The sequence below is a fragment of the Schistocerca cancellata genome, chromosome 8 (genome assembly GCF_023864275.1).
Source record: "Schistocerca cancellata isolate TAMUIC-IGC-003103 chromosome 8, iqSchCanc2.1, whole genome shotgun sequence".
In the NCBI taxonomy this organism is placed as follows: domain Eukaryota; kingdom Metazoa; phylum Arthropoda; class Insecta; order Orthoptera; family Acrididae; genus Schistocerca; species Schistocerca cancellata.
Window position 1 is genome coordinate 217,836,741 of NC_064633.1, and position 144,179 is coordinate 217,980,919.

Sequence of the window (144,179 nt, forward strand, 5' to 3'; positions counted from 1 at the left end):
TGGCGGTCGGTGGCTACATTTCTGTATATTTAGTTTCTCCGCACCCAAAAACCCCTAATTTCCCACGCTTGTCCCGTTACAGTCATTAGGCTTTTTGTGAAACTTGTGTATTTCAGTGTTTACAATACGTATGCGATGTTTTTATATCCGCCATATTGGAATTGTTTATAGTCGTTTCCGCGGTATTTGTGACGTCATGGGTCAAAGCCGACGGGTAAGATCGGACGCTTCTGTATTTCCTATTTATGTAATGTATGGTATGTTCACCAAACAACAATACAAACGCAAAGACTGATTTTCTCATTTTACGTAATTCGAAGTATGCAACCCCACATAGTCCCCGCACCAGCAAAATTTCACGTTTCGAATTCGATTCTTCTGCATTGTACTCTTACTCTACACAAACCTTACTGCTACATTACTTACGTTAATACTTCTCCAATGTATTCAGTCGATCGCTGCCCACTCGTTCCCCCGTTTCCCGTAGCGGCAGCCACGAACGACTGTAAACAGATGACTGCCAGTTTGGTCGTTGCCGAGCACCGTCAACAATGCATGAAATGATCAGCGTTTTCTTGCACGCCGGAAGGTTCTCGAACAGATAACGCCACGAGAACCCATAAATGTAAACGGATTCCTCACCTGGAAATGTACTGTTGGAATTCTTTTCGGGTCAACACACAGATTCCAACGGAGTAGCTACACTGTCAGCATATCCCAGCTGTCTACATACTACTGTCCACAGCGAACCAGTATTCCTGTCACACTGTCAACACTGATCTCTTGCTCCCTATATATTTATTTTTTGCTATCTTTCATCTCATCTGCTGACGCTGCGCCATCACTTCTCGCTCTTTCCCAGAACAGTCAATATCTTTTCCAGACTTGACTTCTTTGTGCTGCTGCGATGCATTTCTGTTAGTACACCGTTCCACTCAGCAGGCACCCAATAAGGAAATTGCTTAGCACAATAAAAATAAGACTGATGTTTCTGAAATACCTTGTTTTCGTTACTATAAGTTTTATGATTATTATTACGTATAATTTATATATTAGATGTACTATAATGTTAACTTACTAAGATTGTCTGGTCAGAGAGAAGAGTGAGGCTGAAGCCTTTATTTTTGATAGGTGAAATAAATGTATAAAAGAATCTGTTAAACAACACGGTGCCACATTACGGTAGTTTGAAACAGAAAAATATTCAAATTTCAAGTTATCAGGTCCCTCCAACCTCTTTAAAAATGTTTACAGGTTGGTCTCTCGTATATCCCAAGATGGCGGTGTTTGCCCCATAAAATTTTCATACGCACTCCATAGGCTGCCGCTATGTAAAGAAACCACTAATTTTCAGAAGACGTACAGGATATATCTGTTAATCAGGAATGACTCTAAAAGAGCATTATAGTCGATATGGAACACAAAGCAGAACACTAAAATGAACTCTTTTATGGCGGATATCGTTCATATGGCAGTTAAAAATATTTTCAGATGAAGCTCTGCCTTTTTGTGGATACCAGATGATACAAGGACAGTTCCTAATAAATATGCTGACTATTTGGCAAAAGACACTTCAGCTACAAGAATTGTCTGAAATAAAACCCTTTCGCTGTACGATCGTACACCTCGGTTGAAAAACAAAGCTCGTCAATTCTGAAAAAATATTTTTGTGATATCAAAGGCAAGTGGTACGGTAGCATTCATCCTTGATCCACCGGCGCAAGGTCAGCAGATGGCTTGTCACATGGCTAAGAAATATTAGATTCGGTAACTGCAGTTTCCCAATTCATCTGTTCAGGACTGGTGTATAGATTAACCTTCAATCATACTACGACGAGAATCTATCGGAGACATAAATGTTATGTTCTCCGCATGTTCTAAATATAAAGATCATAGGAAAAGGCTAACCCGTCGACTGAAAAATCAGCTATCCAGTTTTCTTGTGATATATCCAGTTTACTACTTGGGAACCATACACATGCGTACAACACATTACACACATTTATCATAGCTTGTCACCTAAACTTCTGGATGATTTTTACTGTCAATATGCTGATCAATTTACTACATAATTAGTATTTAATAATGTGTGAATTAAAATGTGAACAGTGGAGGGAAATTTGTTGTGTTACTTGTGTATTGTGTAAACGTCTGTTTTATGTATGTCCGATAACATACTGAATACTTATATTGATTAATGATATTTTGTGTAGGAAGGATGTCTATATGATGGACTAAGTAGCGAATGGCAAATAAAGAAAAAAAGAGTGAAAAGAAGAAGACCGGAAGCTTCAAAACAAACGTGGATACTCGCGATACGCCAAGTTCAAATGAGAAGATACGAAACGTCGTAACAATCAAACGGGCTGAGATTCGCATATGGCGCATTGTAATAATGTAGTGAGATATCTAGGGCAGCATGGCATGGAAGCGTGCGCCGTCACCGCTCCCTAAAAGAAAGTTCAAAGCTGTGCCCTCAGCAAGCAAAGTGATGCTCACCGTCTTTTTCGATGTCCGAGGTCGGATACTCATCGAAATCCTCGAGCAAGAAAAAACTACTAACAGTGACGTGTACCGTGAGACAACGCCGTAGACTACGTCAGTCCATCAAGAGCAAACGGCCAGGCCTGTTCACGGAGATAATGAATCTGCTCCACGATAACGGGCGTCTACACGTTTCCAAGGTCACTCAAAGTGCAAGGTGACTCACAAAAAACCGACCCCGAGTACACATTACCCCCCAATTACGCAAGAATGTTGATAGTGGGCGGGGTGGGGGGGGGACAAAAAAGCATAAGCACCCTTTGTTGCTTCTAATCACGTTCAAATTTCGTGTTGAAAGGTTCCTAGCGGTTCCAACCCGGACACGACAGCAAAGACTGCGGTCGGGTTGCGCTCCAAAGGGGTCCGATCACGTTTAATGGTGATGCAACCCAAAAAATGTCCTTAGACAAGGATTGAACCATCCGAGGATGTCAGCAGTGCCAAAGTTTGTCGAGAACGTCTTCCTGTTACCCATCGCACTGAGAACTGTCGTTTTCCACAGCGAAGTGTGTGCGAAAGAGCGCCCCAGGAAAAGGGGTGGTTTCATTGGCGCCTATTATCCCAATACCTGTAGCCTTCTCGTGCAGATTCTCAGCGGCGGTGTGTCTAGAATGTTTTCCTCGGCCACTCATTATGTAAGGGGACCTTCAAAAAGAAACGAGAGAGAGGCATAGTTACAGAAACCAGTACCTGTACATTAAAAGTATTGACCCTGGCTGTTGAGACACTTGTCCAGCTGTGACACAAGACGGTCAATGGCTGTCCCATAAAATTCCAGGGGCTGCGATGTTAACCAGTTCCGCACTTACAGCTGGACATCGCCGTCCACACGAGCGCAGGAAAGGTTATGCTGACGTTCTTCTCTGACCAAGACGGCCCTCTTCTGATTCACTTTTTGCAACACGAGACGGCAGTGAATGCCCAGCGATACTCGCAAACCTTGACCACCCTCCGCCAAGCGATCAAATCAAAACGGCCAGGCAATCTCACCTATGGGGTCATTCTCTTCCACGACAATGCAAAGCCTCACACGGCCAACACAGTCGCGGTACTCCCGCAAAAATTCAAATGGGAGGTTCTCGACCACCCTCCGTACAGTCCGGACCTCTCTCCCTGTGATTACGACATTTTTGGTCCCATTAAAAAGGCTCTGAAGGGCAAACGATTCACCTCGGACGACGATGGCCAGTTGTACGTGCGGAACTGGTTAACATCGCAACCCTGGGAACTTGATGAGACAGCCATTCACTGCTTTGTGTCACAGTGGGACAAGTGTCTCAACAGCCAGGATCAATACTTCTAACATACAGCCTCCAGATAGTACCTTTTTGAACGCCCCTTTTAAAAACGCGTGATTTCAATGCTGGACGTGGCGGTTCTAACGTCCATCGCAAAGGCGTCAAAAGAAGGTGAAATTTGGGCAAGAGGCGCTGTGACGACCTTCCCATCCTGTGACACGTTCACGGTGGCGTTCAGGAGAATTTTACTGAAATTTGGTGTCACTGAGCCATCATTGACCAACATTACAAGTCGGATGAACTTTTGGACTGTAGTCGTTTTTTCGCATGTGTCGACACATTGCTATTTGAAGCGTCGTGCCAGCCGCTGTGGCCGAGCGGTCCTAGGCGCTTCAGTCCGGAACCACGCGGCTGCTACGAACGCAGGTTCGAATTCTGCCTCGGGCATGGATGTGTGTGATGTCCTTAGGTTAGTTAGGTTCAAGTAGTTCTAAGTCTAGGGGACTGATGACCTCAGATTTTAAGTCTCATAGTGCTTAGAGCCATTTGAACGATTTTTTGAAGCGTCTTAGAGCCAAAGGATGACGCCATAGGGCAACACGCTTTTGCACCATTGCAGATGAAGGTTGTATGCACCTTTGAGCCAAATTTCAAATTTAAGATCACAGAGGACAGGAATTACGGGGTTTCGAAAAAGTGATCCTTTAATTCTGTAGCATAGTATATTTATTGCTATGTTCAAATGGTTCAAATGGCTCTGAGCACTATGGGACGTAACATTTGAGGTCATCTGTCCCCTAGAACTTAGAACTACTTAAACCTAAGGACATCACACACGTCCATGCCTGAGGCAGGATTCGAACCTGCGACCGTAGCGGCCGCGCTGTTCCGGACTGAAGCGCCTAGAACCGCTCGGCCACACCGGCCGGCTATTGCTATGTTCCTGATTTAAAGAGTCGCATATTGCCATAGAGGAAGCGAACGAGTAAACAGACAGACTTCTAACTCCAGATCCAACAGAGCAGCGGACAGAAACCCGAGTGCTGACCCCCAGGCAGAATTTGTGGCAAGGCGCATGCGCCTGAGTCTTTAGAATTGCGAAATGCGTCCTGTCCAGCGCGCTGTGTAACTTTCTAAACAACTCGATTTTGGGGCAACGCAGCGCGTCCGGCCGCTGCAAAATAAACTGCTTTACGAGCCACTATCTCTGTTAAAAGAACACGCAGATGGGGTGTTTTTAGCCAAATGGCCTTCCAAGAAAAAACTGGAGGGAGTCCTGCTGGGCCAGAGAGAGCGAGCTGGCGGTTTTCACGTGGGAAAGCTATGTGGCAGTTACTGTTAATGTTGTTCTTCTTTTGTGGGGGAAGAACCTGGACGCAAAACAACGTGGACAATAAAATTCTTTCTCCCTGGGCATGGAAAACCACCTCATTGGATAGCTTAAAAAAGTGTCTACTAGGAGGGATGGTGAAGTTCCGTTTCTTAAAATTTCATTGGGTAATGATTCGAGGGGCTTTCCCTTTGCTGAAGGAAAGTATACGCAGACGTTTGCAGGAAACTTGGCAGCAGGGAACGATCACTGGGCCGGAGCTAGAGGAGGGACGCTGATGGAGGCACTTGGATCAGAGACACGGACACGCACTCCACATTCAGCTCGTCACTTACGATTCATGCGCTGCAGCGGCCAGAAAGGCTCAGTGGAAGCAATTTTTACTGCCCTGGGTCTTCATCTGGTGAGAGTAGCTTGCAGAGTGGGCTATTACGGGAGAAGAGTGATTAGGATTTAATTTTGTTTATTTTAAGTATCGACAGATAACACAGCTTGAAATTAAGTCTTACAGTAAGCAATTCTTACTGCCCTGGGTCTTCATCTGGTGAGAGTAGCTTGCAGAGTGGGCTATTACGGGAGAAGAGTGATTAGGATTTAATTTTGTTTATTTTAAATATCGACAGATAACACAGCTTGAAATTAAGTCTTCCAGTAGGAGTCTCATCCATGACTGACTGCACGTGATATTTGCACGTGAAATCAGTGTGCTTTATTTCCTGATAAGATCAGAGCAATTACCACACACTCAACAGCGATTATGCGTTTGAGGAGAGGACTTGTTGAGATGATCATCGCTCTTACCTTATCCATTCCCCGCAGGCCTGTTTAATAGATTTAAGATGCAGTTCAATTATCCCGATGTTCACTTCTTGTATTTCCGTCTCTTGTTTTATACAGAGTGGCTCACATGAAACCGGCCCGAACCGGAATGCGAATGCGAGTGAGTAGCATTACTGGCCTGTCAGTTTCCTTGCCACCTTCCAACAGCAGTACCGTGTGAGTAGTTCATACGGAAAGTAGTCGTTATAAACCGTGTACTTCATTGTCATGCCTCACTCTATTGAAGAACGTGTGTACATTGTTGAAGAATATATGCTGTCTGAATCCATTAAAGTTTTTCGTGACACTTTTCATGAAAAGTTTCCTGAAAGTAATATTCCTGCAAAATCAACGATTCAGCATCTAGTGAGAAAGTGGCGTTCGACAGGCAGTGTTGTTAATTCAAAGAGAAATAAGGCACCGACTGTACGTACACCTGAAGTTGTGGCAAACGTGACGGCACACACTGAAAGTAGTCCCTACAAGTCAACACGACGATTATCACAGCAATGTGGAATGTCTCGTAGGTCATGTCAACCCATCCTTCATGGCTTAAAAATGAAACCTTACCGTGCGAGTGTTGTTCAGCAAATAAAAGAAGAGGACAAGTGTTAGCGTACACATTACTGCAATTAGTTGCAGGAAAATGTCGCTGGGGGACATCTTGATACGTTTCTCTTTTTTTCGACGTATGAAGCTTGGTTTCATCTGTCGGGTTACGTTAATTCACAAAACAAAAGACACTGGGCTATAGAGAATCCCTATGGCATACTGCAAAAGCCGTTTCACAATTTAAAAATTGGTGTATGGTGTGCTGTATCTGGTAACAGAATTATCGGGCCATTGTTCTTCAACGAAACTGTCAACACACATGTTTACTTGCAACTCTACAATGAATTTTAGGCTCTGTTAACTCCAAACTAAAAATGTTGTGCATATTTCCAGCAAGATGGCGCAACTTCTCATATGTTGGATTTGTCCTTAGCTCGTAAACATACTAATTTTACAGAAGAGAGGACCATTAGTAAGGGCTTGTGGCTACCCCCCTCTCCCGACTTGTCGCCATGTGGCTTTTACCTCTGGGGATTTCTAAAGGCTAGAGTCTACCGCAACACCCCAGAATACTTGACACATTAAAAAACGACATATGTGAAGAAATTTCGAACTTTCCTCAAAGCGTACTGAAAAGTGTTTTCCCTAACATGCTTCGACGTGCACAACTTTGCTTGGATGTTGGCGGACAACATTTTGAACACAGACTTTTAATTCCTTTCTAAAAAAAATGCTTATCAAATTAATAAAGGTAAATCTGTTACTTAAACTGTTAATTACATAGTTAATAATGAAACTGTACAATAAAAATGTAAGAAAGCGATGATGTACGTAGATTTTCTTCATTCATATTCCTTTCAGTGCAGGGGCCGGGCTTATGTGCGCCACTGGCCGGCCGGAGTGGCCGAGCGGTTCTAGGCGCTTCAGTCTGGAACCGCGCGACCGCTACGGTCGCAGGTTCGAATCCTGCCTCGGGCATGGATGTGTGTGATGTCCTTAGGTTAGTTAGGTTTAAGTAGTTCTAAGTTCTAGGGGACTGATGATCTCAGATGTTAAGTCCCATAGCGCTCAGAGCCGTTTTTATGTGCGCCACTCTGTGTTTGTAAATCATATTAATGTGTGCTTCCTGTTGGTGTGTGTGCTCACAAAAATCAAATCCAGCTGGTGTTAATGTAAACCATTTTATCAATACAGTAGACAGATACCTTTGCCCAGTCATTAATACTCGTTACTTTTGTAAGAACTGGCAAGCAGAATTTATTTACGACGGCCTTTTCCTTTCTTAGTATGCGATTTGTTGGTTACGTATCTGAATTTGTAGAGAGCAATCGGACTCAAGGTCGGTCTAGCCGGAACAGATTACAGAAACGATCGAAAGAGCTGAAGTTAGTGTCAGTACCTTGCAAGTTGACCAATTGTGTAACACGCTTATACGAGTAAGTAAGGTCTCCTGTTTATTTATAAGTACAGAACTCTGTTTGTGTGGCAGTTGGTAACACTGTTATGAAGAGTGCTTCACGCGCTGTGTGTCAACATGCGCACGCCGCGCTGAGGCGCTCAGTCTTGCCTTGGCAGCCGTTGAGAATGGAGCTCTCTTTGGATGTTACCGCCATGTGCGAATTGCGCGCAGTTATTTCGTTTTTGAACGCAGAGGGCACTGCGTCGATTGAAATCCATCGCCAATTGACGGAAGTGTATGGTGAGTCGTACATGGATGTCAAAAATGTTCGTGAGTGGTGTAGAGTTTGCAGCTGGTCGGACAGAAATTCACGACGAACAGAGGAACGGGAGACCGTCAGTTTCTGAGGAGACAGTGTTGAAGGTTGAGCAAAGCATGCGTGAAGATCAGCGGATCACCCTGGATGGTCTCTGCACGTTGGTTCCTGAGGTTTCCCGAATCACCTCTCACAGAATTTTAACGGAAACATTGAACTACCGGATGGTGTGCGCAAGATGGGTGCCACGCATGCTGACTGAGGACTACATGCTGCAACGAGTTGATGGTTCAAATGGCTCTGAGCACTATGGGATTTAACAGCTATGGTCATCAGTCCCCTAGAACTTAGAACTACTTAAACCTAACTAACCTAAGGACAGCACACAACACCCAGCCATCACGAGGCAGAGAAAATCCCTAACCCCGCCGGGAATCGAACCCGGGAACCCGGGCGTGGGAAGCGAGAACGCTACCGCACGACCACGAGATGCGGGCAACGAGTTGATGCTTCCCGCGCATTTCTTCACCGCCTTGCAGCCGAACAGGACAACTTCCTGATTCAATTGTCACGGGTGGCGAAACTGGGGCATACCACTTCACACCTGAGACCAAGCAACAATCACGCCAGAGGCGGCATCCTTCTTCGCCAAAGCCGCGGAAATTCAAACAGTGTGTCGGTAAAGTCGTGACAACCGTTTTTTGGGATCGGAAGGGGGTATTGTTGGTCGACTTTATGTCCACTGGGACCACGATTAACACTGACAGGTACTGTGAGACTGAAAAAACTCAACCGGGCAATTCAGAATCGGAGAAGAGGAATGTTGAGCAACGGCGTACATATTCTCCGTGGCAACGCTCGCCCACTCATCGCTCGGCAAACCGTTGCACTCCTGCAACAGTTTCAGTGGAACACAATCACACACCCAACCTATAGTCCTGATTTGGCGCCCAGTGACTATCATCTGTTCCCTAGGTTAAAAGAAGATTTGGCCAGAAAGTGATTCAGCTCCGACGACGAGTTGAAAGAAGAGGTTCATAACTTTATGAACAGCATGGCGGCGAGTTAGTATGACATGGGCATACAAAAACTGCCACAGCGTCTACAAAAATGCATCGACAGAAATGGTGATTATATCGAAAAAATAGCTAAATGTTCAAGCTGTAAAGTGATGTAAACCATTGTAAAAATAAACTGGTCCATGTACTTATAAAAAAAGTAGGAGACCTTACTTTTGGGATTACCCTCTTAGATAACCAGTGAAACTGTCAGAAGTCCTACATCGTGTTTTTTTCAGACTGATAACGCCCTCAAGGAAAAGATATACTGTATTCGTGTTGGCACCTTGCAAACTGATCAACTGTCTAACACGCTGATAGATAACCAGCCAAACTGTTAGAAGTCCTACATCTTGTTTTTTAAGACTGGTAATACCTTCAAGGAAAACATGTACTGTAATGTAACAGGATATCTGAAGCTGTCACACAGCTGTTCTTGCAGTCTTAGCGAATACAGGTGAGAAGACGACGTAATTAAATTTAATGCGTGTAAAGACAGTTGATTTAAATGTATACACTTTATTTGCGTGTTATTACAACTGTTTATTGCATGAATGTTCGTTTTCTTTATTTCACGCTGCAGCACGCCGACAGTACAGTCTTCGCTGCTACGGCCAGAGACGCTGAATCACCGACCGCTACAACGGCCAGCGATAGCCGGAAGATCCTACTGGTGCCGGTTGCGAAACTCTGGTTCCATTGGGCATCAATCGACGCTGTTCAAATTAAAAGAAAAAAACTGGCCATGTGGGAGTAGGACTCGCCCACGGAGAGTTCCGTACAAGCTTAATTGTGTGTGTAGACAATTCATCCATTCCGGGAATCGAGGATCTCTACGATTTTTGTCTGCTATCGACGCTGATACCAGCAAGAAATCGATCCCAGAGATTCCAACACTTTCGAGAATGTTTTAATTTCAAGCACAAAGATGCATAACAAATGGTAAAACAAAAATTTTTCCGTCTGATTTTTTTTTCCTTTGCTTGTACTGTGAAATCTTTCTTTTCGCCTGTTTTATCCTGCGTCAAGGGGAAGTAGCCTATAGGTTTTGATGAGTGAGTTTGCGAGTATATAAAAAAATGTTACATAAATGGCCGTATATTTTGATTGAATTGGCTTTGAAGCTAATGTCTATTATATCACGCAGAGACCATAGACCTTAGTATGTGACATAAATTTCAACTTGAAACGTCCACTCGTTGCTTGGAAAAAGGGGTCTTAACAGATGGGTGGCAGAGAGCCATTCTGATAACAAATGACAACATTTTCTTTTCGTGTGATATAATTACAAATTAACAGTTTTCTAATTTTTTCCGTTTTTTGCAGTGTTAAACTTGCATCTTGCCAAATTTCATAGTTCTAGGTAAACGGGGAGTATTCTGTAGGTTTTGATGAGTTAGTTTGCGTGTATAAAAATATGTGACATAAATGGCCCTGTCTTTACATTGCACCGATTTAGAAGAAAACGTTTATTATACCGCCAAGGAACAGTAGACCTTAGTATGTGACACAAATTTCAACTTCATACGTCCACCCGTTACCGAGAAAACGGAATGTTAATAGACGGAGGCACAGACAGACCGACTGATAAGAAACTACAATTGTTTTAATGTTATGAAATTACAAATTAATAATTTTCGGATTTGTTCCTTTAGTTGTAGTGTGAAACCTTGCTTCTTGCCAAATTTCATGATCCAAGGCCAACGGGAAGTACCTGTAGATTTTGGTAAGTGGGTTTGCGAGAGTCAAAATATGTGATGTACATGGTCATATCTTTTGATTGCATTTACTTAGAAGCTTCGCTGTTTTACATCGCCAAGGGACCGTAGACCTTAACATGTGGCATAAACTTGAACTCTTCTCGTAAAAATGGTTTTGAACAGTAGGACAGACACAAGGACAACAAAGTGATTCTACAAGGATTCCGCTTTTACTGACTCAGGTAAGGAAACCTAAAAAAAAAGTAACATTAACTGTAATGAAATTATAATGATGTAATAGCCATTCTGCAATTGTCTGCTACATTCCAGTAATATAAGAATTTTTTCTGTCGCACAAACATTTTGAGATTAAGATCACAGTCTGAGATAATTACATTATGGTATCAATTTCTCATGGAGGTATGATAATGGGGTAAGGCGCTACAGACTTACTTTACGTTGCGTTGAAGTCGGCGCCGCCATGTTAACTGCCTCAAAACGCTAGCACATCACAGTTCATGATTGCCTCTTGTTTTAAGCTTCTGCGGTGTACACGCAACAGTCGTTCTAAATAGAAAATGTTACAGTGTTTTCGTGAATAACACAGCATCAGAAGGAATTTTCTTACTTATTCTGGTCTTAAATGCATATTTGATCTAGTAAAATGACGCATTTCGCTCAGTTAATGTTACTTCCTTTTTTATGCGTTTGAATAACCAGAAGAGAAAGTATGCAATGCGAAAAACCGCTTCCGTAACGCAGCGTTTCCTTTAATACGGACTAATGAAACTACTGTTTGGTTATATTCTCTTCCCGAAAATGCTGAGAACAAACAGAGTGAAGCCAACCGGAGTGGCCGAGCGGTTCTAGGCGCTACAGTCTGGAACCGCTACGGTCGCACGTTTGAATCCTGCCTCGGGCATGGATGTGTGTGATGTCTTTAGGTTAGTTAGTTAGCTTTAAGTAGTTCTAACTTCTAGGAGACTGATGACCTCAGAAGTTAAGTCCCATAATGCTCAGAGCCATTTGAACCATTTTGATACAGGGTGAAAATTATTTAACTATGTGAAAAAAAAGTAAATTAGTTACAAACTATGGCGTGCACACGCTTTATTCAACATCTAAACATCACTACAGATATTCGGATTTAGGTTATGGCATGCTCGACATGCTTGCCATCATTGATGGTATGGTGCAGACAAGTAGTGAAATTCTGCGTTACCCGCTGAAGAGTCGGAACATCGAAGCCGTCGACGACCTCCTAAATGGCTATTTTCAGCTCAGCAATGATTTTGTGGTTATTGCTGTACACCTGGTTTTTAATAGAGCCGCACAAAAAGGAGTCGCATATGTTCAGAACGGTAGCACACGGCGGCCAATCGAGGCACATGGCAGTGAGTGGCCTCTAGATACTCCAGAGCCAGAATGCGGTGTATGCGGTCCCCAGTGTGCTCCTCCAGGACATCAAACACTCTCCTGCTTCGATGGGGTCGAGCTTCGTCTTACATGAACCACATATTGTCGAAATTCGGGTCACTTTGGATAATGGGCGTGAAATCATCTTCCAAAATTTTCACGTTCCGTTCGGTAGTCACCGTGCCATCAAGGAATATCGCACCGATTATTCTGTGACTGGACATCGTACACCAGACAGTTGCTCGTTGAGGGAGAAGATACTTCTCGATCGCGAAATGCGGATTCTCAGTCTCTCAAATAGGTCAATTTTGCTTATTGACGAACTCATCCAAATGAAAGTGGGTTTCGTAACTAAACCAAACAAAAATGCTTAATGCAACTCCCATCCTGCCCCGCGGCCAACCGTGGAGTTTGAGCGTCCTAACGCAAACCGTTCAGAATCCACCACGATTTTATTTCATATAGTTCAATAATTGTCCCCTGTATTTTCCTATGTTTAGTCGGTTTTCAATCTTTCTTTCTCACAGCGCACACCCAGAAAGCTTTTCGAATTGGAGTGACAGGAAATCTGAAGTCAAATAACAGAAATAAAACCACTACAGTAAACAGTTCAACAAAAATTCGTGTATATAAAAGAAAATATCGCCGAAATGAAATGTGATTCCTTTATACTTTAGATTATAATCAGAATGATTAGTACACCTGTAAACGACGCAAGCTGACCTTTTTTTTTTTATCAAAACTCTTCCACCAGAACCAGAAGCAGCTGACACGAGGGATGTCGGTTTCAAGCATATGAAGTCATGACCACTCCTCTTATTATTCCTCCATGAATATTATCAATATACAGCATCTTTGACTTTTTATTGTCTGAACTGCAATTTCTAGAGAACAAGTAAACCGATTTTTTTTTCAGTCAAGTCTCATTCTAATGCAAGAGATCTGGAAGTGTAACAAAGAAATAGGTCGTTATCATACTTCAAAATTTTGATGTGGCTTACGCTCTGGATGCATGAAATCCGAGCACGGTCGAGTTGATTAACTACTAGTTAATCAATCTATAAACGCATTTCTTCTCGCCAGGAGCGGAACGCCGCAGTATTTTAAGATCAGTTAAGTTACATTTCGTCAGACACGGTGAGAAATGCTTAAGATTTAGCACCCAGAAATGATAGATACTGTTAAAAGTGGACCACCACTCACGCAACCGTTGCGCCATGCTTGTGAGTGTTCCAGCCCACGAGGAATCCCCTGGCCGCTGAATTAGCAACAGCTGGCAACGGCCGCCCTGTAATCAGCTCGCTGCGTCACCTGTGGCGTTTAAAGGAGCACTGTTCCAACTCGAATACCAACTGCTGTTCTCTGAGACAGCACGTAAACGCCCTCGTAAACGACCAAGCTCTTAGCCACGGATTTGTCGAACAAGCCCGTACAACGTACCAATAAAGTTTGTCAACTTAACCTCACTTTTGAAGCATGTAACGCCGGAAATGCATATCCTCCTATTTCCATCTATTGTACTATAAATTTTTTTCCTTATTTTGTTACCTGAAGATATGACATTTCTGTGTCTTTATATATTGTAATTGTTTTACTATATATATATATATATATATATATATATATATATATATATATGTCGATGTATGATTGATTTGTTTGTAAATGTTATTTGCATTTTTACGCTGGGTCTTGTCTAGGGAAAACTATGCTATCGAACGATTACATCGATAGGTCGTGTGGAGAACCAAAGTGTTTAGGATCTTTGGTAGTGTTAACTCCGCCGCGTAGAGCGAGAGCAGGGGGTGTCTGGCTGGAGTAGTGCGGTGGAGCAGGTGCGTTGTGTGACGCTTCCGCGAGTTGCCGCTCTTTCGGGGTTTGGTAGCATGTAATTGCGCTCGACCGACTCGCTATGATAGTTTCTGACACGGTGTCGCGGACGGGAAGCATTAGCTGGCGCACATCAAGAGCCAGTTTCGCCTGCTGACCGTGTCGAGAAGAAGGCGCGCCAACATCCAGCTTCTGCAACAGCGACGGCCGACAATGAGTGACTGTCGCCACCTCCTCGATCGACGACTTCAAACCTTCATTCAACCAACAAGGAAGACTGGAAGCACGTTAAGTTTTAGAACTGTATGGCAGACCTCAGCTTTTCAAAATTGTTCCATTTGCCTGGCAAAATCACAGCAACTTAGCATGAACCTTTGTTGCTCATTGTCCCAATTGCATTACCAAGCAGGGTCCCTTCCTTTTCCGAAATGATCCCGAGAGTCGTTGAAATTCAAACGCCAGCATTAAAGTAATATCATTCCATTTCACTGCTTTAATTTCAAAGTTCAGTTAAAGTATTCATAGCTGGCTACAATATTTAGATTACACAAGCACAAATTAAGAGTGCGAATTTTGTTACCGTATTTTAGCATACCTGTGACTGCAGCTCAGCTTGGTACGTACTAAATTTTACTACTGTTAATTGTTCAGAATCATTTAATTCAAGTTCAAAGTTAAATCTCTTATTTCTAAATTGCGTAGATTCAGGTAGCTTTTGAAATGATTGTTGAGGTAGCCCAAGACTAACCGTATTTTACTGAATTTCGATGTGCTTCAGAAACAAAGCACACTATTAATTTCAGTCACTAAATTAACTTTCAGTTTTCCGGTTTTATTAATTCTTTTACTAAATTAAGTCAGAGTATAGCGAAATTTATTACTTCTGACAAACATTCAGTTTTCACACAACACGTGTCAACCTTCAGTTGCCACGCTTTTAGTGCTAATTAAATGTGCAATAACCTTTCTTTTTCAGTTATTATAGTAGTTGTCCATAGGACTGGCGACCGTAATTTTCCCCAAATCTCAAATATCTAATTAACGCCAATTAATTGTTAACGTAAGGACCGAATATTAACTTTCTTTATTAATTTTACCCTTTTCTCAAAATTAGTTTCCACCAATTTCATTTGCATTTTTCCTTTCATTTAGATGTAACCCTTTCCTCCCTCTTTACCGACAGATTGACTTCGGTGGCGATTGCTTTTCCCAAATTTCCATTAGGTACACGCGGTTTAATTTTTCACTGTCATTAAGGTCGATAAGAGAGGGGGAGGTTACAAGCACATGCTCATTTTGACACTACAGTCCGATTAAAATCACTTGACAGTTGACGTCTGCTGCTTGCCGGTACAGTGTTGCCATATCCCCTGCCGGCTACCACTTAGTTATAGGCGACACACAAACGCTTCGAGTCACATCACAAATGTTGTTAATGTGTAAAGCGGAGCAATGTTGGAAGCGGCCGTCGCGACGTACGACGGAAACGTGAGATGCTCTGTTCGCAGCTGATTTTATCTGACCAAATGACTGAACTACGGCATACCGCGTATTTTGTAGCCCTGAATGTAATGTTGTGCAATGTATCCGAGAAAATGGCGATCAGCAATCTTCGGCAGAATTAAAATCACGATCGCCTTGTTTACAGCGGTTAAGGCTAACCTCTACGAGCAAACGGAAGACAAAAAAATTTCAGTTTCAGTGGTCAAAGCAAATTATAATTTATCGCCGTCACTGGTTACCTGAAACTATCCTCACACGGGCTACGCGAGTTACCGCGTTACCAATCGATGGGCAGTCCTGTTTGCCACTTGGTACCATATTGTAGACGCCATAACCAGATTCCAAACTGGAAACGACTGGCAGGAAAAAAAAAAATTAACAGCAAGTAAGAAAGTCTGTAGAATGATGAAAATGACGTGGTAATTGTAAGAAATAAAAAAATTACATGTAAGCCAATTGAGTTGCAAAAATAATATCCAAAGTCTCTTGATTAGATTTAGAAATATAAGAAATTTCGTTACATTCGACGAGATTCGAACCTACGACATTCCACAGGTCAGGTTTATCTACTAACGATTTTACTACGCAATTACATCACAGAAGATATAGTTAGTTGTATCTATGACTCTGGTGACCAAGTCGCAACGATTAATTGCAGCCTTCAGACATCAGGGTTCACGCAATGTCATGGGAAGCGTGTCTAATGTTGTAATAACTGTATATGTGACGCTGAGTCGCGTGTAGTGCGGATGGACGCAGCGGTGTTTGGTTAGTGCGGAAACGAGTGTATTTCGTTCGTTAGCATCGTACTGTGTGCGTGTGTTGTTTTTGGTGTGGTTATCATGTGTGATGCAATACGAAATAAAAGGACCAGATCCATGATCCAGGATCCTAACACGTCAAGAAAAAAAAGTGGGACAAGGAATTGGAAGTGAACTGGCCAATTATTGTGCCAGTTTGACAACGGCGAACGGTTTGAGCGTGACGCTGAGTGCTCTGATTGGAGGAAACCAGCTTCAACGCGTGAAGGATCAAATATCAGGTAATTTTAATCGGTCTACAGTGGGATTAGCTACAAATGCAGATAAAGCATTTCTAACATTGACTCTGGCAATGTTTTTAAGGAAGAAGAAAAAGCAAATAGGCAGTGTGTTTAAAGAAGAAGAAAACAAGACTCTGGTCCAGGAAATGGTTTAAAGTGAGAGAGGAATATTCTCAAGAAACCCTGTTACAGAAAATTTTACATTCTGAACATGACGATTGCATCAACTTGTTCCGAATGGACAGTGAGACTTTTAGCAACTTCTTTATATCGTCCATGGGAAAACCAAAGAATTTCGAGCCTTTTAATTTAATGCATTCCCGCTTCTACGTTGTGCGTAGAATAGGCCCATTGATTTTCTTCTTATTCTCTTCCAGCTTAATATATGGCTGGGAATGAAGCGACACCTCTACCATTTTGTTAAAAGCCAATGCTGTCTAGTTTTTATACCTGATCGTAGTTCTCATGTTTGTGGAAACTCACGATACATAAATTGCAATAAAACTGTTTTTCTCTACAAAAATAAGCGGCGAAACATCAACACAAAGAACGTCCGCCATCTTCTAAAATTTTCTCTCAACCAAAATTTCTCACCGGGAAGTTAAACAGCACCGTACATGATGAAGTAATGGCAAACATTGTAAAGTTCGACAAATTGATAGATCATTTACGGGGCCCTTAAGATCAGACGTAACGGGGAGGTGCCACAGTGAAGGTGATAGCAGCGACCCTACACATAGTGCTACCGTTCCTAACTGTGCATGAAAGATCGGTGTTCATACATACTACAGCCTGGGAAAAATAACGTCTCCTTCTTTGAGTGTAAATACTTGAAAGTGACTGTATAAAACAGCAATATGTGCAAGATAAAAGCGTCCCCGTCATGTGAGCAACACTCCTTGATCTGATTGTTTCCCGGTCACCCAATCTTCCGACCACATGACGGGCGTGGTTATCTGTCGTAGTTGTTTTTCGTTGCTTAAAAGCTCCGTGAGTATCTTTTCCTTGTTCTCTGAGTCATTCAACTAGAGCGTCTGAATTCTGTGAATGAAGGGGTGTGTACAGTTAAAGCTTACATTCATACTAATTCATGGGGGTCCACTGGCGATGTCTCCGATTCTAAGACTGACCCTAAGCCTTCAGTTCCAACTTCGGAAGTGCTTGCAAACGTTTTGCAGAAAATTTCACGAGCCCAAAGATATCTGTGAACTGATTTTTGCAACACACAGGCGTTGAACAAACGTATCACGGAAGCGTGAGATGTTCTGTTGACAGCTGATTTTTTTCTGACCAAATGTCTGAACTGCGGCAGACGACGCATTTTGTAGTCCTGAATGTAAACTCATGTCCTAACCTAACCACAACCTAATGATGGCAATGCATCTGAGAAAACGGCGATCAACAATATGCGGCAGAACTAAAATCACGATCGCCTTGTTCACGGCGGTTAAGGTTCCTTCCCGCTGGAGAAACTAGTACTGTCCGTTCATGTTCCTTTAACCGAGATTACAACTTACCGAAAATTTGAAGTTAAACTGAAATAACGCACCAAACTTCATTTTTTATCGTGAAGAGCTATCTGATGCACCGTCTCATGATATTCGGTAAACAAGTAACTATTAGTTTCGCTGTTCACCTATTCAGCACGGTGAAACAAAGCTGAATCACTCATAAAGTACATAGTCAAAGTCGCCTACCACGATCTATCAAGTAACCACTCTCAATACTTAGCCTCGTTTTCTTTCTCAACTGGAAGTAATGCCTGAAGGCGTCGAACGCAGTAAGGTTTCAGAAGGAACGCAAATGTTTACTAAATGTTTAGAATGTAATTTTTCCTCTACTCATCGCATTATGTTACAACAGCCCTAATTTCATTTCACATTCCTTGTAACTGCATTCGAATGAAAATGACTGTGTCTATAATGTGCATTCACGAATCCATGTTACTCCTATGTCAAAGTTTATACCATAGCAGCTGACTGTACGAGTCGCGCACACCCATGAATTGTCGGCACTGTCAGACAAACATTAAACCATTCCCCCTCCCACAACCTCTAGCCCTGCAGCTACTCACCCCTTTGTCCTTGAGACAAGCGGCCGACTTTACTTATCATGGTCGAATACATCGACGTCAGTTAAAATTAAGCACGTCTTAGAATACTGCTGTCTCTGCAAGTATTTTATTTTATAGGAAAACTATACTCCTAATGTCAGTTTTTTTATTCAGCCGTTAGTTGCTAGATGCATACAGTTGTAAAACACGGCTGAGAACCACAGGCAGCAGTTTGACGACCATTGTTCTACAGTCCACACTCACTATAGTACAATGCTGGTTATTCCCTGATGCCTTAATACATGTCCCGTCATCCTGTCTCTCCTTTTGTCAGTGTCTTCCATTGGTCCTTTTTTCGCCAATTATGTGGAGGGTATCTTCATTCCTTATCTTATCAGTCCACGTGATTTTCAACATTCAATATTCTTCTGTAGCGCCACATCTCAGACGCTTCGATCCTCTTCTGTTCCGGTTTTCCCACTCTCCATGGTTCATTACCAGACAATACCGTGCTCCAAACTAACATTCTCAGAAATTTCTTCCTCAAATTAAGGCCAATGTTTAATACCAGCACACTTCTCTTGGCCAGGAATGCCGTCTTTGCATGAGCTAATCTGCTTTTTATGTCCTTCTCGCTTTGTCCCTCATGGGTAATTTTGCTTCAAAGGTAGCAGAATTTCTCAACTTTGTCTACTTCTTGACACCAAGTTTTGGAGTTAAGTTTATCACTATTCTCATTTCTGCTACTTCTCATAATATTTTTGTCTTTTTCCGGTTTAATCCCAATCCGTACTCTGTACTCATTAGACTGTTCACTTCAGCAGATCCTTTAGACTAATTCTTTTTCAGTTTCACTGAGGATAGCAATGTCTTCGGCAAATTTTATCGTTGATATCCTTTCACCTTGAATTTTAGTCCCAATCTTCAACCTTCCTTTTATTTATGTCATTGCTTTATCGATAAATAAATGTCGTGTGACGAGGGCCTCCCGTCGGGTAGACCGTTCGCCGGGTGAAGTCTTTCGATTTGACGCCACTTCGGGAATTCGTGCGTCCATGAGGATGAAATGATGATTAGGACAACACAACACCCAGTCCCTGAACGGAGAAAATCTCCGACCCGGCCGGGAATCGAAGCCGGGCCCCTAGGATTGACATTCTATCGCGGTGACCACTCTGCTACCGGGGCGGACTGCTTCTTCGATGAAGAGATTGAACAGTAGGTGAGTGTTTTACACCCTTTTTAACCCGAGAATTTCGTTCTTCATCTTCCAGTCTTATGGTTCCCACATGATTCTTGTACTTATTTCACATCACCCCTCTTTACCTGTAGCTAACTCTTTTTTTTTCTCTCAAGGAAAACTTCCCATTCCACCCCCATCAGATTTTGTGGTAAAATGACACAATGGATAGCCCATCAAAAACTGAACATAGATGAAGTGAAAACATGAAGAAGAGGTACTGAATTTTGAAAACAGAAACAAAATAGAAACAATGAACGCGTCAAGATTAAGATTTGCAACATCGAGCAAACTGCAAGAATCGCGCCGTCGTGGATGTGTGGTCACAGTGTTGGACAGCCAAGCGGTAGATCCATCTCTCCCACACCTATTTTCTTTCGCAAAACTATGAACTTTCCCTCCGATCACTGCCGTGTCTGCTCTCCTTCTGCAGTCTTGGCAATTGTCATACTATACATTGGTTACAAAATATGAGTCATTTGCTAATAATACACTAACATCACAAGTAAATGTGATGAATAGTGAAAGCTGGCGAGATCCCGCATATACATCTCATAGAAGTGAAATCAACAGATAAACGGGTGTGAACTATGTTCCAAAAAAGAAACTTTAGAGTCAAAACTTCGAAACAGGAACGCAAGAGTCATAGCACGTGGTACTTGTGTAGAAAAAAAAGGAGGTACGTACGTCGGAGATCCCTTTCGTACACCTCGCGGTTGCAAACGGGCGTTTCACCACGACACAGACACAAATTTCAATACCGCGAACAGACACGTCCCGACAGTTCATAATTTCGTGAAAACAAAAATTCGCGGCACCCACGAGACTTGAACATGAATCTCCCTCTTCGGTGTCCAACGCCTTGACCACACAGCCAGCATGCCGCGGCTATTGAGTTCCTCTACATGTCACACATCTTGAGTTTGAACACTTCACTGTTTCTATTTTGCTTCTTTTTTTCACAGTTCAGTACACCTTCTTCATGTTTTCTGCTTGATTTGTGTTCAATTTTTGATGGGATATCGACTGGGCAATCTTACCTCTAAATCTGAGACGGATGCGATGGGGAGTTTCCCTTCTCAGACCGAGCGAGGTGGCGCAGTGGTTGGCACACTGGACTCGCATTCGGGAGGAAGGCGGTTCTAACGCACGTCGGGCCATTCTGTTTCAGTTTTTCCGTGATTTTCCTAAATCGCTTCAGGCAAATGCCAGGATGGTTCCTTTGAAAGGATACAGCCCACTTCCCCAACCCGATGGGACCGATGACCTCGCTGTTTGGTCCCCTCCCCCAAATCAACAAACCCTTGTCAGAATCTCGAGCATCTTACACTATTTCATAGTGTCGAACGCTTTTTCTAGATCGAAAAATTCTACGAGTGTACCTTCAGTCTCGACTCTGTTATCAAGCACTAACTCAGAACTGCCTCTCTGGTGGAGCATAAAACTCTTAGTCACATTTCGATTTTCTTACGAGTACAATCATAACGATCCTCCAGAGCAAAGATTTAATTTTAAATGAACTAGCTTGTGTACTGTGAACTTTATATAACTGGCCGCCGTCACGAAAAACTCCATAATCAAATTTATTACCTCTTCGCAGAGAACGAGACGGGAATGTCCGACGAACCGACAAGCTGCACTTGCAACGAATGAATCTGCTGAGTTCTTTGGTTATTTTGCAATACTTCTCATCACCTTCAAGTTTCTGCCATGGATAACATTCCTATGAGTGGTTTTCACACCTGCATGTATGCTCTACAAGGTAGTTAGTACCATCATTGGCGATTTTTTGTTCTTGTCCATTCACCTATTGACACTGAATGAAAGAAAAAGAACTGTCTATACAGGTTGTAACTAAATTCCCTTTACAGATTTTGCACTCTTGTATATGGAGACCAAGACGATTAAGTTTAGCACAGAAGCTCATGTCTGGAAACGTATCGTTTTCCCGTTACACGTAAGATATCACAACACACATTGCTCTCTGATTCCTGCTGCTTGTGGTCCACTTACAAGTATGGCTCGATGTGACGACCACCGATGTCAACACAGACGCAGTATATCCGTACAACGTTGAGGTACACTTGATCACCAATCCCTGGTCCTCAAGCAACAGCCACAGCCATCACCCGCGCCAGCAGGTCTTCGTCGGATGCCGCAGGTGTCTCGTAAATCAAGATTTCGTGTTACCTCATAGGTAATTGTCTTACTGGTTCAAGCCAGAAGAACGTGCAGCTTGTATTCTGTATTGTAGTGAATGACTACAACTGGACACTAGGACAGTATAAGCAAAGATCACAAGCACGACAGCAGTGCAAACTCAGATCAAAAATTCAAGGGAATGGAATGTAAATAAACCTGTTGTTTGTGTGAGGCATCAGGTGATCAGTGAATGACGTAAGTTTTGCCCTAGTCAGTGGCGCCGAAAATGCTGGTGATTTTATCATGTGTTATGGTATTTCTGGGCATGAGTTCCTATGCTGAACTTAGGCGTCTTCGTTCCCGCTGTAAGTCCTCAACGTCTGTAAAGGGAATTTAGATGCATCCAGCAAACCTCTGTACGAACCCTAATCTCTCTTACCTTGTTTTGATAATTTCTTCTAGAGACATGCAATCCCGTCAGCTGAATGGTCACACAAACTTTCTCGAATACTATATACTTATATGAGGATGATATTGATGACCTTCAGCCGTCTAGAACGAAATTAGAATTATATTAATACCTTTAGCTGCTGACGGGTGATGATATATATCAACTGGGACAGGTGAAAATGTGTGCCCCGACCGAGACTCTCCTGCTTACATGGAAGATGCTCTATCCATCTTTTTTTTTCTCGATATGGTTCATTGCGTTTTGGTCTGGGCGGCCGTTACAACACATCCATTCAAGTTGATCTTCGATTCTTTGACTCAGTTTTTTTATTACAGAGAGCGCGCAGCCCTCTGACCGAACACGCTGAGCTACCGTGCCGGCGATCCATCTGAGCCACCGAGGGCACAGAGGATAGCGCGGCCGCAGGGACTATCTCTCGCACGCCTCCCGCGAGACCCACATTCTCACCTTATGTGTCCACACACTACATTCGTAGTGTCCCACCCCAGCACATTTTTTTTGTTTTTTTTTTCTTTATTGAATTTCAATTCCCCCCGAAGGGGGCGGGCTGGCAGCAGCTTAGTATGCCGCTCTTCAGCCTACAGATTTTGTGAGGAAGATCAAGAGAATATATAATAAAAAACAGGCGATAAAATCGGAGACTTAAAGAGTAACATGGCGAAAAGAAATCGTGGAACGTAAAACAAACAACAGAGGGATGATGATGCTAATAAAATACATACGAAGCAGACAGGGAAAACAATATACAGACAATTAAAAAACACGGCGACAGTCTGGATTCTGTTCGCAAAAGACATAAAATTCACACCTAGCGACAGCATGGTTTCTGTTCGCAACACGAGAAAGACAGACAACACTGAATGGTCACTGGAACACTGCACTAAAAAGTTGGCAAATGTGACATACCACAGTCGAGAGCAGGTGGGGGGAAACTGGACAGAAGATGGGAAAACAAAAAAGGGGGGAAAGGAGAGTAAAAGCGAAGGGGGGAACCGGGAAAGGAGCTGATGGAGGATGAGGACCCATAAGAGGGGTGGGGGGCAGACGCGACAGGGAGTGGGGTAGGCAGAGGAGGGGAATACAAAAGGATTTGGGTAGGAGAAGGGAGGTAGGGAGAGGTTTAGTGGGGAGAAAACAGGACGGAAGGGGGGGGGGGAAGAGGGAGCCCAGGGAAAGGACAGAGGAAAGGAGGGGGAGTGAGGATCAGAGTTGATAGGAAGGATAAATGGAGGGAGAGAGGGCATCGTCCGGGAGGGGGAGTTGACGGAAGCCACCTTGGGAAAGGAGATGGAGGGTGTAGAGATGGAGGGTAGGGGGGACACAACGGTGAAGACATGGCAGGGGGCGGGGATGGGAGAGGAGAGGAGCAACCAGGGGGTGAGGGGGTTCAAGACGGCGGGAGGTGTAGAGGATGCGGATATGTTCGAGGAATAGGAGCAGATGGGGGAAAGGACCCAGCACATTCATTACTCGTGGAAGACATTCTTACCAAGTCCCGTAACAGATCGGGGAATATGTGTGCATCAGCACAGAAGAAGAAGGTCATAGCCGGTATTGCCAGAACTATACAGGGTGGTCCATTGACCGTGACCGGGCCAAATATCTCACGAAATAAGCGTCAAACGAATAAATTACAAAGAACGAAACTTGTCTAGCTTGAAGGGGGAAACCAGATGGCGCTATGGTTGGCCCGCTAGGTGGCGCTGCCATAGGTCAAATGGATATCAACTGCGTTTTTTTTAAATAGGAACTCCAATTTTTTTATTACATATTCGTGTAGTACGTGAAGAGATATGAATGTTTTAGTTGGATCACTTTTTTCGCTTTGTGATAGATGGCGATGTGATAGTCACAAACATATGGATCACAATTTTAGATAAACAGTTGGTAACAGATGCGTTTTTTAAATTAAAATACAGAACGTAGGTACGTTTGAAAATTTTATTTCGGCTGTTCCAATGTGATACATGTACCTTTGTGAACTTATCATTTCTGAGAACGCATGCTGTTACAGCGTGATTACCTGTAAATACCACATTAATGCAATAAATGCTCAAAATGATGTCCGTCAACCTCAATGCATTTGGCAATACGTGTAACGACATTCCTCTCAACAGCGAGTGGTTCGCCTTCCGTAATGTTCGCACATGCGTTGACAATGCGTTGACGTATGTTGTCCGGTGGATCACGATAGCAAATATCCTTCAACTTTCCTCACAGAAAGAAATCCGGGGACGTCAGATCCGGTGAACGTGCGGGCCATAGTATGCTTCGACGACCAATCCACCTGTCATGAAATATGCTATTCAGTACCGCTTCAACCGCACGCTAGCTATGTGCCGGACATCCGTCATGTTGGAAGTACATCGCTATTCTGTCATGCAATGAAACATCTTGTAGTAACAGCGGTAGAACATTGCTTAGGAAATCAGCATACATTACACCATATAGATTGCCATCGATAAAATGGGGGCCAATTATCCTTCCTCCCATAATGCCGCACCATACATTAACCCGCCAATGTCGCTGATGTTCCACTTGTCGCAGCCATCGCGGATTTTCCGTTGCCCAATAGTGCATATTATGCCGGTTTACGTTACCGCTGTGGTGAATGACGCTTAGTCGCTAAATAGAACGCGTGCAAAAAATCCGTCTTCGTCCTGTAATTTCTCTTGTGCCTAGTGGCAGAACTGTACACGACGTTGAAAGTCGTCGCCATGCAATTCCTGTCCGCCGCTCGTGGTCTTGCGGTAGCGTTCTCGCTTTCCGAGCACGGGGTCCCGGGTTCGATTCCCGGCGGGGTCAGGGATTTTCACCTGCCTCGAGATGACTGGGTGTTTGTGTTGTCCTCATCATTTCATCATCATCCAGGAAAGTGGCGAACTTGGACTGAGCAAAGATTGGGAAATTGTACGGGCGCTGATAACCACGCAGTTGAGCGCCCCACAAACCAAACATCATCATCATCATCATCATGCAATTCCTGGTGCATAGAAATATGGTACGGGTGCAATCGATGTTGATGTAGCATTCTCAACACCGACGTTTTTGAGATTCCCGATTCTCGAGCAATTTGTCTGCTAGTGATGTGCGGATTAGCCGCGACAGCAGCTGAAACACCTACTTGGGCATCATCATTTGTTGCAGGTCGTGGTTGACATTTCACATGTGACTGAACATTTCCGGTTTCCTTAAATAACGTAACTATCCGGCGAACGGTCCGGGCACCCGTCCAGGATACCGAGCAGCATACATAGCACACGCCCATTGGTCATTTTGATCACAATAGCCATAAATCAACACGATATCGACCTTTTACGCAGTTGGTAAACGGTCCATTTTAACACGGGTAATGTATCACGAAGCAAATACCGTCCGCACTGGCGGAATGTTGCGTGATACCACGTACTTACAGCGCCATCTATCACAAAGCGAGAAAAGTGGTCCAAGTAAAACATTCATATTTCTTTACGTACTACACGAATATGTAATAAAAATGGGGGTTCCTATTTAAAAAACGCAGTTGATATCCTTTTGACCTATGGCAGCGCCATCTAGCGGGTCAACCATAGCGCCATTTGGTTTTCCCCTTCAAGCTAGACGAGTTTCGTTCTTTGTAGTGTTTTTGTTCGATACTTATTTCGTGAGGTATTCGGCCCGGTCACTATAATGGACTACCCTGTATACTTATATGGATATAGCGTCTGTTCTTTCGGTTGGATTCATGTGGTTGTCTTCATACCCGTACACATCCATTCGCTCGGTACAATTGGAAACGACAGTCGTCCGACTAGACGACATATTTCCAGTCATCAACAGTCCAGTGTCGGTGTTGACAGGCGAGGCGTGAAGCTTTGTGTCGTGCAGTCATTAAGGTGTACGAATGGGCCTTTGGCTCCGAAAGCTCATATCGATGATGTTCCGTTGAATGATTCGCACGCTGACTTTTGTTGATGGTCCATCGCTGAAATCTGCAGCAGTTTGGGGAAGGGTTGCACTTCTGTCACTTTGAACGATTCTCTTCAGTCGTCGTTGGTCCCGTTCTTGCAGAATTTTTTTCTGGCCACAGCGATGTCGGACATTTGATGTTTTACCGGATTCCTTATATTCACGGTACATTCGTGAAATGGTCGTACGTGAAAATCCCTACATCATCGCTACCTCGGTGATGCTGCGTACCATCACTCGTGCGCCGATTACAACACCACGTTCAGACTCACTTAACTCTTGATAAGCTGCCATTGTAGTAGCAGTAATCGATCTAACAACTGCGTCAGACACTGATTGTCTAATATAGGCGTTCCCGACCGTAGCGTCGTATTCTGCCTATTTACATATCTCTGTATTTGAATACGCATGCCTACGCCAGTTTCTTTGACGCTTCAGTGTATTTATCCAAATGGAGTTCGCGAAGTCATCGTAGACTTTCTTCCAGAGATTCCCATTTAAGTTGTCCGAGCAATACTCATTTTTGCAAGTGTAATAGCGGCTTGTTACAATCTTAGGAGCCCGTATCTGAATTCGGTGCCCAAATGCGCAGGAATAATACTCGTTCCCCGGAATTGTTCGCACTAACGTCTTCACTTTTGCTGATGAGCTACACATTTCCAGATTTTCTCCAGCAAATCAAAGTTTTTCCCCCAAGCACTTCTTGGTATTACCCTTAATACTTACGCAATATGACATGGTCCACATGTTTACCATTAATCTTGAAGACGGATACTGATGGGCTTCTTTCTGTTTGTAACTGATATTGTCTTACATTTACCAAATTTTAAAGAGAGTTACCTTCTGTTACACGAAGTGGAAACTTTTTCCAACTCTTTCTACATTTTCTTACGATAATTTGAAGTAGGCAACAGCAACTTCAAAGTTTTGATAACACGCTGACCTTCTCGTATAAAGTTCTATATGGTTTGGCAATAGTGAGAGTAAAAATACAGCACGCCAAGCACAAGTTTGAGTGTAGCGCCCGAAACCTACTCAAAGATGATGACTGTTTATAACACATTGGTTGACGGAGATAATCAGCTAAAGTTATGGACCAGGCCGAGGCCTTTCCAGAAGTCTATAATTGTTAGACACGTGGCCTGTGATGTTAATTTCTTCAGTATCATTCCTGTTAGACAATTTACGTAGGCATTATGGGCAACCTTTAATAACAAATCAAGACTCCCTTCAGTATTTCACACGAATGACTTTTTTTTTGTAGAAGAATAGAGCAAAAATAATATAAGTACTGAATTTGTAATACTTTAACAGGTAGATTTACAAATTAACAGGAGGTGTTAGAACTTATTTGAATTAATTTGTAGTTTGTTTGCTTTACTTTACAGGTGTGAATAATGAAAAGACAGTCCAAGGACATGAAAGCCTCAATCGGACAACCCTTACACATAGCTGCACAACCTTGAGGAGAGAGGCTGTCAGTAACCACAGGGCAAATATGGAGGAGGCCGTCAACGAATTTCGGAACCGAAAGTGCACAGCCTCTCCAGCAGAGATTGGCAACTATGTATCCATTTGAATTTGGTGTAGCTGGGTGAACGAATACACGCAGCCTGACATATGTGCAACAATTTGATGCACATAGCCTGCCAGGGAAGCAACCTTGCATATCAGTTTCATACACGACGCCCAATGTGTTAACTGAGTTGTTGGCTACATAACTGCATGATTCGTCCAAAATGAATATTCACTCTGCAGCCGAGAGTGCACTGATTTGAAGCTTCCCGAGAAATAAGAACCTTGTACCAGACGGGCACTCGAACCCGGGACCTTTGTCTTTTGCCGGTGATTGCTCTCCCGACTGAGCTAGCCAAGTACGACTCGCGGCCGGTCCTCACAGTTTTACTTCGCGTCACCATGTAATTATTGCAACAATCTTCTTAACTAATTGCTTACTTCGACGTTCAATAAATCAATTCTCATCAAGACGTCACTTTGGCTTTGAAGCAGCAGTACATCTACATCTCTGGCTCTGCAAGCCACGTTGTGGTGCCTGGCGGAGGGTACTTTGTGTACCACTGTTACTTATCCCCTTTCCTGTTCCAGTTGCGAATAGTTCGCGGGAGGAATGAATGACGGTAAGCCTGTGTGTGGCCTCGGATCTCTCTAATATTATCTTCATGGTCTTTTCGTGATACACACGTAGGAGGAAGCAACATCTTTGTTAACTCTTCTAGGAACATACGCTCTCGGAGCTTTAACAGTAGACCACAACGTGATGCAGAATGCCTCTCTTGCAGAGTCTGCCAGTGGAGTTGACTGACCATCACGGTGACGCTTTCGCGCTTACTAAATGATACTATAACGGAAGGCGCTGTTCTTCTCTGGATCTCCTCTGTCGGTTCCATCAGGTACACATCCCCTAATGACCAGCAATATTCAAGTATTGGTCGAACGGAGGTTTAGTAAGCTACCACCTTCGTTGACGGACCACATTTCCCAACGATTCTTCCAGTGAATCTCAGTCTGGCATCTGTCTTTCCTGCAATTAGTTTTATGTGGTCGTTCCACTTTTAAATCACTCCATACGCATACTCCTAGATATTTTACGAAAGTAACTGCTTCCAAAAATTCAAATCAAACGTGTGTGAAATCTTATGGGACTTAACTGCTGAGGTCATCAGTCCCTAAGCGTACACACTACTTAATCTTAATTACCCTAAGGACAAACACACACACCCGGGGGAGGATTCGAACCTCCGCCGGGACCAGCCGCACAGCCCACGACTGCAGCGCCTGAGACCGCTCGGCTAATCCCGCGCGGCTCTAGTGATTATTCTGCAACGTGTAAACATAGAAAAGTAGGTCTTTCTGTCTATGGGCACACAAGTCGTTACATTTGTGTACGTTGAGGGTGGACTGCCACTCCCTGCACCAAGCATCGATCCATCGAAGGTCTTCCTGTACCTCACATCCTACTTTCCCAACTTTACGTGATTTGTGTTTCTATGGTTTCTATCAATCCTGTAAGACGTATATCAGCACGATTCTTTCAGCAAGCCTACAGTCAACTTTTCCGTCCACATTGGTTGATAGCCATACTGAGAAGGCGTTTTATCACCGTATCAGTGTTGTACGAATGCATCTGCATCAATTCTCGCAGTGTGCAGCAGAGATTATTTCTTATATAACTGGCATTTCCCCTTTTGATGTTCCACTCGCAATGCGCGTACCGGAAGGACGACTGTCTGTAAACCTCCGTATTAACTCGAATTTCTCTTGTTTTCCTGCCTAGGTTGGAACTTGGAAATTTGTGGCAAGGTTCTGTGGAACCAAATTGCTGAGGCCATCGGTCCCTAGGCTTACACACTAACGAAACTAACTTACGCTGAGGACAACACACACACTCATGCCCGAGGGAGGACTCGAACCTCCGACGGGGGGAGCCACGCGAACCGTGACAAGGCCCTTAGAATGCGCGGCTACGCCGCGCGGCCTGCCGTGGCTATTTCGCGAGATGCACGTGAGAAAAAGTAACATGTCTGATTTTCTGGGATCGCACTTTCCCTGAATTTAAGCAGTAAACCTCTGTGACCGAGCGGTTCTAGGCGCTTCAGTCCGGAACCGCGCGACTGCTACGGTCGCAGGTTCGAATCCTGCCTCGGGCATGGATGTGTGTGATGTCCTTAGGTTAGCTAGGTTTAAGTAGTTCTAAGTTCTAGGGGACTGATGACCTCGGATGTTAAGTCCCATACTGCTCAGAGCCATTTGAGCCAATGTCACCGCTTCCTCCCCACCCCTTTTCCTCCATCTCATTACCAAGTCACTCTCCATTGCATTTCTTTGCAGTTTCGCTGCTTCCTCTTCACACCTTTCCCTCGATCTCATCACCCAATCACTTTCAATCCCATTATTTTGCAACCACTGTTCACTCTTCTGCGTCCCTCCCCCCATTCCCAGCAATACTCACCATTTACACTGCCAACTTCATCACTACGCCTTCATTTCGATTACACATTAAACAAATACGTAATAGCGTAAGTATACGACACAATTCACACATGAAGATTCGCAGAAGAAGAAATTAGATAAAAGGCAAACGAAAACTAACGGCTAAGTTGGCAACACTGCAGGTACTCACACAAAATACACAGTGACATGTTCAGCCAAGATGATGAAAGCAAACAATACAGTAGCGCTGCTACGCTATGTTGCGTTTCACGTCAAGGAATGTATAGTTCTATACAGCAATCAGAAAAACAGCAGTGCCGAACAAGAGAGTATCTCAAAAACGTCCAGGCAGCAGGCGTTTCCTGTCGTGAGCGAAAATCGGACATAAAATATGGAAAGTAAAATCAACGAACTGTTTTTCAATCTAGAAAGAAAGCAAAATTGGAAATGTCATTCATTACAGACCTCTGATGATGCTTTATTGCGTTGAAACGACTCGCGTTTGGAAACAACAATACGCATCTTCTTGTAGTTGCATAGAATGGTTTAAATTAGCTTCGACACCTGCATCTGCATCTACATGGATACTCTGCAAGTCACATTTAAGTGCCTGGCAGAGGTTCATCGAACCACCTTAACAATTCTCTATTTTTCCAATCTCGTATAGCGCGCGGAAAGAATGAACACCTAAATATTTCCGTACGAGTTCTGATTTCATTTATTTTATCTTGATGATCGTTTCTCCCTATGTAGGTTGGTGTTAACAAAATATTTTCTCATTCGGAGGAGAAAGTTGGTGATTGGAATTTCGTGAGAAGATTCCGTCGTAACGAAAAACGCCTTTTTTTTAACGATTTCCAACCCAAATCCTGTATCATTTCTGTGACACTCTCTCCCATATTTCGCGATAGTACAAAACGTTTTGCCTTTCTTTGAACTTTTTCGATGCACTCCGTCAGTCCTATCTGGTAAGGATCCCACACCGCGCAGCAGTATTCTAAAAGAGGACGGACAAGCGTAGTGTAGGCAGTCTCCTTAGTAGGTCTGTTACAGTTTCTAAGTGTCCTGCCAATAAAACACAGTCTTTGGTTAGCCTTTCCCACAACATTTTCTATGTGTTCCTTCCAATTTAAGTTGTTCGTAATTGTAATACCTAGGTATTTAGTTGAATTTACAGCTTTTAGATCAGACTCATTCATCGTGTAACCGAAGTTTAACGAGTTCCTTTCAGCACTCATTTGGATGACCTCACACTTTTCGTTATTTAGGGTCAACTGCCACTTTTCGCGCCATTCCGATATTTCTTCTAAATCGTTTTGCAGTTTGTTTTGATCTTCTGGTGACTTTATTAGTCGATAAAAGACACCGTCATCTGCAAACAACCGAAGACGGCTGCTCAGATTGTCTCCCAAATCGTTTCTATAGATAACGAACAGCAAAGGGGGTATAACACTACCTTGGGGAAAGTCTGAAATCACTTCTGTTTTACTCGATGACTTTCCGTCAAATACTACGAACTGTTCAGTAACTACGGACAACTCGGCTACACAAAAGAAAAATTTGGTCGACCATGAGTTCGCGCACAGTTAATAGTTCGCTCATACATATATGGGTTTGTCAGAAACGGTTTTCTGTAGTAAAAGTAAGATACTCGGAGTGTCTAAAAATAGTAGAGTGGATCCAAACAATTCTGAGAGACAGTTGAGTGTTTTTACTGGAGTTGGAGTAAGTCTCTCGTACGACATACGCCCTTCAGCGCCCCAGAAACGTGTACCAGCGCGCTACAGGAAGAGTATCAGCAAAGTAAATGGCTTTTTAATGTACTCCGCAGGTCGCCAAGTCACACTCTGGCATGACGTAAAAGCGTGCGAGGATTACAGCACGTCAGCTCCAAGGTCATGTTCACGCAGATAGCAGGCGCCACAAAGCCGTAGTCTCGCACCGCCTGCCGAATTTTGCGCAGAACTTTCACTCTTACGCGCTTTTTCGACGCAATGATATCAGAAACTCGGCACACTCAACGTTGATGTTCGAATGCACGGTCCGTGAGCCCATTATTAGATAAGAGCCACGACAGAGTACATCGAAAAAAAAAAAAAAAAGAAAGAAAGAACTGGATGCTGAAATAACAGGCGACCTAGCGCACTTCAGTATGTCCATATACACTGAAGCAACAAGTCATGGGATAGCGATACGCACATGTACAGATGGTGGTGGTGGTGGTGGTGGTGATTAGTGTTTAACGTCCCGTCGACAACGAGGTCATTAGAGACGGAGCGCAAGCTCGGGCTACGGAAAGATGTGGAAGGAAATCGGCCGTGCCCATTCAAAGGAACCATCCCGGCATTTTCCTGAAACGATTTAGGGAAATCACGGAAAACCTAAATCAGGATGGCCGGAGACGGGATTGAACCGTCGTCCTCCCGAATGCGAGTCCAGTGTGCTAACCACCATGTACAGATGGCGGTGGCCGCGGTGGTCTAGCGGTTCTAGGCGTTCAGTCCGGAACCGCGGGACTGCTACGGTCGCAGGTTCGAATCCTGCCTCGGGCATGGATGTGCGTGATGTCCTTAGGTTAGTTAGGTTTAAGTAGTTCTAAGTTCTAGGGGACTGGTGACCACAGATGTTAAGTCCCATAGTGCTCAGAGCCATTTGAACCATTTTTTGAACAGATGGCGGTGGCACCATGTACACAAGGTATAAAAGGGCAATGCACCGGCGATGCTGTCGCTTGTACTCAGGTGATTCCTGTGATAACGCTCCCAACGTGATTATGGCCATACGACGAGAATTAACAGACTTTGAGCGCGGAATGAAAGTACACTACTGGCCATTAAAATTGCTATACCAAGAAGAAATGCAGATGTTAAACGGGTATTCATTGGACAAATATATTATACTAGAACTGACTTGTGATTACATTTTCACGTAGTTTGGGTGCATAGATCCTGAGAAATCGGCACCCACAACAAGCACCTCTGGCTATAATAACGGCCTTGACACGCCTGGGCATTGAGTCAAACAGAGCTTGGATGGCGCGTACAAGTACAGTTGCCCATGCAGCTTCAACACAATACCACAGTTCATCAAGAGTAGTGACTGGCGTATTGTGACGAGCCAGTTGCTCGGCCACCATTGACCAGGCGTTTACAATTGGTGAGAGATCTGGAGAATGTGCTGGCCAGGGCAACAGTCGAACATTTTCTGTATCCAGAAAGGTCCGTACAGCTCTTGCAACATGCGGTCGTGCGTTATCCTGCTGAAATGTAGGGTTTCGCAAGGATCGAATGAAGGGTAGAGACACGAGCCGTAACGCATCTGAAATGTAACGTCCGCTGTTCAAAGTGCCGTCAATGCGAACAAGAGGTGACCGAGACGTGTAACCAATGGCACCCCACACCATCACGTCGGCTGATACGCCAGTATGCGATAACGAATACACGTTTCCAACGTGCTTTCACCGCCATGTCGCCAAACACGGATGCGACCATCATGATGCTATAGACAGAAACTGTATTCATCCGAAAAAATGACGTTTTGCCATTCGTGCACCCAGGTTCGTCGTTGAATACACCATCGCAGGCGGTCCTGTCTGTGATGCGGCGTCAAGGGTAACCGCAGCCATGGTCTCCGAGCTGATAGTCCATGCTGCTTCGTCCGCAGCTCGTGGTCGTGCGGTAGCGTTCTCGCTTCCCACGCCCGGGTTCCCGGGTTCGATTCCCGGCGGGGTCAGGGATTTTCTCTGCCTCGTGATGACTGGGTGTTGTGTGCTGTCCTTAGGTTAGTTGTGTTTAAGTAGTTCTAAGTTCTAGGGGACTGATGACCACAGATGTTAAGTCCCATAGTGCTCAGAGCCATTTGAACCATGCTGCTTCAAACTTCGTCGAACTGTTCGTGCAGATTGTTGTTGTCTTGCAAACGTCCCCATGTGTTGACTCAGGGATTGAGACGTGGCTGCACGATCCGTTACAGCCATGCGGATAAGATGCCTGTCATCTCGACTGCTAGTGATACGAGGCCGTTGCGATCCAGCACGGCGTTCCGTATTACCCTCTTGAACCCACCGATTCCATATTCTGCTAACAGTCATTGGATCTCGACCAACGCGAGCAGCAATGTCGCGATACGATAAACCGCAATCGCGATAGGCTACAATCCGACGTTTATCAAAGTCGGAAACGTGATGGTACGCATTTCTCCTTCTTACACGAGGCATCACAACAACGTTTCACCTGACAATGCCGGTCAACTGCTGTTTGTGTATGAGAAATCGGTTGGAAACTTTCCTCATGTCAGCACGTTGTAGGTGTCGCCACCGGCGCCAACCTTGTGTGAATACTCTGAAGAGCTAATCATTTGCATATCACAGCATGTTCTTCCTGTCGGTTAAATTTCGCGTCTGTAGCACGTCATCTTGTCTGTAGCACGTCATCATCGTGGTGTAGCAATTTTAATGACCAGTAGTGTAGGTGCTAGACGCGCGGAGCATTCTATTTCAGAAATCGTAAGGGAATTCGACATTCCGATATCCACAGCGTCAAGAGTGTGCTGAGTATACCAAATTTCTGGTATTACCTCTCACCACGGACAACGCAGTTGCCGACAGTGCTCCCTTAATGACCGCGGCATCTGCGTAGAGTTGTCAGTACTAACAGACAAGCAACACTCAGTGAAATAAGCGCAGAGATCAATGTCTAACGTACGACGAACGTATCCGTTAGGACAGAGCAGCTAAATATGGCGTTAATGGCTTACGGCAGCAGTAAACCGACGCGAGTACCTTTGCTAAAAGGACGATATAGCCCGCAGCGCCTCTCCTGGGCTCGTTGGACCCTAGATGACTGGAAAACCGTGGCCTCTTCAGACGTGTCCCGATTCCGTTTGGTAGGAGCTGACGATAGAGTGTAAGAGCGGCCCAGACCCCATGATGCCATGGACCTATGTTGTCAACAAGGTACAGTGCCACCTGATGGTGGCTCCATAACGGTGTTGGTTGTGTTTACACGGAATAGACTGGACCCTCTGGTTCACCTGACTGGAAATGGTTATGTTCGGCTTCTTAGAGACCATTGGACTTCATGTTCCCAGGCAACGATGGAGTTTTTATGGATGACAAGGTGCTATTTCACCAGGCCACAATTCTTCCCAACCGGTTTTAAGAATATTCTGGACAGTTCGAGCGAATGATGTGACCACGCGGATCGCCCAACATGAATCCCATTGAACGTTTATGAGACACAATCGAGAGGTCAGGTCGTGCACAAAATCCCGCAGAGGCAACACTTTCGAAATTATGGACGGCTGTACACGCAGCATGGCTCAATATTTCCGTAGGGAACTTCCAACGACTAAGTGTGTCCACGCCGCGTCGAGATGCTGCACAGCCCCGGGCCCAACCCGGTCCTAAACGTTATTAGAAGGTATCCGACGTTTTTTGTCACCTCGGTGTACTCTAACACGCTAATAGCACACAGTCTCACTTACCAGCAGTTCTACACTTCTACTGAAAAAATTAAGAACTGCAATTTACAACAGCCCAGTCAGAACAAGTCAGTAGCGACAATGGGACACTGCACATGTAGAGCAACTCGTCGATTTTACTTTGCACACACATAAATAAATACACTCACCTATACTCTAGGCTTTTAGTTTTCGTCTGTGACATGTTGTTCCAGATAACGTAAAGGTAAACTCTGCAACACGAGCCCGTGACCGAGCTACTGGCCTATAAAATAGCTACTGGCAGACCACTGCCTTTTATCGTCACGGCACTAGGAGCGGGAGGATGGCTGGCCAGTCGCCCTGGCTGCCTTTTACTCCAGGAACATCCCCAGCACTCATTAGCTAGCAGGCTGAACGAGACTGGGGGCTGAAGGGACTAGAACGGTAATAAACCACCGTACCTGTCCGGGATTGATTCTGGGATTTCCACGATTGGAGTCCGGTGCTCTGCCTGCTAGAGCCCCAGAGCCACTGACACAGTTCCAGAATTAAAAATAAGTCCTATGTCCCATTCGTTGTTGGAGGTTTTCCTTGGTTGTAAGGCAAATGCCAGAACCAGAAATCATCTCCCAAATATTCCCAACAGCAACCGCCCCTACCCTAGTGACACCTAGCTTGGTATTTGGCTGAAAAGTCCCAGACTCTGCAGTGGGTCAACATCTGAATAGCCCGCTCTACCAACAGAATTTTTTAAAAAAATCACACACACTCAGCCCAGTCACTGTCAACTTATCACGCATACACGCTTTTTTAATTTTTGTCTCGGACAATGGGAAATATTCGTCCAGAAACAAATTAAAAATAGCTCTTCTCTCCCGGGTCCATCCATGGTTTTCGAGATGTTTCCCTTGGCTGTAGGCCGGCCCATGTGGCCGAGCGGTTCTAGGCGCTTCAGTCCGGAACCGCGCTGCTGCTACGGTCGCTGGTTCGAATCCTCCCTCGGGCATGGCTCTGTGTGATGTCCTTACGTTAGTTAGGTTTAAATAGTTCTAAGTCTATGGGCCTAATGACCTCAGATGTTAAGTCCCATAGTGCTTAGAGCCATTAGAACCATTTTGAACCTTGGTTGTAGGCCAAATTAGGAACTGATAACCCCGTGTCTACCATTCCCATCTAGGAACCCAACTACCATTTTCGGTATTTCGCTGCAAAGACACTGACGTAATAATGGATCAGAATTTCCCTTAGTTGGTAGCTAATTAAAAGTGTGTAGCAGCCCAATCATCGTGCGCGTTCGATGGCATCACCTGTGATTGACAGCACGCACTGCACATGTTGTACAAGTCATCGAGTTTACTCTGCAAAACACATAAACCAATACACTTACACGTGAACTAATCCTGCATACATTTTGCCTGGAACAAATTGTCCCAGAATTAAGTTGAAGACCTCGGGTGGATAAGGGAGAAACACAGTTATTACATGTAAAATATGGGAAGCTGTGCGCTTTATTCATATTAACTTGCAGTAGCACAATCAACCGAGATATGGCAGCTCTATCTCGAATATCAGAATCTCGCCAACTACAACTTTGTCAGAGTGTTTGCATGTAAGCAGAGATAAGTGCCAAGAAACGGCTGTCAGCAGCAGTAATGCATCTGGTGTTCGTGCAGGAAAAATGCTTATCAGGGACGATTTGTATGAATCTGAGGATGCTACGGATTACTGCAACTTAGATAAGGATTCTAAATACGATGCTGAATCCAAATGCTCTTCAAAGTTCTTACTCATCCGACAAATGTAAACATTTATTTGTAATCGTGTACACAATGTAATTTTTTCTTACCATAGTAAGGTAGTGATGGTAGAAATGTTAATGAGCAACCATAACATTCTACATGTGGTGTAGTAAGGTACTTACTTAAATTAATTTTTTGTTGTGCTAAATTATAGATTATTTTTTGAGGTTTCTGTACTTTATTGTTGAACAAATTGTAAATGAAAATGTTATTATCAAAAACTAAAATAATTCGGTGTTTTTAATTCGTATTTTTGAAGGGTTTCGAGGTAGTGTCTCATTAATTCGCCCAGCAAGTAAACAGCGATAAGTCAAGGCTAACCTATGTTACGCGCACTCACTTTCAAGTAAACACTGTTAAGTACCCACTAATGAATTTTTAAGAACAATATTTTGGGTAGAATTTATCCTTTTAAAACATGTACACGCAGTGCGAAAATTATTTTTTTCTTTAATGTCCTATTTTCCTAAGAGGATTTTGTAAACTGGCAGAAGGAGCTTTTTTGTGGATGATGATTCATTAAACCAACAAGCTCTGGGAGGTTACATGGGTCACTGAAAACACTTTTTCTAATGTGTTTCCCTATTAGGCATCATTTTACGAGGACGTCAAATCTTACTTACAGTAGACGAAAAGCAACCCAAACAATTTTCAGCAGAACACAATTTCTTCAAAAATCCTCCATTGATTTGTAAACAAAGATTACGACGGTGGGTCATGTTCCGTCCAGCACGGTGAAAGACTGCAGGAGTAACCTTGATTTCTCCTGCTGCTGCTGCTGTTACTATCCGGGCACCAGATCCTCTTCTGATTCAACAGGAGTTTTGTAAACAAGATAGCGTATTCCCCCCCAACACAAAAAAGTCCAGAGGGGCCAAATCAGGGGATCGAGTGGGCCACGGTACAGGACCACATCTGACAATCTACTTTTCTGGAAACTGTTGGCGGCAAGAATCGGCGCACAGGAAGACTGTTTTGCGCTTGCGCCGCGTCGTTCTGGAATCACATTCTCTATCTTGTACTGAGTGGCACATCATGCAGCGATTCTGGCAATGTTCTAGCGAGGAAACTGTAAAATGCCTGCCATTAGATTACCTACATAGGAGATATGGTCCAGTTAAACGGTCACCAACAACACCTGTCCACACATCACTGCACGTGATGAGCGTGAGTAAACTCACTCCAAACACGTGAACTGTGGATGTTGAAGATCCCATCGCCATGTAGTAAGCACGAACCGTATCAGTTTCTCACTCCAGACATATCGCTCCATTAGTAAACAACTAGTGTGCTTGGTCAAGACTTAATAGTAAATATTAATGTGTAAAAGCTATTATGGCTGAAGAGTGACGAACGCTCTCCATCAGTACAACAAGAACCACTACAACAAACCATTCATTATACCTCAAGAGTGAGCGCTTCCTGTCTGGATTAAATAATGCTCTTAGGGAACTATGCAGTCACAGAAAAGTATTTGTTCTGGTATCCCGTGCAACCTCCCAGAGATTGTCGGTTTAAATAAGTTTAATCCTGTATAAGTGGAAACAATGAACTGTCCTAATAATTACATTGCATGTACTCGAAATATCTCATTTATTGTATTTTATTGAAATTTTATTGCGCAAGTACTCAAAACAGCCAACTTTTCGCTTACCTTTGTTGACAGTCGAGATCTATTGCAATTAGGTGCCCCTTCATCCCCCCCACCCCACTCTCCCCACACGGTGTGAGAAGGGTTCAAATACCGAAACTGGAAACTCCCTTCCAAAATTTCCCAACTGAGATCCTGCATACGACTTGACTGAAAACAACTGGTTTTATAATTGGTCGTTTTTGAACAGCCTATTCTACACTTTGGGGTAGAGAATGAAAAAGGTTTTCAAAAAATCGCCCAGGAATAGGGAATGAAAGATAACAAATGAAGTCTAACATACTGGGTGATCAAAAAGTCAGTATAAATTCGAAAACTGAATAAATCACGGAATAATGTAGATAGAGAGGTACAAATTGATACACATTCTTGGAATGACATGAGGTTTTATTAGAACAAAAAAAAAATACAAACGATCAAAAAATGTCCGACAGATGGCGCTTCATCTGATCAGAATAGCAATAATTAGCATAACAAAGTAAGACAAAGCAAAGGAAATGCTCAATATGTCCACCATCATTCCTCAACAATAGCTGTAGTCGAGGAATAATGTTGTGAACAGCACTGTAAAGCATGTCTGGAGTTATGGTGAGGCATTGGCATCGGATGTTGTCTTTCAGCATCCCTAGAGATGTCGGTCGATCGCGATACACTTGCGACTTCAGGTAACCCCAAAGCCAATAATCGCACGGACTGAGGTCTGGGGACCTGGGAGGCTAAGCATGACGAAAGTGGCGGCTGAGCACACGATCATCACCAAAGAACGCGCACAAGAGATCTTTCAGGCGTCTAGCAATACTTTTTTTTGTTCTAGTTAAACCCCATGTCATTCCAAGCATGTGTGTCAATTTTTACCTCTCTATCTACATTATTCCGTGGTTTATTAAGTTTTCAGATTTGTACTGACTTTTTGATCATCCGGTATATTATGTCCTTGCTTAGAGGTAATGTATTGGAAGACAAATGTTACTGGTTACGTGACTACATAAATGTAAACAAAGATACAAACTATAAAAGTAAGGAAAAATTTGAAAGAAATATGATAAGCATTTGTATAAAAGAATTGGCCATTCTAAACTCGAAATGACTTGAAACAGAAAAGAATTTTTGAACAATGTTTGCGTTCTTTGCTTGGGGCATTCTCCAGACTAAGTGTTGTGCTGTCGCTATTTCTTTCCCTTGAACAGCGAGAAAAATTTTCTTAGTTGCCTCCGCTATTGATTTTTTCCCCCCGCTCTTATCTGGGTCTCGTTAACGCTAGTTAGTAAATCGCTTCATTAGGCACAGTAATTCCTCAAAGCAGGGTGAGAGTGTATACTGATAAAACCAGCTTCGTATTGCGGCATAGCAAATGTTTAACTTCTTAACTCTAACGGTAGATATTATCTCTCTGCTTTTGTGACTCATCTCTCTCCATAGTTCGTACCACAGTTGACCTACAGAGTATGAATTGCGTGTTTACGTCCGTGCATAAACGAAAACTGTTTCATGCTTCATGATACCTCATGGAGGATTTCTTGTCTTTACAAATTATACACGCTCCAAATCAAATTTTAATATTCGTACGGTAAACATTTAGGCAGTCTTCGATTGCGCATAGGCCAGCGTGTGCTTGATGGAACGACGTAGAGGCATTAATGCTCGAGGGTCTTGGGCCTGACTTTATTTTCTACCGGCTGTATCTGGGCACGGGGAGACGGACGCCAGTGACTTTGCAGCGGAACTGTTGGCAGCCCTGCTCGCGTAGCCGGCTGAAGAACTTGGTGTAAGGAGCCGGCCGGGCCAGTCAGTGTCCAACGCTCATACGAGGAGGAACGGAGAGGATTCGCGGGAGTCCACAGCGTCTCGCCACAGCCAACCACCACGAGAGAAAGGTGAGTGTGTGTGAGCTGCGAGTCGAGAGACAAGGTGTTCAGTTACTGCCAGTGTGATGAGTGTGTGTTGACGGCTGTGTCAGCGAGAACTGCAAAGTGTTGCTTGTAAACAAACCGGTGGGTGCCGGTAGCCGTGCCTGCTGATGTCACTTAACAGAATTGCGTCCAATTCACCGGTGTCTGCTAAGTGGTGTTTCCAAACTTCAAAAAGGTGTGTTGGCATCTTTTGTAATCGGCTACAGCTGATTTTACGTAGGTGCACGTCTTTAGAGTGGAGAACCGGTAAAGCAGTGCCTTATGTACCCCTCAAGATTCTATTTAACATTAGTTAAGTTCGAAGTAAGCTCGTCGTAGGTGACGATTTCTGCAGTATATATAGTCGAGCCTCCAGAGCTTAAAGTACAGACTCTCAGTGCCAAGTAACTGTGTGTCATGAATTTTTATTTGCGATTAAAGTTTGTGCTCCTTTTTGTGATTTCCCTAAATCTTCCCAGGCAAAGGCCGCAAACGTTCCTTTGAAAAGGGCACGGCCAATTTCCTTCCACATCCCTGTGCTCCATCTTCGACAGCTCTGCCGACAGGACATTAATCTCCAATCTTCCTTGCTCCTTGTTACGAGGCGAAATAGTGCTGAATTAAATTTTCAAAGTATGTTTCTGCTCCCAGAACTACTTCACATTTCATTAAACTCCCTATTTTTAGTCCAGTGGTTATGAACATACACTATGAATTGGTTTACTGAAGACAAATACTTGTAGTACCAACAGATAACGTAATGACTGCTGTAGGGCAGCGAAGAGACAATAAGACAATGACATAACTTTAATGCTAGACAGACAGAAATAAATTGTATTCGACACTTGCAAACTCGCCTTATAGGTAGGAGACAAGAGACATATACCGAAAACATTATACGACACAGTACTTTCATGTGTAGATAAAGTCTGAGTATTTTCTTAGAAGTGCATTTACAGAACTGACGCTGTCATTCTTCAGAAGTTGTGCTATGAATCAAAATTTAACAGTGAACCATTTACTGTAACCGTAGATAGCCTAATTTGTGCTTTTAAGATAAACTAACAATTTTACTTAAGATTAGCATAAGATTTAGTAAAGAGTTCCTCACACGGTTTAGGGATTGAATAAATCGTGGACATTCCCGCGGTAAGATCATTTCAGTCCGTTAGATCGATTTTAACTTATATATTTATTCACATATTCTATGGGTCCTAATTGTGACATGTTTTAAGGTTATTATATGGAACGTACAGCAATATAATAGCCATTTTCTTGAGTGTCTTAATCTGTCTATAGAGTTTTTGGTAGTACTGAAAGATAGGACCCAACTTTCATACCGTCCGGCCCTATTCTGAAGTTTAGATATAATTGTTTTGTGGCGATTGATAAACTTCGCATTGTTTGATAGAGACGTTATCATAAGTTAGAAAGGTTGTCCCGTCCCAAATTTAAGTGGTGTGTTTTACGCAGAGTGAGTGGTTTGCGCGACACGGAAGTCAGTCGAGCGTGACCTCTACGAAACTGCAAGGTGATGTGAGGACGGCTACGTGCACTCCAGGGCCAGCTTCGAGGTCTCGAATGAATGAACGCCGGCTATGTATTTTTGAGAATAACTGTGAAGATTGTAAGCAGCTAACCGGCATTAGCTTAAAACTATTTAACAAGTCCCCACTTGTCGTACAATCTAGAGTACTTTGCAACATTAGAAAGAAACCAAATATAACTAAACATGCAGCTATGTTGTCTGATTTTGTCGATTTTTAACATTTTGCACATGTCTAATAAAGAAAAATAGTTTCCGGCGATTGCTTGTAAATTATAGTCACGCTATGAGCACGCTGTAGTTTCTTCAAAGTTATGAAGCCCGCCTTTAATTTCAATTTTAAAAAAAGACGCGCATGTTTATATTTACAGATAATGGTGAACGCGCTATTCATGTAGTGAAATGTCTTTTGTACTAGAGCGCAGCTGTGTGTTCCGCATCAACGAGATATCCATTATTGACGTTAGTCAGAAGATTACTTAGGTTTCTACCAATATTGCCGACCTGGGTGGCCAAGCGGTTAAAGGCGCTGCAGTCTGGAACCGCGCGATCGCTACGGTCGCAGGTTCGAATCCTGCCTCGGGCATGGATGTGTGTGATGTCCTTAGGTTAGTTAGGTTTAAGTAGTTCTGAGTTCTCGGGGACTGATTGACCTTAGAATTTAAGTCCCATAGTGCTCAGAGCCATTTGAACCATTTTCTACCAATATTGATATTGACCTGCAATATGTTTTCAGTCAACGTAGAATATATATGTTTCTCTTTCAGATCCAGTTCACATTTATAGCATGATTATTTCCCACAGAGTAAATACCGGCAGCAAAATAAAATTCAGTACTAGTGTTAATATACAGCAAATTGGTTTGTCACCTCATGAAATGTCGATGTGGGCGTGTTGTAAGGATCACTTCACTAATTATATGTGAATAATATAGGTGTATTAAAATGGTTATCAATACTGTGACCGAAATTCTTTGAAGTACGGGACTAGCAGAAAAGTAAATAATAGTTTCAAATAATTCTTGGGCGTGGTTTCATTCTAAAACTTCAACGGACTCCCCTTACGATTTGCCCTTACTTATGAACTATTGTCTTCCGAAATAATTTATGTAGATTCAAAAGTTGAATTCATGTTGATAGACTGGCACTCGAAATTGTTACTCGTCCTAAAGATCCTTATGTTGCATGAAAATCAATCTGAGGTTCAGCATTTTTATTACATTGGTTTGGCTAGGTATCTTAGCGCGTAAGCGAGCCTGTATATTCTAAGCTCCATGGTTCGATCCCCGTCAAGATACCACTTTCACCTCTTGCAATGATTACTGTGTGAATACTGTAGAGTGCCATCGTGGTTCTTGGCCCACCTTAAACTACAGACATCCCCGTCCGCTCCCTCGCTCCCATTGGTTGGGTAACTCAGGTCGGAGGGACGCAATGAACATACGAGCAAAGCACCGTGGTACTCAAACCTTCTGGTTAAAAATTTATCTATACATGTGATACATTAATTTCTTCGATTACAGCGATTCAGAGTGAAATGTTACAATCCCAAAATTGTAAAAATCAATAATAGTATTGTAGCTGCATGGCACACTCAATTATTAATCTGTTACATATTTTGACTGCAGCACCCTGCGTTTTAATGAAATACTCACAAGATTTGGCGAGGCCGAACATGAGCTGTTCACGTGCTCTGTGGCAATTGTGATAGGTCAGTTTCATCACCCAGCCTAGACGTGCTCGTGGGAAGTAAACAGAGATTTCGACACGGGCGCCTGCCTCGTTGCTGCTGCTTTGGCGCACGGACAGGCAAGCAGACAGCTGCTGGCGCGCCACATTGGTCACTAAAGTGCGCAAGATGGTTGGCAGCTCCAAAAAAGATTCCGGAGATGTATTTTGGGACAACGCTCTAAAACTCTGGAACTGTTGACGGGATTGGCTTATGCAACAGAGTTTACGATCGTGAGTAAATTTTTAAAGTTTTTTTTTTTTTTTTTTTTTTTCAGACACTTGAAGATAAACGTCAACCATTCCGCGAACAAAATGTTACTTAGAGTTGTAAAAACGTCTTAAGACAGTGAAGAATCCCAGAATATACTACAGCCATCTATGCACAGCTCTCGTAGGAACCGTTAAGAACGCCATGGTTTGCCGGGTATGGATGGACAAGAAACATTCAATAATTAGTGAGATAAATTGATGTAGAAGAGAAACAGTGTGCTGGGTGAGTTTCGCACTTTTATGGCTGTTGGCATTACTGGAATGAGCCTAGAACCGGATACGGATAAGTTGTTCTGATTAAAACTTCATTATTGCGTTAGCGAAGTTTCCACGTTAACTGGACGCGCTCATTGAGCCTTCTTTTGCTTTTTGAATGTAAGAATCCGGCTAAAACCTTTCAAATGGCTCTGAGCACTACGGGATTTAACATGTGAGGTCATCAGTCCCCTAGACTTAGAACTACTTAAACCTAGCTAACCTAAGGACATCGCACACATCCATGCCCGAGGCAGGATTCGAACATGCGACCGCTGAAGCGCCCAGAACCGCTCTGCCACACGGACTGGCTAAAACCTTTCCTGGAATGATTTTACAGTAGGGTGAAAATCTTATGAACCGCAGAAATTTTTTATAAGCGGATAGAACAATTTAAAAACGGTCGAACCTCAGCGACTGATGTCTTTTGTAATGACCGATGTGTCGTCTTGTGTGATTATGTGGAAGATCAGCGTGCAATAAACAGTGCCTATTACTGCTCAGACATTCTGGTGCATGAAGTAAAGTCAGCAATGAGAGAAAAACGTCGCAGAACTCGAAAAAATGCGTGATACTGCTACTAGCTCACACCGTCCAGCTGACCAAAGAAACCTTTCAAATAATAGGTTGGGAGGTACTGCTTCATCTTCCTTACAGTTCAGATTTGGCTGCCTCGGATTTTTATTTGTTTGGTCCACTCATTGAATCATTAAGCGAAAAAAAGAAGGGCAATACAAAGGTCAAAGAATTTGTGGAATAGTGACTCTAAAGACAGTCATCCTTCCATCAGGTATAAAGACTAGTTCATCGTCGGGACGAATTTATTAATACTGCGAGGTAATAAGTAATTCTGTAAAAATAGTTTTTCTTGTACATCAATTTCTCTTTGTTTGATGTCACTCATAGTTACAGAGCACTTTGTTGCTGCTCTGAGGAGCCTGAAACGCGAAAGAAAATTGTAACGTTATATTCACTGACTTGACTGTACATTCCTCGGTGAAACATCGCAATTATTGTACAAGAATTTTACGATATTTCACGACTTACGGTTTTTATTTTATACGGCGTAGGATTCGGGTTTACAATCCCACTTTCTACAGTGATGCATAAACTTTTCCTAAGACGTCTGCTTCATACAGTTCCTCAACGGGACATACAGAAGGTAGAAATTATGTGTAAGATTTTAGCCTTTTCTCCTTTATTAACGTTTCCGTAAATTGTTTTTTACATTCGTAGATTACACCTCTATACCAGTGCTCTAGGATTTATCGTGCTTTGCATTAAAATCGCAAGAGTTGCATTCGAAATGAGTTACCTTACATCATTGTCTTGTAAACTCCGTTTACGTTTCCAGAGGTTGCTAACTTACAGGTTACAGTTGTGGAAGTGGTATGCGCGGCTGGTGTCATTAATCATTGTTAAGCGTTAAAAATTAGTGACCGGTTTTGTGATTAGTTCGATATGGACGGGATGATAAGCTCTGTGTTTAAATCTTTCTTTTCTGTAAAAGCATCGTTGAGCTATTAATATTCTCGTGGTACAGACCAAACGTTTTATCAGCCGAGCTGCTGCCGACCTTGGAGCAGCTTTTTCGGCCGCAGCTAAGAAAAAAGAGGAGCGAATGGGAGAGGTCTCCCTTGGGGGAGGATAAAGGCGTCGTTGCGACTCAGGAGATGTCAAAGGGAGGTATGTTTTTGTTGGCTGAGGGGGAGGGACGGGAATATATTTAGGATCGGTGGCGGCCAAGGTGTGGTGGGCGGAGGTCCCTCCTCGTCTGAGCACCGGTTTCTGAGCAGAGGCACGCATGGAGTGGAGGTGTGTGGGGGGGTGGGTGGCGGTTCCTCAGTGGCAACCAAAGGGAGGACGACTCAAGCCAGCAAGCTGCCTGCCAGGCTTTGGGACCCATACACAGCCTGCTTTAAAGCACTGAAAACCCCACCGTTAATGGTAGTGGCAGTGATTCTCATTGAATTGAAATTGCACGTCATAACACTACGTATATCTGCGAGGCATTGCAAGAGGCCAGTCATCTCAAGGGACAGGAAGAACGTACAGGACGAACTGGGAATTGCACACCAAAACCTTTATGCTTAATGATTACCACCGTGTCGCATAACTCATGAGCGACTCAAGAAATTTTTACTTTATCCATTATTTCAGAAACTAATTAAGATCGTCAGCTTGCACTGTAATGCAAAGGTAGATGCGTCATATTTTTGAGCTCTCTCCAACGAAGTGCCTAAAGACTGAGCTTGGGTTCAGTTGGGCGAGTGTAGAAATCGTCTCAGTCCCCGTTAAAAGAACCAACCTAGCATTCGCTTCAGTTGGTGTAGAGAAGCCGTGAGAAACTTGAAACTAGAAAGCGAGATGGAAAGGAAGATTGGGGTTAAACATCCGCGCCCACGACGAAGTAGGTAACAAATTGAAATGTTTCTTGACCACATAAAATTTATAGTCCGGAAGTCGAGCAATGCGTTAGTGTGGACTCACATTTGAAAGCTTAATACAAAAGAACCTTTCTAAAAAGGTAATTAACAACGTAGAAAACAATAAACTACCGACGAATGCGCAGTGGTCTTAAGACGAATCTCATTTGGCTGAGGAAAGTTTCAATATTTCACACCAGTTATAATTCTAAGCGAGATTATTTGGTGACGGAAATCGTGAATGGGACAAAACATGGTAAGAAAATGAGTTGTATTGGCCACAGAAGACCACAAACTGGATAGTTCATCGGGGATTTGATTCCCACACATCCCGAGTAAGATTAACGCCCTAAACCACTACCCAGCGAGTCCTCGGGGAAGTCTCCACGGGTTGGTTCATACGCTCACAGCGTAGCTTGCACTCTGACACGCAAGGAAGAAGGGATTGGAATCGAGGAGCAAGTGTGAGAAGCGAGTCTATTTCGCCACACATGCTGCCACAGATACTCTCTCCTGATCTAAGACTTGGGTGTGCCAGATCCATTATTCCTTTCTCTCAGGAAGCGTGTGCTTCATTGTGAATTAGCTTGCAGCAATTGGTGTTCTTATTTCTAAGAAACACATCTCAGTGAAACTACTCGGAAATTAAAACTTTGAACCAGAATGTGATTCGAACTCGGCCTTGATTTTCGCGAGCAGATTACTTAGCAACTGAGCTACCCAGGCTCGACCCACCCTCCGTTTCGTTTCTGTTAAGTTCAGAAAAGTCTTGGCTCGTTACCAAATAATGAAACACGTTATTCTCATTCGTTTTGGATTAATAGCTTGTTAATGAATTTTATTCGTTGCCATAATGTGCTAAATCTGAACACCATCAGGATATTATTTAAACTGAGAAGGCAGGTGTTTCTTTGGAAATAAGGTGTTCCTGAACCTCATGCAAACAGCAAATCACCAAGCGTCGGAAAGGTTTACCTGGTAGCCAATTTCGTATCCTTGCCAAAGATATATCGGACAAAACACACTCAACTGAAGGGCAGTGTCCTGATCCCCAGGCACGATCTGTCAAGGAGACCACGGAATCAGTTAAAAGCGGTTATCTGCCTGTCTCGCGCGCTCCGAGCATGTCTGCCTGGAGCCGCGGCGATATCAGCTGCCTCGCACGCAGGTTATTTACGAGGCAGATTTAGGGGAGCATAGTTGCTTTCCGTAGAGAGCTGGGATTATCGCATTCCCTGGGAAGGTCGGTTCGCCAAGGGCGTTTTCCGCGGGCAGCTGGTCTGCCCACGCGTTCGGGAGACCAGTCAGTCGTAGTGTAGCTAACCGGCGACTAGCGGTGGCTTCTGCAAGATGACGTAACCATTCGCAGAGTTACGCTACCGGTGCTTCGAGGGTCTTACGTAAGCACAGCGGCGTATTACTTTTGCCGCCTCCCGGCTTCCGCCTAAATTTCCTCCTAATTTCTACTGTGGCATAACTCTACCAGCAACTACAGATTATAAAACTGTGCGTACTGGATATCTTACAACATTAAGTGTAGTAGTCTTGGCAGATTCTAAAAAAGACGAACAGGGCATTAAAATATTTTGGCCGCCTAAAAGAAACACAAAAAAAAAAAAACAAAATAAGCGTGCTAGATAAATCGGACTGACCAGTAAAGCCTAAAATTAAGATGGGAAATACTTCACTAACGCAAGTAAACCAATTTTGCTAATTGGGACGTGTAACGGGTAACACAAGTCTAATTGATAGTGAAAGAATTACTATGACTAAAGAAGCCTTAAAATATAAGTAATTTATTGACGTCTTACCACCTTAATACAGAAAGAAGAAAGAAACTTACCAATAAATTTATTTGGAGCATTTTAAGCAATGGTTGTGAAGCGTCGACTCGGGAAAAACGAGAGAAGGAAACAAAATAAAGCAAGAGATCTGTGGATGTGGAGAATAGCCACAAAACATCCTAGACTAGAAGAAAATATAATGAACATTTACTAAGAGATAACAACTTCATAAGATATCTTCGAAGGAAAAAATCCTGGGAAAAATTAGAGGCAGTTCCAATTACCAACTGAACGAACTGCAGCTGCTACAACCAGTTGATATAGTTGGTAAGCACTGACTACATGAAGAAGGCGTTTGCTTTAGTGTCAAAACACGATTGATTGTTTCTGTTGTGGATTGGGGTGTTCATAGAACAACCAATAAGAATCATCGTCTTCTATTCTGCCGATTTTAACATTAATGCTTCTAGCGCGAGATTGGGATTTTAAGATACTTGCACATTCACCACAGAAACTGATTTCAAGAAAGCTATTAAATTTCAGACATTCAACCTTGAAAATTCCAGCTCCTACACATGCATTACTGCGTGCCTAAAATTTATTAAATTATTCATTACACCGTGAAAATGCGAAAATGCACACGGTTTACGAAATTTTATAAGTGGTTGTGCATGTTACTCCCACTGCCATATAGAGCTATATGGCGTATTGGGCTTTCTAGAGGATGACACTTCAAATCTCCATCCATCGGTCCATATTTGTCTTTGGCGATAGCCTAATTCACTTAAGGCGAATACTGGGATGGTTCTTTTGGAAAGGAACAACTACCGCCCCGTGCTGCCGTAATCTGTTTCTGTGAATAATCGTAGAAAGCAAAGTGGGAACAGTAAGTGGTCCTCCACTACTGGCTTCTGGACCTTTCTAATTAACTGCGCGATGGTTCACATCACGTGGTGGTTCAACAGGAGCCTGTACGAATTCGCTAGCCATCGACAATTTGGATCGTTGCAGTATAACATTAGGTACACCCTTCTGTTAGGATTGGGTGCCGTGAGCCACTACAAGTCTTCAAAAAAGTTGCATTCGCAGCCAAGGGTTTAATGTGTGTGTGTGTGTGTGTGTGTGTGTGTGTGTGTGTGTGTGTGTGTGTGTGTGTGTGAAACCAGCGTTGCAGAATGCCCAAACACAATCGTTAATGTGTTGATATATTGTATTGCCAATTAAATATACTGTTATCGTGTTATCATTTGAACTGTGCTCTCGTGGCAGTCTTCCAGCCAAGGCCTCTGCCCTCTGCAATGTGCGGGCGAGAGTGTGATCTGGCGATACCAGGAAATCCAGGACACTGTGGACAGCTTCCTTGAAAATCAATCGTTATCAAGCTACATGCTATAGGACTGCACACGTAGCGGTCGCATCAAATCTGGTTGGTAACTCTGACGAGTTATTTTCGAAAAGTTATTTCGCAAGTGATGATATCAGCATCTCTGTAACTTCTGAAGCAATTTCTACCAAACTTGGCACCTGTGTCACTTCCTATCTTGAAACAATTACACAGTAAGACATCCGTAAAACACCTGCTGCTTAGTATGGGATTGACGAAGTTAGCTACATACATAGCTCAAGATTTGTATAAAAATTCTGTGAGAACGATACTTCTTAGGGTTGAGCTGAGAACGTTTGACGTAAAAATTTTCTGAAAGGACCAGTATGTATTTCCTATATTTATTTGAACTGTAATATAAGTCGGAAGCGCCATCTGTATCTTGTGTTGCTCAGTGGGTCATCTAGGTCGCGAGAATAACCTCTGCGAGCCAATAATTTTGTCCTTGTTTCTGGGCCAAAAATCGTGCCACACAGCTGAATACCACGGATACATTTAGCGTCCACTAGTATTTGGACGGTGTAAATCAACGACGAATCGGTTGCCAGTAACAGATCCTTTATTCGGAACGAGTCTTATACTGTTGCTAGAATCCTCAAATGAATCTGAAGTCTAATATATGTGACATAAACGTATGTCGCTGGAGCTGCAGGCGAGAAGCTTGTTATGAACGGACAAAACTTTTCATCTGGCCATATCTGTGGTTTGATTGCTGGGTGTCATGCCATGTAGCAACTGTAAGTCACACTCTTTTGCCACAGAAGTATTGGAAAATTTAAAACTGTCATTGACTAGCAAATCATCACTTGAAGCAATTGTTCTCTTCAGGTACAATGTTAAACATTCAGAAAAATAAAAGTACATCAGAAACGTTAACAACTTCAGATGACACGAACTGGGGCTAAGCTCTTGCAATGTTAAAAAATATATCGGCTCAACCACTTGTTTATAGTGTAAAACACTAGCCACGATGTTTTTATCATCAATTTTATTGTGCCTGGTGCATGTTCCATTTTAGCGAGTTTTAACAGGTTCTTTTACTTTTTATTATTCTGATGATGGAAGCTTGACTTCCGAAACGCGTGAATCTGTTTTACACTATAAACGAGTGGTTGAGCGGATATACTTTTAACATGGACATTCACAACCACGACCTCTCATCCAGTATGGATAAAATCAAAATCTAAGCTCTTGCATGTTCGACAGTATATTGACGTCAAGTGCGAGGGCGCTACTGTGCTAATAGAGGACACCTGGTTTTCTGGAGCGTCTCAGATATATTGCAACGAGACTTTGCTAACGTCTATGGTGTCGATATGTGTTGCTGACTTCGGTGTGGCACAGCAGTATCTGGACAAAGCTAGTTCAGAAAAGCTTATCATGTACGGAATTCTCCTTTTTCGTCGGGTTTTGCGGTGGCGATCCTTCAGCGGGGATATCGAACGTTTTATCTTCTTAGAAATCAGCTAGTGCGGTCGAGTAACAAAGTAGAGTTGATGGCGCCAAACTTTCTTTTCTGATTTACGACCTGCGGCGAACGTGCGGCAAAGTGGAGCAGACAGCTCTCGAGCAGTTTTACGACACGGTCGTGGTCTCGCCGGTGGCTGCCGCGTTGGGAGAAATAGGGGGCGGGGCGGACATTCAATTAGGAACCAGGGAGTGGCTCTAGAACAATGCGGCGAGTCGGGGGCGCGCCTCGCTGCGGTACCGTTTATAACCTCCCCCATCTCTCTCTCTCTCTCTCTCTCTCTCTCTGTGTGTGTGTGTGTGTGTGTGTGTGTGTGTGTGTGTGTGTGTGTGTGTGTCAAAAAAGGAACGCAGTTTTCAGCCACAGGGCTCAGACCCGCCCCCGCGAAACAAATGTAGGATACAAAAACTACGTTTAACATCTGGAAACGGTCTAATAGGGGTGGTCGTTTACACTGAGGTGACAGGTCATGAGATACCTCCTTTTACCTGGCGCAGGCAGCAAATCGACGTGACAGCGACTCAAGTCGTTGGAAGTCCCGGAAGTCCCCTTCAGAAATATTAAGCCATGCTGCCTCTCCAGGCGTCCATAATAGCGAAAGTGTTCTATGCACGAACTAACCTCTCGATATGTCCCATTAATGCTCGAAGGAATGCATGTCGGGCGATTTGGGTGGCCAAATCATTCGTTCGAAATGACCAGAACGTTCAAACCAGTTGCGAACAGTTGGGGCATTGTCGTCCATAAAAATTCCATCGTTGTTCGGGGACAAGGTCCACGAATGGCTGCAAATGGCGTCAAAGTAGCCAAACATAACCATTTCCAGTCAATAATCGGTTCAGATGGACCAGAAGAACCAGTGCATTCCATGTACACGCAGCTCACACCATTATGGAGCCGCCACCAGATTGTGCAATGCCTTGTCATCCTTGATCTGTAGCTTCGTGAGGTCTTTGCCACAGTTGAACGCTTCGATTGGCTGTTACCAACTCACTCTTGACCAGGCCGCGATTTTCCAGTCGTCTAGGGTCCAATCACAAAGAAAGCAGGTGTTGACAGATGTGAAAATTACCGAACTATTAGTTTAATAAGTCACAGCTGCAAAATACTAACGCGAATTCTTTACAGAGGAATGGAAAAACTAGTTGAAGCCGAGTTCGGGGAAGATCAGTTATGATTCCGTAGAAATATCGGAACACGTGAGGCAATACTGACCCTGCGACTCATCTTTGAAGCTAGATTAAGGAAGGGCAAACGTACGTTTCTAGCATTTGTAGACATAGAGAAAGCTTTTGACAATGTTGACTGGAATACTCTTTCAAATTCTGAAGGTGGCAGCGGTAAAATACAGGGAGCGAAAGGCTATTTACAATTTGTACAGAAACCAGATGGCAGTTATAAGAATCGAGGGGCATATAAGGGAAGCAGTGGTTTGGAAGGGAGTGAGACAAGGCTGTAGCGTATCCCCAATGTTATTCAATCTGTATGTTGAGCAAGCAGTGAACGAAACAAAAGAAAAATTCGGAGTAGGTATTAAAATCCATGGAGAAGAAATAAAAACTTTGAGGTTCGCCGATGACATTGTAATTGTATCAGAGACAGCAAAGGACTTGGAAGAGCAGTTGAACCGAATGGACAGTGTCTTGAAAGGAGGATATAAGATGAACATAAACAAAAGCAAAATGAGGATAATGGAATGTAGTCGAATTAAGTCGGGTGATGCTGAGGAATTGGATTACGAAATGACACTTAAAGTAGTAAAGGAGTTTTGCTATTTGGGGAGCAAAATAACTGATGATGGTCGAAGTGGAGAGGATATAAAATGTAGACTGGCAATGGCAAGGAAAGCGTTTCTGAAGAAGAGAACTTTGTTAACATCTAGTATAGATTTAAGTGTCAGGAAGTCATTTCTGAAAGTATTTGTATGGAGTGTATGGAAGTGAAACATGGGTGACAAATAGTTTGGACGAGAAGAGAATAGAAGATGTGGTGCTACAGAAGAATGCTGAAGATTGGATGGGTAGATCACATAACTAATGAGGAAGCATTGAATAGGATTTTGGAGAAGTTGGTGGCACAACTTGACTAGAAGAAGGGATCGGTTCGTAGGACATGTTCTGAGGCCTCAAGGGATCACCAGTTTAGTATTGGAGGGCAGCGTGGAGGGTAAAAATCGTAGAGGGAGACAAAGAGATGAATACACTAAGCAGATTCAGAAGGATGTAGGTTGCGGTAGGTACTGGGAGATGAAGAGGCTTGTACAGGATAGAGTAGCATGGAGAGCTGCATCAAACCAGACTGAAGACAACACAACAGGGTCCAACAGATAGGGTCAAGAGCCTAGGAGACGCGCTGCAGGCGATGTCGTGTTGTTAGCACAAGCACTCGCGTTGGTTATCTGCTGCCAGAGCCCATTAGCGCCAAATTTCGTTACACTGTCCTAACGGATACGTTCATCGTGCGTCTCACATTTCTGCGGTTAATTCACGCACTGTTGCTTGTCTGTTAATACTAACAACCCTACGTACAAGCCGCTATTCTCGGTCGTTAAGGCAGTTGGCCATTGCGTTGCCCGTGGTGACGTAATGTTAGAAATTTGGTTTTCTTCATTTCGCTTTCAAAATCTGTTAATTACCATCGTGCGGCGAAAATCACGTTGGACAACTTCTAACATGCTGTGAGGACGGGGCGTGAGTCGTGCTTGGGGAAAGCTCAGATGGTAGAGCACTTGTCCGCGAAAGGCAAAGGTCCCGAGTTCGAGTCTCGGTCGGGCACACAGTTTCAATCTGCCAGAAAGTTTCAACTTATGACATGAAGCACCTGATTACAAATGCCAGTCCCGCCAATGCACTGTCCTATATACCTTGTGTACGAGATAGTACCCCCATCTGTATATACACTCCTGGAAATTGAAATAAGAACACCGTGAATTCATTGTCCCAGGAAGGGGAAACTTTATTGACACATTCCTGGGGTCAGATACATCACATGATCACACTGACAGAACCACAGGCACATAGACACAGGCAACAGAGCATGCACAATGTCGGCACTAGTACATTGTATATCCACCTTTCGCAGCAATGCAGGCTGCTATTCTCCCATGGAGACGATCGTAGAGATGCTGGATGTAGTCCTGTGGAACGGCTTGCCATGCCATTTCCACCTGGCGCCTCAGTTGGACCAGCGTTCGTGCTGGACGTGCAGACCGCGTGAGACGACGCTTCATCCAATCCCAAACATGCTCAATGGGGGACAGATCAGGAGATCTTGCTGGCCAGGGTAGTTGACTTACACCTTCTAGAGCACGTTGGGTGGCACGGGATACATGCGGACGTGCATTGTCCTGTTGGAACAGCAAGTTCCCTTGCCGGTCTAGGAATGGTAGAACGATGGGTTCGATGACGGTTTGGATGTACCGTGCACTATTCAGTGTCCCCTCGACGATCACCAGTGGTGAACGGCCAGTGTAGGAGATCGCTCCCCACACCATGAAGCCGGGTGTTGGCCCTGTGTGCCTCGGTCGTATGCAGTCCTGATTGTGGCGCTCACCTGCACGGCGCCAAACACGCATACGACCATCATTGGCACCAAGGCAGAAGCGACTCTCATCGCTGAAGACGACACGTCTCCATTCGTCCCTCCATTCACGCCTGTCGCGACACCACTGGAGGCGGGCTGCACGATGTTGGGGCGTGAGCGGAAGACGGCCTAACGGTGTGCGGGACCGTAGCCCAGCTTCATGGAGACGGTTGCGAATGGTCCTCGCCGATACCCCAGGAGCAACAGTGTCCCTAATTTGCTGGGAAGTGGCGGTGCGGTCCCCTACGGCACTGCGTAGGATCCTACGGTCTTGGCGTGCATCCGTGCGTCGCTGCGGTCCGGTCCCAGGTCGACGGGCACGTGCACCTTCCGCCGACCACTGGCGACAACATCGATGTACTGTGGAGACCTCACGCCCCACGTGTTGAGCAATTCGGCGGTACGTCCACCCGGCCTCCCGCATGCCCACTATACGCCCTCGCTCAAAGTCCGTCAACGGCACATACGGTTCACGTCCACGCTGTCGCGGCATGCTATTAAAGACTGCGATGGAGCTCCGTATGCCACGGCAAACTGGCTGACACTGACGGCGACGATGCACAAATGCTGCGCAGCTAGCGCCATTCGACGGCCAACACCGCGGTTCCTGGTGTGTCCGCTGTGCCGTGCGTGTGATCATTGCTTGTACAGCCCTCTCGCAGTGTCCGGAGCAAGTATGGTGGGTCTGACACACCGGTGTCAATGTGTTCTTTTTTCCATTTCCAGGAGTGTATGTATGTCGCTGTCCAATTGCTGTCGTCACCTAAAGTGTAAAAGTATCAACGTCAGATAATTTGTACATGTCGGTACATGAAGTGCTTAAGTGTAATTGATAAACTTTCTGAGGTCAACTAGGACACTGAAACGTCCGCTTAGAAAAATTTATGAATGAATTGTGCTGATAAACCTCTTACATTATTTGATTTTCAAACAGCTGAGCAAAACTGAACGTACTCCGACATTTTTCTCTTATTCTGATCATCACGAAACTGACATAAAATATTTTTTAGCGCAACGCAATCTGACTTCCATTAATCCCTACAAAAGAATGGCCCTGACCAACAATAACCCCTATACCTTTCATGAATCACTTATCTCACAAAAACCTTCGTTACTCGATCTACTGCAATACAGCGAGCGCCACTACTGCCAGCTAAATAAAAGATTCTAACTACTGGTAGCACTAACTACTGATAGGCATAGTTAGCAAATGAAAGATTTTGGTAGAGAACAAACAATGTATTTGCCTTAATAGTGTTCAAAAATCATTATATATATAATATGACATCCAGTCTTACAATTTTACTCTTTCTGATGGACACACGTCCAGATCGTCCGCTCTCAAAGTTCTGCCATTTCTCTTCCCACAAACCACTGCTGGCGGCTCACCTCCAACTGCGAAACGCTACGCGCTGTTTACAGCCAACTGCCCAACACCAAAATAGCAAATTCCAACAATGCAAACCAGCCACGGACTGCACACAGCACAGTCAGTGATTTTCATATACATGGCGTTACCAACATAAGAACCTAAACAGCCTACTTACAACACAAGTACGAATCTCTAGTTTTGGAATTTCATCAATCGAAAATAAGCGAGCTAAAGGTATACATTTCGATGACACAATTTAAAAATTTGCAGCAGCAAAGGAAATCCTAAGCTATTAGTTAGTAATCCAACACTAAAAAGATATCTACTATTTGTAGTGCTTTATTAAGGATTTGAATTTTTATTCATAAAAATTGGTTTGTTTCCATTCATGAAAAAATATTTAACATTATACTTACCAACTTTTATCATTCCCAAAGTATGTTTTTTGTGGGGTTGGGGAGGCTGAGCTAGGGGTGTGCGGAGTTAAAACTCCGCACCGTGTGTCAATCTACCCAGCGACGCCTCTGCCACATACGCAGTTCCTGGACGTGCGCAGAGTACCTGATGCCCCCCCCCCTCTCTCTCTCTCTCTCTCTCTCTCTCTCTCTGAACGAGCGCCGGCCGTCTATTCCCGTTCCCGTCCCGGCACGCATCACGCCACCTGGGCGGGTTCGCTGGCACCGGTGTCTGCTCTCTCTCTCTCTCTCTCCGGCCGCACACGGCGTGTGCACGCACTGACTGCGTGGTCGGCTCGATCCGCCAATTCCCGCAATAGGTCCGCCAGGGCTGCAGCGGTCAGCGCCCAAGGACGCTCGCCGACTACACACACACTTGAGCCGCCTCCCAACAGCTCACATCGCATCGACACGCCGCGCCCAGCAGTAGGAAAATGCAGCAAGCATGCAAGACATGGTAACAAAAGTGGTCAGCCACATCCCTTGTACTGCAGTAGACGTAATATCGTCTGAAGAGTTTGTTACTGGTCTTGAGTGAAAGATTGTTGACGTATCTAACTCGTCTGTACTCCGCAAGCCACCGCGGGAAAGTTTGTAGGCAAATGAATGGGAAAGATGATTTCAAATTGGTACATAATTCATAAATTGCAACTGATAACTTAAGTTAGGTGAGAAGTGGTCGTCGTATGCACAATTTACAGATGGCGGTAGTATCGCGTACACAATGTATAAAAGGGCAGTGCACTGGCGGAACTGTTATTCTCAGGTGATTCGTTGATTCGTGTGAATATGTTTCCAACGTGATTATTCCCACACAACGGGAATTAAGACTTTCAGCGCGGAAAGGCAGTTCGATCTAGAGGCACGGGACATTTCATTTCGGATGTTGTCGGGGAATCAAATATTCAGACACAGACAGTGTCAAGAGTGTGTCGAGAGTACAATAGTTCAGCCCTTATCTCTTACCATGGAGGATAACGCCGTGGTCGACGGCCTTCACTTAACGACCGAGAGCAGCGGCGTTCGCATAGAATTGTTAGTGCTGACAGACAAGCAACACTGCGTGAAATAACGGCAGAAATCAATGTGGGATGTAAGACGAACGTATCCATTAGGACAGTGCAGCGAAATGGGCTATGGCAGCAGATGGCCGACGCGAGTGCCTTTGCTAAAAGCACATCGTCTGCAGCGCCTCTCTTGGGCTCGTGACCATATCGGTTGGATCCTAGACGCTTGGAAAACCGTCGCCTGGTCAGACGCGTCCCGATTTCAGTTGGTGAAAGCTGATGATAGGTTTCGAGCGTGGCGCAGACCCAACGAAGCCATGGACCCAATTTGACAACGAGGAACTGTGCAAGCTGGTGGTGGCTCCATAATGAAGTGCGGTGTGTTTACATGGAATTCACTGGGTCCTTTGGTCCAAGTGAACCAATGAGTGACTGGAAATGTTTATGTTCCGCTACTTGGAGGCAGTTGCAACTCTTGCAGTACTTCATGTCCCGAAACAGCGACGGTATTTTTATGGATGGCAATGCAGTATTGTCACTGGACCGGAGCTGTTCGCGATTGGTTTGAAGAAAAGTCGGAAGAATTCGAGCGAATGATTTGGCCGCCCACATCGCCAGACTTGAACCTCATCGAACATTTGAGACATAGTCGACAGGTCAGTTGGTGTACAAAATCGTGCAGCGGCTACACTTTCGCAGTTACGAACGGCTATAGTGGCAGCATGGATCAGTATTTCCGCAGGGACTTCAAGCGACTTGTTGCCTTTCGTTGAGTTGCTGCACTGCAACTGGCAAAAAGAAGTCCTACACGGTATTAGAAGATATTCCATGACTCTTTTTCTCACCTCACTGTACGCTGGTGGTGGTAGAATCGTTCGGCTGTCGCAAATGCCGGTTCTCTTAACAATCTGAAGAGTAAAACTTCCTGGCAGATTAAAACTGTGTGCCCGACCGAGACTCGAACTCGGGACCTTTGCCTTTCGCGGGCAAGTGCTGTACCATCTGAACTACCGAAGCACGACTCACGCCCGGCCTCACAGCTTTACTTCTGCCAGTATCTCGTCTCCTACCTTCCAAACTTTATAGAAGCTCTCCTGCGAACCTTGCAGAACTTCGGTAGCTCAGATGGTAGAGCACTTGCCCGCGAAAGGCAAAGGTCCCGAGTTCGAGTCTCGGTCGGGCACACAGTTTTAATCTGCCAGGAAGTTTCATATCAGCGCACGCTCCGCTGCAGAGTGAAAATCTCATTCTGGAATCTGAAGAGTATTTCGAGAAAGACAGATCCCCTACAAGGTTTCTCATTTGAGTTCACGGAGTATTTCCGTCGTAATCGCCTGTTGATCGAACTTAGTTAACAGTTGAAACAGCACGTCTCTGAATTGCTTCAGTGTCTTTCTTCAGTCTGATTTGTCGCGAATCCCAAATTCTGTACACCCAATACGTCGCACAAATGTTCTGTCCATTGTCTCATCTATAGATGAATACACCTCTTACAGTTCTCCAAATAAACAGAAGTCGACCATTCGCGTTCCCTGCTACCGACCGTAAGTGCGCGTTCTGTTTATCTCGCTGTGCACTTGGAGAGCACACCACCACCACTGAAACAAGAATTCAGGCTGTCATTTTCCAATTACGGACCACAGTAGGGACTCGGGATCAGTTCAGGCTCTCTCTCTCTCTCTCTCTCTCTCTCTCTCTCTCTCTCTCTCTCTCTCTCCTTTCTCTCTCTTCCCATGGTACCTGCGCCACGCGAAATGGAAGTTAACTGGTGAAGATCTTGTAACCGTAGTAAACCACTCCTTGGTGTAGGCGTTTTCTAAGCAAACAGAGCGAAGTAAAGAGGTGCTAAAACACTCCTGGGCGGCAGACGACAACATCCAGATTTACGTCTTTGGTGGTTTTCCTAAAATGCTTTCAACGCAAATACAGGTTTTCGTACACATCTTTCTTCAATTCCAGCTTCTGACTTTCTTACTTCTACGTAACTGGCGTTCTTGTTGCTTCGGCAAAGAAGAAAGAATGGGAGACGCTAGCCTTCAAATGGCACCAAACGATTTTCCAAGCGAACAGAAGTAGTTCCACACTGTCTACTTTCACGTGGAATGATGTGCTAGTAAATGTTTTATTGTGCTGAGAACGAGTGGGGAGGGGTGTAATTTTCAAAGCGAATCTAAACTCTGAGGCTGCGAAAGAGGTTCTGTTCACAAGCATTCAGCGTTAATTTGGTACGGAGCTGTGCATCGCGCTGGCCAATCAGAAGGAAACGAATGTACTGTTAGTCAGAGAAGACACCATCTCAGCAATCAGTTGACAGTTACACGCACTACGGACATTGGCGATTTGAATATCACTTCTTACTGACAGTGGTTCAGTGCCTAAATAACAGCGCCAGCTATGTAATTTCGAAGAACTCGTGAGCTAGTGTAAGATTCAGACATCTCTTTCCGCTTCATGGGTGAATAGTTCATTGGCGTACGTTGTTAACAATATTCCGGCGTGACGCGATCGTCGGCCTCGGAGCACCAATCTTGGTGCACACGGAGAGAGCCAGTCGTGCCTGCTGTTCTTGCTTTCACCGACGTCTGCCGGCTCTGGTCGGCCGCCGACACGAGAAAGCACATGCCGTCGCACGATAACGTATCGTCCAGTCTTGCTTTTTGCGCCCTGAAATACTGCCAGTGATAAGTGTGAAGCCGTCGCACGTGAGGCTGGTCTCTTGCCAGTAAATTTTATTTTTTATTTACCGCGTAACCAATCGGATAAAATTATTCTGCTGCTTTGGTTGATTAATCACAAACCATCGTAATTATAAATTGGTTCAAATGGCTCTGAGCACTATGGGACTTAACATCTATGGTCATCAGTCCTCTAGAACGTAGAACTATTTAAACCTAACTAACCTAAGGACTTCACACAACACCCAGTCATCACGAGGCAGAGAAAATCCCTGACCCCGCCGGGAATCTAACCCGGGAACCCGGGCGTGGGAAGCGAGAACGCTACCACACGACCACGAGCTGCGGCCGTTGTAATTATAAATGTCAGTGTTGACGTGCTATGCGGCTCTACAGGGTGCTGTCGTGTCTATAATCTTTGAAAGCGTAAATCAAGATCGTCATTGAAAAATATTTTCAAAAATTAATCCGTTTGAGGGTAAAATTCCGACAATCGCTGTACCAGCCTCTGCCCCTGCCCCTACCCTTACTGGAAAGGATGTGTGGCGTCGTAACCTGACGTTGTTGTTGAACGCGATGTCTCAAAGAATTAGTAGACTGTTGTCCCACGCACTTACATTACGCTCTACGTGCGAGAATTTTATAGTATTCGCTATAGCGGAGGGTATAAGCGGCAGTAAATTGAAAGTGAAGCATATGAAAAATGAAGTAATCTGTTTATTACGTAAAGTAATCGCCGTAACTGTTAATACATTTATTCCTCTGTGAGACAAGACGTTCCACTGTCTTCCTGGAAAATTGTTTGCGGTTTCTTATGTAACATACGCGAGGAATAATTACAAAAATGTTTTCTGTATTTGGCACTCAGACAATCCCATAAATTCAACCCTATTCCACTGTTAAAGTAGGCCTACTTTTCAACAGCGTAAAGAGCATCCTTAACAACGTTGGATGGAGTTGCGAAAATATTGCCACTTAGGCGCTAACTTCGTTAGAGAGCACAGATTAAAAAAAAAAATCCGCATTGGAGCAATTACAAAGCTTTTAGCTACAGGTACGATAAATGTGTGCACATACGCCGTGTGGAATGAAAATTGAATTCGAAGCTTTCTAGCAACCCGTCAGACTTAACCATTTAAACATGCTCATTGTATATATTTCTAGATCAGTCGCGAAGTATATTCATAGGAATGAGTCGGGAACAAAAAAATTGTACATGGAAATTTCGTTGGCACACGTAATTGCCAGTGTTACGTACACGGTTAATCTAACGACGAGGACGAGGAAAACCTGAGGCGGTGCATCTACTGAGAATTATAAACATATGCCCTTATACTGGAGGTCAGATATTGCAGTGACAGAGCCATCATAAGTGGATCCAAATGAGGGGTAGTGACATAGAAACACAGTCTTGCCAACTTATGTTTGCTTACAGTTTCGCGGAGTCATTTCTTCAGAGAGGTTGAATAATAACAGATATAACATCCTCATCCTTGCGCACATGCATTTTTATCTGTAGTGAATACAGCGTTGTGAGGACATGAAACTCTAGCGGTCTTTTTGTAGTGCCCTAATTTGTTCAAATGGTTCAAATGGCTCTGAACACTATGCGACTTAACTTCTGAGGTCATCAGTCGCCTAGAACTTAAAACTAATGAAACCTAACTAACGTAAGGATATCGCACACTTCCATGACCGAGGCAGGATTCGAACCTGCGACCGTAGTGGTCGCTCGGCTCCAGAATGTAGCGCCTAGAACCGCACGGCCACTCCGGGCGGCCCCTAATTTGTCCGCATTTTAATATTTTCATGGTGTTCCTATGACATATTGCCGTACGAAGTGTAACACAGGAATTTTTAAAGTAAATCAGTGAAGAGTGCTTTCGTGCATCTGCCATGAAAAAAATCAAAGAAATTCTGTGTAAACATCGTGCCATTACGCCATGCTGGTAGTTTGTTATGCAACTGCAGTTTCTCCTGGCATCACTATGTGCCGACAGTAGGGGTCTTTATTACTAGTGGGTGGACCAGAACAGCTGAACGAATGTTGTCATAGACATCAGCTCATCCCACGCCTTCGTCTCGAGCTATCATCCAATTTCGTCTGCGGAGGCGTCGCAGCTGCTGGTACCATTTGGTCGGAGCTCTCATCACTTGTAATACTACGCAGATGTATGGTGGCGTGACAGGATACGTGCTGCAGTAAAAGACCACACAGTAGATAACACATGAGAAACAACAAACGTGCAGCAGCGTATGTCAATGGCCCCAACCAGCGACGTCATTTTATTAATTCCCGTCTCTCTACTAGTCAGTAACACGCCTATACGTCTGACAAAATATTGACTAGTTCTGGAGGCTACAGTTAATTTTTCATACCATGCGTCAAAGTAGGGAGGTGATATCAACATTTCAGTACTGGATTTCCTGTTATAAAACCGTATCTAGGGTGGCATAAATGCGCTGTACTCGTGTTACGTTGATTTAAATTCTTGGAAATTAATACAGAAGTTGCATTCATTTTGGTGGCCGCATGTGTTCAGCTGTTAGTCTCGTCACGGTCCAGTATGACACCGTAGTTCAGGAAGTTACAGACACGTACATTTTGATGGCCATGCTCTAATTACGTTCAGAAAACTGAAACAAGTGTTGTTGACCTTCCGTTTCTCTGCCGACGCGCTCCGAAATTTTCCAAATTACCACAATATTTTTGTTGCGACGAAGCTCAGATATTCTGAAGCTTTAAACTGAGAGATGAGATCGGAATTTCAATTACGTCTTCTTCCTCTATGTTTGTTCCGCAATGTTGGGGAGTCTGCGTTCTTCGTTGTCTTATCAACATTTGAGTTTGGTGAAGGTGGGAATCAATATTCTTGGAGATTTACATGGGGTGTTTCTTGCCAACTTTACTTCGATCATCCAATGGGTCGTATAATATACACGTTAACTAAAAGCTGCGTTTTGTCGTTGTTTCTTTCCTTTCGAAATACACGACTGTACGACCATAAACCGTTCTCGTCAGAGATAGGTGCCATTCCGTATCTGCTGCAAACTTCATCATTGGTCCCATGATTATGTTCAACTAAGTGGTATAAAGAGGGTAGGTATTCGTCACTCTTGTCGATGCATTTAATAACGGCGTCAATTTACGAGAAACTGGTTAGTTAAAACTAGCAACAACAAAAAAAATGCCGCGATTGAAGTACCAGCTAATGTTAGTTCCCATCCCTCACATCTGCACAGAATTACTTCATGACTATCCGCAAAGGCGGATTTTCGTCAGCCCATTTAGAAGTGTATGGTAAGTTAACATAAAACCTATCTGGGTTCGGTACCTGGTCATCTTGTGAAATATCATTGAATAAAACAGTGACCACGATGTTGGTTGTATTAAACGACAGTTATTTTATATTAGGCGGCACGACACCCAGAAAACTTTTTACCTTAACTGACTCTCTCTGCGGTAGCCTACGCCAGTCTTTTGTAATCTGCATTGTCATCCCAGCCGCCTGCTGAGGCACTATTGCTTCCGGTTCACGCGAACATTAGAATACAAAAGCGGTAACTCTGAAAGCAGGTAAAGTGGAACACATTTTCAATACGTATATATCCGATTGTTTTCGGCCTCCTTGTACGAGGATGTACGCTGCATGTATGAAGCGGCGCCTGTCTCAGTACTTTGTCAAAGAAACCACTTAGCAAATAATGCTTTTCGTACACGCTACTAACAACATGAAGCAGTACAATACGAGAAAGGTCAAAAAGGTCCATTATAGAATGGAACTTGCGGAGGTACATGTACGCTTTCGAGCAACAATTCTCGGATCTACTCGTGATGAAGAGTGCTTGTCTTAGCATTTGTGAACTACATTGATCGCGAGCGCGAATTAATTTGTAAAGAAGCTCTTAGACTACCAGAATGGCAGCATTTGCGTTGGAACCATGAGAACTCATAAATACTACAACGAATCTTCAACTCGAGCAGTGTGTACACGCGTTTCGAAACTTCTTTGAGGTCATATATCTTCTCAATGGTTTGGATGCGGCCCGCCACGAATTCCTCTGAAAAGCACTTGCGCTCAGCGTCTTCGATTATTTGTCGGATTTAATCCAATCTGTCTCCCACTACAATTTTTACCCTCTACAGCTCCTGTCTCTTCTCGCCATTGCTTACCGCGCGTTCCTCTCCTCGGCGATATTGCGGAGAACTTCATTTCTGATCAGCCCACCTAATTTTCACCTGCATGTTAAAGCTGTGTCCCTGGTCCGGGCTCGAACGCGGAATTTGAAGTTTAGTGATCATTCTAGATGTGCTATAGGAATTGGTGGTTTAACTGGTTGTCAATAGTGTCTCCAGTGGAAGTCGTAGTTCCTAGTTCGAATCCACCAGGCAGAGTTTTAATGTAGTTTCAAAGTATAAATTCACTTGCCGAACATGGACATAGGAGAATGGCGTAGAATACGAATAAATAAGCTCGTGACGCTAGGAAGTAAGTGGTGGCACACCAAAAAGTAATTACGCAAGGGCTTTTTTGTAAACACTTTCCCCAGTACAACCCAGAGTCGTTCCATATTTTTAGTTAAACTGATCAGACAAAACATTATGGCCACAGCTCAGCAAGATCAAACGCAAACTGGTGGCGTTATTGGGAAGCGATGCAACAAAGATAGTACATAAGCAGAGGAAAAACGAATTTGAAATCATTCTGGCGACGAAACGGTCATGGAAATAGGGAAAATCCACTGACAAAAGCACCTTTTAACTTCACAGAACGTGGTGGTTGGTGGCTTCACCGCTCTGTGAAGCAGCAAGTCTGACGTCGGTGCAAGCTTCACACACATGAAAAAAGTTTTGCATCATCCCGGTTCCCAGAAGTCCTGAAGATAGACGTTGACTTTGGATATTGAATCACAGACTCCCTCTGACTGTTAAGAGATGTCACTAGACCCGCCCGAAGATGTAAACAATCATGCATGAGCAGCGCCCTTAAGACGGAGGGGGTCCGACAGCCGTCAGTTCCGGTCATCGCACCAGGAAGGAGGTTGTCTGTGGTTCAACCATGCCTAGACGGTCAATACCGCGGTTGTTCGATCGCGTCCGCATTGTTAATTTGTGCTGGGAAGGGCTCTCGGCAAGGACAGTGTTCAGGCATCTCGGAGTGAACCAAAGCGATGTTGTCCGGACATGGAGGAGATACAGAGAGACAGGAACTGTCGAGGACGTGCCTCGCTCAGGCCGCCCAAGGGCTGCTACTGCAGTGGATGTCCGCTACCTACGGATTATGGCTCGGATGAACCCTAACAGCATAGACACCGTGTTGAATAATGCCTTTCGTGCAGCCACAGGACGTCGTGTTACGATTCAATCTGTGCACAATAGCCTGTATAATGCGCAACTTCACTCCCGATGTCGATGGCAAGGTCCATCTTTGGAACCACGACACCACGCAGCGCGGTACAGGCGGGTCCAGCAATATGCCGAATGGACCACTCAGAACTGGCATCATGTTCTCTTCACCCACTAGTTTCGCATATGCCTTCAACCAGACAATCATCGGAGACTTGTCTGGAGGCAACCCGGTCAGGTTGAACGCCTTAGACACAGTGTCCATGGAGTGCAGCAAGGTGGAGTTTCCCTGCTGTTTTGGGGGTGGCGTTATGTAGGGCCAACGTACGCCGCTGGTGGTCATGGAAGGCCCCGTAAGGGCTGTACGATACGTGAATGCCATCCTGCCACCAATAGTGCAGCCATATCGGTAGCATATTGGCGAGGCATTTGTCTTCATAGACAATTTGCGCCCACATAGAGTACATCAATCTGGACCACCACCTCTGAAGGTTTCGCCGTCCGGTGGAACAACATACAATGTGTGGTTTTCATGAGCAATAAAAGGGGCGGAAATGTTTGTTGATCTTTCTTTCGATTTTGCGTACAGGTTCCGGAACCCTCGGAACCGAGGTGATGCAAAACTTTCTTTGATGTGTGTATAATGCTAGTGTAGGCACAACTGTGCCGCAGCGCCATGGTAGTAATCGAAGGCATTAGAACAGCTGTGGACTAAATGATCATCAGTGCGAAGCACCTGTATCCCTCCGTACTTGCCATCCTGCGCAACGGCATTGTTATCTTCCAGCAGGATAACTGCCGATTTCAAGACTTGATTCGTGCTACGCTGGCTTGAGGAGCATGATAGTAAACTCACATTCTTATCTGGGTCACCAAGTTTGGTTCAACGAAATCCAATGGAATTCGTTTGGGACGTTATCGGGCGCAGCACAGGCGCACCCCCGACTAGGTGCAAGACGCACTCGAGTAAATGAGGTCGAAAATGCAGTAGTGAAAATGATTTCTAGTCAGTGGCGACTAGTTTTATAAAAACGAACAAAAGTTTTAGTTCACCCAACGACGGTCTGTACAGGAAAAAGCTATCATTCAGACAAATTTGGTGAATTTCTCAGGAGCTGAGAATAAGCACGAGAGGAAACAGAGGTGATGAAGAGAGCTGGGGTGAAGCTGAGAGCCGCCAGGGCAGACGCGGCCGGCTGCCGCTCCCCTTTGTATGTGGGTCGCGTGGCGCCGGGGCGGGGACAGGTCTGGTCACGGACGGCGCTCCGATTCTGCGGAATCGCGCCCGGAACGTCTGGAAGACTCCGCCACGAGGCTGCTTCACCTCGGCGCTGCTGCCGCCTGCCCGTGTGTTCAGTGTCTCCAAGCCTCCTACCACTGGGTCGGCGGGCAGCTGACTTCAGCTTCTGCTCGCGTTCGAAATCGAAGTAACTTGTAGCTCAATAGCTAACAGTCCACCGTTCCTAGTCACATCTGGTTACGCGAGCTGCCGTAATAGTGTTTTATGTGGTACCCTTTCATAAACTGTTTCGGCACGCCTCTCTGCAGGTTATATTCTGCGAAATGTGTAGTGTTAACAAGGTCTACGTGTTGGATCTCTTTGCTCACGGACAATCTATGTTAGTTTATTTGCCGGCCGGGGTGGCCGAGCGGTTCTAGAAGCTACAGTCTGGAACCGCGCGGCCGCTACTGTCGCAGGTTCGAATCCTGCCTCGGGCATGGCTGTATGTAATGTCTTTAGGTTAGTTAGGTTTAAGTAGTTCTGAGTTCTAGGGGACTGATGGCCTCAGAAGTTACGTCCCATAGTTCTCAGAGCCATTTGAACCAGTTTATTTGGAACTGTTTAGAGCGACGTTTATTTTACCCATACGATACCGGCCTGGGCTGTCTTAATCGTAAACGTCTACATAGATACTCCTCAAGCCACGGTACGGTGCGTGGCGGAGGGTACCCTGTTCCACTACTGGTCATTTCCTTTCCTATTCCATTCTAAAATAGAGCGAGGAAAAAGCTATTGTCTATTTGTCTCCGGATGGGCCCTAATTCGTTGTATCTTCATGGTGCTCAAGCGAAATGTATTAGCAGCAGTAGAATCTTTCTGCAGTCAGGTTCAAACTCCGGTTCTCCAAATTTTCTTAAAAGTGTTCCTTGAAAAGAACGTCGCCTTCCTTACAGGTATTCCCATTTCAGTTCCCGAGGCATCTCCATAACGCTTACGTGGAGTTCGAAAGTACTGTTGACAAATCTAACAGCCTGCCTCTGAATTGCTTCGATGTCGTCCTTTAATTCGACCCGATGTGGATCCCAAACAGTCGAACAGTACTCAAGAATAGGTCGTACAGTTTGTTCTACAGATGAACCACATGTTTCCAGAATTCTCCCGAGAAACCGAAGTGGATGATTCGCCTTTCCTGGCACAATCCTTACATGATCTTTCCATTTCATATCGTTCTACAACGTTACGCCCAGATGTTTAAACGTCGTTACGGTGTCAAGAAGCCCACTAACAATACTGTATCGTAACATTTTGTTTTTCGTACTCACCTGCATTAACTGACATTTTTCTACATTTAGAGTTAAGTCTTTTTGTAGCCTCTTACAGTAACTAAACTTTCACATCTTCCCGTACAGCACATCAGCAGCACACACCCGCAGACTGTTGCCCACCCTGTCAGCCAGACCATTTATTTATATAGGAAACAATAGAGGTCGTATCTCACGTCTCGGGGACGTCGATTTTTAAGTGACCAGGGAAGATTTCCTATCAGAACTAGACGAGCTACGCTGCGAAACTGCGTCCAGGCTCTCCCACACGGGACTTCCGCGTATCACGTAATATCGTGTCCCCTGCTCCAGACCCCAATATATATCGTATACATACATTGCCATACATTGCGTGTCCAAGCGCTTTAGAAATAGTGATGCGATGGCTCACATCATCGTTCATGGTAAGAAACCTTGATGCTAAGCAGTTGCGTAATTACTGTATCGCAGCCTGGGCGCTTGCTCTGGTCGCCGTACCAGTGGAAGCGTGGCTTCGTGACGGGGGAAAACTAAGGAAGAGCGAAAAGAGAGGTAGAAAAATGAAGAAAAGGGAGGGGGCTAAGGAGTCGATTACGCTAAAAAGAGCGGGAGTGGAGTTGGATGAAACTAAATTACTGCGAGATTCTGATTACTGTGATGAGCAGCAGTTTCATAAGAGATACGAAGAGGGCGTGCTGAAAACTAATTCCTCCTAATTTTTATGCTAAGTCCTAGATTTTAAAAATAAGTTTTTTTACATTCTGTATCTTTCTTCATCCTTACATATTCCCAGCCCTCTGCCGCTAGAGGACTCAGAGCTGTTTCGTATAACATGGCGGAGTGTAACGAAACTACCTAGCTGCGTGAGGAAACTGAAAGCACGAATTCGAAGATTTCGTACACACATATCGCGCCCTCACCTTCAGTACGACAGTGCGAGACGTAACCCGAGAGCTGCGCTACAATCAGACGCCTTGGGCTCACTTTCATCGATCGTACACCATATAGTCGCAGCCCCCATGCGATTTTAGTTTCCAAAACTTGAACACGTCACAGGACTGTACTTAGTTATGAAGCGCTGCAAGCATTAATGATATCCCATTGAGAGAAATGTTTATCAGGGTGATTATGTTGAGGAATAAATAGATAGACATGATGAATAAAGATCTAGAATGTTAATAACGCTTGTTTTTTTAAAAAAAGCTTTCAGTTTTCTCAGTAAAAAATCGGAGGCATTACTTTTCGACATGCCTCCGTGGAACGAAGCACATCGGCTATGCCAAATGAGCTAACAACGAAACTTTTTTTTTAGAGTATAAAAAGTGTGTGTCGTTTCGTTCATTAGTTTCGCAATGAAAGAATGACAAAAGAATTGCGTTATTGTTGCAAGCCATCGACACTGGTCTATGTGTACCATGTGTTTGGGTTGTACCATCCAAAGAAGAATGGTATACCCATTCCTTCACTGTAAAATCGTTGTTCTCAAAACACGAATAAAAAGCCTAAGCAGCGATGAGGATTAGTCTCGTCGGCGAGGGGGTGAGAGTCGGATTTTGCTCTAGGCGCGAGTTAAGGTAAACAACTGATGTTGATTGTTCTGGAACTCTCCAACAGCTTGGAAAGACTAACATTAACATCGGTACCGTATGCTTTTCTCCGAAGAAAAGGTTAGTAATGAAGCAACCTGCTCTTACACCGAGTGAAAAGAATACAGGCTGTTAGAACTCCGTTGGTAGCTTCGTCGGTGAAGACAGGTCCGGCGCTTTCGCGACCAGACACGTATGCAGACGTCAGCAGCGGCCGTGTCACGCCGAGCGCCTGCTGGTCTATCCCCGCCGACGGAAATGAAGAGGCAGCGATAGCGGAGCGTGCTTCCCCGAGTGGGCGTGTCTGGGTTTCCGGCCCGCTGGCGGTGTACCGACCCGGAAACCTGGTGTGGTGTGTGCTGGGCGGAGGTACAGTGTCACCCCTGGGATCAGCCGAGCGCCACACAGATTTCAGCCGGCGAGGGCGTGTATTTCTACAGCTGTGTCTGTACTCTGGCGAGGGTACTTCCCGCACAGTTAACACAAACCCCTGCGATTGATGCGTGGGGAGAAGTGGTGGTCGTGGTGATGGTTGTCCTTAATCAGAAGTCTGGTTTATCACAGCTCTTCATGCTAGTATATCCTGTGCAAGCCTCTGCATAACTGCTGCAACCTGTATCCTTTTACACTTTTTTTACTACAGTAAAACTTGATCTTTCTCTGCAATTTTTACTTCCTACACTTCTGTCCAGTATCAAATTGACTAAATTCCTAGATTTCTCAGAACGCGTCCTATCAGCTTCTGCCTTGTTTTAGTAAAGTTTCCTTTTATCCGTAATTCAGTATGTCCTCATCTGTCCGATGTGTCCATCTAATCGAAACTTCCTGGCAGATTGAAACAGAGCGCTGGACCGAGAATCGAACTCGGGATCGTTACCTTCGCGGGCAAGTGCTCTGCAGACTGATCTACGCATACAAGACTCGGGACTCGTCCTGCCGGCCGTTGTGGCCGAGCGGTTCTAGGCGCTTCAGTCTGGAACCACGCTGCTGCTAGGTTCACAGGTTCGAATCCTGCCTCGGGCATGGATGTATGTGATATCCTTAGGTTAGTTAGGTTTAAGAAGCTCTAAGTCTACGGGACTGATGACCTCAATTGTTAAGTCCCATAGTGCTTAAAGCCATTTGAACAATTTGAACGACTCGTCCTTACAGCTTCACTTCGACCTATATTTCGTCTGTGTGAAGTTTATAAGGTCGGAGATCAGGCACTGGCGGACGTAAAGCTGAAACGACGGGTCGTGAATAGTGTTTGGGTATCTCAGTCGGTAGAGAATTTGCCTGCGAAAGGCAAAGATTCCAAGTTCGACTCTCGGTTCGGCACATTATTTTAATCTGCCAGGATGTTCGATTAGTGCACACTCCGCTGCAGAGTGAAAAATTTCATTCTGCACCCATCGAGTCTTCAGAATTCTTCTGCAGTACCACATTTTAAAAGCTTCAATTTTCTTCTTGTCTGAACTGTTTATCCGTATTTTACTTTCCGTAAAAGGCTACACTCCAGCAAACAGCTACTGAAAAGACTTCCTAACACTTCAGTTTACTTGACATGTTAACAAAGTTGTCCTTTTTTGAAAAGTTTTTCCTTCTGTTACCAGCTGCATTTTAAATTCTCTCAATTGCGGCTGTCACCAGGTATCTTACCGCCTAAATAACAAAGCTCGTCTTATGCCTACTTTGCCTCCTTGCCCAGACTAACTTCCTCCGCATCGATTGATTTGATTACTCTACATTCCATTACTACTGTATTTTATATTCTTCTGAAGAAATCATCCATTTCCTTCAAACCTGAATATGCTTTCGAATTTCCATTATCTGTAGAATCATTCCGAAATACATATGACATTTACTACAAACCACGCTCTCGGAATTTGTAGTATGTCTCCTCGAGATGCTCGAAGATATCTACTAGTAGTTAGCCCCCTGCCCTCCCGAGAGAGAGAGAGAGAGAGAGAGAGAGAGAGAGAGAGAGAGAGAATGCAATACTCCAAAATATTTCGTAGATATGTTCTGTGCTTTATATCCTCCGTGAGGCTTCATGTCAAAACACTATTATAAGCTTCACATTGAAATCTTGAGAAAATTCGCGTATGTAAGTATGTATTGAGGCACTCACGAGTCTCAAATATGAAATATCGAGTAAAATACCAATGATCGCGTATGCCAATGTAGGTAGGCTGTGACTTACTGATTAAAAATAAAAACCCGGTGCAAGGGGCGTCTGAAATGCATCGCAATACATGGCGTAAACGCTTGAAAGATGAAGACAAATGTGCTAAGAGTCAAATAAAGGAGCTCAGTATGTCGCATTTAGCTGCTGTTAGTCTTTTATCACGTACAGACTGAATACTTCACTTGAGCGAACATCGGCAAATTCTTGGCAGTGGCTCCCCAAAATACGAAGTATCACACATTAATGCAACCTATCTTGCGGACAAAATCTTTCACTCCGGAATTGTTAAACTTTGTGCCGTTTCCTGAGAGGAAATCTCACCTGGTCCCATTTCCTTTTTTCTATCGACTATGCGTTCAAGTACTTCATTCATAATGCGTGACTAGCAGAATAGATAGAATTTCTTCTACATACTTTCGCTGCTTTGATCGCTTCAAACACAGTGATCTAGTCGAACATAATCGTGGTAGCAGAGGTTTTTTTTTTTCCTCTTGATGGAGAGCCTGTGATTGCGGAAATGTAAGCCGGAACGAGAGAGCTTTCTGCCTCGTGTTAAGCTGCAGATGGAAGATTACGTATTGCCGGCGGCACTGGTGCGTGGAAGATTGGATTGTCATGGCTGACATTTCCTGCACAGCTCGCTGGTGGCATGAATCTCTGCTGCAGCTTTGGCACAAGCCTCTGTCTGTGGCATACATTTTTCGTTTCCCCGTTATCGTTCCACAGCCTATATCTGTGTCGGCGATTCAGATCAAATCTGTGGTTCATGTGCGTTCTCTTGTTTTGCAGTTCGTATGGTGTGTTTCAGTGGGAAGTCTGTTCAGAGAAATCTGCCGGAAGGGACTTCGGGAAACCGTCTAGAAAAGCACGCGCACGCTGAAGCTGGCCGTTTGAAATTTTCTGATTTTTTGGCACTCGTGATTTTGATAGACTCCTCACGCGATGTCTCGATTCTGTGACAGTCTCTAATGAGCCGCCCGGTGTGACCGAGCGGTTCTAGGCGCTACAGTCTGGAACCGCACGACCTCTACGGTCGCGGGTTGGAATCCTGCCTCGGGCATGGATGTGTGTGATGTCCTTAGGTTGGTTAGGTTTAAGTAGTTCTAAGTTCTAGGGGACTGATGACCTCAGATGTTAAGTCCCATAGTGCTCAGAGCCATTTGAACCAGTCTGTAATGAACTAGCCGGGAGACGTTACTATTTTGTCCTCAGTTCTTTGCCCGTTACTTTTCCTCTAAGTGAACTAACTTCGGCATGAAAGTCAGTTTGAACTTGGCTACGTGAGGCAGGAGAATCTCCCGTCGTCTTGGAAAGTTTTTGTGCACCCAACATGGCTTCAGTTTTGTAAGTTCCTGTTTTAGAATACAAAAGCTGAATGTATGGTACATTGAGTACATGAACCGGTTTGTAAGAGGTCGGGAATAAATTCATAAATAAGCTATCAGAATATTTCCTCATCGTGCAACTGTCTCTAATTAGATTGTTGCTATACACACCAGCAAAAATAAATGGGGTCGAACGTTCGTCATTGCCCTGAAGAAAAAGTAGTTTCACATTCGGATCACTTCAGAAGAAAATATCGTATAGTGTTGACCACCACTGTCCAGTCGCCGAGTGACCGCGTGTGACTCTGAACAAGACACTAGAGGAAAACATCCCCTCTGTCGATTACTGTATCCAGTTATAGTGCTGTCTTGTGAATATTTTCTGCATTACAGTACAATCTGTTGATCAGTCTATTTAACCCTCAGAATACCAAAGAGTACTTTACACCCACCTTTTGAAAATGTTGAAACCTAGTTAGTTAAACTATATTTTAAAATTCAGAAAAAAATAGTTCTTAATTTCTTTAACCAGATTCCACATACGTTTAAAGTCTTTCAGTTGAACTTAACCCAAAAATTTGACTTTGTTGTAGATGTCACTTTTCCCAATGAATATTACATTCAACATTTTCAGAATCAGGATCTTATGTGCACGTCGGTATCTTTAGTATCCTCCCCTGCCGCCCCCCCCCTCCCCCACTACCACCCCACCTCCTTTGATAGTAAACGTTATTGAAAGTGTGTTAATATTGCTAAGAGTGTGATAAGATACTTTCTGTTCTGAACTGTACTAATTCTTCTTTCAAAAGTATGTTGTTTAGTATGTCAAATATTACCGAATTTTGAAACTTCCTGGCAGATCAAAACTGTGTGCCGGAGCGAGACTCGAACTTTCTCTAACAAACTGTGAGGGCGAGTCGTGGGTCGTGCTTGGGTAGCTGAGTGGTTAGAGCACTTGCCCGCGAAAGGCAAAGGTCTCGAACACGAGTCTCGGTCCGGCACAAAGTTTTAATCTGCCAGGAAGTTTCGTTTCAGCGCACACTCCGTTGCAGAGTGAAAATCTCATTCTGATTACCGAATTTTGCTGAAGTTGGGCGTAAGTAAACCCCCCCCCCCCCCCCCACTGGTAATGCGCGTTATGGAAAATGTGTTGGTTGGTTCAAATGGCTCTGAGCACTATGGGACTTAACATCTATGGTCCTCAGTCCCCTAGAACTTAGAACTACTTAAACCTAACTAACCTAAAGAAATCACACAACACCCAGTCATCACGAGGCAGAGAAAATCCCTGACCCCGCCGGAAATCGAACCCGGGTACCAGGGCGTGGGAGAAAATGTGTTGGTATTGCAAGTACTGCTGGGGTTAAATTTCATATTACTCGATACCTCAGAGGCCTTTTCACAAGTGGATTCTAGACTCCTATTTATAGCAGTCACCACTGAATTATGACGCTTCTGTCTCACAGGAGTCATGTAACTGTTTCCTGAGCTCTGAACAGCAGATGCGGTGCTGTACAACACACTCGGAGCAGTACATGGACAGTTAAGGCCCCTGTTGGCAAACCCTTCTGGGACTGTGCAGCCTTTGGTAGTTTTCCAGTAATTGTGTTAATTGTCCTCGGCCTCGGGTATTGCACTTGGTGTACGTCCTGTGGAGAAGCATCAACAAGAAGTTGGCAAGAGCAATCCACGGCGGGCCATCGGGTTAACAAGTGGCCGTCCTCCTTCGGAACCAGAGGTCAGTTGTTTCTGCTGGGAAGCAGTTCCATTAGTTAACGCTTTACTGGAAGCTGTAATCAGCTCCACATCGTGATGTCACTATCTGTTTTACTCTTGGTAACTTATCAGTGCGGTAATTTCGAAACAGTTTCCCATAAGTCCATGTGAATAATTCCGGCTCCTGGGCAAAAGAAAATAACACAATGCATGCCTCAGATATACTTGTTCTTAAACAAACACGTGTACAGTATATCCCGACACATTGTGTAACTGTTCCATAATTTAAAAGAAAAGCAATATTAGGTAAACATCTTTGGATACGGTAGCTATCATTTGCTTGCTTGCTAGGAAATTAGTGTGTTTCCGCGGTATGGAAGACACACAATCTTTTTTTCTTGTACCCGTAAGTAAATCAGCAGTTTCTGTGTTGTCGATGTTTTTGGCGTTTCGTAGCGCAGTCAGAAGAAACGTAACCCTTAAAGGATCACTGAGTTATCACTTTATCTGTGAAGACGCTTTTTTCTCAAAAGCGGGTAAAGGTATCAAGTGACAATTTGTCCAGAATGCAGTTGATACAGCTTATCACAGTTTTTGGTGCTGCTGTCTTGTTTGCCGGTGAATCACGCGCAGACACTTGTTTACTAACTGTTTTATCTATAACACAAGATTTTCTTGTAATTTCACCTCCAAAAACCGACTTCTGCCTTTAGCTCATGTGGTGGATGTTAAACATGAGCTGCCGGCAAAAATTCAGTAAGTGTATTGTAGTTAAAACAGATAGTAAATGTTTTATGTTTAGAACTAACCAAAGCAAAATAGTTTCGTATTTCTTCTATGACTATCGAAATCCTTGTTTATTGCAGTCAACAGTTCAGCAGTTTGCTTCGCACTCCGTAAATTAGTGTGAAGCCAGATGTTTACGTCTCTGGGAGATAGATGGCAGACGATGCAACGCGATATTTGATATGGCAAATATGTCTACGGTGAATGTCGTGATGAGCTATTCACGTAGTAAGTCGTTAAGAGTTTTTGTCGTCATGCCTTACTTTCTAATCGAAATGGCGAAGAACGAATTTTGGTATTTTCGGATATGAAGCCAAAGTAATTTTCGTAGTGAGATTAAAGAATAATTGTTTCTGTCTTCATAAAAATGAAGCTGGGGAGATGGAAAAGGACGTGAATTTTGGTCGGTTCGGAAATACTGCTTATTAACGGTAAACGTATAACATTTGCGGGCAAGATTTTAGGTACAGTGGGGACATCGTGATATCCAATCTCTCCTGAATGTGTTGAAAGTTATGAAAACGCTGAAAGAACTTGGTCTGACTCACAACACACTGGCGGTGGCATTTTGTAAGGAGCGATAACAGCCTTGTTTTCCAGAGGAGATGATAGTTGGAAGCAACAGCCTGAACGACACTTAAGCAACGTAATAATACGGTTAAAATTGCGTTGTTACGTCTAGGTTCTCGTAATGTGAGTTCAAAACATTCAGACAGCAGCTAGGAATAGAGATTAGTTTGTTTATACGCCTGGAAATAGCTACTGCCCAAGCGTGACACAGAGGTGTTATCTCAAGTTGTGGCGGGATGACAGTACATAAAACTTCACAGGCAGCGGCATAACAGCAGACGCGGTTCTAGCAGCCAGATTAAGTAACTGCGGCAAGTGGTTACGATGAGGCCTCTGCTAGCATTTGCCTCGGCGTTGTCGCCTCCTAGCCTGGTACTAATCGCTGTTGTAATATTTGTTCGTGCATCTCAAATTTATCTAGTGGGAGAGGAACTGGTGGTACTTATCACTGAAACAGGCATAGATAACGCAGATTTTACGGAGTTCATGGACTTAGTCACTTTTTCAACTCATGTTGGCGATTTTGCCAATCTGAAAAAGTCAAAACAATTTTGCAGGTAAACTCATTTATCCGACAATTCTAAACAGAAATTCGTTTTCATACGATCATGAAACCTTCGAAAGATAATTGTACATGGTTTAAAGTTAAAGTTATCCTCAGTGCGAAGGTTGGTTTTAACAGCACTGTGTTTTACTAGGCGTGGTTCCATTTGAGGTGATACACCGTCGTCTTCCATCGAACAGACTTATCCAGCCAGTTGTGGGGACCTATATTTTAACGTAGATCCCGAACTCTAATGTACCTCGGCAGTTTTCACATTAGTGGTGAAAGAAGTGGAAAAGACACACATTAAAACCGTAGAACTAACAGGGTATCGGACTCTTTATTGCTCCCTAAATGAACAGGTATTCAAAGCAATAGATAGTTGAATATGTTCTTACCTTTGGAATAGAGGGATAAGGCTGTAATTTAACAATCTTTCCGTGGTCAGCGGGACGTAGTTAATCTTAGAAATATCTTCGTCTGTTTATAAATTCTGCAAGCCGCAATGCGGTGTATGGTGGAGGGTGCTTTTTACTATTGCTTGTCACTTGCTTTCCAGCGTTGCACTCCCAAACGAAGGTAAGGAAAAAGACTGTCTGTGTAGGCTTCTGTACGAGCCCCCTGATTTGTCTTGTCTTCGCGGTCCTTAGACGACGTCCGTTAATTACGTGAGAGGTTTCTTTAATATTTGAACCTGCTTCCCCCCTGGTGATACGTGGCAAGACCCCCCTCCCCCTCGCATGAGGTTTAACCCATAGTTGTGTAAAAATACGTAACAGAATCTTTTGTTTTAAACATGGATTAAAACACTTTAAAAACACTTCTATTTAGAGAAGACATTAATGTGATTTTAACAGGTTGTTAAAACACTATTTGAAACATGCCAACCCTGACAGGTAGAGAGAGACCGACAAAAACGCTCCACGAAAGTAGCATTACCGTTTCAACGTATCCTTAAAAATGGACCTCTTAATGGTTTATTACATACGTTCAACGTCACTGAGTATTTGCCTACTTCGCAGATGAAAGATATTGTTTCTATGTTCCTTTGAACCGTATAATCAAATAGCTTTTGAATCTCTCTAGATTTACGTAATCACTAAGAGACTTTTTGTCAGTGAATTAAATCTTAGCTTCCTTCGACAAACTATTAACTTCTTGCTCGGTCGTGTTCAGACTTGTCTGCTTGCCGTTTAACATACGCATTGTAAAAGTTTTGATACAAAGTAGTGTTGAACACAATAACGTCGGCTTTATATGCGTTGCAGTATATCACGATTCACTCGCACGCAATTATTTCAACCGTCACAGCGGAGAACACAGCGAATGAAATGTGACACTTGTTTCAAATCGGGGAAACCCGGGCATCACACGTGTAAAACATTATTTAGTTCAGAGACACGGTAGACTGATTAACACTCTAGTATTGTCCGTTATCGTTATAATAATTTCTATTTTCAGAATTGAAAAGTTGAAGGGAGTTTTTATTGCCCCCCTCTTAATGTGATTTGGTGAGATTTTGCGAGACCCCTACCTCCATTTTCAGCTCACGTAATTAATGGGCGTCCCCTTGGTCTTGGTGTTAGCGGCAGGATCGCTCTGCACTCTGTCACAAATGCGGATCCCCATTTGGGTTCATGGAGCATTTCCGTAAGCGCATGTTGGTCGAACCCACTGGTAACAGATTTACCAGCACACGTCTGAATTATTTTGATGTCTTTCTTTAATCTGACCTGGTGGGGATCCCAAACACTCGAAAAGTACTCATGAATGGGTCGCACAGTTGTTACATACAGTCTTCATAGACGAGTTAAATTTCCCTAGAATTCTCCCAATGAACTGAAGTCGATCATTCTGTCCCTTTCGTGAACCTTATCGAATGGCTATTGGTAAAAGTCCCTGTAAATATCTATCTTCTGAGAATGAAACTGCAGAGGTTCGTTGTAAAGTGCCTGGTCACCGTTCCAATAAAAGCATACGCTACTGTGACCGCGGTCACAGATTCGATCTTAATTATGGATAAGATAAAAATAGCCAAGTCAGGTTGACAGTGAGAGACTCAGGTTCACAGCAGAGGTCGTAGCTGTCGCATCGCGGCGCCGTGTGAAACCGCAGCCTGGCAGTTGTTTCTGGAATGTAGCCTCAACGGGTTACGCCCCCGTGCGGCCGTGCCGGCATTTCCTCCTGCTCAGTGGCAGCCGCCGCTGGTTGTCCCGTTGCGCCAGGCAGGAGAGAGCAGATCGTGGTCGGCTATTATTAAACCGGCCCACCAGACCAGTCGGCGATAGCAGAGCCCCACCAGACGGTCACGTGACGACCTCGCCTCACCTTCCGCGCCGCGCCGGCGTTGCCGCTGTCTGGTGCAGCTGCGCTGAACCCTGCGGGGTGTACAGTGTGTACAGCGATCTTCTCGCACAGGTGCACGCAACGTACCAAAAGTGACATCCTCGGCAAGCGCAGAGATGAGTTACTCTATGGTTTGAGCTCGCGATACTTATTGGTGGAATGAAATCAGAAGCGCAACAAGGAATCCGGGATGCAAACAATTATTCTTTGGTTTATATATTAGGTTAAAACGACTGCATAAACGAATTGGGAGACGGATTGCGAAGACTTCGTGACAAAAGTGGAACTCTACTGAAATAAACGATTCAGCTGTATAAACGGCATATCGTTATATGTATAGAGAGTTCAGTTAGCAGAGATTTTGTTTGACGCGTGATCGTAGGCATTGGGCGCGAAAAGTTTTGGCCCTCTCGTCGGAGTATGAGCGGAATGTAAACTTACGCGGTAAGAAGCAATTATTAGATGGTGTCTATACGTGTGTCGCGTATTAGTGCCAGCAATACCTTCATTGCACAATCGTAGCCAATTTATTCGTGTTAAAAACTCGTACTCGTTCGTGTAAATCTCCCGCGCCGCGTTGACTGCACCGCACGCTTACCCACGGACGACAGTCTGCGAAGTACAGTTGTCCTCCCCTATAGCTTCTCATTCAGCCAGCAGGAGCCCCACTGATTATGCGAAGAAGGGATCCTCAATGGTGCACGACCTGTATATCCAGTTGCACTTGTGTGGAGATGATAAAAGGACACTGCTTCCGTGGGCAAAGTGTTTCGCTTTTCTTCCCTTGCAATAGCCAAAAATAGGTTCGACTAGAAATTTGTTACTTGTTCATAGTGCTTTCGTCGCAGCGTATGTCGTACAGTATTTATTCAATCTCCATTATGAAGTCTGTCTACTTCCTGTTATAAGATGTACTTCCGATAGTTCAACTAAATAGTGGCACAGGGAAGAGCACAATTTGTTTAAAATCTTATTTTTCCCTCACATTCGTCGCGTAGAAATCTGTTCAGTCGTTTTTGTTCTTCTTTCAACAATTCGTGAGAACAAACACAGTAACGCCACAGTTCAAACACACGGGCACACTAAAGGTGATTATTTACCATGAGACTACGAAGGGCGACCACTCACATGTCAAACATTACGACAAATTTTCAGGGCAGGAGATATGGTTCATATGGCTCTGAGCACTATGGGACTTACCATCTGAGGTCATCAATCCCCTAGAACTTAGAATTACTTAAACGTAACTAACCTAAGGACATCACACACATCCATACCCGAGGCAGGATTCGAACCTGCGACCGCAGCGGTCGCGCGGTTCCAGACTGAAGCGCCTAGAACCGCTCGGCCAAACCGGCCGGCCCAGGGCAGGAGACACAATACTGATCTGTGACAGTTCGCCGAAGGTTGAAACAACTCTTACGAAGCGAGTTGACGCAGCGTTCGAGAAGAAATGCATTCAAATACGCGTAAGGCCTCCGCAATTTTTACGTAGTATGACCTTTCATCAAAAGGAATCTCCCACTTTCCTCTTCATCCCTGCTCTTATCAAGTTTTGTAAGGGAATACCCGGGGCCTCCAACTGCTTTCTGGGCGTAGTAACTCGCTCATCTTACTTTCACCTCTCTCTCTCTCTCTCTCTCTCTCTCTCTCTCTCTCTCTCTCTCTCTCTCTCTTATTTGCTTCTCTCCCGGTTTTACTGATTCTCGGTTGCAATGGGGTTCATCATTTGTCTGGTACATCCTTCTTTTCTGAAGACCATTCTCGGCCTGATGCATATAGTATGAAGGGACCGATGATCTCATAGTTCGGTCCGTTTAAGCCAGTCCAATCAGTGTGCGCTCCATCTCTAATGACCTCGTCGTCGATAAAACGACCAACCTTATTCTCCCTTCATTGCAGTAATCTGATTTTTATTTTTTCACTTTTATTGCGCCGTCGTCATTGGGCAAAATTCGCCCAGCGTCTGTTACTACAGGTGCACAAGTGACCTGACAGCTAGATGCGCTCGGCCTCTCTGCGGTAGCGTGGCCAAAACTTTCGTCTGTGCGAGATAGTTCAGTTTGTCTATAACGTCCAAAGCCCAATACTATGCTACAAGGTGTACAGCTAATAAAGCACATCTTATTTTACCCACACACACACACACACACACACACACACACACACACACACATCTGCATAGTACACTTCAGAAGAAACCCGGGTCGTGGATTAAAACTGTTGCATAACATAAGACTTACGGGTACCCGTGGCAAGAAATCAGCTTTTAACGTAAGGTTATGCGGCTGAGTAAGGCAGTTCAAAGATCGGGAAAGGCAAGGACATACCATTTCAAATAGGTACATGCCTAATAAATGATGTTCAACCCAATCTTCTGGTTGACACAGTTACTTCTGTGTAAAAAAAGTCGCTAGATGCTATGCTTATTTGTCACTGCAAATACATTACGTAAAGTTGCGGTATACGTAAACGCATATCAGCAATGTTTACAACAAAAGCACGTTCAGTGACTTGGTTTGTGAAGAACTGACCGCTGTGTTAATGCGGGAAGCTCTAAAGACCCTCTTGTGAAATAATCGTTGGAGTCGCAAAAAATGCAGTCTGCAACCTTAACGTTTTTTAGAATACCTCAGTCATTGAACAAGCATGCTACTACACCTCAGAACCTGTGGTGTGCTTAGATCTGATAACCAGCTCACACAGTCGGTTGTGGAACCCAAGGCTAGATTTCACATTTACCGACCGGGTTTTGGAGAGATTTCGTTCTAAATCGTACACTTCTGCGTTGTAATTGCCTCTGTCGTGGAGACAAAAGGCAAAGTTGGCGTTACAGACGCCAACAATTGCACCTAACAGATTACCATTGTGTCTTTTAATGAACCTGAGAGCGCATTTCGAGAAAGGTAAGGCGGAATATTTCCTGTCCATCTAATAGCCCTGCCGACTAACGACGCTGATAATGAATGCGCATCTACGTCCGGCCGCGGGAAAGCACTGCATTGGAATAAGCGTCCTTATTTCCGCGACGGTAAACGTCTTTCCTGAGAAGATTAAGTGTCGTGTGTTAACTGAAATTTTGAAAATGGCTAGCTGACTACGCCTGAACATAGCCTTCAGGGTGAAGTGAAACACTATCCTCTTGAAGATAGTGTATTCTAAGACGTCAAAGATCCTTTCGTTCCCCATGTCAGTGGCATATTTAGTTCTCGGTGTACTTGCATAGCTAACCGCTCCCTGTCATTAGTTCAAAGAAAGAAATGTCATATAGCTTAATCTACGTCTGGCTTGTTATACGAGCAGACATGTAATATACCGCCTTCCGTAGTGTAATGACCTTCAATGGAACTATAGTCGTCAGCACAGCGCACTAAAGGTAAGTCAAACCGTCCGCAGCTGTGAATGTGTGATTCTAAAATACCTCACATGGTGAAAGACAAACTTAGACACTCTGGGAAGTACGGCAAAAAACTTCTTGTACATGACTATGAACTGCAAAATGAGGTGTTACGATGTAAACCGATTAGGTACATAGAGCCCACCTAATGACAGGACGAAATATTCGCGAAATAACATGAAACCTGACCTCGATTTTCGCTTTCGGTATTGAGCATTATACCGCTCTGTCACCAGAGATGGATAGTGTTATGCAAATTTGTAGTCTGTCATGCATCTAGGTTAATCCCTCTATGCGGTCAGGGACATTCCCTCTCGCGCGTAATTAATTGAGCTTTCAGACCGGCAGCAGGCATGCAACATAGTGAAAGAGAGCGATTCGTCCGCGTGGATATCTTACAAGAACAGTTTTTTCTGTTAAAATGTTTGCGAAATCATAAAATATAGTTTCTCGTGAAGCATTTTTTTATTTTCTCGTTTGTCACGCGCTACCAGAAAAATTTAACTGTTCACCCTAGCATCAGAATGTTGCGTAAGCGAAAAGTGATAGCAGTATTTAACTTAGATGAGGACAAAATTTATCAATTTATTAATTCCTTTGACTTAAGCGAACAGCAGTTTGTTTTACATCACATGCGTTTATTTCTAAACTACAATGCATCGTCAATGGTCGTTATATAATTACAGTAAACATGGTACGTTTCTCTCGTTCGCTGTTTACTCAATTTTTCGTTGTAAATTTGGCGTACGATTTACTTAAAGTGCTCCATTTTTTTACATGTTTTTAAATTGGCAGTTTTTCCTTCGTTGCTGAGGGGCACTGAAGTCTAAAAAAAAATACCGAATTGTCGAATCCCACATTTTTTGCTGCACACAATCCTTAGTGCAAAAAAGGTATAGTAGTTTGTTGATAATTTGGTATCTACGTCTGATAAGTTGAGGCGCCGTGAAATGCACAGTTTTAAGATACGCTTTTGTTATCTTTAATATTCGAGCGCGATATTCTAGTTTCATCTGGTATTAGGCAATGAAGACATATCTAGATAAGAGATAAGCTGTATTATCTGCATACTTTCTTTCTCATATTGTAATTACACTGCCCTTCGTTTCACATTCGCTGCACGTCACGTGTTAGCACGAATGATTGGCGGGACATTTTTGAAGTAATCATTTGGGATTTTATTTCTTCCTTCTCCTCACTAGTTAATTTACGCACCGTAACTTCGGTTAAAGCACGAAGTGTGACGAACGTCTGAGCGCCAAATTTGTGATTAGTATTTTTAGTAATGGAGTCGAACACAGTTAAATCGTCAGTCGTTACCATGGTCTGCTTGGTTGTGCACATGGAGTTTAAAGAGATAAGGTAGCGTGTGTACAAGAGACTGAGAAATGTTTCAGTTCGTTGTTACGTATGGACGAATCTTTTTGTTGGGTTATGCAAGCCTTCACCGCAAAGGATTTAGTAAGAGCATAACAAAGTGCATGACTATGCAGCAACGAGACCGATATTTTTGGAGTTTGTCTATTAAATGTTGACTACAGTACTAAATATTAGAGAAGTTTAGTGACAGGGGTAGTTGCGACAACACTAGCTCGTTGGGGAGAATCGGAAATCAAATATTCGAGCAGTAATGGGCATTTAGACTTCCCTCGTTTTCTCTGAATACCTACAGGCATATCCTGTGATAACTCCTTCAATAAGTTTACCGTAGCTTTCTTCCAAAAACCGTATGCTATAACGCTATTGCTCTGTCATTATTGACATCTCTTAACTCGTAAAGGTATAGTAAATGACAAAATTCAATTACTGCTCTATCTTATTTCATTATCCTATGTACGTTTCTAATCGAGATTTCTTCTTCGGGATTACAGCTAACTAGACGAGGACCTTCACTGCGGTATCAAACTTAGATCTGATGTTATGGTGAATTTTAAGTAAATATGAACGCAGACATGGGGATTGTTTTAGAAAGTTTCATGTATTGTGAAAGCTGTTTCCTAGTATAGGTCACAGTATAATTTCATGCTGTTATTAACATTAGACTTCTACGTTCGTATAACATCACACTGCAAGGACTTTGTCTGTTGATCAAAGATTTCAGCACAGTTAACATACTACCTAATTTAACAGGAGCATTAAACATGTAATTACAATTTTTCCTGAAAGCAGGTGGGCATTATTCAGGATTCTAATACACCCTATTATACCTTACTCTTTTGGCTACAAAATCCTATTTTTCAACACTCTCTCAGTTCAATCAACGGCCTTAAGACATCCTACTGGGGAGGTCCTATATGCCCGCATGGTACGACTCTACTGATCGTCAGACCCAACGCTTCGCTGTATTAATAACGTCATCATCCACGTACTGCATCCCGCGGAGTGCATCCTTCATTTGGTCAAACAGATGGAAGTCGGAAGGTGCGAGGTTCTGGTTGTATGGAGATAGGAACAGTTTGTGCGACCTTCTACATCTACATTTATACTCCGCAAGCCACCCAACGGTGTGTGGCGGAGGGCACTTTACGTGCCACTGTCATTACCTCCCTTTCCTGTTCCAGTCGCGTATGGTTCGCGGGAAGAAAGACTGTCTGAAAGCCTCCGTGCGCGCTCTAATCTCTCTAATTTTACATTCGTGATCTCCTCGGGAGGTATAAGTAGGGGTAAACAATATATTCGATACCTCATCCAGAAACGCACCCTCTCGAAACCTGGCGAGCAAGCTACACCGCGATGCAGAGCGCGTCTCTTGCAGAGTCTGCCACTTGAGTTTGTTAAACATCTCCGTAACGCTATCACGGTTACCAAATAACCCTGTGACGAAACGCGCCGCTCTTCTTTGGATCTTCTCTATCTCCTCCGTCAACCCGGTCTGGTACGGATCCCACACTGATGCGCAATACTGAAGTATAGGTCGAACGAGTGTTTTGTAAGCCACCTCTTTTGTTGATGGACTACATTTTCTAAGGACTCTCCCAATGAATCTCAACCTGGTACCCGCCTTACCAACAATTAATTTTATATGATCATTCCACTTCAAATCGTTCCGCACGCATACTCCCAGATATTTTACAGAAATAACTGCTACCAGTGTTTGTTCTGCTATCATATAATAATACAATAAAGGATCCTTCTTTCTATGTATTCGCAATACATTACATTTGTCTATGTTAAGGGTCAGTTGCCACTCCCTGCACCAAGTGCCTATCCGCTGCAGATCTTCCTGCATTTCGCTACAATTTTCTAATGCTGCAACTTCTCTGTATATTACAGCATCATCCGCGAAAAGCCGCATGGAACTTCCGACACTATTGCGATGATGACACGCCTCGCCTAACAACTCACGGTGCTTTTGTTTACTGCCATGTCTGTAGACATTCTGCAAGAGCCTGTGAACATCTGAAATGGTCTGGTTTTTCGCGAAAAGAAACTGAGTGACACCTGCTTGGAACGCACCTCAGACGCCATTTTTAACGCTACGTACAGAGCCGCCACCTACCGGGACTTCATGAAACTGCGGAGGCTAAAGCTCGAATATTCCACGATGTCCCTCACCAAATCTAAAGTTTTTTCAACCGAAACTGACCGAGGAAAAAATGTTGCTTTACATGCTGAACTCCCCCTCGTATTTATAAATGCATACACGAACTATTTGTGTGATTACGGTGATATCTGAAATTACTTATTACAGGAGAAATTAGTACATTAATATTAGTTTCTGCACAAAATAAGTTATTGATCAGTGTACTCTTACATAGTTCTGAGGGTGCTAAGATAGTGTATAAAAATAGGCCTACATCATAATAATCTTACTAACTGAACAAGTTTGCCGAGTGATTAAATCTAAATCTGTAGACAGTTTCAATATCGTACGTCTACTACCAGCGTTAATTTATACTTTAACTAAGTTCCATTAAGACTAATGGTTTAATCTATTTTTCTCTCTCCACCTTCTCCCCCCCCCCCCCCCCCCTTCCTGAGCGCACACGGGCACACGAATAAATGCCTTTGGCAGGAACATAGATTCTATTCCTGCTTCCTCGAGCATCAGTGAATGTGGCGCGCAAGTGTTGTGCAACTCACAGTACTGCAAACTGGATCAGCGCAACATAAGCAGCTGTAGCTACGCCAGATTGTTGTGGCATTGCGATTACTTGCGCGCGCCGCTGCGGGCTCTTGACAGCGGCTACGAGGTGATGGATAGGCAACGGTTGTCGGGAAGGAAGTCCCCAATCCCGCCGGTGCTGGCATCTGGCGGCGTACGTGCCCGGCGTGGGCGTCGCTGGGCGACAGCCAGCTATTTGTGCGTCAGCTGACTGCTGCGGGAAGGAAGGACGGCCGCAAATAGAACCCTCACTCACTCACTCACTACCATCATCGCGCCAGCGGATCTGCCAGAGCCCGAAAAACATAGACGGTGCGACCTCGCTAATCACTCAAGGGGACTGAACCAAAGCAACAGCTCAGAAATTCTGTTGGGTAATTTAGCTGTAGTGTTTGCAGTAGGCGTTCTGACGATTGCAGATCGTAAAATCTTTAAATTATGGTAGTAGTGTGGATTCGTGAAGGTAGAAATAAAATAGGCGTGTAAATGAAGTGTTTAAATCTAAATGGGGAATGGCTGTGGAAGATAGTGTAGTTCGTGTATTTTCTGAGTCACCTGCTTTCCGAAAGTACTAACGCCCAAAGGTATCAGTTGGGTATGTAATTTAGCTTGGTGTTGTAAACTGCGACAAAGAGAGAATATCTGTGGCGCTCAAAGCAAATGTAAAATTTGTGCAAAAAGAACGTCGAAGTGCCGTTTGAAAACGTTTTCTACTGCCTTTCCAACTAGACATTTATGACTTGCTTGGTATCAAGTGTTCCACTTCCAAAAGCTTGCTTCTTTTCAGTGTTCTAGTGCTTGAAGCGTTTCAAGTAACTGGTATAAATTAAAAAATAATCTTAAAGGATCGGTTCAATTATACACGAGATTTTATCTGCGAAGATACCATGTCAAGTAGTAGTTTGTTCGTCGTGTTGGGCATAATTAGTTTCCGTTGAGGAAAAAAATGTACAGAAATTCTAGTAACTTATGGAAATTAAATTGTTTTACTCTACTGGTTCAACTAGATTCGTGCGAACTAGCAATTTAGGTAATTTGTTCCTTAATAAATTACCGCTCTTCAATGAAACAACAATCAATAATCAGAAGCGATAGGCGTTAACCAGCGATTGTAAGCATTGCAACGGAGAAAATAAATTAGACGTGTTGTCTGGTAAAGATTAAAAAAATTGCGTTTTTCTTCTTTGCCCTCAAACCGTGCAACCATTTTGTTTAATCATTACATGGCGTACTTTCCTCTCTCTACCCTCTTCAGATGAAACAGGAAGAGCATGTATTATATCCTACTAAACCTACGTCTCTCTAAGATGTGCTAAGAAAATTTGAACACGATCTATCAGAACATACTTCGTTTTTTAGTTCGCGTGGTTCGTGAGGGCATTAGAAGCTTACAGTAGTGTGCACAGGCCATGGAAATAGCTGCATAGCGCCTTAGAAAGACGACGAACTCTGCTTGCACATATTGAGCGTTATACTGTGAAGGCTACATCATGGGAGCTTGTTCGACCCGCTCGGTTGCTTGTATAGGCCACACACCTCACGTTCGCGCCTGACGTGACTACAATCGGCCGTACGCTTAGGAACTCTACGGTGGAAGATGCTGGAACCTCCACGCAAGTAGGTCTCGGACGAACGCGGTCGGCGCTCCTATTTATAGCACATTTATCACCAGCTCTGCCCTCTAGCGGGCCAACGCGCAAAAATTGGCGAGCCCAGGGTCGCTTGTAGTGAACAGGTGCCAGGTTGTGACTTGACGGGCTCACCTTCTGCCACTTCGTCGACCTTCTTGACGCCAGAAGCTTCTACGTGGCTAGCAGCATACAGCTTGCGGTTTTAGTATGCGAAAGTAGTGAAATGAGACATGGGCTAGAAAATTAATGGTTCTTCGACAGCTTACAATGAATATATGACCGATCTTAATTATATGTTCGGAAAGAGGTAGCGCAGCGGTTACGACCCTGTACTGTTGTAGACGAGCGCGTTTCCAATCCCCGTCAGTTTTCATTTAGCTTGAACGTGGTCTCTCCACAGTCGGGTGGATGCCACAGCAGTTTCCTTCCACCACCATTGTTCAGCAGAAATGATAGTGTCCAATGACCTCGATGAGAATTCTGAATAGTTGGCTCTCTAAGATTTTGTCTCCTCCCCTACTTGCAGTCAGACGTTCTTAATGCCGATGCGTTTCTGACGATATTGTTTGTCGCTGTTGCTATCCTGTACCGACGGCTCATAACATTTTCAATTTGAAACAGCTTTGGTTCATGAAGTGTGGACCTTAACACAGCTTCCCACGGGATATGAATGAAAGTGAGTGGCTACCCAATGAGTTGACCTCAACCTTACTGACCTATGGGAGTTCAGCTACAGCACAGGCTGACGAATGGAGAGGACTGCACCAAAACCCGTAAGAACTGTTAGCATTGTTGAAGGGCTGGGAGTAAACCCTTGCGAATTTCGTCACACGTAAATTATGGAGCTGAGTCGTTGCTTGGGTCAGCGCCAGATGAGCTGTCTGCTAAAGATATTGATTGTAATTATCATCAGTCTGAGAATTGCTGTTAGGACTGAAAGCCCAATTTCCAGTATCAATACTAAAGTTACAGATGTCTTTACAAAACGAGTCCACTTATTAGTAGCACAATCATGATACTAAATTTTTCCCATAGGCATTGTTGGTAAACAGGAAAACGCACAGCACCTTCCGCTTGGTTTTTACAAACCTTACATATCTCATAACTATATTTTCCCCCGAGACAGTCTCTTCTTTATCTGCGATAATGATTGAAGCAGAAGAAATGGATTAAAATTTGTGCTGCGGCCGGAACTCGAACACGGGTCATCGAAATGCTAACCATTACACCACCACAGCACTGTGGTTAACATTGCAGCACGGTGGTACAGGACCTTCCCATTACGTCCAATGCTAGGGTGATATTCAAATGCCGGAGAGCCCTGGCAGTAGTGACAATGTAAGGGAAAATAAGCAGAAGAGGAAATTAAGCACAAGATATGAAGTTTGTGTTGGGAAGACACTCAGTTTGGGTAGTTCGTGCAGCAATGCAAACTATAGTGCTGTGGTGGTGTAACGGTTAGCATTTCTGCCTAGCAAGCAAGAAGTTAGTCCCGGTGGCGGTACAAATTTTAATCCATTTCTTCTGCTTCAATCATTATCACAGACAAACCTTAGTGCTGACTTGTTTCTGACTTATCAAACAGTAGCATATAATCCGCTGAGATACACAGATAGAAATGGAGATGGCTTACGAAATCGGTGTAATAAGCAGCCGAATACTGAACACTTTCGTGCACAAACTGGAAACCGTTGCAGAGCGAGTTAGCGTATTTCAGACACGAATTTGGACTCTCCGCTGTTGAACTAAATTATATGAGCGAATCATACAACAGTTTCACGAAGAAAATATACAATATCCTCATCTTCATCATCATCAGAAATTGGGTTAGTCGTCTCCATTGAACTACATGTCGATGAAATATTCAAATGTATAATACAGCTACCTAGAAACAATTACGCGTATCAGAGAGCTTGTAGTAAGCATGTATTATCCACAAACCAGAGTCTTACGTTTGATTGCACACACGTAAGTAGAATATTAGACTATATACCACTGAATTTATCGCAACCAAAATTACATTGTTTCGTTTCTGTAATTTCGAAGTTAAGCAAGTGAACAGAGGCAAATTACGACAGTAATGTGAAGCTTTGTAGATGCATTCTTTGTTAATGGGAAATTCGAACAGAGTAAGTTTCGGCTAATTCACGCTGAAGCTCTGCGTGCATGTTCGGCTTTGACCCAGAAGCGCTCACCGTTATACACACACACGCTGCCTCCGGCCACGAGTTCGACTCCCGGGCTCTTTCTGGCTGGTTTGGCCTCATGGCGCCGACACGCTCTGCTTCGCAGAGCTCTTTGATCGGCCGTCCCCGGCGGTCTATCGCTCGCTGTATCTCATAAGTGTCGTGCGCGCGGCGTGTGTTCCACATTCCGCGCCACTTATAGCTTCTCTGGTCGCGTCTTGTTTTCGTTCTCGTTCCACTACATTAGTTTCTTTTTTGTGAGAATAACCGATGCCGTGGATAAAGATAACAATCGTGAGCGGTTAAGTTCACACAGGCGCAAAGCGCGGGCCGAAAGCACTGCTGTTTAATTGCACACGCCAGGCATCACGGTCAATCTAATATCTGGCTGTTTTATTGCCCGTGGAGAAGTATTGCCGCAGAAACTTGTACCTAGACTGTGTCTGGTCGTGAGAAGCTTGTACGAGCGGCAGTACACAATAGTAAATCAATGGCATTATAATTAAAAGAAGTAGTTTGCAGGAAGCTGTTACGCGTTAACACCATGTCCTTAGGATTCTTCGTAGAAGGAAATAAGCGCATTCTTCTGAGGCGATAATGAAATATTCCCGCGACATAGGACTTTAACCTGATAAAAGGAGAAAAAAAATTCTACATGAATACTCCTACTATTCAGACTTAGGTGTGTGGCAGAGGATAGAACAAATTTTCAGACGCTTTCTCGAAAGTCCCACTCTAACACCACTTCGCAAAAAATGAGCACTTCAATCTTCACTTACGAGATGTTTTTATTACCTCGACACACTTCGCAAGCGACCTAACGGTGTGTGGCAGAGGATACTTCTGGTACCCCTCTCTCCCGTGAATGGCGCGTAAGAAGAATGAATGCCTCTGTATTAGCTCCAATTTCTCGAATGTTCTCGTCGTGGTCATTTCGCGAGATGTATGCGGAAGGAAGTAACATGTTCTCTTCACGAGAAATGCTTTATTGAAATTTCAATAGTAAACCTTTTAGTGATGAGTAAAGCCGCTCATGTAGCGTCTGCCAGTTAAGTTCGTTCAGGATGTTAACACTTGCGGGCGGACTAAATGACCCAGTACTCTAGAACCAGTCCAAAGAGCGCCGAGTAAGCCACTTCTTTCGTGGATGAATTACATTTCGTTATGATTCTTCCTAAGAATCTGTCGGGCATATCTTTCTTGCAATTTTAGATGCTCATTCCACTGAAGGTCGCTGCTAGGTATTTTACGCTAGGCTCTGTTTCCAGCAATTTCTCATAAACAGTGCAGTTGTACAATACTGGATATCTTTTCCAATGTATGTGAAATATGGTAAATATGTTCAGGGTCAACTGTCAGAGCCTGCGCCATTCAGAAGTCCTCTGCAGATCCTTTTTCAAGTCTATATTGTCTTCTGGCGTTGCTACTTTCCTTTAGACAGCCATACCATTTGCGAACAGTGATAAAGAGCTACCGGCGCTTTCTACTACATCTTTCTTTTGTCTTCTCACTGGTGTGATGCTGCCGCCACGAATTTATCTCCTGTACCAACCTCTTCATCTGAGAGTAGGACTTGCAACCTACGTTCTAGATGTATTCCAGCCTGTCTTCCCGTACAATTTTTGCCCTCTACAGCTCCCTTTAGTATCCCAATTCCTTGGCGTACTTTTTAAATTAACTTTCCATCTGACGATTTTATTCCCTTGTGAGCGACGTGTTTTGTCTGCAAGGAAGTCTTGGTGCCACTTAACAAATCTGTTCCGATGTTCTATAAGTTCGTTTTTTTTTCACTAAACGGCAGTACGGGACTGTGTCGAAGGAACGAGGTTATCGTGTTTTATCACAGTAGAAACTTTGTTTGCAGGGGTCAACAAAATATTTTGAAACGCGGGAAAGAAAGTTGGTGATGGAAATTTCGTAAAAAGATCTCTCCGAAACAAAAACTCCTGCTTTCTATCGATTGCCGCCGCAATTCGCATATTACTCCCGTGACACTCACTTCCTTACTTTGCGATAACAGTAAACGAGCTGCGTTTCTCTGAACTTACGATGTTTTCCGTGACTCATATGTCTCGCCGGACACGAGTGGTTTATTATCGCGAGCGCACATCATTTCCTAGGGCGTTTTAGTAGTAAATTTGAAGCAATGGCGTCACATACAGAATGACTGCGAAGTTTCGAACACTCCGCGTTGTTTTCGCCAACCACTTTTGCTTCGTAGCTATCTGTATAGCAGTGACTGAGGCAGAATTGGGCAGGCACAGCTGTTCGTAACTCCAGCAGCAACTGCAGTCAGCTTGCCGTGGATACAGCCGGTTTCGATTGGAACTTACTCATTAAAGGATCAAAAAAATCCCCTGAAGTATGGGGCACACCTCGGAGGGAGCAACATGATCATGGTCTCAAGTGTGCAAAACGTTCTGCGAGCAGTTTGTTCTACGGAGGAGGATCAATAGCGAAATTATGGAAGCATGTATCATTGTTTGTATCCTCGTGATTGCGCTTTGCTAGAATAGGCACATTGAAAACTTTAAATAGCTCTGAACAGAAAATGCTTTGCTCCCTGGCGAGAGCCCTTTCAGCTTGATATAAAAATCATGCTTGAATAACATTTTAGAAAACATTCTGCTATTAGAGCGGTTAAGTGTAGTCACTGCTTCATTCTATAGCAGTCACATTGCCTGCTTTGTTCTGCTTACGTCCACAACGATTGGAAGGCAATCTATTACTGCTGCACGATTACCGCTGAGATACCGTCACGTATGTACTTCATGTTTTTGACGATGTGAGTATACACGGTGCGTCGAGCTAATCTGGTTGGGATACCATACATCGCAACAATAATCCAAAGAAGAACGGACGAGCGTAATGTACATAGCCAAATTTGTAGAACTGTGGCACCTTTAGAGTGTTCTACCAATACAACGTAGTGTTCGGTTCGTCCTTACCGTATTTTTTATGGGATCGTTGCAGTTTAAGCTGTTCTTAATTTTGATTCCTAGGTGTTGAATCGACAGCCTTTAAACTTAAATGATTTATCGTGTAACCGAAATTTGATGGAATGTATTTAGTAGTGGTGTGGAGGAGCTCAGCGCTTGGTGCTAAGTGTGAACGACGTGTGGCCGTGTTGCAGCCCGGGAAGCAGCAACAGCTCCACCGCCGCCATGTGCTCGCTGGCCGCCATGCCCGAGGTGCTGGTGTCGCACAGCCCGCCGGACTACTTCTACCGCAGCCGCTACACGCCGCCCCCGCCGCCCAAGTCCGTCCCCACCAGGCCATGCCTCGCCTCTCCGCCGCCCAGAGCCGCCAAGAAGAAGGTCGTCTTCGCCGATGACAAGGGCTACTCGCTCACACAGGTACGTCACGATAATTTACTCGTATACCTACTGCATTCCCTCTATCGCTATACTACTCTACTAGTACTGCTACTACTGTTAGTCTTAGGTCCAAAGACTTGTTTGCTGCCGCTGTCCACACTAGGATATCACATCCGAGCTTATTCATCTCGTGTAGCTACAATAATCTCTATGCATTTGAACCTACTTACTATAATCATACCTTTGTGTAACTGCAATTCCCTGTCCCTAAAAACACATACATACATACATACATACATACATACATACGTACGTACGTACGTACGTACATACGTACGTTGGAAACATAGTAATTGTATACCGACATTTTTAACCAGTAAAGTTTCATTTCTGTATAATGCTTTTCTCTGCAGCTTTGCATATGCATTTGACACATATATTGAATCCTTTCACCCCACCCCAATTTGTCTACCACTTCTTTCCTCTCTTTCCACCTAATCCTTCCACCTCCATCCCATAATCTACCCATCTGTCTCACCAGCCATGATCGGCATATGCAGTCTCTCCAATACACTTCAATAAAGCAGACAAATACTACTCCCACAACACACACACCCTACAGAGCTTCCTACATGTTTGGACTCAGAAAAAATTTCTTGCCCCCTGGCATGTAGGTTGCCCTTCAACACAGGTTGATTTAGCAGGCTGACAGTTCCCACACATCATCCCTGTCATGCTGCTCATCATATACCTCAGGGACTGGAAAAAAGCTTTTTGCCCATATTTTTCCTCCTATTGGAGCAAAGAAGTTATGAACCCCAAAGTGATGATACTCTTCAGGTCTGCTGTTTCTGTGCCAAATGTGCTTGAAATTCGTTCTCGATTTTGGGAGGAGATCAGAGACGCACACACGTCTCAAAAATGGTTGAAATGGCTCTGAGCACTAAGGGACTTAACATCTGAGGTCATCAGTCCCCTAGACTTAGAACTATTTAAACCTAACTAACCTAAGGACATCACACACATCCATGCCCGAGGCAGGATTCGAACCAGCGACCGTAGTGGTCTCGCGGTTCGACTGAAGCGCTTAGAACCGCTCAGCCACCCCGGCCGGCGCGCACATCTCCATGTCACAATCGCATAGAGGTGGAGCCATCAGTTGCAGCCGATAGAGATGAAGTCAGAACCATCTGCGGTTAAAGAGAAGGTGGAATTTGGTGACCAGAAACTGTCTGTGGTACACACCAATGAAGAACCACAGTCGGCAGTGATGCTCAGTACTACGGTTGCGTAATGGCATCCCATTATGTGAAATGATGAGTGACACATCCTATAAGGATCCAATTTGCCGGCTTTCAGAAGGTACGTGTAAGGAACATGTTAATACTTCCTCGTTCCATGGCGGAGACCCCTCTTAGCAAGAATGTAGACGATTTCATTGCCAGTGATATCATAGCGCCTCTTTACCCACTGAATGGTGATTGTTGTTAAGGCGCTGCAGTTCAGAAATACGACCTACAGTCTTGTACACAAAGTAGTTAATGTTTTTGACCGCAGGGTTCCTAGGAGCAGCAATATTGATCGCGAGTCTGCTAGAATGAGTGTACTAGTGTGTATCCCTTGGTACAATCCAGTCCCTCTAATGTAGCAGTAAACTCTGTCGTAAGTACAAAGGCTTCTGAAAGGAGCTGGAACTGGCTACTACGGCGTTGCTGGTCGTCATCGGAAGACTAGAACTTCCTGGACAATGCTTTGGCTGAACTTGCGGGGGACGTTACCTAGCAACTGACACTAGTTCGTGATTTCAGAATGATGGTGCTCCAGCGCACTTTGACCTTCGAGCCAGGGCATATCTCACAGACAACGTCAGACCAGTTGCAATAGGAAGGGGATCCCGAGTGTCATGGCCTGTGCATTCCCCTAACAACATCCATCTTGACTTTTATTTTGGAGTTCATGTCAAGTCCCTTGTAAACTAAACAGCAGCAGTACCTGATATCACTGAGCGCATGTTTACAGCGTTTGGTACCATCAGGGGGAATATTACACAGAATCTGACAAAATATTGTTCGCCGTTGTTAATTATATAACGAAGTTGACAGTCGTCACAGTGAACATATATTCCACACAGGGAAGATACAGATTCGGTGTACGGTATTTGATTGTACTCTCAGTAAATGTTTTCCAAACTGCAGTATTATGGTGTTCCATTTGCTGTTGATCCTTAGGTTGTAAAGATTTTTAATGTTACAGAGCGTGCTGTAGCTGGCACGCAATATGAATTAATGTTTACGGCAGTGCTCAGTAATCTGCCCCACGCCCACGGTGACATTTCGTGGGCTGAAAAGTCCTCGGTGAGGAAGCGCTGAAGGAGAGATCCCGAGCGCCCACTAGTGCTAATTTCCTTCGGCTGTATGAGGACTAGGACTCGGGGCGCAGCGATTAGCCGATTAGCGTGCGCTTCGTAGAGCCCCGTCGACCCTGCAGCCAATGCCGGCCGACCTCGCCTCCACGTCTAGTTTAGCACTCCGTTCGCCTGCGACCTTGCTGGGACCGCCACGGCGCTTGCACAGCCACGGCGAGGAGTTGGCCCAACTCGTTAACACACAGCAGCTGCGTCCGCTGGAGGGACTACTACTACTACTACTGTCAACATTGCGGCGTCTCCAACTCGGTTATATTCGGCCCACCGCTTGCGAGGTGTCCCTTTCTCCCAACGCCCTGTGCATGGAAAGTCATTGTCGCGACTTAGCATTATGCAGCCTTGCTAGATACTGGTGTCTGTCTGTGTGTGTGTGTGTGTGTGTGTGTGTGTGTGTGTGTGTGTGTGTGTGTGTGTGTGTGTGTGTATATATATGTGTATATACACTCCTGGAAATTGAAATAAGAACACCGTGAATTCATTGTCCCAGGAAGGGGAAACTTTATTGACACATTCCTGGGGTCAGATACATCACATGATCACACTGACAGAATCACAGGCACATAGACACAGGCAACAGAGCATGCACAATGTCGGCACTAGTACAGTGTATATCCACCTTTCGCAGCAATGCAGGCTGCTATTCTCCCATGGAGACGATCGTAGAGATGCTGGATGTAGTCCTGTGGAACGGCTTGCCATGCCATTTCCACCTGGCGCCTCAGTTGGACCAGCATTCGTGCTGGACGTGCAGACCGCGTGAGACGACGCTTCATCCAGTCCCAAACATGCTCAATGGGGGACAGATCCGGAGATCTTGCTGGCCAGGGTAGTTGACTTACACCTTCTAGAGCACGTTGGGTGGCACGGGATACATGCGGACGTGCATTGTCCTGTTGGAACAGCAAGTTCCCTTGCCGGTCTAGGAATGGTAGAACGATGGGTTCGATGACGGTTTGGATGTACCGTGCACTATTCAGTGTCCCCTCGACGATCACCAGTGGTGTACGGCCAGTGTAGGAGATCGCTCCCCACACCATGATGCTGGGTGTTGGCCCTGTGTGCCTCGGTCGTATGCAGTCCTGATTGTGGCGCTCACCTGCACGGCGCCAAACACGCATACGACCATCATTGGCACCAAGGCAGAAGCGACTCTCATCGCTGAAGACGACACGTCTCCATTCGTCCCTCCATTCACGCCTGTCGTGACACCACTGGAGGCGGGCTGCACGATGTTGGGGCGTGAGCGGAAGACGGCCTAACGGTGTGCGGGACCGTAGCCCAGCTTCATGGACACGGTTGCGAATGGTCCTCGCCGATAACCCAGGAGCAACAGTGTCCCTAATTTGCTGGGAAGTGGCGGTGCGGTCCCCTACGGCACTGCGTAGGATCCTACGGTCTTGGCGTGCATCCGTGCGTCGCTGCGGTCCGGCCCCAGGTCGACGGGCACGTGCACCTTCCGCCAACCACTGGCGACAACATCGATGTACTGTGGAGACCTCACGCCCCACGTGTTGAGCAATTCGGCGGTACGTCCACCCGGCCTCCCGCATGCCCACTATACGCCCTCGCTCAAAGGCCGTCAACTGCACATACGGTTCACGTCCACGCTGTCGCGGCATGCTACCAGTGTTAAAGACTGCGATGGAGCTCCGTATGCCACGGCAAACTGGCTGACACTAACGGCGGCGGTGCACAAATGCTGCGCAGCTAGCGCCATTCGACGGCCAACACCGCGGTTCCTAGTGTGTCCGCTGTGCCGTGCATGTGATCATTGCTTGTACAGCCCTCTCGCAGTGTCCGGAGCAAGTATGGTGGGTCTGACACACCGGTGTCAATGTGTTCTTTTTTCCATTTCCAGGAGTGTGTGTGTGTGTGTGTGTGTGTGTGTGTGTGTGTGTTCTGCCATGTAAGCAGGAGATCCCGGGTTCGAGCCCCGGTAGGGGCACACATTTTCATCTGTTCCCGTTGACGTATGTCAACGCCTGTAAGCATCTAAAGGTTGTCATTTCATAGTATTAGTGAATCTATACGTTCTGCAACTGTGTTGCAAACTACCTGGAAAGTTGAGGGTCTTTGATATGACAAGTCAAGCACCGACCATTTTACGAAGTGTGCTTGAAATACAAGGCACCATGTTTCTACACCTGTGTGGAATCTGGAATGTTTCTGCTCCGTGATGGGGCTCTATGTTCAGTGCAATATTACGTTAACATGTAAGAACTAATTTGAAGCGTCATGAAGGATAAGGCAGACAATCACGTGCATCAAAATTTTGATGGAATCCAAAGAGTCACCTGAGATGTGTGGGAAAGGGGGGGGAGGGGGGGTAAGTTTTCCAAACGCACCATGGAAAACAATAAATGACAATCACAGATAATTGTTTTAATACACATAATAAGGAATTCATTACGTAATTTGTCCCTTGAGAGAATTGCAAAAGCAGATATCAGAACTGCTGTAGTGGAGGAACGCATTTGCACCAGTCTGCCCCTTAGACCATAGATGACACAGAGCGCACAACACATAATTATGTTCAGATTAACGTCTCGGTGAGCTGACTAGCCACGAAATCAGTCCACAGGCGACTTCTGAAGAACTGTTAAATTTATCTCAATAGCTGTATTTCCAGTACAGGTCGACTACAATGGTGAAATTTTGTACAGCGTTTGCTTGTGCCGAAACCTGTATGAAAGGGAGCAAAATTTTATTTCATAATTATAGTTTTGTAAACACGGAAAAATTTTAGAACTTATCTTTCGAGCGCAAGTCCTTGAATCCATAAACCGAAGCTAAGGAGCAACATCGCTTTAAAACAGAAAGGAGTTTTTACATCTGAGAGTATTTGAGTCTATCGACACATTGGCTTGATATCAGTGAATCAGTAAGGGGCACATACGGAGTGTCTGTAAAGCTCTGTGGCACTATATCAAATTGTGCGTCCCATTTTATCTCTCTCATAAAATACAATGGACCGCAAATCTTCATGCAGTTTTAGATCAGAGACGTCAGAACGTCAATATGACTCGTACTGAGTTTTCTCAGAAATTAGTTTCCTAATGTATAACGCTTATCTTGATATTGTTTCAGTGTCTGTACTCGTATAACAAAAAGCATAAAACACACTAATTTTGTCTAAAATACTCCTGTGGCAGGGGGAAGGGGTGGGTGACTCGCAATGCAATAAATAAAGGTATTGCCTGAACTGTAGTTTTGTAACTTCTATTAATATCGGGCACATCGGAGAAATTAACCGTATTACTGCATGTATAATACTAAGAAAAGTCGTTAAATTATCCACACCAGTTTTTAATTTAAGTTATAAATGAGAATAAGAAACTATCAGCTACACTAGTCACAGGGTGTGAAGTACAAAATGCGGCTTTATTCTGTCGCGAGACTTTGAAGTTGAATTCAAACATCAATACCACAGAGAGGGGGTACTGCGCAGTGTATACTATCTGGATGGACGGGCGGATCAAAAGGCATCACGAACGTGCTATTGACGGTTTTGACCGATCCCTAAAAAATTGGCGTATTATAGGTAGGACATGTTCTGAGGCATCTAGGGATCACCAATTTAGTATTGGAGGGCAGCGTGGAGGGTAAAAATCGTAGAGGGAGACCAAGAGAGGAATACACTAAGCAGATTCAGAAGGATGTAGGTGCATAGAGAGCTCCATCAAACCAGTCTCAGGACTGAAGACAACATTATATTTATTTACTTATTTTACACAATGCACTGAATATTGTTCAACTTTCACTTACTTCGCAGATGAGAAAACATTGTTCCTACGTTCCTTCGATCCTTACGATTATGTCGCGTTCCAATCCCTTGATTTATATAACCACTAAGAAAACTCTTGTGGGTGAACCTCAGCTTACCTTCCTTCCACAAACGATTAACATCTTGCTCGCACGTGTGTTTAGCCGACATGTCGCTTAACATACATAGCGTGAAAGTTTTGATACCAATTCATGTTGAACAGAATAACATCAGCTTTATGTTCCATGCAGAATATCACGACTGGTACGCAGCGATTTCGACTGGCTTGGCGGGGAACTTCCTGGATGAAATCTGATAGTTACGCGGCACTTGTTTAAAGTTGGGAATCCCTGGCATGCACACCTGTAAAGCGGGCAGTTCAGTTCGGACTTATAGATAGGTGGGCACTGTAATATTTCCAGAATATTTTCACTCTGCAGCGGAGTGTGCTCTGGTATGAAACTTTCCTAGAGCACTTGCCCGCGAAAGGCAAAGGTCCCGAGTTCGAGTCTCGGTCCGGCACACAGTTTTAATCTGCCAGTAAAGTTTCACTGTAATATTACCTGTGCTCGGGGACTACATTTATAAAACAAAATGTTACCCATTATAAAAAATAGACGTGTTATCTTCATGCCCGAGGTTCTTTATGAGATTTGGTGAGATTTTGACGGACCCCTCACACACGCCCTCCTCCTCCGCCCCCTCTCCCTCCCTCCCTCCCTCCCTTCCTCCCCCAGCGCCCGTTTTGAGCTCAAGTAATTTAAGGACGTATTGTAAGGCCTGCACCTTCCTCTTCACGCTCTCCTGTCCAGCTGAATGAAAAGTTCGGCGGAACCCAGCGCGGAGTTGACTAACGCTGCGGTGCCTCTGGCTGTGCAGGTGCGAGTGATGCGCGAACCGTCAAATGCGCCGCCCACGTGGAGCTTGCAGTTCCTCGCGCAGGTGATGCGCGACCTGGAGCCCGCCGCCGTCGCAGCCGCCGCCAACGAGGCCGCCTCCGTCCCGAGCACAGCTTCTTCGCCCGCCGCCGTCACCGCCTCCGAACCCGAGCGGTGGGTGCCGGAGTTCGCGCAGCCCGCCTCCGACTACCTGCAGTTCCGCGAGCGGCTCGACTCGGGCAACGTCTCCTTGGAGAATGTGATAGTGCGCGACGCCGAGGGCGTCTTCACGGGCACAGTCAAGGTGCGCAACCTCGACTTCCACAAGGAGGTGAAGCTGCGCTGGACGGCGGACGGCTGGAAGACGTACACGGACGAGCCGTGCTCCTACGTGGAGAACCAGGTGGCGTGCTCCTCAGCCTACGTGCTCTACGACACCTTCTCCTTCCGCGTGTCTCTCCCACCTGCGAATCCGCGAGACGAATCCTCCTCCTCCTCCTCCTCCTCCTCTTCGTCGTCCACCTCGTCTCCCGCCTCTGCGACGCCAGCTTCATCGTCCGATTCTTCCTCCGCATCATCTTCCTCTCCTGGCTCCACCACTTGTTCCTCCGCATCCTCTTCTTCCCCTGCCTCTAACGCTTCTTCCTCTGCACCCTCTTCTTCCCCTGCGCCCATGACATCCTGTTCTTCCAGCGCTAGTGACACTAAAGCAACAACCAGCACCACCGCCGAGCCAGCTCGACCACAGGAGCCTTCGCGGCGAGTGGAGTTCTGCGTGTGTTTCCGCTGCGGCGGCCACGAGTACTGGGACAGCAACGGCGGAGCCAACTACGCGCTGGTGCGACGGGCGCCAGTCGTCGCGACGCCCGCGCCCGCAGCCGCCCCCGCGGCGGTGGCGGTAGCGTCGGTCCCCGCCGGCGCCGGGCCTGGGCCTGCCCAGGGCGCCGGTAAGTTCAGAGACGCCCTTCACGCTAAGCTCGACTCGTGGTCAGAGTTTGCCAGCTGGAACCATCTGGTTACCGAAGGGCCTTACTGGTGAAGCGACAGCCGCGCTCGAGCGTCAGAAGACCGGATACCAGCTCACGTTGTGCGCTCTCGTTGGGACTCGGGCTAAAACTGCTGTCGCTTCACCCGTCGCAAAACTGATTGATGTACTGGGAAGCGTTGCTTGGACAACTGGATGGTGTCGTCTGCGAGACGACTGAAAGGTAGGAAGCTGTTATGTGGTGGATTGGTGTTCTGGGTTCACTCTCCTTACATTCTGTCTAGAGAAGTCCTTTAGTTGCCTTTCGAATAAGGTTGGCTCAAACTGGCCTGCAATTTATTTCTGTGACGAGTGATTCAACGAAAAAAACATACATTGTAGAAGCATTTTAGTTTCCCATAAATTTTCAACTAGCGATAGATCTACTCTACTGATACTGGACGTTGGCGAAGTTCGTGACGTATACGGGGGCGAAAGTAGATAGAAAACGGACAATATTGATTTGCTTTTGTATTTCTTGAACTGCGGGTTGCGTTTATAGACCGTGTAGCGTAGCTTGAGCATGAGTTTCGGTTGAAAGGTTTAGTTTTGTAGTGATTGGCGATTTCAACGAATGTGACGTCATGAGAGTAATTAAAATTTTTGATATGGCGCATATTTGAGGCATATTGGATTTCGATGCGTGTGTTCTGTCCAGCAACTTGAAGACATAGTCAAATGATACTAGAGATACCGGTAGGGTCAGTATATCCCACTGCAGTGTGTGTACTGTAAGCTCGTCTCGCGAAACAAGACAACTCAAACAATAAATACGGTAGGGGAGTGTCTATATTTAGCTGAAATGCATGCTCTGAAAAAGACACACTGTCCTTTATCTCATTCCAAGACAAGGCAATGTGACGAGTAAAACGAAGTCCCTCCCTGTGTGGGAGTTATGATTCATATGCGAGTACTATAAGACGTAGACACCAGATGACTAGAACATTTGGAAGTTTGGGTCCGTCCTAAAGCAGCAGTTAAGGCAACCGCGCGAGCTCGCGTAAAATGGTAAATCCGGATTAATTTCGGTCCAGTAGATATTTTCTTATGTCACCAGTAAATCGTATAGCAGTTTTCCAATTGTATTTGCAGTTTGCAAATGCATTTCATAAATAATAACAAGCAATCAGTCTCGTAAGAAACCTAAACCTAAGAAATTTGGATAAAGGTATTAAAAACACTGCTCGAAGAGATAAGTTGTGGAGCCTCCGTTGTGCTGCTTAATAAACCCAGTCGGTGTGAAGAATGGTTCTCTGCACTGAGATTGTCGGTCTCTTGCCTAAATTTCCTTTTAGAAACATGACAGTGAAATCAGTTGTCAACACGAAGTCCTAGCTGCACCAACAAAGCTGAGAGAACAGAACTTACATCATATAATCACTGTTCCATGTAATCGACAACAAATCTATCAGCGTTATAAGCACTGTAACCACGTTACCAATCCACAAGAAACAAGGCATTGGTAAGGGATAGCGAAGACCAAGCAGATGGCATTCTCACCTGTCTGGTGCCTAATAGCTTCTTGTTGGGTACAGAATGGGGAACGGGGGGTAGACAGTGATACTGTAGCATGTGGCTACCAGTATTGATTTTGTCTGAACTCGTTGAGTAACTGAATCACTCTCCACCGGAACAAATTACGGTCCTAGTATGAACTAGCATTTCCACTCTACTAAATGCTTGCACCTTTATTTTAGCGCCAGTTGATAGCATAGAAAAACAGTAATTACCAATAAATCGGTATGATGCAGTACAGAACAAGGAAGTTACTTTCTCATCACGCATGTAGTGCTTCTTACAGAATAGAAAATTCCTTCAGCAATACGAAAACTGTGCCGTTTCTTTCATCGTGTATCAGCACAGCAGAACATTTTGCGTTCGAACACTTTTCATAGTGCAAACTATAATATTAAAGTTATTTTTTAAATTGATGTTATTCATCCTTTTTTGAATGGAAAATAGTCTGATAAACAAGGGTGTTGAGAAACAGTAACTTCGTTACTAAACTGCATTGCATCTTAGTCTTTATAAAACAGTCATTTGGGACGTAAGAGTACGTGCGTAGGAACCATTTTGTTGTGGGTGGCCATCCTGTTGTCCTCAGTTGTTCTAGATTCTGATACTGGACGTCTTTCCTTCGTAGCACGTTTCCCAGTAACTAAAACGATAACTATTCCTCGGTAACCAAGTCTTAGTATTAACTTTTATGGCAGAAAGTAATCGTGTTACTACCTAAAGAGCAGACTATCTCAATGTGTTAAAACTGTCAGTTAAAACAATTCTTGTTTGTTTGACAGTCATGTCTCCAGTGAATTTAATAACACCCGATTTTTACAATAATTCGTGATTAAAAAGTAATTAATTTAAAAATATTCTGTGTATCAACAATTAAGTTGTTCACCATGTTTCCCTTGTCTAAAAGTTCAGGCTAAGCTGAACTGTTCACTGGCAGGTCTTGCGAGTTTCATTTTCTGTAGATGTTTATTGCAGCTGTGGGTGCCTGTGATCATACACCATTTCCTCCTTTCATACAGTATATATTAAGTCCTTAATGTCATCCCGCATATGATCGTCTGCTCTTTAATATCTGCTGGTAGCTATTTTAGTTACTATTAATAATAACCATTATTTTATTTTGCATAGAAATTTTGTTCTGCACAGTTTCACACTTTAGACCATATATTTAGTAAAACTGACGTATTTTCACCCCTTCTGTAAAGGCGTCAGCACTTCTGCTTCAGTTACGAAAACCTCAGTTTCAGCATGGCTAGAAAAGTGAATAACTCCTGGTAAATAAAACTGATGACTTTTTCAGTCCAAGAAAAGTGTAGTTTTTTGATAAAATTCTCTTCTGGAGAAACAAACACGAAATAAACGGACCTTTAAACTGAATGCGGCCGCTTTCCTTCCTCATTCTTATACAACAGGAGCTTGTGTTCTCTCCGAAACAGTCGTCGACGGGAGGTAAATCGTGTCCGCCTGACCAGTTCACAGTAATGAAGGCGGCAGTAAACTCGCTCCTCTTGCTTCGTGGATCAGAAAAGCCCTACTCTGAAAGAGAAATAGTCCCTTCTGTCCGAAGTTCCGCAGATATTCTCAAGTTGCTTCTCGCGCTTTTGATTTGGTCGTTTAAGATATTTGTTTTCTGCCCCACTTAGCGCTTGAGGAAGTAGGTCAGGTCAAACGAAAGCGACGCTTCTCTCCATCGTACCTATCATCTCAAATTTCCTTATGCCGCATCGTCCAGAAATAGTAGCCCTGTGAACTTAATATGACAAGTCTTGCGAAACTTGCAGTTGGGTACGTGTACCGGGGTTTCGATATGCACACAAAACTACAAAATCGTTTTGGTAGCAAGCTTAAAGGATTTTGAATACTGGAACTTCCTTGCAGATTTAAATCGTGTGCTAGATAGAAACTCGAACTCGGGATCTTTAACTCTTGCGGGCAAGGGTTATCTCGACTGAGTTACCTAAGCGCGACTCAACGACTCGCCCGCACTGCGTTACTTCCCGCCCCCCCCCCCCCCCCTCCTCCGACCTTGCAATCTTCACCGAAGTTCTACGATATGCCCGCACTGACCCATCATTTGAGGATCGGCTTAACATACAATAGCCTTCAGTTCGGGAAAAATCAACAAGAATGCCAATAATGAAATCTCGTAGGTTTAGCAACTGCATCATAATTTGTTAATTTAAAACTTGTCTTGAGATACGAGATGGATTATAAACAAATACTAGCAGTATTTTTGAGCAGTTCATGACACATGCTCGGGTCGAAGCAACACTGAGATTACGATTTACACTTCGGCCTTAAATGTACCGTTGTCCTTGAAGATGCTTAGTACGCTCAACAAACAAGATTTGTCGCTTCGTTAAAGAGCACACTGGTCGCTGTACCCCTGACTACCATGGCAGTGAAATGGTGTATGTGTGTACGTATTAGTCGGCTACACGGAATCAGCACAGTGTGCTGAATCGCCATGGAGACATAATCGCAGAAAGCACCGGTAATCTTTGGGTGTGCACATGACACTGTAAATGAAGTCTCCCGATTTGTTGATACAAACAGTGCTTGTAAAGAGGTAGCAACCAGCAGGGGCTGAAGACAATTATCACATCTTGTCATCGACAAACCCAGTAAATCCTCACTGTAGGTGAATTCAAGTTCATCTCGTCCAGTTCCTGAGCGAATACTGTAAAGGGGGCTGCATAAAATTGAGATCTATAGATGGTTACCACGTAAAACCCTATTGCTTAAGACACACAAAGCAAAGCAGCAGTGGGCAAAACACTGATATAGGGCAGTGGGTGACAGGATGTATGTGGTTCTTTCCGACTAGTCACGAATTTGCCACAGTGCACCTATAGCCAATCGGACGTTTAACCTGCAGTGCGTGGAGGGTGCAGCTAAGGTCGGAGGAGTGGTTAAAAAAATGGAAATGACATACTTGAAATTTCGCCATTCTGCGGTAGACGTAAGTGGCAACATGTGCTGGATTTGAAGTATACCTTCAGGATCAAAATGTATGGGGTGTTTCCCGACATTTGCGATCACATCTACGTCGCTTAAGTGGTTTTTGGAAGTTAATAAGAATCAGCCGTTGTAGTCCAAAGCGATGCCCTTTTGCACGTGCTTACAGTATTTTATGCCGTTAGACGGCAATAAGATATGAAAAAAGTGTCAACCCGTGCGAGAACTGCGGAAATATAGTGCGCGATCTAGGGAATGTAGACACATCAGGAAAAATTGAGATCTGGGCCGTCCTGGAATCTTGCACGGATAGCCGAAGTGGCTACACTGACCGCTCGCAACAAGGGACAAATCCGGGTTAGTCCCGGCTCGGCAGATACGTTAATTTGCTCTGCAATATTCTGCAGCAGACGCTAAACCATAATCGCAATTTGCGAATTCATTCTTGCTCCACATACTGACCCGCAAACCTCTGACCAATGTGAATTCAAGCCAGAACCTACATTATTAATACGAAAGGCGTTCAATAAATAAATTTTTCTTTCTGAAAGCAACTAGGTTTTACTCAGGGTTAAAATACACCGTATTATTCCCCGATGTTCTGGCTACAAAACCATCTTTTTCAACGTAATCTCCGTTCAATACGCCGTCTTAAAAGGAGGGCCGGTATGCCCATATGGAACCACACTACTGGTCGACGTCGGTTCCAACGTCTTTCTGCATCAATAACCTGCCCACCATCCACGTACTGGTGCCGTGGAGTGCATTCTTCATTCTGATGGTTCTTCGTTGGTCTTTACGCTCTCCTGGTAGGCGCCGAGGAACCATGCGGCCACAAGTCTTTTAGTGCCGCAATTGGCGGACGTGTGTGGGAGCACTGCCAGCAGAGATGTCAGTTTCAGCAACGAGGTGTTCGTGATCCGTCGATCTTCCCTGAGTGTCAGCACTTTCCAAAACAGCAGGATTCACAGCAGGATTGCACGACCTTGTTGCGATGATGAAGCAGGATTGCACGACCTTGTTGCGATGATGAGACACCTTGCTCAACGACTCGCCTTACTTTTGTTCACTGTCAGGTCCCCGTGGACGTTCTGCAAGCGCCTATGAATATCTGCGATGTTTTGGTTTACCGCCAAAAAACATAGACACGTCTGCTTGGATCGGACCTCCATTGCAGACGCTATTTTGAAGGCAACGTATAGCATCCCTCCCCCCCCCCCCCCCCCTCCTTCAAACTTCATGGTTACTGGTAGAGAAAAAAATGTTGCTTTACTTATTGAACGCCCCTCGTGTTATTCAGTCACCTGAGCAACCAAGCTGCACTTAAGTGACCGTACTATTCAGCGGTGAAAGGAAAAAACCTAATCGTTCTTGCTACTGCCTACAGTGGTCCGGTTGCGTCTGTGAAAAATAATCGGAGAGGCAGTTCAGCTTTTCCTGGAGCATTGACTTGTCTGCGGCGGTCGAAGAGGGTCATCAAGTTGGAGCGATGCTCCGGAGTTGGCCATGTTGGGGACCTGAGCGGCGCATGGCAGAATTGGCGCCGAGATAACCCCCGACCCCTCAGCAGCAGAACACGCCGAAGCGACCACAGCCGACGCGTGCCAATTACGCAACATTCTCAGTCAACCCGCAGATATCGCACTTGGCGCCGGAATCGCATTCCTCGTCCCAGAATTCTGGCACCAGCTGGCCGTCATCTTTCATGAGGAAGTCAGTGTCCAAGCGATCTGATCACCGCAAACAGTCCTGGTTCTCTGTTCACCTACGTTTTTGTTCTTAGAGCATTATTTATCGACAGCTGATGGCGGCCTCTTCCAAATTCTTCCACGTCACATCTGTGCTATCACGTCAGCAACGTTCCAACATTTCTCACTGAGAAATCTCTTCCGGTGTCTTCCAGTCCCTCTTTCGTGTGTCAAATGAACCACCTCATTGCTCGACCTGCTGGGATCGTACAGCACTAAAGTCCACACCATTTGCCATTCAGCCCCGTAACTATTTTCAGGGTGTCTTTTATCGGCATTCCTCTCTCGTTAACCCCGTCCCTGAGTTTGATACCCAGGATCCGCCCCGCCATTTCTTTTTGCACACGATGTAAATGATGAGCACTCATTTTCAGTTGCTCTAGTTCTACTTACCGATCATGTAGGAGCTCTGAAACTAAAGTTTATATATTCGCTGAAGTCACCTAAAAGGTGACTTCAGAAAGTTTAATACCTATTGCCGAATTTCAGCCACCTCGACGCCAAATCGATACGTCCTGCTCCATCACTTCCATTGCCTATCGACTGAGTGGTACAAAGAACTACTTAGTGAACTCGTACAGTACAGCGGAATGCTGGCTTAAGATCTAGCTATCCTGATTCGTGTTTTACTTAGTGTATTACCACTTAAAGCTCTTTAAAGAAGACCACTACTGATTCCTTCCTGCTTTCCTTTGACCAAATGAGGCATAGGGCTCCTGTGATAGTAGTCGGTTTGTGTAGTTTTGGTTTTATTTGCTTCACTTGATTCCGCATTACGAGTCGTTATATGAAGATACTGATCATGAAACTATAGAGAAAGTAAATGACTTGAAAGTTCTTAGAAGACAATTGTAACAAGTTGCTCAATCCTCTTCAGCGATCAGTAACTAACACAAAAAAGTATCCTCCGTGTGATACAGGCAATACTGCAAATGGTGTTGTTATAACATTAGTATTACTGATACAGGATCCCGGTAAACACTATTGGGAAATTTGAGTATAATCTTAACTACTTTGTGTTGCTGGCGTCCATTACACATTTGCATTGGTCAGTTACACTTACGTTTCTTCTGTTTTCGTTGGCGGTGCAGTCATATTTATTCATCTGAACTTTCCATTTAAAGCTAATTTGAGGCTTCATACGTGGCATCCTTTAGACTAGGTACTTCCTCTGTGTGTTTTCATAACATCTCCTTCCATTTTCTGTTTTTGGTAGTAAACTTAAAAAATTTCTCTTTTCCAGGGTTCTACTCTTTCCCTTATCTTGTACTTCGTTTTCCTCCACTGATGCTGTAGATTGCTGCCTCGTTCTGTTTTCCTCCTGTCAATCCAACTTTCCTTTGTGTGCCTGTGTCTGTTTCCCTTATTGCCTAAAAATCTTCCCTCTTGTTTTATACATTAACGTTCCACTCTTGTATGTCATTTCTCTTTGCCTTCAGCATAGGAATTGAATCCACACACTATACCTCTACTGTGCTTTTTTTTTTCCTTTGCTGTCATCTCTGCTGTTCTACTTGGTTTCCTTGTGGGCTAACATTTACCACTGCATGTTCCTTTTGATTCCAGAGGACCGCCTGAGCAGCATTCTGGCAACACTACGAGCAAGCCGCCGTTGCAGACGTCCGATGGCCAGTCTGCTGCAGTGTCCCACACCGCAGGACTGCCAACCATAGTCCACCAGCTGCCAAGCCAGCCGACCAGAGTAGCCGTAGACCACACTGCAGTTGGGAACTTCGTCAAATGCGCCACCTGCTAACGGAAATTCGCAGTGACAGCATCGTCGAACAACCACGAGAAAGTCGCAGTGTTGGCGCGAGTGAGCTGTGAGAAGTGACAAGATTATACGAAACAGCGTCCTCTGTTTACAGTGTCATATTTATTCGCTTTCGTTGTACCGTTGTCAGCGTGATTCGTTCTGTGACCGGATCGCTTTATTTTTTATTTTTTTAAGCAGTCGATTACTGTATCGTCCTGAGAGCAGTGGTATGCGAGAGGACGTTTGGCTAAAGTGGTTGCAGTGTGTGATTGAAGCTGTAAATAAGACAATTGAGAACAGAAAGACTGATCGATTTTTTTCGCCCGCGAAACGAGTTTTAGTTTCGAAACTCTCGGCTGCTTCCGAGCTCTTGTAAATATTTCCACATCGAGAGAGAAGACAATCTGAAATGCTATTTGCATTAATTGTACATAGTGCTCAACAGATACGTGGATGTTGTACGAATTCATGAAGAGCTGTATACTATTGTATTGCTTTCATTTTTTTTTACTGAACTGATATGTATAGCAATCCCTCGATGTCAAGTCATATATAATGAATAACATTTTCGTAATTCACAGAAGCATATTTCCGTGTTCATGGATTGTTGTCTAACGTTTTATGTACAATCTTTCAATGAAAGAAAATAGTTTTAGAAGCTATTATGGAAGTTTTCATATTGAATATATAGCCTTCACAAACCATCTTTGAGGGTAATTTCTGTATTTTGTAGAATGATTTACTGCTCTGCCAGAAAATATTGTCTGAGAGGAAACATGTTAAATATTTAATTTCTGATATTTTTCCCTTCAGCTAGCAGCTTAGTTGCTTCAACATGGTAACGGGTAACAATGGCTAACATGTCCAATAACAGGGAAAATTATTCACATTTCTGTAGCAGCATCTTAGTGTTGCTTGTACTGTCTGTCATCTATTCTGGCCTTTATACAGCAATGTTACCTTGTCAAAAAATTTACAATAAGCAAAACCATTTTAAAGGAATCTATACATAGTCATAGCTTTGAACCTGGAAGCTACATTGTTAAACATGACTGAAATTGTCATTGTAAAAAGATGTGGTCAATGTATAAGTCATCAGGAGTAAATGTTTGGTTTTTATGATTGTATTTAATGTGAATCTGTGTTGTATGAGTCTCTGAGAGGAGCAGGTGGTACATGATCACATCAATTTTTAGTAAGTCATTAACTTTTGAGACTGATTACAGAGCATAATAATTATTGTTCCTGAATTAATAATCTGCTAAGTTCTACTTTTAATGCATGGCTATTGCCATTGCAGCTACATTTTCCTTTATTTTGCTTTTTCTATACAAAACCACACACATTATGCCCATTGTAAATACATAAACACGTGTTAATGGAAATTGGACAGAGATTATTATACAGCTGTATAGACACTTTGCAGAAAAATACATGTTCCTCTTTTGGTATGAAGTTTTCTGCTTCTGTATATACTTGGATTGCAGCTCAATAAATCAGGTGTTACAAATTATTGTTTCAGTTAATTTCTCACATCAACCCTCTATATTTCAGACAGTGCTGAATCATTGTTACAGTTACTGAATGAGCAGGTATTACAAGAGCTGCTGTTTACAGTAGTAGTGAGTATCTCCTGTGAATAACAGAACAAGAAGCTAGACTCATTCAGAGAAACTGTGTGCTTGCATGTGTGTACACTCACACACATGATCCCATGAATCCTAGGACAATGAAACATTAGTAAGATGATTATATTGTGGCTGCTCCAGTTTTAACTGACAGATCTGTAGGCTCAGCAGTGGAACCTCCATACTTTCGATGTACTGTAGGTACTTGCATTTTTCACATGAACGACGTACTCTATTAGCTATCAGTGATTGCTGTTTATTTTTTAGAGAGGAGAAAATGCCTCTATAATTTTATTTTTTGTAGGAGTTGGGGCAACAAGTCTCATCTATTAGTGAATTTTATGTCAGTTACTAAAAATGACAGAAGCCCAATTATCTATGTCGAAGCATTTTTGTTAGGCTTTACCATGACTTACTGATACAGAATGAAAGAAGTTTACAATTAAGTCACATTTATTTCTGCAACATATTTTGGAGGGTTCAACCTCCTGTGGATTAATAAGGCATGTTTGTGGTGTCAAGACTTTGGGGTAACCTTTGGCACTGTCTATTGGACAGGATGACAGAAATTGAGGGGGGGAGGGGAGGGAGGAGAAGAGAGAGAGTGAGAAATAAATAACATATAATACCCCACAGAAAAGACAAAAATCTGTTAAGTGACCAAGGAAACTAATTTATATGAAATGTTATTCATCATGACAATTGATTTATTCTATAAATCGTAGATGTAATTTGACATTTACATACAAAAATAGAACACACATTGATTTGAAACACACAAATATCAAAATCATGAAAGTACTAATGAAGCTGACCAATTCAGCATGAAGGATGGAACTCTCTGCATCACGCTTCCCCTTTCTGTGTGTAAATATTAATGTTACTAGAATGTTTCTATGTTGGGTGAAAAGAGTGTGAACCACAAAACTGTAATAGTATGGTACATGCATTAGGTAAACAGGTGCTGCTGCAGGTTGAAAGAACATGCTGCAGAGTGTGATAGAGCACCTGGAAAACTAACACGCTGAGCTGCAAAAAATGCCCACCATAAACAAATGCCTCATGAGTAGCCCCTGCTTGCCACCACTAATCTGCAAGTGTGTGACCTAGTGCACTCCTGGATGGGTTCAAATCATTGACTCCATTGCAATGGCCAGAATGTGGATGTATACTCCTATTTCTCTCCTCTCTCCATGTCATCCTTGCACTGACTTTCCTAATTGGGGTCCTGTAACAAACTACTTCCAAAATTTTCTCAAAGCTATCTACTTTCTCAGGAGCACCACAGAATATACACACTACCAGTGGACACACAGCAGGCTCTCTAGGCCAATAGCATGAATATATACAGACATGCAGTCTCTCTCCATAATATGGGCAAAATCACTCCCTGTAACATAGTGGCTTGCTGCCAAAAATTACAAACACCCATTGTACATTTTCTAAAGTGACTGATTTCCAATGACAATCTTTCTTTTTTTTCTGTGTGGGAAGTTGCTAGGTACTGCGGAACTAAAGAGCTAACAAAATACATTGGGTGTGCTGGTGACAGTGTCAAGTTCCAAACAGTGTGGGGCCATTTCAGAGTCTGAGGAGAAATGTTTTAAGAGCTGGACACATACACTTCAAAAAGGACTGTCAACATCTATCTTCCAGAGTTCTGGGAACCAGGGTGATGCAAAAAGTTTGTTGATGTGTGTACCTGCACCTCACCGCTCTTTGGAAACCATATATTTAGCATGCTCATGCTGCATCAGTTCTGGGTTGGGTCTGCACATGGCTCATATATGCCAAATCAGTGAATGACCAAAACTTCACACAAGATACACATGAAGTATAGTAAAGGTGGCAACACACACAACCAACAAAGAGTAACATATTTGATAATACACTTACATAAGTCATTATACAAAGAGTTTCTGTCTTATATTTAATATGTATCAATTATGACATGTAAATCTGGAGCCAAAGAGAGTAATCATTGAACATGGTGGTAATAGTGTTGTGTGAGTGTAAGTTAGTAACTTAGTCCTTGTATGTGATCGTAGGTCCCAACTGTCGGTATAGCAGCGTTTATAGATGCTTGCAAAGTACTTAATTGTAACAACACCTATAAAGAGAATATAGCATAGCTATAGCCGATCCTTATTTAAAGTAAACATGATTTATCCAGAATGAGATTTTTTGGCAGATTAAAACTATGTCGGACTGAGACTCGAACTCGCGACTTTTGCCTTTCGCGTGCAAGTGCTCTACCAATTGAGCTACCCAAGCATGGCGCGTGACCTGCCCTCACAACTTCAATTCTGCCAGTACCTCGCCTCCTACCTTCCAAACTTCACAGAAGCTCTTCTGCGAAACTTGCACAACTAGTACTCCTGGAAGAAAGGATATTGCGGAGAATGGCTTTGCCACAGCCTGGGGATGATTCCAGAATGAGATTTTCAATCTGCGGCGAAGTGTGCGTTGATGTGAAACTTGCCCTCGAAAGGCAAAGGTCCCGAGTTCGAGTCTCGGTCCGGCACACAGTCTTAATCTGCCAGGAAGTTTTAAACGTGATGTAGCCTAACTTGCTGAACAGAAGCTCAAGCAAAATACGATCGAATGTACTAAACAATACCTACCTGATTACCAACATACTTTTTAAGTCAACGACATACATGACGGTTCACACACGCTAATTCATCTGCTGAATAACCTGCGAACATCTCTTTAACCACACAGACCGACGACAAAAACAAAAGTCCGCAGCTCATGGTCTCGCGGTAGCGTTCTCGCTTCCCGAGCACGGGGTCCCGGGTTCGATTCCCGGCGGGGTCAGGGATTTTCTCTGCCTCGTGATGACGGGGTGTTGTGTGACGTCCTTAGGTTAGTTAGGTTTAAGTAGTTCTAAGTTCTAGGGGACTGATGACCATAGATGTTAAGTCCCATTGTGCTCAGAGCCATTTGAACCATTTTTTTGACAAACAAAACAAAAAAAAAAAAAAAAAACAGGTTTCACCTTAGACATTCATGAGGTGAGTGCATAGGATTTCATACACATCGTTGTATTGACGTGGACTCAAGAACGAGAGGTTACGTATCTTCCACAGATAAATACAACATTCGTCTGGTTGGTTTTTTCCATCTCTTAGCACTTTATGTAGTTGAAATATTTCCCGGCACAAAATAATGGTGACAAAGCGAACAGATTATCTATAGTTTTCTATCCTCACATATTCTGATACCAGTAACTAAAGTATGTGCGTCAGTTATACTGTACAAACTGGCAATGGATACACAATTAGGCTTCGCATGTACGACATTGTCCATGATTGTTGTATATTAGTAGATCGGTAAGATAATTGTCGCTACTGGGTATGCTCTCCATGGTTTCTATTCTTGGAAGATTTCCTATGATAAAACAGGCAGAGTTGCTACTCACAATCGCTCACACTGTCCATGCAACATAACGTAATTCTCTGCGACTAAAAAGCCGATGGCCTCACACATATACTGCGGCATGGGACTCTCGATAAATACCAACGTCTCATACAATGTCAGGCACGCATCCACAGTGTGGGTAAAAAACGAACTCTTGTGCGAAAACAACTCTGGCACAATACATCTAAGGCAAGCCCAAAGACAATGCCACAACAACAAAAACGCCAGTGATGCTATCAACGAGCGAAAGGACAACGAAATCTTGGAAACATGAAATAAGCTAGACACCCGTAACCTGCAGCAGCATTACAACTTCTCCCATGTAACACTCTGCCTAATAAAGAAAAAAAAACATTTGTGTGATCAAGTCGCAAACAATTAGTTTTCAATATCATACTAATGTCTGCAGCACATTCATTAATCCTTTCTGCTGAAACATTGGGATTAACAGAAATATTCAGAGAGTGTATGTCTTGATTACGTTCTTGCGACCTGCATAACATTGCATACAACTAAAAATAACATTCTGATTGTGGAAGCCATCTGGGTATTTAGCTTGTTATTAAACCATAACATATAAACTGTAGTGTAATACTCCTAGCGTAATTGAACCTATGTCCTATTAAGTTACTCAGCGTATGGTTTAATGTGACATGTGTGATGTACTCCAATAGATTTCTTATTTTTGATGGATTCGAGCGAGCACAATCCTCTAGACATGCGTAGGTCCATTGTAAATCGAGAATAATTTGTCACATAGCTGTTTTTGCCTACTTGTGCTGAACGCACGCTATCAGAACTTTCTGATCAATATGTAACATGCTTGCTCACGCCTTCTCGTCCAACCGTTCCTTCCATTTCCTGGGTGCGATCTGGATCTTGTGGAGTGCTTCCCTACTCTCATTCTGTGTTGCTCTGTTGGCCTTGGTAGAAAGTTGACGAGTCCTGAGATAAGATTTCTTGGTTGGCGGTTCCTTAATACTGTAACAGGATACAGAATTTTGATACTATGGGCCATTTCATTCATAATATCCTGGAAATCTCTCAGGAAAATATCCCGTGTAGTATGCTGCTTTGTGCAATATATTCTACGTAAACTGCCTGGTTGTTTCATTATTCGTTCTGCTGGGTTTGAGGCTGGGTGACATTAGGATATGTACTGTATTATAGGTTCTATCCTGTGCCTCTTCAATGTAGCCTTCCATATCACCATTCTAAACTAAGGACTGTTAAATGAAATCATCTAATCCATGTGTCCTGTTTGTGGCAAGAAGTGCTTGCATAAAGCACTTGATACTGCCAATGCTGGGGCCTTCTTCCATGATGTGAGATTGATGAGTTTAGATGTTAGCTCCACAACTACCATTACGTAGCCGAAACCTCTGTGTGTGCATGGCAGATGTCCCATTAAGTCAGTCGTGGTTAATTGTTTTAGTTCCTTGGGCATGATAGGGTGCAACAGTACCTGCATTGTTATCTTCGAATTCCTTCCTGCCTGGCGAGATTTACAGACAGACAAGACTCTCTGAAATTTTTTCTCCAAGTTATTAAAATAACAAGGCATCCTTTTTTTTAAAGCGTTTTCTGCGTCCAAAATGACCATAGCTAAGAAGTGTGTGCCAGATAACTTTGTTGATCAGATCTTCAGGTAAATACAGGTGGCAAGACGAATCTTCCACATTGCTGCAGTGGAATAAAACTCCTTTGTGCAATAGATCTGTCTAATGACTACTTGGCTTCGGTATTTCAGCATAAGTTTTAATGCAAAAGCGCTTGATCCCTGCTCTGCTCTCTCCCATTGTTTTTTATGATTGTAAAGTCCCATATCGCTAATCTCTTATGCATCAATTTTGCTGTTAATAGGAATTCCTGTGCTTTATGGTCTATAAAAATCCTCTTCCTTCTCCCAAACAAAAAAACCTAAACTTCTGAAACCCCCAGACCACATCCAGAGCCTCCAACTTGGTGACTGAATGGTTCATCTCACACTCCGTTAAAACTCGGCTACCAAAAGCTATCGTTGCATGCTCCCATTTTCTTCCTACTCCTGGAAGACCACATTATCCATTCCAGTATATGAACTGTCAGTGACCATACAGATTTCCTGCGATATATCAGGATATGACAAAATCGGCGCTCTTATTAATGCTGACTTAATGTTCTGCCAGGGCATCACAAGCCCATTTTAGCCTTCTTGGCTGTTAGTTGGCAGAGTCGAGGTGTTACCAGTGTGTGTACATTTGCAAATCTTATATAAAAATGAATTATTCTGAGGAGCTGGCATCACAAACTCTGAGATGGTCTCCATCTAATCTGGGTTCGGAGATAACACACACTCTGTGATAATTTTCTGCAGAAACTTTACTCTAGAGGTCTGAAAGCAGGATTTTTCGATGTTAGCTGTGGCACTGTGTTCTTTGAAGGTTCTTAGTTCTTCACTCAGAAGTTGATTATGATCCTCCCAACAGTTGGTCCACATATCATTTAAGAGAATCACTCAATATAGTGTATAATCTGCATCTAAAGGTAGATGACGATATATTCAAGCCAAACGTTAGCCACTTAAATTAGTAACACCTGACAAATCCTAGGAATGCTCTGGATGCAGTTCTGTTTGCCAGAAACTGGATCGTAAATCGATAGGTAGAAGGCACTGACTCCATGACAATTTTGCAAAAGTTCTTCAAGCATCTTGTGTCTATCTGCTTCCGAATCTATTATTGTGCTCATTTGCCTTGAGTCTAAGACAAGGTGAATGGAACCGTTCTTCTTCTCAGCCACCCTGAATGGCCTATTACATGTCGACCTAATAGTTTGAATTAAACCACTGTCTAACATCCTAAGAATTTCGAGGCCATCATCTAACACCCTATGAGGCTCGAGGAACATCTTATACCTGTAGGCGAATGGAATAGTTTATGGTGGCACGAAGAATTTCTTTTGCTCTCGCACTCTGAATTCGTACTGGAAGCTTTTTATGGTGCCGGGTTTTGGCAAGATTACTTCCGTCTTTTTCAACAAAAGTTTGGTAATTCCTTTATATTTGCGGGTCTAATGCCATGCAGGATCCGTACCCGCTCTTCAATCCTGTCATTTTATCTGAGTTTGTTCTCTTTTACTTGGTCGTACCGTCTGGACCTCGCTTCTCCCTCATCTTCACTGTAACATAACTCAGCTTTAAATAGTGGGCTGGAATCTGTGCTTGGATAACACGTTCTAAAGAGCGTATACAAATGGCCGAACCCTTCTGCAGTGTGATAACCTCTTCCAAGGTCTAGTGTTGCTTGGTTTTGGTTCAGAAAAGTCATGCCAGTGATCGGACTAATTGCCTAATTCGCCCCACGATTTCTAAACGATCCTGGAGATTTACCTGTGAATATTTGCGTACTGATGCCCCTCTGATTCTTGGCTTCTTAAGCAGCAGTGTGAGCCAACGTCTATTTTCTGTACAGCTTTGATACGGCGTCCCCGATATGGTGGCAGTATGGCTGCCGCTATCTAAAATACCCTTCAAACGAACTACTCCTTCATGACTTGCCATCTTTCGGCCGCACACCCTCTTAGCCTCTGAGATGAGCCGAGTCCAGACTGTGGAATAACTGGACAGTGTCTTGTAGGTAGTTAGCTGCAGTCCGATCTAATGCTCTTCTTCATCAAAAGTAGCACTAGAAGCAATCAAGCTGATGGGAGTGCCTAATGCATCCTCTTCTGCTGAAAGCTTTTGTCAATACCTCAAGAGAAAACGTCCATTCATCCCACATCTGGCGATTATGGCCACCAAGTAAACACCCTGACAGACCTATGTTCGACCAAACTATACGTAAAGTTCGTCCTTACTGGTAACGTGCTCTCGAAAATTAACACACACTCCTGCATGTTAAAAACCATATTTGCAAAGTCGGAGCACTTCCAGCAACTGAGACATATATAGTGTGGCTTGGTACCAAAACTGGCAACTAGTATGGTCACACACATCATCCTTTATTTCCTACACATTTTATTAGTCGTTGGTGTAATGTTGTGACGAAATTAGCCAAGAGAAAGGAAAGTCTTAAATACATTGGCAGACTACCCAATTTGTGATTACTGGCCCATCTTTGTACTTGCCTTGTTCAGGTTGACAACTGTATGCGTAATAAATTGGCATTAATTACCAGAACATTGTGGAGCTACATTCAAACAGAAGAAAGAAAAAGCATATGCCTTGATATTGGGCATTTTGTAGCCTTTATAATAAAGACAGTATCAGTAACTTCATTAGATTAATCAGCAGAACTGGGTAGTTTCTGAAAGGCATGTGCATAACTAAAGGAAGTTGTGTGGCACTACAGCACTACAGCTTTAACATGAGTTCGGAACTAGAGTATGAAGGAGATTAATTCTACGCCCTTACTGCATTTATTGCTAGAAGCAGCTTATATAGAGTGGCCCAGTTAGCAAAAAGACGAACTGGTACAGTTACGAGAAACAAAAAATTGCAAAATGTGTTGGTCTTCCCAGAACTGTGACGAGAGTCTGACAATATATGAGGACATTTACATCTAAATCATTAATTTGGAACCGATATTATAGTTCACGAAAACGTAGTAAGTAAGTGGTGTAACTTCTTCATGAAGGAATAATATACAGCAAATCAGTTACAAAATGGAAATTTATTTTAACCCCTTGACAATGGTTCCAATGTTCATAAAAATAAGTCTTATTTGGAAGGAAAATAGTGACAATGTAAATAGGTCCACTATATATATATATATATATATATATATATATATATATAGGGTGTTACAAAAAGGTACGGCCAAACTTTCAGGAAACATTCGTCACACACAAATAAAGAAAAGATGTTATGTGGACATGTGTCCGGAAACGCTTAATTCCCATGTTAGAGCTCATTTTAGTTTCGTCCACCTACGCTCAATGGAGCACGTTATCATGATTTCATACGGGATACTCTACCTGTGCTACTAGAACATGTGCCTTTACAAGTACGACACAACATGTGGTTCATGCACGATGGAGCTCCTGCACATTTCAGTCGAAGTGTTCGTACGCTTCTCAACAACAGATTCGGTGACCGATGGATTGGTAGAGGCGGACCAATTCCGTGGCCTCCATGCTCTCCTGACCTCAACCCTCTTCACTTTCATTTATAGCGGCATTTGAAAGCTCTTGTCTACGCAACCCCGGTACCAAATGTAGAGACTCTTCGTGCTCGTATTGTGGACGGCTGTGATACAATACGCCATTCTCCACGGCTGCATCAGCGCATCAGGGATTCCACGCGACGGAGGGTGGATGCATGTATCCTCGCTAACGGAGGACATTTTGAACATTTCCTGTAACAAAGTGTTTGAAGTCACGCTGTTACGTTCTGTTGCTGTGTGTTTACATTCCATTATTAATGTGATTTGAAGAGAAGTAATAAAATGAGCTCTAACATGGAAAGAAAGCGTTTCCGGACACATATCCACATAACATATTTTCTTTCTTTGTGTGTGAGGAATGTTTCCTGAAAGTTTGGCCGTACCTTTCTGTAACACCCTATATATATATATATATATATATATATATATATATATATATATATATAATACAGCAACAATTATAACTAGTTACGAATACAAAAATTTCACAAGTTGCGACATGTTCGCAGATGAAAACAGCGATATAGGAAGTGTAGAACAAATTTCTTTTATTCCCACCAATGATCACAAAATTTTGGCCCTTTGATTACCAATTTCAGTCAGCAACGACCATCTTCAGATCTGCAGTAAATCGCTGGAAATACGGTAGAACCAGTGGCGGCTGCTGTGTAAGAGCACATGAACACCCTAACTTTTGACACCGTGCGTATTTATTGGTTATTTTTCTTTGAATGCTGTTAAACGTAATGTAACTGCAGTAATCTGAAATACACAGCACTAAATCTACTGCGCTGTGCTACATATCGCTCCTCTAGAGTCGGTGAAACTTGGCATCAGGTTGCTGGCGCACCTTCACTTGTGCAGGATTTAAGCAGCTTCTGCACTTGCGTGACTGGCGTGAGGTAATTGGCTTACAGGTCAAATACATACGGAATTGACAAATAATGTGCATGGTTCACAGTTTACGTCAATGCCACCAGGTGGTGGCACATTGCAGACACTTTTATCTACATTTGCTTGGCATAAATCCCGCTAGGCGGTAGCACACGCAACAGATATGCAAATTCACTCTCTGTATAGTAAAATTAGATCGGACATCAGTATATGTTATAGTTATACTGAAAGAAAAACCTATTTTGTAGAATTCTGGATGAGACATTGTACATTAAGTTTTGGATTTTATCATAGAATAATCCATTTGAGGCACCGACAACCATGAAGCACATCATCGTCAATTGTGAGACTGTAGCATTTATTCATGCTTCTGACATCTGTTGATGTTATGATGGGTCAGGTTTACCTGTACTGTAGGCCCACATTGTACATATATCTGAACATTCACGAAAAGACATTGTACATTAAGTTTTGGATTTTATCATAGAATAATCCATTTGAGGCACCGACAACCATGAAGCACATCATCGTCAATTGTGAGACTGTAGCATTTATTCATGCTTCTGACATCTGTTGATGTTATGATGGGTCAGGTTTACCTGTACTGTAGGCCCACATTGTACATATATCTGAACATTCACGAAAAGACATTGTACATTAAGTTTTGGATTTTATCATAGAATAATCCATTTGAGGCACCGACAACCATGAAGCACATCATCGTCAATTGTGAGACTGTAGCATTTATTCATGCTTCTGACATCTGTTGATGTTATGATGGGTCAGGTTTACCTGTACTGTAGGCCCACATTGTACATATATCTGAACATTCACGAAAAGACATTGTACATTAAGTTTTGGATTTTATCATAGAATAATCCATTTGAGGCACCGACAACCATGAAGCACATCATCGTCAATTGTGAGACTGTAGCATTTATTCATGCTTCTGACATCTGTTGATGTTATGATGGGTCAGGTTTACCTGTACTGTAGGCCCACATTGTACATATATCTGAACATTCACGAAAAGACATTGTTCATTAAGTTTTGGATTTTATCATAGAATAATCCATTTGAGGGACCGACAACCATGAAGCACATCATCGTCAATTGTGAGACTGTAGCATTTATTCATGCTTCTGACATCTGTTGATGTTATGATGGGTCAGGTTTACCTGTACTGTAGGCCCACATTGTACATATATCTGAACATTCACGAAAAGACATTGTACATTAAGTTTTGGATTTTATCATAGAATAATCCATTTGAGGCACCGACAACCATGAAGCACATCATCGTCAATTGTGAGACTGTAGCATTTATTCATGCTTCTGACATCTGTTGATGTTATGATGGGTCAGGTTTACCTGTACTGTAGGCCCACATTGTACATATATCTGAACATTCACGAAAAGACATTGTACATTAAGTTTTGGATTTTATCATAGAATAATCCATTTGAGGCACCGACAACCATGAAGCACATCATCGTCAATTGTGAGACTGTAGCATTTATTCATGCTTCTGACATCTGTTGATGTTATGATGGGTCAGGTTTACCTGTACTGTAGGCCCACATTGTACATATATCTGAACATTCACGAAAAGACATTGTACATTAAGTTTTGGATTTTATCATAGAATAATCCATTTGAGGCACCGACAACCATGAAGCACATCATCGTCAATTGTGAGACTGTAGCATTTATTCATGCTTCTGACATCTGTTGATGTTATGATGGGTCAGGTTTACCTGTACTGTAGGCCCACATTGTACATATATCTGAACATTCACGAAAAGACATTGTACATTAAGTTTTGGATTTTATCATAGAATAATCCATTTGAGGCACCGACAACCATGAAGCACATCATCGTCAATTGTGAGACTGTAGCATTTATTCATGCTTCTGACATCTGTTGATGTTATGATGGGTCAGGTTTACCTGTACTGTAGGCCCACATTGTACATATATCTGAACATTCACGAAAAGACATTGTTCATTAAGTTTTGGATTTTATCATAGAATAATCCATTTGAGGGACCGACAACCATGAAGCACATCATCGTCAATTGTGAGACTGTAGCATTTATTCATGCTTCTGACATCTGTTGATGTTATGATGGGTCAGGTTTACCTGTACTGTAGGCCCACATTGTACATATATCTGAACATTCACGAAAAGCTGTTTCACCGGTTTCTCCGATATTCACTTAAATACGGGGGAGGGGAGGGGGGAGTCGTATTCACTTAGATATGGGGGGGGGGGGGAGTCGAAGACCTTATGCTTTTGGCTCTAATGGATCTCAGCGCATCATTTGTATTCTAGTCAAATGATCTTGTTGGTAGATAGTTCTGCTTGAATTTAATAATTTCCACAAACGGCAGTTTGTGAATGGAGTTGGTTGTCTACTGTGCAGGAATAGGTTTTCCTGTAGGTGTCAACGTGAACTCTGTTGAATCTGTATTAAGCGCTAACAGAAAAGAAACTTACCAGGAAAAGTTAGCCGCAAAGAGACTAGGGCACTCCATACTAGATCCGTTGTCTGAGGAAGTGACGAAAACAAATAAGCATGATCACAAGCGGACATTTAACAAAAAAGTGTATAATAAGCCCAAGATATTATGTGGATGCGACGTAAGATTGTCTGATGTTCAGCCTAGAAGTTAATTCGCAAACTAATACATAAATTAGGGATGTTGTACCTTTGTCCGAAAAAATAAAAAAGGATGAAAACTATCACTTACACAAAAATGCGAAACGGAGTGTTGGGAAAGCTTAAACACTATTTCGTTCTTGCCATTAACTGTACTTAATTACATACAAACTAACAAAATTCCATAAAACAATTCTCCTTTTTTCAGACAAATTACGCGTATTATTATTGTTATTATTATTATTATTGTTACTGACAGTGAGTGAAGTCGTATAAATAAGTGTAACTGCTATATAGCAGTTGCTATTAATTTAGCTTTCTCATATTTACCTGACATCTACATATACATCTACATGATTACTCTGCAATTCACATTTAAGTGCTTGGCAGAGGGTTCATCGAACCACAATCATACTATCTCTCTACCATTCCAATCCCGAACAGCGCGCGGGTAAAACGAACACCTAAATCTTTCTGTTCGAGCTCTGATTTCTCTTATTTTATTTTGATGATCATTCCTACCTATGTAGGTTGAGCTCAACAAAATATTTTAGCATTCGGAAGAGAAAGTTGGTGACTGAAATTTCGTAAATAGATCTCGCCGCGACGAGAAACGTCTTTGCTTTAATGACTTCCATCCCAACTCGCGTATCATATCTGCCACACTCTCTCCCCTATTACGTGATAATAGAAAACGAGCTGCCCTTTTTTGCACCCTTTCGATGTCCTCCGTCAGTCCCACCTGGTAAGGATCCCACACCGCGCCGCAATATTCTAACAGAGGACGAACGAGTGTAGTGTAGGCTGTCTCTTTAGTGGACTTGTTGCATCTTCTAAGTGTCCTGCCAATGAAACGCAACCTTTGGCTAGCGTTCCCCACAATATTACCTATGTGGTCTTTCCAACTGAAGTTGTTCGTAATTTTAACACCCAGGTACTTAGCTGAATTGACAGCCTTGAGAATTGAACTATTTATCGAGTAATCGAATTCCAGCGGATTTCTTTTGGAACTCATGTGGATCACCTCACACTTTTCGTTATTTAGCGTCAACTGCCACCTGCCATACCATACAGCAATCTTTTCTAAATCGCTTTGCAACTGATACTGGTCCTCGGATGACCCCACCAGATGGTAAATTACAGCATCATCCGCGAACAACCTAAGAGAACTGCTGAGATTGTCACCCAGATCATTTATATAGATCAGGAACTGCAGAGGTCCCAGGACGCTTCCCTGGGGAACACCTGATATCACTTCAGGTTTACTCGATGACTTACCGTGTATTACTACGAACTACCTTCCTGACAGGAAATCACGAATCCAGTCGCACAACTGAGACGATACCCCATAGGCCCGCAGCTTGGTTAGAAGTCGCTTGTGAGGAACGGTGTCAAAATCTTTCCGGAAATCTAGAAATACGGAATCAACTTGAGATCCCCTGTCGATAGCGGCCATTACTTCGTGCGAATAAAGAGCTAGCTGCGGTGCACAAGAACGATGTTTTCTGAAACCATGCTGATTACGTATCAATAGATCGTTCCCTTCGAGGTGATTCATAATGTTTGAATACAGTATATGCTCCAAAACCCTACTGCAATGATACAGGCCTGTCGTTCGATGGATTACTCCTACTACCCTTCTTAAATACTGGTGCGACGTGCGCAATTTTCCAATCTGTAGGTACAGCTCTATCGGTGAGCGAGCGGTTGTATATGATTGCTAAGTAGGGAGCTATTGTATCACCGTAATCTGAAAGGAACCTAATCGGTATACAATCTGGACCTGAAGACTTGCCCGTATCAAGCGATTTGAGTTGCTTCGCAACCCCTAAGGTATCTGCTTCTAAGAAACTCATGCTAGTAGTTGTTCGTGTTTAAAATTCTGGAATATTCCATTCGTCTTCCCTGGTGAAGGAATTTCGGAAAACTGCGTTCAATAATTCCGCTTTAGCGGCACAGTCGTCGGTAACAGTACCATCGGCACTGCGCAGGGAAGGTATTGACTGCGTCTTGCTGCTTGTGTACTTTACATACGACCAGAATTTCTTCGGATTTTCTACCAAATTTCGAGACAATATTTTGTTGTGGAACCTATTAAAGGCATCTCGCAACGAAGGTATTGACTGCGTCTTGCCGCTTGTGTACTTTACATACGACCAGAATTTCTTCGGATTTTCTGCCAAATTTCGAGACAATGTTTCGTTGTGAAACCTGTTAAAGGCATCTCGCATTGAAGTCTGTGCCAAATTTTGCGCGTCTGTAAATTTTAGCCAATCTTCGGGATTTCGCGTTCTTCTGAACTTCGCATGCTTTTTCCGTTGCCTCTGCAACAGCGTTAGGACCTGTTTTGTGTACAATATTGCTGTTGCTACTATATCTTTGAATTTGAGCCACATCTCGTCTACATTTGCATAGTCAGTTCGGAAGGAATGGAGATTGTCTCTTAGGAAGGCTTCTAGTGACACTTTATCCGCTTTTTTAAATAAAATTATTTTGCGTTTGTTTCTGGTGGATTTGGAAGAAACGGTATTGAGCCTAGCTACAACGACCTAGTGATCACTAATCCCTGTATCAGTCATGATGCTCTCTATTAGCTCTGGATTGTTTGTGGCTAAGAGGTCAAGTGTGTTTTCCCAACCATTTACAATTCGCGTGGGTTCGTGGACTAACTGCTCGATATAATTTTCGGAGAAAGTATTTAGTACAATCTCGGAAGATGTTTTCTGCCTACCACCGGTTTTGAACAAGTATTTTTGCCAACATATCGAGGGGAGGTTGAAGTCCCCACCAACTATAATCGTATGAGTGGGGTATTTATTTGTTACGAGACTCGAATTTTCTCTGAACTGTTCAGCAACTATATCATCGGAGTCTGGGGCTCGGTAGAAGGAGCCAATTATTAACTTAGTTCGGCTGTTAAGTATAACCTCCACCCATACCAATTCGCACGGAGTATCTACTTCGACTTCACTTCAAGATAAACCACTACTGACAGACACAAACACTCCACCTAGTCTATCTTTCCTGAACACCGTCTGAGACTTCGTAAAAATTTCTGCAGAACTTATTTCAGGCTTTAGCCAGCTTTCTGTATCTACAACGATTTCAGCTTCTGTGCTTTCTATTAGCGCTTGACGCTCAAGGACTTTCCCAGCACAACTACAACAATTTACAACTACAATTGCGACTGTTCCTTTATCCAAGCACGTCCTCTATTTGCCATGCACCCTTTGAGATTGCAGCCCACCCCGTACTTTCCCGAGGCCTTCTAACCTAAAAAACCGCACAGTCCACGCCACACAGCCTCCGCTACCCGTGTAGCAGCCAGCTGAGTGTAGTGAACTCCTGACCTATTCAGCGGAACCCGGAACCCCACCACCCTATGGCGCAAGTCAAGGAATCTGCAGCCAACACGGTCGCAAAACCGTCTGAGCCTCTGATTCAGACCCTCCACCCAGCTCTGCACCAAAGGTCCGCAGTCGGTTCTGTCAACGATGCTGCAGATGGTGAGCTCTGCCTTGATCTCGCAAGCAAGACCGGCAGCCTTCACCAAATCAGATAGCCGCTGGAATCCAGAGAGAATTTCCTCAGATCCAAAGCGACATACGTCATTAGTGCCGACATGTGTCACCACCTGCAGCTGGCTGCACCCTGTGCTCTTCATGGCATCCGGAAGGACCCTTTCCACATCAGGAATGACTCCACCCGGAATGCACATGGAGTGCACACTGGATTTCCTCCCCTCCTTAGCCGCCATATCCTTAAGGGGCCCCATTACGCGCCTAACATTGGAGCTCCCAACTACCAATAAGCCCACCCTCTGATCGCCCGGACCTTGAAGGCTGAGAATCATCCTCTGAAACAGGGCAGGCAGCTGCATCTGGCTCACCCAGAGACAGTACCTGAAACCTGTTTGTCAGACGCACCGGGGAGGCTTTCTGATCAGCCTCCGGGGACGTCTTTCGCTGCCTGCCACGCCTTGGAACGACCTCCCAATCAACCACAGGCGAGGGCTCAGCCCCACTGCAGGCAGCAACTGGGCCAACCACAGCGGCAGACCGTTCTGGGGACAGACGGAACGAGGTTGATATCCCTGTGATACCCAAGTCCGGCTCCCCACAGTGGTGCCCATTGGCAACAGCCTCAAGCTGTGCGACCGAAGTCAGCACCGCCTGCAGCTGTGAGTGAAGGGATGACAACTCAGCCCTCATCCGAACACAGCAATCACAGTCCCTGTCCATTCTAATCGATGTTGAACAACAGTTACTGAAACACGAGTCTGTGCCTAGATAATGCAAGGTAAACACGCAAAGAATGTATGAACTAACCTGTACAAATGCCTAACGACTGCGCTACAATCTGCCTGAATTTACGATTACAGTAGCTAAAACTCGAAATTACACCTCCTATACGAAACTCACACGCAATGTAAGTAAGCATCTACGAAGTAAACACAGAAAAGAAGCTATATACGTATCTTTCTGCGCTGTCGATGTACACCAACTGGGAGCTCAGGCCACACTCAAAAATTTGTAAATACCCAGAATGTATACCTGAAGTCTACACATATTTGTCAGTTATAAAAACTGTACAGTAGGCAATAAGTGAAGAGTACAATAGGTAAAATCTATCGTAGAGTAGCCATATGTATAAGATATTACAATAATAAAGTATAATAAATGCATCATCATATTTCAAGCTCATGTTTTCATATCCATGAAAGAAATAATTTTTCGTTATGGCATATTTCATCGTTCTAAAATGTAATCTCTTCACTAGTTGTGTTCCATTTCCCAAGATCTGTTGCAGATCTCAAGATGGTCATTGCTGACTGAAACCGGTGATCTAAGGACCAAAAGTTTTGTGATCGTTGGTGGAAATAAAAGAAACTGATAATACAAAAATTGTTCAAAATTCCTGGTTTACGTGTTGTAGATACGTTGAAATATAGCCGAATGGCGTCAGTAAAATGTAAAATTTCACTCCATAATATTAAAAATATGCACAACAAGGTAGTCGTCATCGAGTAGTACTTCAACAACGTAGAGCTAATGCACTAGCGTTGCGTACGTAACTCTTGGGCTAAGGAAAGCTTCCGTCGAAAAATGTTGCGCAATGCTGGATGAACATTATTATGCTAAACTAGCTTAAAATTAAAATTATGACATTAAAAACGTAGATCATACTTGGCTATGTACTTACGCAAAATTAATAAGATGACATACGATCAATAAGTTGCCGTCCAGAAAAAGTTAATGTGATAAAACCAAATTAAAATTTACACATGTTGTCGGGGCAATCTAATCTACATCTACATCTACATTTATACTCCGCAAGCCACCCAAGGGTGTGTGGCGGAGGGCACTTTACGTGCCACTGTCATTACCTCCCTTTCCTGTTCCAGTCGCGTATGGTTCGCGGGAAGAACGACTGTCTGAAAGCCTCTGTGCGCGCTCTAATCTCTCTAATGTTGTGATTTGTGTTATTAGAAGCCAAGATCGATTGATGTGAAATAGTTTATTTAATGATCAGTTTCGACAGTAACTAGCTGTCATCTTCAGATTCTCAGATCTCCCAGAAGTACAACTACACATCAGTTTCGTCGACGTACGGAGAACACAGTCCATTTACAGTGATACAGCTCCACACTGGTTTGTCAAAGCAAGTTTTAAATATCTGGCAAACCAGAGTGGATCTGAATTATTGTAAAGGAGCGTGTTCTCAGTATGTAGCAGAGACTGATGTGTAGTTATATTTCTGGGAGATCTCAGAATCTGAAGATAACAGCTAGTTACTGTCGAAACTCGTCATGAAATAAACTATTTCACATCAAGCGATCTAGGCTTTCAATCTCACCAAAAATTAAATTACCTAAACTGTGCGTAAATAATAAGCAATACAATAAGAGAAGGGAGGTAGCGAAACCACGGGGGAAAAAGCGCTTTAATAGTTGCGTAGGCGTGCATTTTCGGAACGAAGAACTTTATACCAGTACAAGGGGATGATGTCACGGATTGTGATAAGTTTCTATTCAATAACCGGACAGAATGCCCATGGACGTTTCAGTACATTTTTTGGCCTTTAAGCAGAATATTAGTCTCAAAGAAATATTTTAGTTTTTTTTTTTTTCAGAATATCTGCATTTGCCTTTCCTTCAGTGCGCAGAAAAGGTTTCAATTTCATGACGAAGTTTTAGCATCCAGGAAGATTTAGTTTTTCGAGAAAAGTGGTGCCAGGAAGATTTATTATTAAGACGCTACATTTGAAGAGAATTCGGTACTACAACAGATTTTAATTCAGAAGGAATTTTTGTTTCCGTTGTTTATCTATCAAGTATAATCGTCACTTTGCAGTTCAGTTATTACAAGTATATCACGTTTCCACTAAATATATTCGAAATTATTGTCCGATACCCTTTATCCAGTAGACAAACACGCGATCAAAAAAACTCAAAATCCTCACAGAGGGTAACACTAGTTTTGTGTCACGACAGGCAAGTTAGTGTCGTAGCACACGAGTATCTAGTGATATAAGCCCCATACTGTGTATCAAAATGTGTGGTGATCGGTACGTGATCAGACCTTGGTTTTTTTCTATCACTTATCGATCTTTCAACTCTGGCAATCGTTATTAATGTGAAAAACGTGGTTTAGAATCCAAGTTCAGCTGTGGGCCATCATGTAACTGTTTTGTAAGTCAGTACAAAAGGCGGTTGCAGCTACGGGGACATCACCTCCGATTGCGGCATGCTTTTTAGTACAGCACTACTGTGTTCGAACCAACTTCACGTTGAGGACAGATATAGTTTAGATCTTAAGACACGTATGTAATGTGCATGAAATCTATTCGTAGTTGCAAATATGGACAAACATCAGCTGTATAATGGAATGACGACAGTGAAAATTTGTACCGGATCGGGAGTCGAAACCGGATTTCCCGCTTATCGCGAGCTGTCGCCTTACCATTTGGCTATCCGAGCACGACTCAAGGCCAGACCTAAATTTCCATACGTTGTCACTAATGTGTCTAGTTATGTGATGCGTTTTTAAGTTCTAGAATGGTTCTCTATGACATTTGAGCCGCCAGGGTAGCCGAGAGCGCTACCGCGCTGCTTCCTGGACTCGGGTAGGCACGCTGGCCCCGTAACGAATCCGACCAGAGGATTAACGACGAGGGCCGCTGTGCCAGCCAGCCTGGATGTGGTTTTTACGCGGTTTTCCACATCCCGCTAGGTGAATACTGGCTGGTCCCCACGTTCCGCCTCAGTTACACCCGTCGCAGACATTTGAAACACGTTCGCACTCTTTCACGATTTACACTAGATGCAGACAGCTGGGGTACACTGATTCCATCGCTGGGGGTACGCAGTGGCGCAAGAGAAGGGCATCCGCCCACCCCTAAAACTCACCTTGCCAAATCCGTTCTAACCACGCCGACCCTGCGATCGCGGCGGGACTATGGCGTAAGTGAAAGAAAGAATGGTTCTCTATGAAATTTGTAAAATTTAGTAACTAAGACAGAAATTTCTAAATAATTTTCATGCTCCTCGAACCACCAACACTATTTTGGACTTGTAGCATGGAAAATGGCAAAACTGAGGTGTTCAAACCAAACTTCGAGTCGATAACAGCCCTATCTTTAATCAAATGTAATAGTCCAGCAACGAGTAAACGAAGTTCGTAGTCTTCTTGCACAAAAGCTCTGTGTCATCATCCTTCCACCATCTCCAAATCTTTGCCAATTTGTATCTACACCGTGAGGTAACATGTTTTCATTACGGTTTAGCCTTCTGATAATGAATTTTAGTAGTTTTCTTTGTGCTGACTGAGGTGCACCTGCAAAGGAAAATTCAATGTAGTAAGTTACGATGTTTCTCAAGAGAGCTTTTAGATGCTGGCTCTATACAACGACCCCTAAACTGAGTTTGTCTTCTGTATTGGGAAAACTCAGCGTTCTTATTTCTGATACACCCTGGTACTTTACAAACACAACAGGCAATACCGAAGTACAGGGTGGTTGGCTCTTCCTGGCAGATTCAAACTGTGTGCCGGGCCGAGACTCGAACTCGGAACCTTTGCCTTTCGCGGGCAAGTGCTCTACCACGTGCTTGGGTAGCTCAGTTGGTAGAGCACTTGCCCGCGAAAGGCAAAGTTCCCGAGTTCGAGTCTCGGTCGGACTCACAGTTTTAAACTACCAGTAAGTTTCATATCAGCGCACACTCAGCTGCAGAGTGAAAATCTCATTCTGGATACAGGGTAGTTATTATTAAACTTTCGATACTTGGGAGGGCCCCATGAAAAAAGTCGTCGTAGGACAATGTAGCTTCATGGAAACATTTGTAAGGACATGCAGGAGAGAAATAGCGTAAGCCATTGCAATAAAGACGTTTTAACTTCCACAAGATAGCGTAACATCTGTTAAATGCGTGCCATGTTTGCTTTCCAGATTATAAACGTTGACCGCTGTGACATTGGTGCCCACGATAGCCTGGAAGTTTGTACGAATATCAGTTCACAATTTTCGCAGTACTTTTCGAACGGTGGACCGTGTAGTGTTGAGCTGTCGTGACACAGATCATGCACTGCTTGCACATTGCGTCCAGCATTCTGAGCCGTGACAACAGTAAATTTTTAACAACTTGTGACACATTTCCCAGATTGTCAGTTAATCGATCTTCCGAATCATGTTCTAAATTCTGGCGCTGAAAGAGGAGTTCTGAGTATACTCGCGAAGAGCAGCACCATTATTGCATGACAGTAGCATAACTAACAACGCTAAAACTGCAGCGCACTGTCTGAATATCATTTCCATGAAGTTGGTTAGGCATTCCGTCTACACTGGCTCAAGCAGCGAATGTTTAGTTATAACCCCCCTGTACATACACTGTGTGATCAAAAGTATCCGGACACCCCCAAATACATACGTTTTTCATATTAGGTGCATTGTGCTGCCACCTACTGCCAGGTTCTCCATACCAGCGACCACAGTAGTCATTAGGCATGAGAGAGCGGAATGGGGCGCTCCGCGGAACTCACGGACTTCGAACGTGGTAAGGTGGTTGGGTGTCACTTGTGTCAAACTTCTGTACGCGAGATTTCCACACTCCTAAACATTCCTAGGCCCACTGTTTCCGATGTGATAGTGAACTGGAAACAAGGAGGGACACGTGCAGCACAAAAGCGTACCGGCCGTCCGCGTCTGTTGACTGACAGAGACCGCCGAAGCTTGAAGAGGGTCGTAACGAGTAATAGGAGTAATAGGCAGACATCTATCCAGACCATCACACAGGAATTCCAAACTGCATCAGGATCCAAACAAGTACTATGACAATTAGGCGGGAGGTGAGAAAACGTGAATTTCATGGTGGAGCGGCTGCCCTTAAGCCGCACACACGCCCGTAAATGCCAAACGACGCCTCGATTGGTGTAAGGAGCGTAAACATTGTACGATTGTACAATGGAAAAATTTTAGGTGGAGTGACGAAACACGGTGCACAATGTGGCGACAATGGCAGGGTGTGGGTATGGCGAATGCCTGGTGAACGTCATCCGCCAGCCTGTGTAGTGCCAACAGTAAAATTCGGAGGCGGTGGTATTATGGTGTGGTCGTGTTTTTCATGGAGGGGGCTTGCGCTCCTTGTTGTTTTGCGTGGCACTATTACATAACAGGCCTACATTGATATTTTAAGCACTTTCTTGCTTCGCACTGTTGAAGAGCAATGCGGAGATGGCGACTGCATGTTTCAACACGATCGAGCACGGCCTGTGGCGGAGTGGTTACACGACAATAACATCCCTGCAATGAACTCGCTTATAAAGAGTCATGACCTGAATCCTATAGAATACCTTTAGGAAGCTTTGAAACGCCGACTTCGTGTCAGGTCTCACCGACCGACATCGATAGCTCTCCACAGTGCAGCACTCCGTGAAGAACGGGCTGCCTGTCCCCAAGAAACCTTCCAGCACCTGATTGAGCGTATGCCTGAGGGTGGGGAAGCTGTCATCAAGGCTAAGGGTGAGCCAACACGATATTGAATTCCAGCATTACCGATGGAGGGCGTCACGAACTTGTAAGTCATTTTCAGCCAGGTGTCTGGATACTTCTTATCACATAGTGTAGGTCAATAGGGGTTCGATAGTAAGACCCCAGAACGATGGACGACTTATGGAGCTTGAGGAGAGTTCTTAGTACTCTTTTTGATTACATTGTTCTGCCCCTCAAGCCACTGGTCGCTTCGTCCACTGCAATATTTTACAAAGCTCTTCTAGAGACATTTGGGGATCCTGAGATGGCGGAGGCGTGCGAACATCGCCGGCCACAAAGATTATCGAATGCGCCTACGATGCCAGTCATGAACGCGACTGCGTCGTTGTCGAATTTTCTACAATCTGAAGAGCTCCATTAACCACATCATCTGTAGACTTCCCTTTTTTGAATCCATACTGGTTTATACCCTAGGTCTACCTGTGCGCCTGCAACCGGTCAAAGAGCAGATGTTCCTCAACTTTGGCCAAGACATTTAATAAGCAAATAGATTTATACATTTTCGGTGTTGCCGGGTCTTTATTCTTCACCTCTTTGATCACTACTGCTCTAGCTGTTTTCCACGCCGTTGGGATCCCATCTATTCGCAGTGCCTCTTTTAGTAATGCTTTGGGGAGCTACCATCCGCACGACCTCAGGGTAGACGCCATTCGGACCAGGTGCCTTTCCAGGTTTGAGCTTGGAAATTGCCATAGCAACTTCTTTCTGAGCGAAAGGTATCAATGATTGACGTATTCGTTATCTAGTTTACTTCTAAGTTGTACTTGTATTGCAGTATCTGTGTTTGTGTTATCATCAGGAAATAGGGCGTTTAGCAGGTATTCTGCTGAATCCCTCCATCCAGTCGTCATTGAGCCATACTTTTTAAGAATTGTGGACGTGACAGGAGGTCCCTGAACCTTTCCAATCAGTAACTAGTACGGTCTTTCTCTTATGTCAAATTGCAGTTGCCCTGATAGAAACTTCTACCTGTGTATTAGTTTCCTGAAGCAATATTTTATAGCGCATCTTAATTGCCTCGCATTCGTGGAGCGTCGCTCTGATTGCCCTAAAGCACGTTGGCAAGCTCTTCTTCTTGATCTTACCTTTCACCTCAGTGTTTCGCAATAATTGTGACCACTCTGATTTTCCTGGCGTGACTGATTATTAGCGTCTTACTGGTGCTCAGCGGAGGTGTTGATTTCATTTTTACGCTCGATATTTCGACGACCGACCCAGTCACCTTATTCAGGAAGCTATGTTGTTATGCATACTTGTCGTCTGGACTATAGTGGTCTGGTTGGGTTCCAGGCAGCGAGTGGGCATAACAACACAGCTAGCAGCAAGAGAATAAGGTTCTTAAAAATGAAATCAACACTCTGGTTGAACACCCGTAAGAACGCTATTAATAATAAAGTACGCTGCCTGATAAAAGAATTGAAGCACCCAGAAGACATGTCAGTGTACACTTACACACCATCGTCGGGTATGTTCATGATTTGAGTTACACTTCTCTGTGACAGGTAGAATCACTTGCTTAGAGCCGTCACAGATCCCAACGATCAAGTGTTGCTTGTTCCTTAACGCTAGTTTATCATATAGGTTTGGATTCAGCCTCTTTCTTTTGCTAAAGTGAAAGATGAAGTTATACGATCTTGTAAAATATTAGAGACTGGCTTGTTTAACATAAAGTGCCTACAGTATGATATGGGACTTTCCTATTGTAGCGATAGGAACCTCGCTTCCAGAAAGGTAGCAACGTTGCTTGTTGGTTCGAAGAAAATCAAGTAAACCTGCTGGACAGGTCTTTCAAGGTCCTATATGAACTTCATCGATTACCTTGCTGTTGGAATGGAGCTAGGAATTGCTTACTGTGTTTCGTACACTGTTATTTACGTGGCCGGTATCTGTGAAAGGAACATAAATGGCAGTACAGATACACACTGATCAGTTGGCATAGTGGTTACTTCGCTAAACTTCCATTCGGAAGGCCTTTTGGGCATCTATATTTGGGTTTTTCCTGGTTCCCTTAGTTGCTTCCTCTGATGGGGAAACAGCCAACTTCTTCAATATTTTTGCACAAATCTCAGCGTCTTCCTATACAGATAATTCTAGCCACATACTGGGCATTTGAACACCACGTTACACATCATATTTTTATTGGCTGCACAGTAGATACTGCCTAAGGTAATTTGGCAACTGAACTGAAAGTTCTATTTTATTATCGGGGCGGAAGAAGAGTTAAAATAATATTAGTTGGTAAAATATTAAGCGTTACTTGTAAAAAAAGAAGCTAGCGTGATAATATGCTGGTGATAGTATTTCTCCACTCATTCGTTGTGGCATTACTATATTGTGATGCGTTTCGATAAACAAAAATATATGTAAACCAGTGGTACAATCATACAGTACCGTTATTCCTTTACCATTAGCGCATCATAAATTAGATTTTTATTGATTATTTTTTCACCTATTGTATTAATTAATTCGAGCTTATCGAGTTAGTCTTCTATAGCTGAAGCAAGATTACGCGTTCAGTATCCGAAAGTGACACAAATAGAAACTATTGTGTCAGACTAAAATTATCTGTATAACCTCACAACAGATTTCACTCATTAGTGGAAATAAACTGCTACTATGTCAGAAGTGTAAAGCCACGAAAATCCTCTGTGTGGTGGCTTCCCTACAAACAAATGACGCCATGAGACACGAGTGATTAATTTTGCTGTAATTTTCAGACGTTGGATTTGTAAACTATTTCTTGCCAAGAAATTACTGCTAAATCCTTGAAATGTGAGCAAGACATCCTCCGCGTTCACAATTGGGCTTGCGTATTTTTTTCAGTTACCACGTCCTAAGAACGAAGAACCTCGGCCCTTATCTCAGACATCTATCAAGTACTATCTGAGATAAGACGACAGAATGGGGACACAGGGCCGTTGTTCCGAGGAAAGATTCTCTTTCCGGATAGTCTCAAACGAGAGAAATCTGTCGTAATTTTAAGGAAAACGTCAATATGTTGAGGAGACCCAGTGCGAAGCGTTGTCGGCGGAGACTATATGACGGAATCCATTTTAACCACGTATGGCCTAAGAGAAATAGCTGCCGTAGATAACGGTAGATATTTCAATCTATAATCTACTGATGACATTCTCCTCTTCTTGGAATTCCGCAGAGTTTCAACGATGTTGGATAACTTGTTTCGAGACAGTAAGCACTAATGAAAGGTTAAAATCATGGTTAAGATCATGGTCACGCTTCGCGTAAAAGACAAAAGAATGTGATAAATTCACTGGCTTTATCAGATAGTTTCTGCACAAAATAGGTGAAACTGTTAGAACAGGAAAACTGGAAATTTCAACAATTTGTTATCGATGTCGCTGGGAAAAGAGGAGCAGCTTCGTGTGACAGAAACATGGTAACGGACCAGCTGTGATCTGGTCCCAGGTCCACTGTCGTAGTAAGTGAAAGTGGTTTAATGAAACACAGAAATTCTATATCAGAGTGACCAGAGGACACCATATCCGCTCACAAGTCAGCTATCTAATAGAATGTTAGTCCATCTTTGACATGCTACGCAATCGCATTATGATGCCACAAGTTCTTGAAATTACACCTCAGCTGATGGGGAACTCCTGTTAAGTCAGGTAATTGGCGGTTATTAAAAGCTCTAACGAGCAGAAGACGAGGTGAATTGGTATATCTACAAGAGGCACTAAGGTTGTGAGTGTCCAGACTGCTCTGCAACTGTGATGGTCAACTCCGCTGTGCGGGAAAGTGTACAGTTTTCAAATGCTGTAAACAAAGGAGCTATAATAATTAGCGGCGTAAAAACTCCAGTCCAGCCATGCTCTAGAACGATCGACGTTTAAACGACCGCCACAAAACTAGGTTGAGAATGACCATAACAACTTAACTTTGTACAGGAGCTTGTGAGCGTTCACAATGTTGTAACTTCGCTCACTTCGTTATGGATCGTTCGAGGAATCAGTAGTCATATGTGGTTGGTAAGGTGTGGGACAGGATTGCTGCATTGTAGAATTAATGTCTAGCTCAACGTTTATAGCTAGAGCAACGATAATGAACACATCAATTCACCGTAGATTTGGCTAATTAAGCTTGGTTTATAGTCAGGAGTAAAGTATGGTTGGACTGATGCATATCGACCTCTCAGACCGACAGAATAAACACACAGTTAGAAGCGTGCATTTACCCTTTGCTTATTTGATTTAGACTAATGAAGGTTTGTTGTAGAGTGTGTTACATGCTTTGAACCATGAAAGTCGAACGGAATAAAGCCACAGTTAAAACATACGTCTGCTTCTTTGATAAGTCCTATCTACTAGTTAACACCATTTAACATGACGTTGAGACGGAATACAGCAGCGACACTTTGGAGTTTCCGAGTGCTAATGCGTTGGCTTTTCAAGAAATTGCTTGTGGGTCAGTCCGCTCAGTTATCTACGAGGAAGTACGTCAGGTGGAATATCTGGACCCACAAGCAACACACAAACTCAAAGCTTCGTAATCGTGCACGCTCCGACTGTGGAGACGAAATTGCGGATCTACCTGAGGTGGCATGTATGCTCCTGCACACTTAAGTGGAACAAGACGGACGTGGCGTAGAAACCAGAAATCAATATTGGAGCATAACGACTGAACGTTAGGCCTGCAGGCTCAGCCAGTGAAATGCCGCCCTCTCTCCAATTGTGCCGAATCTACAGGCTGCCCTGATCCTTCATGGTCAACATTATACAGGTGGTACAGGATCGCAGGTTCGAATCCTGCCTGGGGCATGGATGTGTGTGATGTCCTTAGGTTAGTTAGGTTTAAGTAGTTCTAAGTCTAGGGTACTGACGACCTCAGATATTAAGTCCCATAGAATTTAGAGCCATTTGAGCCATTTTGAGCGGGCGGCAGAAACGAATTCGCCGCCAATATCCGACACTCTCGTAGAAATAGCAACAAAGACGCAAAGACAGAAATGAGAACCAAACCTGATTACACCAAGTTCTGTGTCACGTCGAAATGCCAACGAACTGAAACCGAAAGCCAGAGAGGAAAACAACCAATAATTCGGCAGTCAAAATATTGGAGAATTGGAACAATACGTTAACTGCGCGCATGAAGAGGCGCCTGGACTACTAGGAATCGCAGTGGAGACAGTCACATGCCCAAGCGAAGAGACTGACACTCAAAAGACAATCAGACAAACCGTCAGAAACAAGACATGCAATAAATAACTGTACCGACGAAGAATATTATTAAACTTCCAGAAACAAAGCCACAGAAACTGACCGAAGACATATAAAATGAATCAACTCCAAGCAAATAAAACAGGAGCGTTGAATGTTAACAAAATTCGGAGTCCTTCGAAGCTAGGAAATTTAAAGGATTCTCTTGGCATCAAGTGTCGATATTTCAATGCTACAAGAAGTCACCGTCGTAAGACTTGACCAAAGAGCAAGCTTTTGACAGGAGGTCACATTAATATGACTGACAGTGAAACATGACACACCATCACTTCTGACCACAAGAGGAGGACTGAACCTTGCCGATGTAATCTATGAAGCAAAAGCATTATATATAAGCAACACGTGTAAGATATGGAAACGACATCTTATAGCTCATCTAATAAATAAAATAGCTCCCTCCAACCTACTCCCCCCAAAAGACATGCGCCACATCCCAATCGGTTTTAGACACCCAAACATCCTTTTATTGAATAAAATTGCATACATGAACAAATCGTAGAAAAGAAAACGCTGAAGGAGAGAGATATATATGGAAAGTTAATGGAAGGTAAACGAGGAAACAATACCGAGCAGGAAAATAAAAACTGTGAGTGACAGTCATTATGGGAGAAAATACACAACTGAGACAACACTATCCAACTCAGAGCTTTGTGGTATCGCGCAGTAAACAGAAAAATCTCAACTAATTTAAAGCTGAATCTGATACACCTTGTAGACAGTCCCAGATGAAATATCTGCCTTCTAACAGACAGTGAAGAACACAGATTCGCCTGCAACAACGTCAAAAGAATATGGGAAAAGTCTGGAAAATATTAGCAACAATAAACAGAACTACGCTCAATAACATCACGCCGGCAGACTACTTCGTTCCGGGCGCTAAACTGTGAGTGCCTAATTTAGACGTCTTGCCCACAAGAATCGTACTGTTCCGCGTACTTCATCTTTGGAGTGAACTGAATAAAAGGTCTCACAACTATTACACCCTAAGAGAAAAAAGCAAAAGTAAAGAAGATTTCTGGTTCTATGTAACATCGCAACACCATAAGGAGAGAGAGAGAAAGAGAGAGAGAAAAAAATTGCTACAAGAGGAAACATGCAAACTTCCTAAACAAGTCAGTTCTGTAAAGCATATCTGAATTAATGTTATGTGGTTTCTGAACGAAATCGTTGTTTTTATTATACTGCATTTAAGGTCAATGTACTATCTGTTGTTGAGTAAATCCGACATTTTCTAAAAATTCATGCTCCGATAACAAAACAGCTGTACCACTCACTATTTATTACAGTTAACTCTCAATGTTTTAAAAGAGCATTTTTGGCGATGCGAATATATATTGCATACATTGTTTCAATTAATAACTGAACAAAGTTGAAATTGGTGTGGGCGTGTTTGGACTGGTCAGCGTTTACAGTAACTACGACTTCAAAAATGAGGTTAAACATTATTATGTTAAGCCAAGTAATTTTTATTGAATGCAGCACTGCATTTCAAAGGAACGCAGGTACAAGACGTTATTTTTTCAATAGAGTCACCAAGTCTCTGAACACAACGGTCAGAACTTTCGACCTATCGCTCAGCTGCTCGAAGATAGGAATCTGCTCCTTGGATACGAAGCCATTCGAGAATTGCTGTGTGAACGCCTTCACCGTTGGAAAATCTCTTATCCGCCATATGTTATTTCAGCCTGCCTAAAAGATGAAAATCGTATGGTACACGATGTGGTCGATGTGGATGGCCTTCCTTCCCCATCATCATCACCCAAGACTGTGCCGTCTTGCTTGGTCAAACTGTTGGCATCATTTCATTAAGGCAGGACGTGGCATTGAGTTTGGTTCACATATCGCCGGAGCACATTTCCAGTTGCCGTAACATTTCAGTCGTACACGGTGATGCACTTTTTATCTGCGCTGCAGCAGAACTGTGTCCACAAGAAGCTGGGAACATGTACCCTCTTCTGGAAATGTACTACTCTTATTGCGCAGTGGTTTACTGCTGGACGACACGTGTAACTTACTTTCTGAAGTCTCTACGTATTGCAACAGGATCTTTGGCTCTTCTTCTTTTTGCGCAAGAAATGAATCCGGAGAAAAACCTGACAGATTTATGTAAATATTACGTGAACTGCAGAGATACTATTATAGTCTTCAATATTCTGCAAAGGCACACGAAAATTAATTATTTCTCATATAACCGTAAGATGGCCCATAACTGATCAAATTCAGTTGTTTAATAAAGAAAAAATACAGCTGTGTAAAGGTACAGTGAAGTTCCTTGAGTATCTTAAAGCTTTCAGTCACAAATTACAAGGTGCAACGGGTGTTAGAGTAGATATTTTTATTGGCGACTTGATTTGCAGACTAATAATCATTGCCATTAGGAATAATATCTTTTAGGCTGGTTAGTACCTCCAAGTACATGTGGCGAGAGCAAGCCATTAAGGCTTATTTTCCGCTGGCTAGCAGGTCAGGTGTTGAAATGTGGATACATGGACGCAAAATGGTTAATCTATACTGAGAGGAGTAGCCCACTTAGTGCTGCATTTACGACCATGCAAAAAACATCCGGTCGCAAAATCTGTGACATGTTTGTTGGGAAACTGTTGGACACAGAGAAATAACAACTAACGCACTGCCATGTACCACATATAAAATACACAACTGGCCCTTAAAATTGCTACATCAAGAAGAAATGCAGATGATAAACGGGTATTCATTGGACAAATATATTATACTAGAACTGACATGTGATTACATTTTCACGCAATTTGGGTGCATAGATCCTGAGAAATCAGTACCCAGAACAACCACCTCTTGCCGTAATAACGGCCTTGATACGCCTTGGCATTGACTCAAACAGAGCTTGGATGGCGTGTACAGGTACAGCTGCCCATGCAGCTGCAACGCGATACCACAGTTCATCAAGAGTAGTGACCGGCGTATTGTGACGAGCCAGTTGCTCGGCCACCATTGACCAGACGTATTCAATTGGTGAGGGATCTGGAGAAGGTGCTGGTCAGGACAGCAGTCGAACATTTTCTGTATCCAGAAAGGCCTGTACAGGACCTGCAACATGCGGTCGTGCATTATCCTGCTGAAATGTAGGGTTTCGCAGGGATCGAATGAAGGGTAGAGCCACGGGTCGAAACACATCTGAAATGTAACGTCCACTGTTGAACGTGCCGTCAATGCGAACAAGAGGTGACCGAGACGTGTAACCAAAGGCACCCCATACCATCACGCCGGGTTATACCCCAGTATGGCGACGACGAATACACGCTTCCATTATGCGTACACCACGATGTCGCCAAACACGGATGCGACCATCATGATGCTGTAAACAGAACCTCGATTCATCCGAAAAAACGACGTTATGCCATTCGTGCACCCAGGTTCGTCGTCGAGTACACCATCGCAGGCGCTCCTGTGTGTGATGCAGCGTCAAGGGTAACCGCAGCCATGGTCTCCGAGCTGAAAGTCCGTGCTGCTGCATACGTCGTCGAACTGTTCGTGCAGATGGTTGTTGTCTTGCAAACGTCCCCATGTGTTGACTCAGGGATCGAGACGTGGCTGCACGATCCGTTACAGCCATGCGGATAAGATGCCTGTCATCTCGACTGATAGTGATATGAGGCCGTTGGGATCCAGCACGGCGTTCCGTATTACCCTCCTGAACCCACCGATTCCATATTCTGCTAACAGTCATTGGATCTCGACCAACGCGAGCAGCAATGTCGCGATACGATAAACCGCAATCGCGATAGGTTACAATCCCACCTTTACCAAAGTCAGAAACGTGACGGTACGCATTTCTCCTCCTTACACGAGGCATCACAACAACGTTTCACCAGGCAACGCCGGTCAACTGCTGTTTGTGTATGAGAAATCGGTTGGAAGCATTCCTCATGTCAGCACGTTGTAGGTGTCGCCACCGGCGCAACCTTGTGTGAATACTCTGAAAAGCTAATCATTTGCATATCACAGCATCTTCTTCCTCTCGGTTAAATTTAGCGTCTGTAGCACGTCATCTTCATGGTGTAGCAATTTTAATGGCCAGTAGTGTATCTGCATATATGCCTGTTACACCCCGTACGTGATATTTTGTTTATATTACACCGTTTTATATGTTATCTAAGATAATTTTTTTAGTGTCCTGCAATTGCCTATCCATTTTAGTCACAGGTATCCAGTAAATGCAGCATACCGTCTCCAACACAGGGGTCCTAAGACAAAATCCATACCTGAAAT

At 43.8% G+C, this 144,179-nt stretch overlaps 1 protein-coding gene and 1 long non-coding RNA gene across 3 annotated transcripts; one reads left to right on the forward strand and one right to left on the reverse strand.

Annotated features, from left to right (window-relative positions):
* Positions 1-41,203: 41,203 nt before the first annotated feature.
* Positions 41,204-112,414, forward strand: LOC126094479 (trinucleotide repeat-containing gene 18 protein). 2 transcript variants are annotated; one of them, XM_049908873.1, is made up of 4 exons: positions 41,204-41,319; positions 94,654-94,876; positions 101,905-103,111; positions 110,715-112,414. In XM_049908873.1, exons 2-3 carry the CDS (start codon positions 94,685-94,687, stop codon positions 102,940-102,942), a joined length of 1,230 nt encoding a protein of 409 aa, XP_049764830.1. In that variant the 5' UTR covers positions 41,204-41,319; positions 94,654-94,684; the 3' UTR covers positions 102,943-103,111; positions 110,715-112,414. The 2 variants fall into 2 exon arrangements, with proteins under 2 accessions (XP_049764830.1, XP_049764829.1); XM_049908872.1 differs by having other exon boundaries at positions 101,905-102,850.
* LOC126094480 (uncharacterized) lies at positions 106,688-110,701 on the reverse strand. Its single transcript, XR_007521842.1, has 2 exons — positions 108,418-110,701; positions 106,688-108,385 (listed from the first exon to the last, which is right to left on the reverse strand). It is a non-coding gene; the product is annotated as an uncharacterized LOC126094480 (long non-coding RNA).
* Positions 112,415-144,179: the final 31,765 nt, after the last annotated feature.

What these genes read in the sequence shown, in the direction of transcription:
- LOC126094479 (XM_049908872.1), top strand. Translation starts at nt 94,685, where the DNA reads ATGTGCTCGCTGGCCGCCATGCCCGAGGTGCTGGTGTCGCACAGCCCG. An exon ending in AGGGCTACTCGCTCACACAG is followed by an intron (nt 94,877 to 101,904) that starts GTACGTCACGAT and finishes CTGGCTGTGCAG; the next exon opens with GTGCGAGTGATGCGCGAACC. An exon ending in TGGGCCTGCCCAGGGCGCCG is followed by an intron (nt 102,851 to 110,714) that starts GTAAGTTCAGAG and finishes TTTTGATTCCAG; the next exon opens with AGGACCGCCTGAGCAGCATT.